The sequence below is a fragment of the Ochlerotatus camptorhynchus genome, unplaced genomic scaffold, assembly GCF_037179485.1.
Source record: "Ochlerotatus camptorhynchus isolate MF236.1 unplaced genomic scaffold, CSIRO-AGI_Acam_v1.1 ptg000723l, whole genome shotgun sequence".
NCBI lineage: Eukaryota > Metazoa > Arthropoda > Insecta > Diptera > Culicidae > Ochlerotatus > Ochlerotatus camptorhynchus.
In genome coordinates this window covers 1-107,500 of record NW_027041197.1, presented here as the reverse complement: position 1 = coordinate 107,500, position 107,500 = coordinate 1, and the positions used below count along the sequence as shown (strand labels likewise).

At 38.4% G+C, this 107,500-nt stretch overlaps 1 long non-coding RNA gene across 1 annotated transcript; it reads left to right on the top strand.

The window, feature by feature from the left end:
• The first annotated feature begins 4,845 nt into the window (after positions 1-4,845).
• Positions 4,846-100,105, top strand: LOC135714787 (uncharacterized). Its single transcript, XR_010518891.1, has 3 exons — positions 4,846-5,570; positions 77,788-78,489; positions 100,061-100,105. It is a non-coding gene; the product is annotated as an uncharacterized LOC135714787 (long non-coding RNA).
• The last annotated feature ends 7,395 nt before the right edge of the window (positions 100,106-107,500 follow it).

Sequence of the window (107,500 nt, the reverse complement as noted above, 5' to 3'; positions counted from 1 at the left end):
GAAGTCCAGCATGATCTGGATAATCTGGATCATCCTGTATACATAAAAATGGAGTGCAACTGATACGAAAAAAAAACTCTATGTATATGTTTCGTTACTAACAACATTGTCCCAGTCGTGGTTGATCTGAGGACCAATCAGATCATTCAATTTCATAGGGTGTCGAACAGCTTTTTTTTTGTCACTTTAACACATTTTAGGCCATTCGTGTCTTGTCCGGGAATGAGATTTTAAAATTCGTGACTTTTAGCGTGAGAGGTATGGATGCTAACCACTACGCCGGGCCTGTCTCCATTAGAACATCTTATAAACATTGAAATTGATCGTAAATTATGAGTTTAATTTATTTGAATCATCTTGGAAATGTTTCGCTAATAAAGGCATTAGGTCAGTCGTGATCAAGGAATCAAAAATATCTCCAAATGACAAAATGACGAGCCGAATGATAACGCGTCAGAATTGGAAAGCAATAATATAATCTTTTTCCATTTTTCATGACAAACTGCCTTCGAAATACAGCTCGCTCAGGCCGGTAGAAGGAAACGACCGAATTGTTGGCAAGCTGCTTTACGAAGTAAAACCAAAGATGTTACACGTGTGTTAATGGGAATTTTTTGACGTACGATTACGTCTTTCAGGAAGTGCAATTTCAAAAAACCAAAATTGACCTCGTTACGAAAAGTGATCTGGTTTTTACCACTCATAACTGTGTCAATAACGGATGGATTTTAATTCTACACAAGCCAATCGATTGGTCGTTTTTTACTAATCAATTTTATCAATATTCAATAGCTCACTTATGAAAGTTACACAAATGCCCAATATTATCACCAATTGCCTGAAAAAAGTGCATTCCTTAACAGAGATTTCAGCTGAGAGCAGGCGTAAAGTTGGGTTGTAATAGCCAAAGAAGAAGAACATTTTAATGAACCTAAAACAACAGGATGGATAGGTACATATCAATATTAACTACTTAAGTATGATGAAACTACGCTTGATAATGGAAATAAGTGCAACTTAACTTGTGTTGGTTTCTATATTTAAAGCAATCCCCTGTAAATTTTAAACGGGTCGTTCATTCGTTCAACTGTCTAAAGATAATTTGATGGTAAATTGCTGATGGAGAATCATGCTTATCTTATGAAAAGGGCATACAAATATTGATTATGTTGAAACTAAATTTAAAATAACTCGAAAACATTTTTCTCGGTAACATTTAGATAGTTCATTCATATGATCAATGTGGTTTCGAATGATTTATAATCCTTTTCTGTCATAAAAGTGTTCTTCTTTTTGTTAATAATCAATGTTTCAAAAAAGCTTCAAAAGTTGCTCTTAAACAAACTGTTTTATTAAAACTGGCTTCATCCTGAAATTTCTTTCAAATTTCTTTTAAATATTAGGTTTTTTTTTTGTTATTGGAATTCTTAAAATAGTTATTTTTGATTTTTTTGTTAAAACCAAAAAAAAAATCAGTTTATTTTTTTTATCTTTCAAAAAACGCTCAATTAGTTCCCTATAGCTCTCTTAATCAATTTTTCTCTATAGCCAACTGTTTTTTAACTATTTTTTTTCAAGCGGCGCCGGTGGTGTAGTGGTAAGCGTGATTATCTCTCACCCCAGCAGGCCTGGGATCAATCAAGTAAAGCTGTTGGCCCCCGGTTCATGATTTGATGGGTCAAATCAAGGAAAAACTGTATTTTTTAAATAATATGTGTGCAAAAACACATAGGCCGTTCTCAAAACTTACTCTTGAGACAAAATGGGCTTTTCTCTTACGGAAAATACTGGGTCTATGATACTGAAAACATGTGCCAAGTGCCATCCAAATCGAAGATGGTCGAGTACGATTTTAGGTATTTTGAGCTCATTCTGGATGGAATTCCTCGTATTGGATATTTGTGTTTGGTGATGCGTCAATCAGTGTGGACCGTTTTACAATAGTTGCCTTAAGTGCTATTTTCTATAATTTTGATTAAGTATTAAAAATAATACTTTGTCACAAATTGAAAAAAAAACTCCTACTAGACGAGGAATTAAAAAATTGCTTTAATTTGGTTTTGTAATTCTAAAGTCAATGTTATCGCAGTGCTTATTGTATGTGTCCATTATTTCATCAAGGGTCCAAATTTAGCATTATTCATACGATGGCGGTTTGTAGTAAATATATTTCTATTTTTTAAATGCCTAAATGGTGTATATATAAAGGATGACAATAGTTCTATTGAATCAATGCGATGTGATACGATATCGTTTACAAATGAAATCATAACCAATTCACGACGCCCTTTTAATGTTCGGATATTTATGAGCATACATCAATCTGTGTAAGATGGCAGAGGAAATACGGTCCAACCTAACTTGCGGAGTGCATACAGTAGAAACTGCTTTTGAAGCTCGTGTTACATCCGAACGAGCTGAAATTTTCACCTAATGGTACAAATCAGAGGGTTGAAAAAAATGTTAAAAAATTTCCCCCATATAAATGTGGGCCAGTCCAATATGTAGTGTACAGTAATTTTATAGTGTATGAAGCCCAGCATACTATTTGATTATGATTGTGTTATAATTTTCTGCAAATGTAAGTTTGGTGTCCAGCATTACGCCTAAGTCCCTTACAATTTTGCATTTCTCTGCTATTTCGCTTCCTTCATGTATGTTTATGCAAGGGGTTCCAATTTTTCTACTAAATGTTATTGCGTTACATTGTTTACGTTGAGTTGGAGTAGACTTTTGCTACACCAGGTGTAGAAAAGATTTATTTCATTCTGAAATATTTCTGCCTCGGAGGCATTTCTTATTTCTATGAAGAGCTTCATGTCGTTGCTTAATAGTAGTCACAAAAACATAACATTCACACTCTGTAGCACCAATGTTTCAAGAAACATAATGTTTTATGGAATTCTCATGCAACAAATACAACACAAGTTAGATTTTTTGCTTAAGTGTTTCATACAATATCACGTTGCATATAACTTCACACCAATTTGAGTGTAACATGCCTGCTCCTCCCATGTGATGCATGATTTGAGAGGTCATCCAAGCAGTACATTTAATCAGTTGAGTTTTATTATTGAGATCTAAAGTAGATCAAGTAACACACTTGAAACAGTTTCGTATGGCAGCACAATTAATCATCAATAGAAAAAAAGCGAAATGAGCAATAAAAAATCTCAAATTGGCCACTAAATACTACAGGAGTGCACCAATAAACAATAAAAAAGTTGCAATAGAAATTATGAAAAAGGCAATAAACAAATAAAAAGGTTCTTTTAAAAATTTTAATGTGAGCGGTGAAAATGGCAAAAAGGGCAATAGCAAATAGAATACGCTCAATTAAATAAGGATGAGTCTCCACTAAATTAGGAAATTTGAGCACTACATAACTCACCTACGTCACCTTCAGTTGAACATATTTTCCCATAAAAGTGGCAAAATGAGCAATGTCATATTGAATAACCGCGATAAATAAATTTTAAATGCAAACACAATGCGCACAGTTATCACTGTTTAAATCCAAATATGCTGTAAAATCGTGATTATTTCCCCAAAAAGAAAATGAAAATATCTTTTAAAAACTGAAAAAGTTCTAGAAACCAGGAGATAAATGTATGCTTGAACATGAGGATGAGCCATCGTAAAATATGAATCGTTCTTAAAGAAATGAAAATAATTCATGCAGGAAAGTAAAAATGAGCAATTAAAAACGAACACTGCGCAATATAAAATTAAAAAAAATTCAATGATATTCAGGAAAAATTCCTTTAAATTGAAAGTTTATGAGCCAATAACCCAGATCAATTTCCATATGGTATTTTCAAGACAGTGATAAGTAATGATACTGTGTCTTGGCTAACAAAGGCGATGTCGATAAAGAAGATTAACAAATGTGGGTCTCATTGAAAAAGGTACCATTAAACAAAATCAAAAGAGCACTAAAAACATCTGTTTGAGCAATATATACGTCACAAAAGAGCACTAGAAAATGCCGTTTGAGCAATATAAAGGTAAAAAAAGACACAAAAAGTACAATGAAAGTCCCAGGGAAAATTTCAAAAACGCTCAACAAAAAATAAGAAATGAACAAGAAACGTATGAAATTAGCACTTGGAAAAATAAATTGATCATTTAATAGGCCATGAAGGTCACTAAGAACGAAAACAATATCTTTTGAAAACCTGCAAATCTTCATCGAACCACAGACAAGCAGACATAATACTCGCATCTTGTACATCGAACACGCATTTAACGGTCAATTCAAATATGTGTTAGTTGATAGCACCTCTGCCGGTGGCGCCCATAGTTAATTTAATCAAAAAATAATATACTTTCAGAAAATAAATTGGTGCTACCAATTTATTTTCTGAAATGAAATTATTTTTTTTTATATCTACATTTCCTGGTATTATGCATACACAACAAATTGCTTTAAATTATGTTGGTAGTGACATCTGATGCTAACAATGAAGCATGCGTTCTATTAAAGCCAATAAAAAGAAATCCCATCTAACCCCATTCTCTCTATTTTTCCCACATGCCACCCAGTCGGGGCTGGCTAAACGAGACAGACGAACGCTTTCCCGCTACACCGACAGGTTTATTACTTGTTATAAAAGATTGCAGCAGCTGGCTCTCTCCAGTCAGTCGTTCGGTTACGTTGGTCCTGTAAAAATCGGAACGGAATCGCGGCAAACCAAGAGCTGAGCAACCGTGCGTGCACTCTCCAGTTCACTTTGTCTGGAACTGGTGCGTTGCTCTGTACGGAGCTTTCTGAGAGGGAGGAAAAACTCTCCCGGTGTGTAGGACTGGAGGAAACCATCATCGGATGGTTGGGAAAAGTGTTCTAAAAGCTCCCGTCCCGTCCTCCTCGGTCTGTTTCTAATCAAACGGTCGAGGATTATTCGGGTCGGTGTTTTTTGCAGATGCTGTGCCGTGTGTCTTCTGCTGCAAGCGTAGCTATATTCCGGCCAAAGGAATAATAGAAAGAAATTGAGTAGCTAAGAACTCTCGAGGAGGCAGACAACAAGTTGCCGAGGACGGTTTTATCCGCTGGCAAAGGTGCTCTTTTGGGTTTGACTTGGAAAATTGTTTTGCATGCGGATTTTCTTCGAGATGGTGCTTCATGTGCGCGGATTTTCATTTTGACCCGTCGCCAAAGGAAGTGAAGCCAACCATGATAAATAGTGTAGAACGTGTAGTAATATATATATGTACATAGGGTACTTGACGAGTGTGATGGAAAATTCTATAAGTCAGCATTTCTTCGATGGATGGCGTAGAAAGTGAAACTGAAGAAAAGCGTTTTATTCCGTTTGAACAAGAAAAATGGAAAATCACGTACGGTTCACCGTGGAAGCGTTGCTGGTTGGAATGTAAAGGAAGTCAGATTAAAAAAAAATAGAAAGTGACGGTTGGTATTATCGTGAAGTGTGTGTTGAATGAAATTTCGAAATTCGAAAGTTTCGTAAGTGCTGTACCAAAGTAGTAGTGTTTTATGGCGATACGTGTACCGGCTTGCAGGCCGCCGGGATATTATTAAAGTGCAACCAAAAGCTGTAGGCTGCCTAGAGGTAGGTTTCAGTTGAAAAAACAAATGTTTTGATATTTGACTTTGAGGTTTGTAAATTTCATGCAAATAGAATGATGCGAAATAAGGTTGTGTTGGATGTGTGCCTATTTTTGGAGTTAAATTTGCAAAAAATAAGGAAAGTAACATTAAGTTCGCTTCAATAATGACGATACAATCAAAAGAGCACTCCGTGGCAACGTTGAATAATGCTTTATTCCGGAAAATGTTAATATACTCCAATGAATTTCTCAAGAGGGTTTTTTCATTAAAGTTGTTTACGTTTGACTTGAACGAAAAGCTCCAATTGTCAGTTTGAAAGCCTTGAGTACTTTTTTTCGGTTTCACTCGGGGGGCGGTCGACCTTAGTTGAAATATCCAAATATTTACTTGAAAACAAAAGTACACCTAGAACAAATTTTCAGCACAAAAAAAACATGTAGGGTAGAGAACTACTTCGGCCTAATCGCCCATTTTGGGCCTATCGAGCAGAAAACTTCAAATAAATCCATGATTTCAGAGTTAACATGTCAATTATGCGTTTGGTACGATACTTTAGTTAATAAGCTACGGAACGAAGTCAATGAGAACGCGTGATATGAAGGTTTGCACCCATTATTCCCAAAACAAAAGAATCTTTACTCGATAGGCCAAAGTGAATTCATTGGCGTTTCAATGCGTTAGGCCGAGTTTAGAATCCTTAGGCCGAGTTTGGCGTCAAGAAGTAGTGTTAGACTTTTGACAGTATCTCAACGATTGGTTTCTCTTTACCAAATCTTACGGTACTTACGGAAAGGTAAATAACTTTGGAAGCCATCAGTAATGATAACATTTCGTTTGGTGCTGAACTGCGCTAGATTAAGAAAGACTAAGTGTGGGTTGTGATTAATAGGCCGGAAATGGGGTAGTAAACCCTTATAGTTTTTGAAAATACTGAAATATATTCGATGTTATTTAGAAATATTTGATGATATTTTCAAATATATCAAAGTTCTCTTGCTCCTTGTTTTTTTAGTTTCTTTATTTATTTTCATCAACCGATGTAGACTAGTACAAATACATATACAAATTTAGTATTCTTAAGAATATAAAAAAATATTGTCTGCTATTCAACTTTTACTTCTTACGAGTTATGATTCCGTAGGAGTTAAAATATTGGTTTGTAAATTATTAGTATGCATGTTATTTGAACTGTGAATTATTGTATTTTATTAGTCTATGAAAGTTAGTTTGGAGTCTAAGATAATCCCTAAATCCCTAACTCTTTCACATTTTTCTACATTCTGATTTCTTAATGGAATTGAAATATTTGATAGTGTTCTTTTCCTGCTAAATAATATTAAGTTGCATTTTTTATATTCAATTCTAATAGGCTTCTTTTCACCATGTGTAGAATATGTGTATGTATTTCACTCTGGAATATATTGATGTCTTCATCATTTTTTATTTCCAAAAAAGAGCTTCATGTCGTCGGCATATAGTAGCAATTTAATATTTTTTTTTTTGAGAATAGAGAAAATGTCGTTTACATCTATATATATAAAAATGAATTTCTGTCTGTCTGTCTGTCTGTCTGTCTGTCTGTCTAACCCTTATAGACTCGGAAACTACTGAACCGATTGGCGTGAAAATTTGTATACAGGGGTTTTTGGGGCCGTGGAAGGTTCTTATGATGGTTCGAGACCCCTCCCCCTTCTGTAAGGGGGGGCTCCCATACAAATGAAACAGAAATTTCTGCATAACTCGAGAACTAATCAAGCAAATGGAACCAAATTAGGCATGTGGGGGCGAGTGTGGGGGTATAAGGAGATAATAATAGGGGGTAGCCCCTTAGATAATAGGGGGGGGGCTACGTACAATATAGCATGCTTTTTTTTTAAATCGGCGCATAATTCAAGCTAATATTGAATCCCGAGCAAGACCGGGCACACTCAGCTAGTACAGAATAAAAATAAGAGGTCCCAAGTGAAAGCCTTGGGGGACTCCTGAGGTGACTTGAATTGGAGTCGATTTCTATCCATTGAATTTAATTATTTGTTGGCGGTTAGTTAAATATGATTCAAATCATTTCAAGAGTCCTGGCTCAATTCCATTTTTTTTTTCAATTTGAGGAGTAGCATTGGTATGTCAATTCGGTCAAATGCCTTGCTTAAGTCCGTAGAGAGGTCTTCTACGTGGTTTCCATTATCCATTGTCTATAAATTCAAGTAAATTTGTCGCGGTCGAACGTCCTTTAAAGAAGCCGTGTTGCATGTCAGCAATTCAATTTTTGGTTTGAAGAAATAATTTTTCATTTACAATTGCCTCGAAAAGCTTTGGAACGCAAGAGATAATGGCTATTCCACGATAATTACGTACGTCAGTTTTCCGGCCAGATCTAAAAATGAGCTTTTCCATATTTTAGGGAAGGCTCCGTATTCCATATCAAAAATCCAAAACAATGGAGCAGTGAGTTCCATTACTATGTAGATTTTATAAAAATACTGGAGGAACTCCGTCAGGTCCAGGACCATTCAAGGCGTCTAAATTCTTTAAAGCCTGCAAAATATCCTGCACTTGAAGTTGATTGACGCCAACGTCCCTTGAAAATTCTGGATATAATAGATATATATATATATATATATATATATATATATATATATATATATAGATTTCTTGAAAAAAAATTGCAAAAAGATCAAGACCAACAATTGAAATGGCCTTAACTCCATTTTGTAAACAAACTTTGTAAGGCCATTTTCTCGCGAACCGAAACCTTCATTCGCAAACCTAAACCACAATCGGGTAGAGGAGAATTTCCCCTACCTGTTCATAATGTTGGTTTGCCTTTGCGGCCTTCGGTTCGCAAGAAAATAGCCTTGCAAGGTTTGTTTACAAAATGGAGTTAAGGCCTTTTAAATTGTTGGTCTTGAGATTACATTTTTTCCGAGCTATCCTCGACACGTTCGTCAAATTGCATTATTGATGGAAAATTATTATATTTTATTTTGGTTTTTACGTAATTGAAGAAGTTTTTTTGACAGAACTTTATTACAAGTTCAGTTTTTGAATTGAATTTCACAAATGCATTACTAATGGCTAAATCCAGTTAATCGCATATGTCCAAATAGATAGCCAAATTTTCACTATTATTGTGTTTTTTGTAATGTTTATGTGCTTTCTGTTTTCAATTTTTTTTTAATTTTATTATTTGTCTGTTATACCGACTGGATTTTTAATGCTTCTGAAGCGTCTTTTTTTTTTCTTCAAATGTATTTCTTCTGAAATTATTCCTGATAAAATTTGGTGGAAGATGTTTTCAGCAGTTTCGACATTTCGCTGTGTGTTTGGTATTCGTGCACAAATAAATAATATTTAAACGCTTCGTTTTTCCACAATGGGTTTAATGATTCGGTCACACAGAAATCTTCATAAATATTAAAAAGTAAGAAGTCTAAATAGCAATTTTGTTGGTTCTTAATGTGATTGATTTGGTTGAATCCTAAATTAGCAATTTTGTCGAAAATGAACTGCAATGTTTCATTATCCCAACGACTGGGGGTAAGATACTTTCATTTTCAGAGTCCAGAACGAAGTTGGCATGGCATTGGTTGAAGCCTCCATTGATGTGAACCTTTACCTCAGGAGAAAGAAGAGATATAATTTGTTCAGTATTTTGGAAGAATGTTTCATAAGTGTTTTTATCAGCATTTTCGGATGGAAAATACACTGAAGCAAACACGTGTGTTTCACCTGCTATGTGAGATTTCACCCAAAAGGATGAGCTTAATAAATTTTTATATAGGGTAAATGTCGGCTTCGGCACCCATTGACTGTTTTCGGCAACCAAAATTTAAACGATAATTTCCCATCAACACACTTCCCTGAATGTATCCAAAGGATTCTTTAGTATTTCAGCTTCAATCTGATTATATTTGTACGACCGAGCAATCCTATTATGCCAGATTTTTCTTCAAATGAAGCATACGCACTACAAAATGGGGCTGATTTCGAGTTGCCGATAATAGAACAGCTGGTTAACACGCAGTTCTAATGGGAAGGTTGCCGAAGAAAAAGAGGCTGCCGACAATAGTCACACTCACCTGAGAAGTTTGGAGCGTTGTAAAAACGCTTTCAAACCGTTTTGAAAAATTCTGTCGATTGGAATGGATAGAGAAGCAAGCAGCAGATGAATGTTAACAAACAGACACGTCATATATGTGCGTGACGCTGAAAAAATGCTAATAGAAGTGCGGACGCTGCTTAGATTGACGAAAATACGTAAATTCCCCTATTTCCTTCATTTTGGCTGGGCTTTTTATGCGATTAAAATTTTGACAGTAAACCAAGATTTCAGTTGCATTCTGTGAAGAAATTGTTGTAAGTGCGTCGGTTGACAAATTATTTTATTTGTTATTATTTACCAGAATTGGCAATTCTGATGAGAAGGCAAAAAGATTTCTGGAAGACTAGTTGTACTTACATTATAGTTTTCTTCTGCGATGAGAGAGTCGTCTTTTATTCCTTCCGTAGAGTTCATCAATGTTAATGAAAATTCTGAGGACTGTAGAATTTCCGTGCGGCCTCCCTAGTTTGCTGCAGTCGTTGTGTGCGCTCTTGGGTTATTCATGACTTGTCCGGGGGTGAACTCGTGACTTTGGTGTTAGGGGTATGGATGCTAACCACTACGCCGGGGTCACCCCCTTGCCCCTTGGTTCCACTTTCCTATGCATACATAGTAAGCCTTTTATTTGATCGTAACAATTTGGTGTATACAGTAACGTGACAGTGCGGTGTTACTCTCAGCACTGATGAGACCCCCGTCTTCAAGCCTCCACGCTCGTGACCATTCCGCGAACCAAGAAAACATTTAATGTTCACTCAAGACATAACTCCCACTATATTTTTATAAGTATACACTTTTATTTACAAACACTTCTGCCGTCTTCGTCGTTCATCTCCTTCCTCTGGTTCCGCATCACCTTCTTGAGCCAGGGGTGGACGGCTCTACCTGTCCCGTACGCCCCTCGAGTATGGTGACGGACTCGAGGCTTCAACGAACCACAAGGGTAAGTTGGCTTGCCTGGATTGGTGGCGCACACTGTAGCTGTGGGATCAGGTTCACGAACTGTAATTCGGACACACTACAGGCGTTTGGCGTGGTCGACTCTGAAAAAATACGTTTATACCGTAAACGTTACGGTAAAACCGCGAGGTCCTGTGGGTGCGATGGAGAATTTGAAATGGCGGTTAGTTATGCACACGATCGGTTCTCAGTAGGCAACGGTCGGATCTGGTTCGGGGTTTTTTTGGTGACGGTAATTTCCTGTATGTTCAACGGTACGCGGCAACTTCTTCCTCTCTTCCTCTCTGTTTAACTCTACTTTTTTACAATCACCTCAATAGAAAACTCTGCTTTTCGCCTATTTCTACTTGCCTTTTCAGTATAATTTTCTTGTGACTATCGTCTGGGAAATACCGGTTGTTAAGACAAAATCCCTGATTTGATTGATTATATTGACAATAATCGTATTGTCAATTCATTCTATATTGATGTCAATACATCTAAATAGACAATATTTCTGTATTTAAATCTTCAATATTATTGTAAATAATTCCTCTTAGCGTCAGTATATTGATACGTGTGAGGTTCGCTTCACAGTTGTGTATGGAGAGCTTGCTAAGCTTTTTCAAATTTATGTGTACCAACACAACGATACTCTATGCCCAGGAAGTCTAAAAATTTCTACGATCGGATGAGAATAAAAAATAAATACCAACATTTTGTTTTGGCGCCAAGTACGATTTTTTGTTTGACCTATTTTGCCACCATGGTGTCAACAGCGCCTTGGAAATCTGTTTTTCTGTACCAGTGCCAAGAATGTGCTACGTAGGCAATACCATTTTCCCTAACAAGTTCACCAAAAGTAAGCAAGTCGTGTCGTTATTAGAGGTGATAAAAACGAGACAAAATTTGTTCAGTCACACTACCCACACCGTCCTTATTCGGTCCGGCTGTGTGAAAGCGGAAAATCTTCCGTTGTGTACACGACCACTGAGAATAACTCAGAGAGAGAGAGTCACTTCTACTCAGTTGTATGAGACATTTCTAAAAACTGCAGGTACTCAGCGCTGAATTCCTACAGTTTTTAGAAATTTCTCCATATCTCTGAGTAGAAGTGATTATCTATCTCTCTGAGTTATCCTCAGTGGCCGTGTTGTGCACGTTTGAGATAGGTAGATGGTTTTCTTTTTGCTGGATCGGTATAAAAACGAGGGAAAATCCTAGGAAAAAGTTCGATAATTAATTGGAGGTGCGCGAACACGAATGGATCTGATTTATAGCCAAACGAACAAGGGGCGATAATGGTGCGATGGATAATACAGGAACCCTCCAAAGATCACGGCAGCTAATTAGGTTTTTCCCCTGCCATTTATCCGCTCTTTTCTAACAAAGCTGGTAGTTGATATGTAGTTAATTTCGCCTTTAAAAGCTCAGTTCAGTTTGTTAATAAATAGCCGCACTCTTCAGGTGATTCCTGTACACTTTTTGCACGTTCAGGCGTTTTTTGGCATCAATTGCGGATGGTAGGTGACATCCATATTCTAAGCTTTAATTGGTGTTTGAAGTAGTAGTAGTAGAAGCATAACGACGTAAATACGTCATCTTCGTGGAAGGAAAAACTGATATAATTATGTAGGAGGGGAAAATCGGACCCAATGGAGAGCAATCCCTAATACCGACGACAAAGACGAGAGTTACAGCAGAGTGTTAATACTGAAAAGATGGAGTTTTTCCGCCTGATTCTTTACTCTCTCCAGATAGTCTATTTGTGTTTTATTTATTCAAGCCCTAATGTTGATTTAGGGATTGAACAAATAGGATTTTTCTTAGTGATAGGAATGCTTTCCGAGCACAAGTGGATTAGAGATATGTATCGATTTAAATATTTATCAGATAACAAACTCAACCGTACATTAGTACCTTATCATCTTGATGATGGAAATGAGCTATGATATCAATAACCTTTGGGCAAAGGTGAATGTCTTAGACCATGTTGACGATAACGATAATTTTTTTTAAATTGAAGTGCTGGAAGATATATTCGAAGCAAGCTGTTTCAAATCTTGTTGAGAGAAGCGTGAATTTTCCATTCGCGACCGGTGACTTAAATGAATCTACAGCTGTTATTACTAACGTTTTGAAAAGTGTACCAGTCAATTAGTTGAGCAAAAGTTTGTTTCTTTGAAAAACTCGAACAGCTGGTACAATTTGGAACTTTTGCATCTTAAACGGAAAAGGGACAAATGGTATAACAAATTTTGCAGATCAAATAGTGACAATCATTGGAATAGGTACACAATCCGCGTAATAAATATTCACAATCGATAAAAAAAAAACTCGTTGTGAATATGTCTAAAGGAAGATTGACCAGCATCAAAACAACAGCAAAGAGTTATGGAAAATTTTGAAATCTTTATTAAAACCTAGTAGTTGAAAACCGAGGTTCATAACTTTTAATGGCACATTAAAACAGTTAGAACAAGTAATTGCATCTAAATTTAATGATTATTTTGTTGAAAGTGTTTCATTGATTAATCAATTCATTGATTTGGTCGATGAACCTGAAGAAATAAAACAGCCAATTAAAAGTAGTTGTAAATTTGAAGGTTTTCACCCAATAACATGAGATGAACTTAGAGTTATTTGCTTTTCATTAGGAAAATCGGCTGGAGTAGATAATGTTAATGCTAAAGTTATTCAAGATTGCTTTCATGTCCACATCTTGCTGTACCTTATTAATGAATCTTTGCAGACTGGACATGTCCTACAAATTTGGAAGGAATCCCTAGTAAAGTCGAAGAGTTTCGTCCCATCAACATTTTAGAACTTGTTGTGGAAGGTCAGCTGTTGGAGTATTTAAATAGTAATAGTTTGTTGATACCAGAATAATCGGGATATCGGGAAGGTCATTCTTGTGAAACCGCGTTGAATTTGATATTTGCGAAGTGGGATAATAACTTGAAGTGTAAAGATACGATTTTTGCTGTTTCTTTGGATCTAAAACGCGCTTTTGAAACAATTTTTAGGCCCTTATTATTACGATCAATCAAGCGCTTTGGAGTTACAAGTACTGCATATAAATGGTTTGAAAGCTATTTGTGAGGCAGAGCTCAAAGGACTGTTTAAATGATTATATTTCCAGTCCTGTTGGGAATAACCTTGGAGTGCCCCAGGAAAATGTATTAGTGTCCCTGTTATTAATTTTGTATTAATTATTTATGACGTGTTTTACGATATTGCGACATTAATCTTTTGCAGATGATACTGTGTTATTCATTGCAGTTAAGGATTTAGATGATGCCGTTTCACACTTGAATGAAGATTTGATTGAAGTATAAGCAATTGAGATTGAATAGAAGTAAAACTAAATTCATTGTAATTTCGCGGAATCGAGCAAATGAGAACGTCTCTGTTGTAATAGACGATAATGCTATTGATCGTGTACGAGAGATTAAATATCTTGGCATGATTATTGATGACAAGCTTGAGTTCAACTCTCACATTGACAATGTCATAAAGAAAATTGTTAAGAAGTATGGAATTCTATGTCGATTACAAAACGATTTAACTATTGCCAGTAAAATACAGCTATCATATCTCCTCAGTTAGACTTTTACCCTTCCATTTTATTGTTGGCCAATGCAACACAAATATCGAGATTACAGCGCTTGCAGAATAAAATAATGCGTTTGATTTTGAGATGTAATAGATTTAGTTCTTCAACTTTGATGCTAGACGCTTTAACATAATTGTCGGTGAAGCAAAAAATTGTATATTTGACTATGGTGCTCATTTCTAAAGTACTTAACGGTTTGCTGCCTTGATATTTGTGTGATTGAATTGAAAGGGGAAGTGATTTTCATAGATATAATACTAAAAACGCGGATGAAATAAGAACACCACATTTCTTGACCTATGCTTCACAAAATTCATTATATTTTAAAGGAATAAATGTGTTCAATTCGATGCCCACACACATTAAACTACACTTACAGAATTTAAGAGACATTGCATTTCAAACACACTTAGTTTTTTTTTTCTACCGAGCTCGGCTGTGCAAATCTCGGCAAAAATAAGTTTCACTGAGATCTCAGCAAACAATTAATTTGTTTGCTGAGATTATATTTAGCATATTGCTGAAAATTATGATAGCATCAGATTGCGGGGTTGCTAGTGTAATAGGATGCTTTGATGATTGTTCATTAACTTTTGATCGCTTGAAATACTTATGAATATTTTAGGTGGACAAAATGGTGAACTAAGACGTGAACGCCTGAGTTTTTCCACATTTATAACGTTGTGAAGTAACTGTAAACTCTAGAGGGAATTTATATCTGTAACTGTAGCCAGTTCGATTTTGTTTGCTAACCTGGTTAAAATGTCATATTTAATTATCTTAAAGATAAATCGTCCCGCTCAAACCACTGTAAAGGTAAGAGGTGCCCCCCCAAGTAACATTGCTGGTTTCATCGCGGTTTTATAGCATTCTACAAGTCTAAATCATGGCCTACAGAACCCTCATAAACCCAAAATTGTTACTTGGGGCATCATCATCACAGGACGACTTAAGACCTATTGACGACTTGAGACGGCGAAACGCTTAATGTGATCATAACTTCACATCATAAACATCGATGGGTCCTTTTCTATATAGAAAAAAAAACAGCTTGTATTATACACGTGACATTATAATTAACACGAACAAATTCTCGATTGAATTTCAATATTTTTGTGGTTATGAAACCTGAATCCACCGAGCCGAGAACACCTCTGCACTGCGATTCTGGATGTATGAGGTAGGGTTTGCAGAAGGGTTCGGTTTTGGTATCAAATTCCGTTGTTACGGTATACTTCTTAGATTGGATAAAGTGTTTGTGCATTTTAAAGTTTATGGTTTATTGAGAGGTAATAGTTCCAATGCGATAATGATTTAAACATTTCAACTTTTGATTATTATGGCGCTTTATGCTGGTTTATTATGTTATAGGAGAGCTTGGGATTAAACCCACGATTTTCTGCTCAGAAAGCATAAATGATCCCTCCAGGGTCATCGAGTGTCTCAAATCCACAACATTCCACGACAAAATATGAATAAGTTTTCGCTAGGTATGTAATGAACAACAGAGATACGCGATAATTCATATAGTTTCTGCGGTTGATGGTTTATTTTAAATATACAAATGGTACTGCCAACGGCGACAACGACGACGACAATAGCGAATTCGGAACTTAACATTTGTCTAGGATATAAAATCTTAGCACCGGCACCTCCGATGGATCTTCATGTGCGAACAACTGTCGATTGCGTAATTGTCGGGAAGGTGCATACAAATTTAACCTTGACAATAGATCAGCTGAGTCAATGCGTTGCGAAATGATATTGTTTAATAAAGAAATCTTTGCGTAATCCCGACGTTCTTTCAATATTTGAATGCTGATCAGCAAGCAACGTGCTTCATATGACAGGAGAGGAAAAGCCGTCCAACCTAACTTACGTAGTGCATATAATAAAAATTGTTTTTGGATTGACTCTATTCGTTCTTCATGCTTTTTCATATAGGGTGACCAAACTTGTCACTGTCTGCAAAAATATCTAACAGCAATTACCTGTGTTGTGATCAAGAGAAAAAAAATAACCGAAAATTAACGCATAATTTCTACATGAATCACTTCACTCACAACCGCACAATAATCACAAAATTTAATGGCTTCTAATATTAAACTTTAATGAGTGCGCATTAATTCTGATTCGAATGAAACAGCAAAAAGAGGTTATCTTCCAAGTAATTCCACTTAATTATTTTGTTATCCATGACAGATACGTATTTTGACTACAATGTGCAGTCTTCATCAGTGTCATTCCCACCAAAAACTTATCAAAAACCTAACCTTCTTAAGTACTCATCCCCTAGGTAACAATGTCAAGATCACAGGTATAAAAATGAAACTACAACGTGTAGAATCGTAACCTACCTAACTAACTAATCTACCGCCCAGAGGACACAACTGTACACTATAGTTCAGGAACCATGCTCAATAACTGTGACTGAATGTGTTACTGACTGGCGATAATGTTTTTGACACGGATGGCATCTGCAAACGGTGTACGAAATAAGTAATAGTACCGACAAACAGACATTATTCTTTCTCCTCTATCGTCGTACATGCATTTAACGTTCAATTTAAATATTATTAGCTTCGTGAATCTCCCACCACAGCGCTTGGTTCGATGCAAGCGCTGTGGTGGGAGATTCATCAAGCCAATGACATTTCTATAAATTCTATCGAATTTGCATGCAACATTGCTTGAGACTTGGCAAGCAAGATTTTTTTTCCGCGAATAGCTCGTGAGATGTCGGTAGTGTATTAAATTTATTAAAAGAGTTACGTCTGTTTGTCTGTGGTAGGTCTGTCAAAACATAGGCAATTAGAAAGTTAGAATTAAAAGGAAATTACTCAACTTACTCTAAAAATTCATCGTCTGTTGTTCTTTTATGATAAAAATATCGTGAAAATATAAAATATACATCACTTAAATTGTAAGAATCTTATCTTTATCTTATCTTTCTTTATTAACGAGACTTTCAGCCATCGGCTGGTTCATCTCTCAAAAATTGTAAGAATGCACAGAAATGTAAATAAACATTTAATTAAACGGTAAAAGATAAGATTCAAACAAAAACAGATACCATCATTAACGGAAGATAGGAAGCTTTTGAAGAGCATAACTCTTGTAAACTTTTATACCATCAGCTCTCAACCTGAAACTTTTATTTCTGCTAAGCCTTTTGATCTAAGCTACAAGAAAAACATGGATGACGTTTTCATAGAAGAACCCGTGCCTGAGCTGCGAACCTCTTCCAATTTTAAAATTTACTTGATACTTTTGAAAATCTGTCCAACTCTGAAACTTCTACCGATCCTTTTGCGTTCCGTCAGTGCACAGTGGTCCAGAATGCAGATTTAGGTGGAATGATATGTTTTGAGCCTGAAATTGAAACTTTAGACTAAAAGTCTCTTCTACAAAGTTGTTCCTTATAGTTCGGCCCTCATTTTTATGACAATGAATTCTAGGGTGGTTCCTATTATCATTAAAATCAAAAATCTAACTTTTTTGTTTGAATAAATTAAGGTATACATTCTTCGGCAAAACTCTTTAAGACGAATGTTTTATAGCTGGATTTGTTGCCTGTATCTCTTCTAATAAAAAAGATATACTCAAATATAGTAAAAAATATGAATAAATTCAAATTGATTTTATACGAGTTAAAAAAATAACATACCTCCAATTTTTTCATATTATTGAGAATAACATACGCCCTTTCAAATGCAGCAAAAAAACTTTTTTTTTGTTTGCCCCAACCAGAGATATTAACATTTGAAAAGTGCATATTTTTAGTATACAAACGTCAATAACTTTTGATCGGCGAAAGATATTGACAAGCTTTGTGCAGCAAAAATTTCCGCCTTTTTAAGATCTAAAAGTTATCTGAAGACACCTTTGCTGAGGAATTCGAAACAAGAAAAATATAGCAAAAAAACTGTTTTTTTAAGAGCCACCCTAACTCAATTCAAGAAAATAGCTCTAAATCGGCCAATTTAAGAGATACAAAAAAGTTATTTTCAACAAAGTTGCTTAAAATTAGCTCAGCTATAACTTTGCCGAAGAATGTATACCTTAATTTATTCAAACAAAAAAGTTAGATTTTTGATTTTAATGATAATAGGAACCACCCTAGAATTCATTGTCATAAAAATGAGGGCCTAACTATAAGGAACAACTTTGTAGAAGAGACTTTTAGTCTAAAGTTTCAATTTCAGGCTCAAAACATATCATTCCACCTAAATCTGCATTCTGTACCACTGTGCAGTGCTACCCGATCAGAAGAAAATAACTAATGAATACCTAATTCTGACCTGATACCAAAATTTTGTAATGGTCAGCATGACATAAGATGTAAAATACCAAAAACTTGCAAGCAAAATACTTTGTAAATAACAAAAATTTATATTTGCATACCTGTATGGTATTGTTTTGGTATTGCAATTACATAATTTGGTTTTGGAATGGTATTGGTTGAACATTGTTTTGGTATTATTTTTTTGGGATGTTAACTCTTATGTCATGCTTATCCATACCAATTTAGGATATAGAGAAATTTGTTCCTGCTCGGGTCAAGCGATGTCACTAAGTTCCAGTTGAACATATTTCGGCAAATGGGGTCAAGTATACCTCCATTCTTCCAATTATGCTTAAATATTTTCATGTTTATGAACATCCTACTCAATTTCAGGACACTCCCAAGCTTGTTTTTCTTAATCAAACAAAAATTGTCGAATTTCATTGCCGAAATTATGTTCATTCAAGTTCTTTCCACGCAATTTATTTGCTACCGTAACAAACTCAAGGTTCAGCGAGTTGAAGTCAATGTGAGTGACTACCGAATAATGAAGAAAATAATGTAGCCACGTCAAAGACAAGCTACTTTGTGATATGAATAACCACTTCCCAGCAGACTTGTAATGACGAGAAGATGGAACGCCTAAAAACACCAAAGAAAATGATAATGTTAAATGGCTTGCCAGGTAATTAAAAGCGCAACCATCAACGGTGGAACTGGGAGACCTTTTTGTTTAGGAGTTTTAGCGATAGATCTTTTGAGAAATATTCATAGCTTGAGTTGGGTTTGCTTATCACGTGCCTCGAAATCTTGTGAGCATTAGATGACAAATTGAAATCGATCGAAATGAAAGCGTCTTTTAATAGAAGATCCACTTCTGCGTGGATTTGATATGCTGTTGTTTTTGTAAGAATATAAATTGAGAATATCAAATCACTCGCAAGCATCTATTTAGATTCTCAAACGTAAGCCATGCCCTGTCAAGCAAACAGAAAGTGTAAATAATAGTCACATCACCTGAACGCCCAGCAGCAATCAACAATGCTGATGCAAATATTTTCCATGGAAAATAATTTCCTGAATACTAACAGGCCGCCCACCATGCCACAGTCGGATAAGTATTTTCATGTTTTCATGTACAACCAAGCAGCATGCCGAAGGCGGCTCCCTTTTTCTTATTCTTAGAAAAGGGATACTTTCTTTGAAAACAAAAATTTGCGATTTAATTCCACTTGAAATATTTTTCCTGATTCGCTGCTTCCAAGTTTCAATGAAAAGCGTTTGAGAATTGGTAGCAGGTGCTTCGAAGCAGCAAAAGGAAACTCGACGGAAAATGTTGGTTTGGATCCTCCAAATCCGAAGGGCTTATCATTGCAACACTTCAGCGGTTTCCTGTGCCAACCCGATGTGCTCGAAAACTAAGAATAATGAACTTCAATTAGGTAGTAGCAGCAGCATTGCCACAAATATCGATTTTTGAACACGAAATAAGTTGTTAGAAAAGAGATTGCTTAGTAGGCCTAAAATTAAATCTTAACCCTATCGAAAAACTACCCTCTTAATATATTTGAATAAGCGGCACCAGTGGTGTAGTGGTAAGCGTGATTACTTCTCACCCCAGCAGGCCTGGGTTCAATCCCAGTCAGCGCTGCCGGGATGTTCTGAGGCATAACATCTCTGATCACGCCTTCCTTCGGATGGGAAGTAAAACCGTTGGTTTCCGGTTCATGAGTTGATGGGTCGATAGGTAGGGTCCAGGTGTGGGAGCTGCCTCCTTGGCGTCGGTAGCATTGGTGCTCAGCACGGAAAACAATATCGACGGAAAATAAATCAAGTAAAACCAATATTGAATATTTTTCATTAAAATGCTTATGAGAAATGCTAACTTTTGAAATATATATGCATGGTATGTAATTTGCGATTTCCGGTCAACCGAATTGTCGCGATAATGTTGTTCAAGCATTTTTGGAGATAGAGGGAACCCTTTAAACGCCCGCGTGCTGGACGTGGACTCTGGATCTCAGCAATTATATCATTCTTGTCTAATTTTATTCATAATAATGCATTTTAGCTGAAAATGAATGAGAAATAAATAAAATTGTATGTATGTATGTATGTATGTAAGAAGCCACCATCCTAGCATGCGGCTCCACTCAACAGCAAGATCAAATTCCGTCATCATTCTGAATTCAACATACTGCTGTATGAAGCCCCGTAAGCAGAGGCACTTACGCGAAACCCAAGGGAATAAGAGAATCTCCTTCCAACAATATGATCCAACAAAACGAATAACGATATTCGCAATACATGTTAAGCTTTTCACGGGATGGTTTGTTTAAGAAGAGCGCGTCAAGTTCATTGCAACTGTTGGAGTGAAATGTAACTATCTGAAATGTCGGTACACATTCCCTCCTAGACTCCGGTTGGCACTCCACTCCATTAACCAGTTACAACTTCAATGATGCCCTGATGCTCCCTCCCGTCCCAGTATTTATTGTAATTTACATTATGAATTTATATATAATCATGTAATATATAATGTATATAAAATATGTAGTTAAATGAAAAATATAATAAAAATTAAGATGTTTTACAAAATAAAAATAACCTAGATTATTGGGTCCTATACACACACCTTTTGTTTTATGTGTCATGAAATGACATAATGCATGTTTTGAAAATAAAATACTAAAGTATTGAATCAATAGACCGAAAATCGAGGTTATTTGGACATGAGACATTATATTTACAAGGATACTATCAAACCGACCATCAAACGCACTGCCCACAAAAGCAGCCACGTCCCCTCGAAATTGCAATCGAGAAATGTATAAGAACAATCTTCAACTGGAACGTACTCACCAAATCAATATATCCGAGAGCGCATTCCCGATGTCGTCGAACGGCAAAAAAAAGGAACTCGGTGAGCAAAGGAGATTGGGCAAATACGGTCCTGTGATGTACACAAATGACATATATCTCATTTGAAAGGTCTCATTAAGACAAGAAAAAGTTGGTATGGGGTTAGCATTTTTTATCGTGGGAGAAAAAAGTTATCGCGTTTATTCTAAACGAATTTGAGCAGTTTTTGCTTTTTTTTTCATGTATATTGAAAAAAAAAATGATGTCTCACATGTCAGTCTATCAACCTAAAAACGCTATTAAAACTAAAGTAATATGAATAATTCAATGTTTTTAAATAATATGACAAAAATAAAGACAACCTGTTTTATCAATCAATCAAATCATTTGTGGATATTGGTTGATTTAAAGCAATCATATGTAACATTTATTAGAATCAGCAGGACGTCACATATCGAGGAAGTTTAGTGTTCATTAAAAAACGTCAGTGGTAGTTTTTCAAAAGAAAAACCATAACGAAAAATGTTTTATTTTATGTTGATGTAAGTAAGTGAAACCTCGGGTGAAACATAATATTGTTATTCCCAGATATTTGAAAAATGATAATAAAGATTTTTGTTATATTGCTTATTCAGAAATTACATTATCCAAAAATTAAGCATGATGGTTAATGTTAGGATCGAATCTTACGTATCTTAAAAACTATACTACAGTCATAATATGTGCGCAACATCCTGTTCTTTTGCCAGAAATGCATGAGCAATAATAATTACCTATTCCCTCTCTACCCACCTAGTTTTTTTATGACGTATACAGACAATCGATTGGGCAGGTTGATTCTTTCATTAATGATATCAAGAAAGTCGGGAGCCCGTGCGTTGTTCGCAACAGGTGGGTGAAACGCATTTATGAGGGTTGCTGCCACTCTGAAATCTTCAAATATATGCCACATAGCCACATTGATTGAAATAACTTTTTTCCGTGTTGGGTATATTCATCACTGCGACCATTACTTTGATCTATTGTGATATTGAAATAACCTTGAGGAACAACTTGAAAACCTCGCTTGAATAATTCATTAACTACCTCAATCACCCATCGACAGATGGTAATCAACCGATTGGCCTGCTCCGTTGTCAGTTGGTCTTGATTCCGGCATCTTGGAATGTGGCATCACTGCTTCATAGCCGAATAAACTTAGATCTTTCATAGCGTCCCGAGATCCTCTGTCCAAAATAAAACATCACCTAGCCTAAGATACCAATTCAGAACATATACTTAATATACTTAAAATATATACTCAATATTTTTCAAAATTGTTGCATCCGACGTTGTAGCTACATAAGGACCATTTGCTTCAATTATGTTTCCATCACAGCAAACGATTAGAAAGGGTTTTAATAGATTATCGTATTAATGAAGGCTGTACGACTTTCGCTGGAAAGAAAAGTTACTGATTTTTTGAATATATACGTACGTGCCATCGCAGATGACGATTGCTTTTCACATTTCCAGTGAAACATCCATGTTTCCGTGTATTGCGTCTGGGATCATGAGATTTCTTCTCACCACGCTTTCTCGGTCAATATGATCAAATCCTAAATGCCTGGGTACAAATTCCAGTAATAAACATTCTCTGGCTTTGTTGCGTAGTCGTTCAAGTGTCCGTCGGCTCATTTTAAACAATGCACATAGATTTTAGTTTGATGCACCACTACGCAACTTTACAAGATATATTTCTAAAGCCGTACCAGGAGTGTCACATCTGTTTGTAAGAATTTGTTTGAACTGTTGTCTTTCAAATCCTACTAAATAATACAGTTCATATTTGTCCATTTCCAACAAGTTTTCGAAATCTAATGCATTTTGCTGCAAAGCAGCTCTAAAACTATCAAACAATTCTTTTGTATGGGTGCCGTTGAAATCGTGGATTAGGTTGGGAGAAGAGAATCCAATAATTCTTCCCATTCGTTTCCTCGTAAATGCTCCTGGCACACTCTTGAATTTTGTGGAACGTAGTAGTAATGGTGGATTAGCAAAAACTTCTTGATTCCAGACGGAATACGGCATATTGTTCCGTTGTGGCAGTTAGTAAAAATACAGCGATTAGATGTATTTGCTGCCATAATCTATGAATAAAAAGGTAATTCAACAGATATAGTAAATAAGTCTTGCATTATATTAACTGTCGTTAGACTTAGAAACCGAAATGACCCACTCGCGACAATCGATTTTACTCTCGTTATGTACGTTAAACATAACGTCGCATCTAGTGCGCTATATTCGTTAAACTATGCGCGATAGTTCGCAATAGATGCGACGTTATCTTTAACGTACACCACGAGAAAATCGATTGTCGCGAGTGGGTCTTTCGGTTTCTACCTCTAGCGACAATATAAATGCAAAAATCTGGTTTGTGTGAAATTAATGATATTAACAAGGGTTGTCAATAAAAAAAGCCGAAAATGTCTTTTTGTAAACGCCTGCTATGCGAATTTACCATTGCAGACGTATACAAAAAGACGTTATAGAGTTATTGATTAACAACCCTGTTATTGCATTCAATTCGTGGTCAAAACAAAAGCCCTTACCACGGTGAAAACGAAGTGAAATCATAACTTGTCACTCACGGTGATGTGATTTCTTATTCAATTTGCCCAGGAATCACTTAATCGTGGATGGGAATTCGTCACTTCCCTTCATTTTTCCCGTGAAATGACACCCGTAATAAGTGCCAAATACTTTTTCCATAACACTTAATCCATAAAACTAAAAAAAAATCTTATGCTTATTAAGACACTTATCCTAAAAATATGAACGGATGTTATTAGGTGCAACTGCATCAGCAATGAAAACGGCCCCAACAGGATGTAATTCGAAGAAATCTCTAGTTAACAGACGAAGACATCTTCGAAGTACCGAACAGTTGCACGGGAAATCAGTTGAATTTATTCTAAGCGAATGCTCAACGAAGCATCTGCAGAACAAATAAATATTTTAAAGATAGTTGACATTACTTTTATGAATTTTACTTATATGAAAAACTGAAAAAAATAACACAACATACCGAGATATTAATAAAGTTAACGAATTCCGGCAATCAAAATGTAGCTGGCAATAAATCCTTGTGAATTTGGTTTAGATAGGATACACTACTCGAGCTTCGTCGAAATGTTACCTGAACTGATAGCAAATCAGAAAAAAGAGCGAGATCAACAAATGATAGAATAATTATATAAAAGAGGCCATGGAGTGAATTTATTTTCACATAGGCCGTTGTTCCCTTATTCAAAGCAGCGGACAATAGTGTATGATAATGGTAAGCAAATACGAGAATCTGAGGTCACATGATCCCTGTTATTATTTTCCGGTGCTATTGGATCCTTGTTATTAAATTGTTTATAGCATTCTCTAACAATCATCAATTCGGATACTTTTATTCAATACTCATTATTTGGCTACTCATACTAAAGGGTGATACGGTCAAAATTTGGTCAATATCAACTTGACGTATTTCTTTCAATTTTGCATTTAAAAAACCTGAACACCCCTCATTTTGAAGGTGTGTGTGTGTAGAATGTTGCTCCTATTTTGATTTTGGAATTCACTCTTCAGTTGTCAAAATGCCGTCCAAGCAAGAAGAGCAGCGTATCAAAATTTTGCTCGCGTATCAAAAGTTGCCAAATCAACCGTTACAAATGTAATTAAAGTGTTTGGGGAACGTTTGTCGACAGCCAGGAAGTCTGGATCGGGGGGAAATCGAAAACCGGAAGCCGCTGAGACGACAAAGAGAGTTGCCGGTAGTTTCAAGCGAAACCCTAACCTCTCTCTTCGAGATGCCGCAAATAAGCTGGGTGTATCGTCTACAACCGTGCATCGAGCCAAAAAACGAGCCGGACTATCGACTTACAAGAAGGTAGTGACTCCAAATCGCGATGATAAACAAAATACGACGGCCAAAGCGCGATCCCGGAGGCTGTACACGACGATGCTGACGAAGTTTGACTGCGTGGTAATGGACGACGAAACCTACGTCAAAGCCGACTACAAGCAGCTTCCGGGACAGGAGTTTTATACGGCAAAAAGAAGGGGAAAGGTAGCAGATGTTTTCAAGCACATGAAACTGTCAAAGTTCGCAAAGAAATATCTGGTTTGGCAAGCCATCTGTACCTGTGGCTTGAAAAGCAGCATTTTCATAGCTTCCGGGACTGTCAACCAAGAAATTTACGTGAAAGAGTGTTTGAATAAACGTCTGCTGCCTTTCCTGAAGAAACACGGTTGTTCCGTACTGTTTTGGCCGGATTTGGCATCTTGCCATTACGGTAAAAAGGCCATGGAGTGGTACGCCGCCAACAACGTGCAGGTGGTTCCCAAGGACAAGAACCCTCCCAACACGCCAGAGGGCTATTGTCAAGCGGAACCTAAAGAAGACCAAAAAAACTGCTAAGGGCGAGCAGCAGTTCAAGGCAAACTGGCTTTGTGCGGCGAAGAAGGTGGACAAGGTGGCTGTACAAAATCTGATGGCAGGGGTCAAGCGTAAGGCCCGGAAATTCGGATTTGGAAAAGCGGAAGCCTAACTGAATATTTTTCCTGAATTTTATACTAATTGAACTTGAAAAAGAAATTTAATTTGATTTTTTAAATAAACGATTTCACCGATTTACACGCGTTTTCCCTTGACCAAATTTTGACCGTATCACCCTTTAATGTACTTGTTACATTCCGTTGATACGTAGCGTTAATCTGACTTAGTAGGCGCTAAAGCCAGATTTCTTTATTGAGTACCCCTAGAGACCCAATTAAAGAGATTAGTCGTGTTTACCTACAAGCGTATGTGAGATCAGCGAGCTTGTAACTCTAAAGCTGGGTTTAGATAAGGCAAGTCAAATGATCAACTCAGTTGAATTCAATTGGCTTGAAAAGTTGAGACTGGTTCAACTTTTTTCAATTCAAGTGAGTTGATCAAGTCAGTTGAATGGCATGGTTTACACGTTCAATTCGCGTTCAAGTCAGTTGAGTTCAACTGACTTGATCAATTGACTTGCCCTGTCTAAACCCAGCTTAAAGGAGTGCCGGGATGCTAAAGGATAGAAAAAAACACACACAAGCACGCACACACACATCACATGCAAAAAGAAAAAGATGATTAAATAGCAAAATGAGCGAAAATGGCCAATTACCAACATTACACCTTCAGTAACTTTTTTCTCCCACGGTAATTTTTTTTTACCTCATACCAACTTTTTCTTGTCTCAATGATACCTTTCGAATAAGATATCAGTCATTAATGTATATTCTTGGACCAGTCTCCATACATTTTTGCCCAATCTCCTTTGTGATACGGAATTTTCACTGAAAACAACCGCGCATTTCACCACACCCAACTGCGAAACACGTTCAGAACCACTTTTGGTACACTTTCAATATCAATTTCATTTGAAAAAACTTATTTTTTTTTCAAAAGTAGTTGCAAGTGAATCAACATCAACACCGATCGTGCCAAGCTCTTTCACGCACCTTGCAGCGCGTACATAAACTGAAATTAAACATTATCACTCGCAATGCCACAAATATCTGGTCCGGGAGAAAAAAAAATCAAAAAACGCAGAAAGCGCCAAATCTTCTGATGCTTGCAAACATGATGAATCACGTTGTCTTTCTCCTGAATGAGAAATAAATAAAATTCAGCTTGAAATGAACATCGACCATCGATACAACCATTTTAAAAAGCAAGTTTAGAAAGGTTGGGCAGGCCTGCTTTAAAGTGCAATCCACCCGTTCCTATTAATCTCGTTCCTACAGAATATTACGATGACAATATGAGAACCAAAGAAAGCCACCCAAGATCGACGGCACAACAAATGAAAGGAACAAAAACTTAGATTTATTATGCACCTTGTATTTCAGTCAACTCTCACTTTAGTGCGATTTTATTATTCTGAAAATTCAGTGCCAAAAGTCCTTCATCGTGAATCAATCCACATCTCGAATGCAAGATACGTATCTTGTATCGTAAGTAAGAAGACAGAGTGCTTCCCAGAAGAGTTATTTCTTCATCGTGAGCTGGTACGAATCAGTTGGAATAATTTACTCTCCTTGCTATTTATTGGGGACGAAGGGGGAAGACGGCCACTGGGGCTTAGACGGTCACTCTTTGGAAAAAAAATCAACTCTTAACAAATAAATTATGTAGAGTTCTTTTTTATAGCATAGATAATATTGTAAAACACATTTTAGCTTGATAACAGAAAGAAACTCAAAATGAACAATAAAAATTAACATTGTGTTTGGCAGCGGCAATCGCATAGCAACAACTTTCGGTTGATTAAGTATTTAAGAAGATATTGAAAATTAAAAAAAAAATATTACATGGGATCTGACTAGCATATTGATTGATTGATTGATTTTTTTTAAGAAAATTCATATATTTTTCAAAGAGATCCCTGACTCAAATACGTTCTGTATGGATATAAATTTAACAAACACATTGAATATCAATGCAATAAATGATGGTACCGTAAAATGGGGTATCTTTTATAATGCGGGTAACTTTGATAGTATAATATGAAGATTAAATTTACTCGCTGCGCTTTTTCCAAATTAGAAACATTGATTCCATATTGTAGCTTAGGGTATTTCCGTTGATATCGGATATAGTTTTTATATCGTATGTGTTACATATTTTACACACATATAAAAACACAATTTTCGTGTTTTTCTCCTCTTTGAAAAAGCACTCAAACCATCACTTATGAAATGTTTTTCTGATAAAGCCATCACAAATTTAATGTTTTCATCTTATTGCTTATGAAGTTTTCTGATAATATACTCATTCAAAATTTCATATTCAAAGAACTTTGAGTTTCACACATTTTTTTTTTCGACATTCATCGAGCATTATCAAAGTAACCCCAAATCAAAATACTGAAGTTCGGTCACAAAACTAAAAAAATAGTGCAAATGCTTTAATTTTCGTTCAACATATTACTAACGAATTAACTCTTGGATCCTCAGTACTTCCTTTAAAAATATAAAATGTGAAAAACATTCATTGCTGTAAAAAATATTTAGAATATGCTTTAAAAACTATCAATGTTACCCCGTTTTACGGTACGTATTTTAGAAAATAATGAGAATACATTTGACTAAAAATGTTCTTAAATTTAAATTTAATATTTGCTGATGCACATCCTTTTTAAAACCCCTTGTATTGTTCTTTGTCAAGAAATCAACCTTTCAGTCAGGCACTTGTTACCTTGAAGTTATAATTCAGTATTGCTTGTCTCAATTACATGTTTATAACACATTTATAACTGTATTATTTCATATGCCAGTTTTTAAAACATGATTAAACATTAAAACATCTTAAATATAACTTATTTATACTATGTTATTATTAAGTTATTGCTCGTTTCACACCAAATTGGACTAATAAGCGCGTTTTCATTTATTAAAAAGTGTGATAAAACTGCACGTTTACGTCTAATCGTCTTGGTGTCTTCGTGTCACTTTTTGCATTTTAGGGACAGTCCAGTTTCAAATGCAATCAGCAATATATTGAGTTACTTTTACACGAGACGTAATCCATATTGAACGAAAATCATGAAACGTAAACAAACATTTCATGTAAAATTAAGTGTTCTCAAACCGAAACATAAGCAACTCGAAGAAGACAACGTTTGTTTGAATTTATTTTCTCGTTTCTTTCAACTGATTCTTATGTCAAAAGGGCCGCTTACATGTGTTGGTCTCTGGCAACCGAAAATTAACTTGACTTTTTCGTAGTGTGCATGCTTCCAAAAATGACATATGAAAACATGTTGTATGTAAGACTAGCAAGTTTTTATCAAATACAATACAATAACATACAATACAATAACTTCAATATATGATACATGTAATTTTCTTGATTTTTGTGTTATAAACATATTTTGATAATAATTATTTCATTTCTCAATATTGTCTACAAATTGCACCTCAATATGGCTGACATTGATTGTATTTGTTTTTTTTTTAATGGTTTTCATGGCTTGTACAGGGGGCGCAATATGTTTTTATATTTTTCCTTGAAGATTTAGGCTTTTTTACGTAGCATATAAAAAATCAGCGATATGTTTTGCATTTGAGTTATATTTTTGTGAAGTTATCAAGTTGTGGCTTTTCGCTCAAAACTCCTATGCGACTAGACTACCATGCTTCGTGACCATGTTACAGTCACTATAAATCAATGGAGATGCATGGTAGTCTAGGCGTGCTGTACTAATGGCCCTTCGCTCAATTGCAACTTCCATTTAATTTTCACACTGCCGTACTCTAAAGGGCTACAAAATGGTGAGTTGACAACCTGGAAGGAGCGGAATACCTAGCCCTGGTCCTCACAAGTTCCTACTTCACGCCTCCTCGAGTCATATGATAACAAAAGACTACCAGCGGAAACATGGACACAGCTGGGTGGCGTAGCCTGGGCAATGCTGCCAGTCCGGCAATAGCAAAGTGAAGAGGTGCGACGCGAACACTGGCGCGGTCACCATAGTACGGTGATAGAGGAAATGCTTCACCAAACCCGAGCGTCTGTTCACCATGGAGGTGCGGCTCAAAACGGTGTCTGTTCTCCATGTTAGGAGCGGCTGATCACCGTCCTAGTGCCAGCGTGGGACTCTAAATAGAGCTGTGCACGATGGTCCCCCGGCGAGACAGGGGGTTGGGGCAGGCCCAACAAGCCACCCTGGAAAAAAACAAAGTTGCAAATACCGAAGAAAGAAATACGGATCGGAACAATCGGCACAGACCTACGCGACGAAATAAGGACTACGATTGGAAACTCGGAACATGGAACTGCAAATCGCTCAGCTTCCCGGGTTGCGATAGGTTAATCTATGACGAACTTCAACCACGCAACTTCGAAGTCGTAGCACTGCAAGAACTTTGCTGGACGGGACAATAGGTATGGAAAAGCGGGCATCGAGCGGCTACTTTCTACCAGAGCTGTGGCACCACCAACGAGCTGGGAACCGGCTTTGTAGTGCTGGGTAAGATGCGCCAACGCGTGATTGGTTGGCAGCCGATCAACGCGAGGATGTGCAAGTTGAGGATTAAGGGCCGTTTCTTCAACTACAGCATCATCAACGTGCACTGCCCACACGAAGGGAGACCCGACGACGAGAAAGAAGCGTTCTATGCGCAGCTGGAGCAGGTGTACGACGGCTGTTCGCAACGGGACGTCAAAATCGTCATTGGCGACATGAACGCTCAGGTAGGACGGGAGGCAATGTATAGACCGGCAATCGGGCCAAACAGCCTGCATGCCATATCGAACGACAACGGCCAACGATGCGTGAACTTTGCAGCCTCTCGGGGTATGGTAGTTCGAAGTACCTTTTCCCCCCGCAAGGATATCCACAAAGCCACCTGGAGATCACCTGACCAACACACAGAAAACCAAATCGATCACGTTCTAATCGACGGGAAATTCTTCTCCGACATTATCAACGTCCGCACGTACCGCAGTGCGAACATAGATTCGGACCACTACCTAGTTGCAGTATGCATGCGCTCAAAACTCTCAACGGTGCATAACACACTTCGAAGTCGAACGCCGCGACCCAACATTGAGCAACTACGGGACTGCCCAGGACTACGCGCAGCAGCTGGAAGTTGCACTACCCACGGAAGAGCAGCTTGGCGCAGCTTCTCTTGAAGATGGCTGGAGGGACATCCGTTCAGCCATAGGAAGTACTGCTGCAGCGGCACTAGGTGCTGCAATCCCGGACCGAAGAAATGACTGGTTTGACGGCGAATGCAAACTGTTAGTAGAGGAGAAGAATGCAGCACGGGCGAGAATGCTGCAACACCACACGAGATTGAATGTGGAGCGATGCAGACAAGCGCGGAACAGACAAAACTCGGTTTTCCGAAGGAAGAAGCGTCAGCAGGAAGACCGAGATCGCGAGGCGATGGAAAATCTGTACCGCGTAAACGACACACGGAAGTTCTACGAGAAGCTAAATAGTTCACGCAAAGGCTACGTGCCGCAAGCCGATATGTGCAAGGACTTGGACGGTAACCTTCTCACGAACGAGTGTGAGGTGATTGAGAGGTGGAAGCAGTACTATGACGAGCACCTCAACGGTGAAGCAGCAGAAAACGAAGGTGGCACGGCAACAGACCTTGGAGCACGCGCAGAAGACGACAGGCTACCGGCCCCTGATCTTCAAGAAGTTGAGGAGGAGATCGGTCGGCTGAAGAACAACAAAGCAACTGGTGTAGATCAACTACCAAGTGAGCTATTAAAATACGGTGGTGAAGCACTGGCTAGAGCACTGCACTGGGTAATTGCCAAGATTTGGGAGGAGGAGATATAACCGGAGGAGTGGATGGAAGGTGTCGTATGCCCAATCTACAAAAAGGGCGACAAGTTGGATTGCTGCAACTATCGCGCGATCACACTGCTGAGCGCCGCATACAAGGTACTCTCCCAAATTATATGCCGCCGTCTGTCACCATATGCAAGAGAGTTCGTGGGGCAATACCAGGCGGAATTCATGGGTGTCCGCGCTACCACGGACCAAATTTTCGCGATTCGGCAGGTTCTGCAGAAATGCTGCGAATACAACGTGCCCACACATCATTTGTTCATCGATTTCAAATCCGCATACGACACAATCAATCGAGATCAGCTATGGCAGATTATGCACGAGTACGGACTTCCGGATAAACTGACGCGATTGGTCAAGGCGACGATGGATCGAGTGATGTGCGTTGTTCGAGTATCGGGGACACTCTCGAGTCCCTTTGATTCTCGAAGGGGGTTACGGCAGGGTGATGGACTTTCGTGTCTGCTGTTCAACATCGCGTTAGAAGGTGTGATCAGAAGAGCTGGGATAGACACGAGTGGCACGATATTCAGGAAGTCCAACCAGCTCCTTGGCTTCGCCGATGACATGGACATTATGGCACGGAACTTTGAGATGATGGCGGAAACGTACATCAGACTGAAGGCTGAAGCTAGACGGATTGGACTTTTTTTTATATCTTTATTAAGGAGACTTTCAGCCCTGGGCTGGTTCGTCTCCAAAGGATTGGACTTGCCATCATCGCATCAAAGACAAAATACATGAAAGGAAGAGGTTCTAGGGAAGACAATGTTAGCCTCCCACCCGAGTTCAGATTGACGGTGACGAAATCGAGGTGGTCGATGAGTTCGTGTATTTGGGCTCACTGGTGACCGCCCAAAATGATACCAGCAGAGAAATTCAAAGACGCATGATGGCAGGGAATCGTGCCTACTTTGGACTCCGGAGGACGCTCCGGTCGAATAAAATTCGCCACCGCACGAAGTTGACTGTCTACAAGACGCTGATTAGACCGGTGGTCCTTTACGGCCACGAGACCTGGACTATGCTCGTGGAGGACCAACGCGCCCTTGGTGTTTTCGAACGGAAGGTGTTGCGTACCATCTACGGTGGAGTGCAGATGGATGACGGAACGTGGAGGAGGCGAATGAACCACGAATTGCACCAGCTGCTGGGAGAACCATCCATCGTCCACATCGCAAAAATTGGGCGACTACGGTGGGCTGGGCACGTCGTAAGAATGCCGCACGACGACCCAGTGAAAATGGTTCTAGAAAGCGACCCAACAGGAACAAGAATAAGAGGCGCGCAGCGGGCAAGGTGGATCGACCAAGTAGAAGGTGACCTGCGGACCCTTCGCAGACTACGAGGCTGGCGAACTGTGGCCATGGATCGAGTAGAGTGGAGACGACTTCTTCGGACAGCAGAGGACAACAAGGCCTTAGCCTGATTGGTAAGGTAAGGTAAGTACTCTAAAGGGTGTATTCGATAAAAATGGCACACACATACTTACTCACAAAAATTAAACCGATTATCGGGTTTTCTTGAAATTTTCATGGACTGAAAAACTACAAATGAGTAATGATTTACAAAATTTGTTTTATTCAATTTCGTCTCCCATCCCAAATGCCCACTCCTTCCTCTTCACTCCACCCATCATATTTTGTGCAACCGATTTTCTAAGTGTTTCTGTTGTTTTTACCCATATTTTCTTCAACTCCAGCTCTGTTTTAATAGTTGTGGGATGTTTGCGAAGTTCCGTCTTCATAATTGCCCAGAATTTTTCAATTGGACGAAGCTCCAGTGTATTTGGTGGGTTCATTTCTTTTGGCACAAAATTGACTCCATTGGCTCGGTACCACTCCAACACATTTCGAGAGTAGTGGTAGGATGCTAGATCAGTCCAAAACAGAGTTGATCCTTTGTGCTTCCTTATGAATGGCAAGAGACGCTTCTTAAGGCACTCTTCCGTGTAAATCGCACCATTGATTGTTCCGAAAGTGATGAAGGGAGCGCTCATTTCGCCACAGCCGCAAATCGTCTGCCGGATCAGAAACTTCTTTGCAAATTTCGATAATTTCTTCTTTCGAACATCCTTCGGAACATCGAACTTAGACTTGGCAACGAAATATTCTTGCCCAGGACGTGAGCAGCTTCGTGTAAATTTTCCGGGCGTGGGTTTTCGCAGTGATGCTTTGCTTTTCATTCCGGTTTGGGGCTTTTTGACTGACACCTTGGACTTTATAGCGACATCTTTAATTGACATATTTGGACGGTTCTTGAACTGTTGCACCACTTTCCTGGCCATGTTACTGTCCACTTTTACAACCACTCCCTTCCTTCTTTCGGGCACTCCTTGAAGGTTCTTATCACACGAGACACAGTTGTGTTTGCAATTCCAAGCTTTTTAGCGAGCCATCGGTGGGAGATCTCTGGATTTTGATTGTAAGTGCACACATTTTTTTTATCACGGAAAATTTCTTATTTCGACGACATGACTGGAACTACTGTATGAATAACTATGAAATTTGACAGATGTAAACAATACATTATGAATAAGATTTACTCAAATTTTCAGATTTTTACTCATACGGTTCAAAAGTTACAGAAGATTTTCGGTGTGCCATTTTTATCGAATACACCCTTTATCAACCTATCCTTTTCAGAACTTTATCTAGTTAATAAATTATCATGAATAAATGAAAATCGTAAACTTCACGTATGAAGTAACAAAAAACATTATGAATGTAAGGATTCTCGTTTATGAAATACTTCAGGCTTTTTCGAAAACATTGAACCTTTTCGGAATACGGGAGCCCCTGGGATCAACCAAAAGATCCGAAATATCCGAATTGAAATTCATGAAACTAGGTTCTGCCTTTATACGTTTCTAGTTTCTTTTGGCCTTCGAAATGGTGATGGTGAATAGGTGATCACCGCTTTTTGAATGATAGACACATTATTTCTCAATTTTCTCACTACGTGGCACAGATATGAAAGTGATCTATCAGTATGTTATATATCTCGTATAGTGAGAAAATTCTGAACTAATGTTCTCTAACCAATCAACCTTGCCCCACTGTATATCTTTGCATAAGGCAGTAACCTTCTATATGGGCAGGATTATGTCACACGAGTGGAACTTCGGATCAGAAAGTGGCTCTACTTGTCATTTGCGAACACTAGCGCACCTAGCGGTATAAGGCATCTTCTGCCTGCAGTTAAGATAGGCAGCATGCTATGATAGTGTGAGTGTACATAGAAAGCCCGTGTAGAACGCTACCACAACACATTGCTTGTTGAGCAGCAAAATGAACCACTTTTTGATTCATAGATTTATTTGCACTTTCCCTTCTGTTCTGTGATCATGTGATATTCCATGTAGCCGTATTACCCCTAGAGGTGATCAACCTTACCCGGCATTATTTTTTCGGGATTTTTTTAAATTTGTTTTGGATTGTCATAAAACATCATCAAATGAAAAGGTAAATTCCTGAAAACCAACGAAATAATGGAAAGCACTCTAAAGAACAATATCCACTTAATTTATCGCAAATTTTACTGTAAGCTTAGGGTGACCGTTATACCCCGTCGTTCCCTACTACTTCAATTCGCCGAACGCACAATGTTGTCAATCCTGTTTTGGGCGAACGACCTTCGCAGCGAAGCCAATTTTGATTGCCCTTGAGAGGACGCCTGTTCATTGGCGGCGGTTGACATAATAGCTCAAATATATGTAAGTCTTCGCAAAAGCTCCGAAATTTAATTTGTTTTTCCACTTTTCACTCATTCATACAAGCGCGCGTGCTTTATGTATACATATTATATGTATAAATAACCGACTATCAGAAACGTTATTTGGAAAATATTTTTTGTTTTGTTGATAAAAGGAGCCACTCGCCGTAGCCATTTTGTAGAGGTTGGGCAATTAATTTCCTAAATTTTCATCCGATTATAACCACAGATAATAAAGCGATTAAGATGATCAGCGAACTTTTCGAACGGCGCATCAATTTCGCAAATATCTTATTTAGCCCTCCTTGAGGATCAATCAACCGTGTGAAGTGCGGCTGAGGATTATGTTGTTTATACTGCTGGGCTAATTATCCGCAAGTTTCCGGATTGTGGATGTATTCAGATTATTGACGGATGAAGACAGCTCATAAATTATAATCAAGTCAAGCGGAATGCTGTCTGCGTTTTCCATCTTGGAGTGACCGCCTGGCTGTTAGCTTTGAATACGATGGAAAATTGTTAGGTGCGGGCAAAAACAACACGTGTCAATTTAGGGGGAAAGCGGCACCGATGGTGTAGTGGTAAGCGCGATTGCCTATCACCTCAAAGGGCCTGGGTTCATTCTCAGTCGGCGCTGCCGAGTCTTTGAGCGTTAATCTTTTGCATAAAGGTGCATCATTTCTAGAGCATCGTTATGCAAAAAATAACACTCTAAGGCTTCGATAATTGGTAAAGAAATGCCGAAACCATCATTTTCCATACGTGACATATTTTCTCGCAGCATAAATCAGTCCATCGACAACTCTTAGTGCATCAACAGAAGCAAGTATCATGAACGAATTTATTATTCAATCATTTTTTGCGAGCTAAATTCCACATAGGGGAAAAGTTGGCTTCGGCAATACCTTAACCTATTATCGTCAGGGGGGTAAACAACGTCCTTGAGAGCTCAATTTTGGCATGTGGATACATTGTGTTTCAGAGCAACTATTGGCCAAATTTGAGTGCTCTAGAACTTTTTTTACCCCCTGACGATAATAGGTTAAGGTATTGCCGAAGCCAACATTTCCCCTATATTTGTTGAACGATTATGTACCGATGTTTATCTTTGAACCAGTTTTAGTTACGTAACTTTCATCGAACCCCATATCTTATGTAGCGGCCTCAAATGTATAGATACACTACTGTCACCAACGTAATATGGTTTACTACCACTTATCAAAAACCCTCATCACTTGCCATGGCACTGAATCCATCCCATCCCAAGAAGCTTATATCGTCAGCATCTCACATCGAAGTTGCACAAATGCCAAAGGATTATAACGGCTCTAATGGAAGTGAAGGATTTTACCCCTGTTCCCTCTTAAACATGGAAGATTCAGATCCGCAGTCAACAGATTGTTATCTCAAACTCAAGTTAGAAATACATACACTCTGACAGCTAGGAAACTGATTATCGTTTGCGGCATGTTTGGAATCTACTAGATGATGAACCAAATGATAAAGCAGCGGGTCTCTGCTGAAAGGGAGTGCAAAAAATCATTCCCAGTTATGCGACTGCGGCACTCTGCTAATCCTTTGATTCCAGTAAATAGCACTGAAATGGAAGACGAAAAACGGATTTTTGCCTTTCCGATCGATAAGTTATGATTGATTTGTTTCTTGTTTTTACTTCAGATCATGAGGGGCAGAAGGGTGGTTTATGCTGGTGTTGGTTTTGTTTTCTTGTCTTGTGTCCATTTTAATCTTCGATGGATTCATTTCATCGTCAACGAGGCGAAAAGAAATAATCGAAAAAGTTAACTCTTTTCCGATGACGAAATTTTAAATTGACTGAAAGACAACTTTTCTGTCAAGACTTTGATGGAAGCTCAACAAGTTTTGAACACTAACACAAAAAGTCTGACATGGACGAAGATTGATTATGTTAAAGATTGTCTTCGCAAAACCCTCTCTGAACAACTATTACACGTTACAGTTGATAACAAGAAGACTGTATAGTTTTTAGCTCATTACAACATTTCTTCGTGCTGAGGGAAGCCTCTAGAAAATGTAACATACAAAACATTCCGACAATCTTGGCTGAAACTGCACTGCTTTGTTCACGCATGATACTATTTATACAGGACATGCGATAATAATCGATGTTGACTGAATCCATTTAATATTATCAATTCATCATAATTTAATTGTGTGTCATTCCAAAAATAAACATACATACCTGCACATGGCTTCCATTAGCCACAATGCGTAGCATCTACCTAAATCACTTCTTTCAATATTGAGCTCCATCACGTGCGGACGTTTTTCGGTCCATTTCGAAGCCCGCCTATCCTAAAACAATGTTTGCCGGTCAAAATTAAATTTTCACTTTGTACCAACACCCGAACAAAGCGACACATCAGGTAACGCCAGAGGGAAAAGTTCATCTGTACATTACATACAAGTGAAATACTGGGTGGTCTAGCCGGAATGCCGGACCTTCCAATGACGTCAATACAACGTGGGACAATGTCACCAACAGCCAGACCTTCCTACAATAATGTAAGGTGTGCGCACAGAAGAGCATTTACGGCAGAGCTACACGGCGAATGAGAACGACCCAAATTTGAGTTTACTCATAATCACCAAAAGTGCAGGAACTCAGCGATGAGTAAATTTGCCTCATGGCTTCCTGTGAAAAACCTATAAACCTGCCGGAAAATGAGGAGATTGACGAAAACTTTATTCAGTCTAGGAGTAGTACCAATAGACTGAGTGAATCCAATCCAATCTTTACTTTTCTCATATTCGGGTTTTTTTACTCATCGCTGAGTTCCTGCACTTTATGTGATTTATGAGTTAACGGAACTAAAATTTCGGTCGTTCTCATTCGCCGTGTATATATTTCTTCTTTTCCGAATCTATGCACACATTCATAGCAAACGACATTGGCGTTGCGCTTGGAATGGAAGGACGAAAAAGTTTTCCCTGCCCACTAGTTTGGCCGCACTACGGACGATGTGATGCGATGAAAATGGTCAGACGAAACAAATGGGATTCTCGTCCGTTTCTGTGTTTGATTGCACCGACTGATAAGTGAATTTGTGATGATTGTTTCCATCTAGGGCCTATATATTCTGCAGACATAGATTTTTATTACGAGTTCGGTCATTTATTTCACCGAAACGGTTCTGTATTCTGGATAGTAACAGATTATTTTGTGTGATAGATTTACTGATAAATTCAAAAAGAAAATGTAAACTTGTGTGAGCTTGATAAAGTATGTATTAGAGGAAACAAGTTTCATAGACAATTGATTGCGTTTTCAATTGATTGGAATAACTATGGGCTGTCGTTCCCTACTATTAGGCAGCATCCGAGTCTAAGCAGCAGCAGCATTACTGAGCCACTTTTCTTCATTTCTCATGAAAAATGCACACGAAGATCCCCAATGACGGTAGGATCCATGTTAACCAGCTTCGATCCCATTAAACAAAAAAACCTAAATTTCCTATGAAGTCTTATACAATATAAAAGCATCAAACAAGATGCATAAATTCCTTATATGCGTACAAAAGTGGAGGCCATATACGTACAAATAGTAGTTAGTGTAAACATCGTATAAGAGATGTCTTATGATATCACTAGAATTAAATCTGTTATTTTTCGTCCTGTATTACAAAACGTGCATAATTCAATTATATATCAAAGCTTTTATAACTTTTCAAGTTTACTGTATTGTACACATATAGGATGTGCTTAAATCATATTCGAAGTTTTTCCAGGTTTTCAAGGAAAAAAAAATGCCGAATCTGAGAAAAGTAAAGATTGCATTATATCATACTATTGGTATTACTCCTAGACTGAGTAAAATTATCGTAAATTTTCCTTATTTTCCGGAAGGTTTTTGAGGTTATCTACAGTAAAATATGAGGTAAATTTACTCATCACTGAGTTCCCGCACTTTTGGCGATTGTGAGTAAACTAAACTTTTTTTTGGGTTGATCTCATTGGTGGTGTAAACACCATATTAGTTCCAAATATTTGATTCGATAAAGGTTCTAATTCTATGAAAAACAAAATTTTACGGATTTCTGCACACAAATCGACGAAATGCCCTGTTTTTTTTTTATTTTTGTACTTAAAAAATAATGAAATTACAAAATTTGGCTTTGTCATGCATATCGCGAGATACATCTTGTGAGTCTTCACCCCAATTTTCAGCCAATTTAGTCAATCCGGTCCTGAAATATTGTGGGACCCGTAAATCAACTGTGTGTTTCGAGAAAAACGCTTTGCAAGTTTTATAGTTCGGTTACGAATACGTGTTACTAATACTAATACTAACACGTGCTTACTAATACGAATCGAATTCGACCATTTTTGGAAAATCGATTTTTTGGTCGATTCTATATATATATGTAACCCTTTAAACGTCACTGCAGCCCAAAACAAAAATTGCGCCCAATACATCGATTCTCTTGGGCGTTTATGAGTGCTTATCTCAAGCGTGAGATTTGTTTAGAAGATTCGCATATAGTTTTGTCACTGTTTTTCAAATTTAAATCTGTATTTTTATCGCAAAAAATCTTTTAAATCTGTATCTGGCTAACAAAAATCTGTATAATTTCATTATTATTGTCATAGCGCTGATCTACGAAAATCTTTATTTAGTTCATACATAGTTCAGGAAGAGTTTGTTCAAAGGTTAGAATCTTGAAAAAAGATGCTTTGTAAAAAAATTATCTACAGTGAATTCTCATCGACTCGATATTGAAGGGACCATTGAGATATGCGCGACTAGAGCTGATAGTTGAGTGGTCAAAGCATTGGTCTCATATTGTCATTGAGATATGGAATCATTGAGTTATATAATACCAATCTCATACAAAATCGCTACCACAGCAGCTCAATTCATGTTAACTATGGTTCTATAATTTGATATCGAGTTAGTGGACATCGAGTTGTGTAGAGTTGACTGTATTTATTTTTAACTGATTTGTATCATTTCATCAGAAAATTAAGTTCCAGTTTAGTGAAGGCCAAATCTGCACCCGGTAGAACATTTTCCTAATCACATATCCCTAGAATTAGATTTTGTTATATCTGAGATTACGTTAATCTTTATCTGGTATCTTAATATTTTTTTTCAACTCCGTAATTCTTTATAAAAATTTAACTTAAAACTTTTAGTGTAGGTCTATTCGATTTGCATACATTATTAACTTTTTCTAATATGACGCTATTCAAACATTAGAATATCCAGTTGACTCTTCGAGTCACAAACTGTAATCAATCGGTTTGTGGGTTTGCTTGTTCACCGAATAATAAAAATAAATAATTAGCCATCGTATATGTCACCAAGTGACATGGTTAATTATATAATAATAAAGGAAAACTAATATCCTTTCCAACAAGAAATCAAAAATCTGAACATCTGAATATCAGAAGTCCATTAAAAATTAATGAAGTTAAAAATTCGATTTGGGATTGATACTCAAAGAGTGAATTCAAGCTGGTCAAAAGGGAGAAACGAAATATTTAAAAGAAATCTGTAAGAATATGTTCTAAAATCTGTAATCTGTATATACAAATATCTGTATAAAAATATTGAAAAAAAAAACATCTGTATGATTACAGATAAATCTGTACATGTGGCATCACTGTTCTCACACAAGTTTATTTTCTCATGAGGGCTCAATGAATAAGATTTTAGAATGATTTTCTGTACACTGTATACTAGTATTATCGGTACAATAATGTCGGAAGTAGTGCGCTGTATATCGCATCATTGTGCGTTTACAGCGCATTACTTCCGAAACTATGTTCAACGAAAAGAACGAAAGTAAAATCGATTGTCACTCTCGTTCTGTGCGTTGAACATAATGTCGCAACCGACTTTACTCACGTTCTGTACGTTGAACATAGTGTCGGAAGTAGTACGCTTTATAGCGCATCATTGTGCGTTTACAGCACATTACTTCCAACACTATGTTCAACGAACAGAACAAAAGTAAACTCGATTGTTGCTTGGGTTATGCTGGTTTTCAACTGTACCGATAATATACCTCAATTCCTGCTTGTAACGGAGATATTTTGGTTTTAATGTTTGTGACCACCCTACCTTCTAACCAACTTAGTGAAAATACCAAACCACTTCACGGTCTAGAACAAAATCCGAACTGATTCGTGATTAGGACGTACATGCTTTTGTAAACAAACACGTCAATCACAGATTTTTTGCGAATAAAAGCTCTATATAAAAACTAACAACACAATCAAGTAGATGAATGATTCCTCTACCATTTGGTATAGTTTATTTGCTAGATTGAAATTTTATCCGCGAGAAATCGGCAATTGATCTGTTTGCTTAAAAAAGCATGCATGCCCTAATCACAAATCAGTCTGGAAATGTAAAATTCACCTAGAAGTATGCGCTATCCGCTGAGCAGCTCAAAACTATGTACTAAATTGGTAAAAAAAATGCTTAAATCGAGAGTGCCCTAAAACCCATATTTTTTCGACATTTTAAAGAATAACTTTGGCTTCAGATTGAATAACTTAAACATTTATGCACAATCATGAACTCCTGGTATTAAGCTACAACAAATGTCAAGTGCCAGTTTTTTTCTATATGCTAACCCAGCAGTTTTTCTCGACTCCCATGAAAAATGAGTATATTGCTTTCAGAGACGAAATGCTAATGTATATTTCATAAATATTGGAAATCATTCATCAAAACTACGGTTTCATTAACGTGAAGATTTCATCAGTTATTTACAAATCATGTGCCCAAGGCTGTAGCAAATAGCATCTCAGTTCTGTTAGTTTTTCTCGAGAAAATATAGTCGATACATATTGTACGCGTGATCGGTCTATCAGAGATGACGTTAAAGTACAGCAAGTTGGAATCATCTCATCCATAGTCAATCACTCATACTCACAGGCGGTCTTCTATACGTGCGTCAGCTCTATGTATTTGCCAATGCTTTCCAGGACCCATCGACATATATAGAGATCCAGATCAAGTTATAGAAATCATGGTTCATTAAAATCAGGAAAAACTGTCGAAATAATCGATACAGAGATAAATATCAAGAAATATAACATCAAGAGCTCACTTGTTGTTGTTGTTGTTTATATTTAAGAGACTTTCAGCCAGGAAAACCTAGAAAGGGGTAGAGCTCCTATCAACTTCAGTTATTCATATTCATAGAACAATGTTTGCACCCTCTGCGTGGTGCCGTTTATATCAGTTACTTCATACCCTGCTAACTGTACCGTAAGTTCGTTTATGCATAGTAAACAGTACTTTTTCTCCATAAATCATCGTACCGACGATGTGCTCCAACATACAGCACCACTTGAGCACACATGCTACAAGGTCCTGTGAGTTGAGATTCCCATATTTTGCTTTGACCGACAAATTGGAGTCCTGCGATATCGACATAACTCATAGAAAGTCGTCATAAAATACTCAAGGCGATACTGATGCTGTAACAACATGACGGCATACATACACTGTTTGAAGATTTTAAAACATTCTCCAAGTGAACGTTCTAAAAGGTATTAATTACTGGTGCAAACTTTTCTCATCATTATTCTTTTAGAACATCATTATGCTTCAAATAAAGTGATGCTTACGCGGATGACAAACAAATCTTCAATCGCATAAATGATGCGTATGCTTGAATATATGACACACGACAAATTCATGCCTATCATTCAACTTAGAATCCGGCTGCCATAGACGTTGCTCGAGAAAACAAAGGGTGGCAGACTTAAATTCAAAAGAGACTCCTTCATCATCGTACCCCTTGCTAAGTAGTAGGACACAGCCAACAAGACAATCACGAATTTCTTCATCTAGCATTACATACATACCTGCCATACGGTACGACGAAGAACTTTTGACAACCAACAAATAATTTCCCGCAAACGAAAGACGAGAAAAGCCCCAACATGAAATGAAATTTTCAGATTTCATGCCTACCCTTCTCTGTACGCTCATCGCTATCAATGTACAGATTAACTTTTCATGAAGATTGCCGACGTACCCGCGAGTGGGTTTCACTGTTCTCTGGTTTTCCACGCAGTATGCCTCACGAATAGCTTTTTTTTCTCCGAATGGTTCTAAGGCATTCTTTTGCCTGACAAGTCGAAACCGGACAAAAACGGTTTGCCAAAAAAGATGTATGATTCGGGTAGAGGTTTTCGCTTTATTCCAGGGCTTTGACAGAGTAGATTATTCAGCAGCTTCACCGACGAGGATATGGACAATTTATTCAAGTTAAGTGTTGTCAACTGGTGAGTAGCTTGCTACACTTCCAGTTCCAGTGGCCGTCACAACCAATTCTAAAAGTTATTTCATTTGAGATAACGGTTTCTTCTGCCAAACAATTCCAAACCCTGTTTCTCAATTTTCTCTATTCATTCGCAAAAGCAACAAAACTTCCTAAACTGCTTTGGGCGATTGCGAACCGCTCAAAACTCGTTACATTCTGGAAGGTTGACATTTTATCTGGAGACCCTATGGCACAGTTCACCTCTTATCTGCGTCATTAGAATTGTTGCCAATATAAAATCAATACGTCGAAAAGTTTTGGTCACTACACTACCAATAGAAGCTTCCTGACAACTTACAGATACAGTTGATAGAAATTATAGAAGGTGTAAATAAATAATGATTACGAACGCCGAGTTTTTCAAATTGTTTATCCGATCGATTAATAATAAACAAGGTTCTCTTAGAATCTGGACGCATACCCGGGCAAGAACCGATAACTAATCGATAACATATGAATATCTTAATGTGGTATGATACCTTATTTTGGTATGCTTGTGGTATAAAACCTTGTTTTGATATTATTCAGTTATCGAAATATTTTGTTAAATATAAAATAAATATCAAAATAACAAAACGTGATATTTCAGTTTTTAGATAATAACACCTCAAATAGCAAGTTATGGTATTCTGGCATTAAAAAGCGTCTGTTATCCGTCAGTTATTATAATTACTAAATTAGTTATTAGTTCGTTTTTCGTAGAACATTTTTGAGCTATATTTGTCAGGCTCTTCAATATCTTAAATAAGCCTCGTCAATACCATATTTAGGTTGCCAGCTATGCTATTTTTATACCTGAATTTGGTATCCATAAGGTATTTTCTCCCATGTAGTAAGTAGTAGTAAGAGTAACCCATGTATCAAATTTTTCTATCCGAGAAAATTCTCACTTTAAAATCTTCCAGAATTACCAATTTAAGTACAAAGTCGATAGAATTCACAAATGTCCACGTTGTCATGGCTGATTTATCTTATAAAATCACCTAATAGCGGCCCATTTGTTGATTCTATCAATCTTGTCCTCAAAAAAATCAATCCTCTCTACGAAGCTTCTTCTTTTATTATGCTATATGCTATTTTATGCATCGAATATATTTTGGTTGATGTTACTTTCAGACAAAAACAACCTCCCACCGCCTCAAAAATGGAAAGGACATCAAGTGAGACCGATTCTTTCCATTTTACGCCCCCATCTGAATCATAGCTCTTTGTTGTCTATTTTAGACATCCCAGTTGAGCTTGACTCAATAGACTGGCACACAAAAAATAAATAAAAAAAAGTTCTATAAAACAGCAATAAAGGTTATCTTCCATTTAATTCCACTTAAATAATTTTGGTATCCATGACAGATACGTATTTCGACTACAATGTGCAGTCTTCATCAGTGTCATTCCCACTAAAGAACTTATCAAAATTTAACCCCCTTAAGTACTCATCCCCTAGGTAAAATTAATTCAGTGGAATTAAATGAAAGATAATCTTTTTTGCTGTTTTATTTAAGCATTCAGCTAACAACCCAATTTCATTACTTCATTATGATAGCTACCAAGCCTTTAAGATTTTCCTTATTAGAGAGTTGTATAGATTTTGCTCCTTTATAATCGGAATCGAAACCTACCTAACTAATAAAAACCAAAGATTAAGGTAAACTTTGGTTTTTATTAGTTAGGTAGGTTCCGATTCAACACATTGTAGTTTCATTTTTATAACTGTGATCTTGACTTTTTTACCTAGGGGTACTTAAGGGGGCTAAATTTTGATAAGTTCTTTAGTGGGAATGACACTGATGAAGACTGCACATTTTAGTCGAAACACGTAGCTGTCATGGATACCAAAATTAATTTAGTGGAATTAAATGGAAGATAACCTTTTTTGCTGTTTTATTTAAACATTCCGCTAACAACCCAATTTCATTACTTCAAAAAGTTCTAATTTTCCATTTGCCAACCTCTAGATGTATGCCTTTAAGTGAGAAAACCATGCTCTGAAAGTTTCAGCTCATTTGGTTGAGGATGAGCTGGCACTTTTAGTTTGAATTTTGTATGGGGAATTTGGTTAAAATACATGAAAAAATGACACTACTACACTCTATACATTATTAAAAAGTTTCCTTATTCTCGATTTGATTCAGATTTCCAAAACTGGTAGTTCAGTTAATAAGTAACTACTTTTCTGAAGATTGTATCATGCATCCAGTTAGTTTTATTGAGATATACGCTTTTGAATGTATATGAGCATTTTGAATATGAAAAATTCAACCAGATCTCCTATATGAACATTAAACCAAAAGCGCCAGCTCGTGTGACGACAAAAAAGCTGGAACATTCAGAGAGTGATTATCAAACCAAAAGATACGAGCCTGGATGTTGGCCTGTTGAAAATATGAACATTTATTTTAGTGGTAAACTAGTTGATTCGTTGCATAAGTTGCCTGTATTTTGTTGCAATATACGAGCAAAATGCACATAAATAATTATTATCTCCATAATACTAACTTGAACCGTGATGCTGAAAATCTGAGCTTGATCGAGTTTGTTGAAGCAGTTCTATGCACGAAAGAGTGAAGGAATGTTATTTCTCCATACATTTCAACCAATATCCCCATTTACACAACCTTTAAATCAAAAGCGCCAGCTCGTGTTACATCCGAATGAGCTGAAATTTTCAGAGAGTGGTTTTCACACCTAAAGCCACAAATCTAGGGGTTGACCCGGTGGAAAAATGATAAAAAAAATTCCCCCGTATAAATGTGAGCCAGTCTATTGTCTCAATGTGAATGTTCGAAGGCGAATGATTTCTTCTCAGCATTATATTATTATGTCAACAATACACACTCATAAAAACCAGCCCAACCAGACGTCAGCAATCCAGATGTGTTTGTGCTAAACGCATTATATATTGTAAGATTTCTTTTTCTCGTCTCGCTATTTCCATCCGATGTGGAAAACCAAATGGATGATGGGGTCAAAAGGATTTTTCCATATTCTGAAGAGGAACCAAGTTGAAAAGGCTGTTCAGGCCACACTGTTTCCATACACGAACTATTTCGGATGAGCTGATGGGGGGACCAAAGCTTTATATACTTTGTTACACTGTGGTGATCGTGGCACTACACTTGAGGAAGAAGGAATATAACTAGATTTACATCCAAGAATTACAACAACAAAAACTTGGATAATGATTTATTCGGATAATCTCGCTGGATTGTCTGTGGCTTCGTTGGACTATAACGTCTGAAAGGATTGGAGGAGGTGGGTGGGGATACGTTTGGAAAACTGCTTTGCTTTCTTCTTCGTCGGCCTCTTACATTCGTATTTTTGTCAGTTAAGGGTTCTACGGTTTTATTCTTGCTTTTATAGTGGTTTTAGCAAGAGCAACAACCCGCTTCCATCTAGTGAAGAGAAGATACGCTTTATGAGAGTGTGGATATTCGTAATACTATTCAGTTCATAATGATGTAGATAATGGCCGAAGCTATTCTTGAAGCTATGGTCTATCCGTTAGCTACGGACATCGTAGATAGAAGCACAATAGGGATTAACGACATCTTCTCATCTCTATGCAATGTAGCGCTGCTTAAACAAGAACAATGGTGCCTCGTTATTTTAAGCCGTTTATAATCGGCAAATGAGGCAATCAAGAAGAACAATGAATGAATGACAGAAAATTATCGATTTTTAAACGATAGACGGTCGAAAGTTAAGGCTTTAAATTCAGGTAGTCCCTTGAATCAAAAATATTCTTCTTAGGATTTTTGTCACAATATTATCACCGATCAAAAGTACGAATTATTCAGAGACTTGACACTTGACCTTTATATCTAGCAGACGATATAATTAAAATAAGATGTTTAATCAATAACAAATAGGACTGACTTGAGGGTAATTTACTATTTGATAGGATTAACACAAACAACAATTTCGAACAACCACTCATAAACCCCTAGTCACGAACCGAGTAAACCTTACCAATCAAGCAAAATCAAACCACATCCAATTTCGTCCATAGTTTGGCTCACAGACAATGGCAAAATCTCTTTCATCACCGCTTCCTAGAAATCACATCAAATCTGGATGAGCCCAATTGGATGGAATCACGTCATATGACGCTCGAGATCTGTCGATTCATACATAATATCCTTAATATCGTTATTCAAACACCAAACTCCTTTTCTTAAACACAGAAAGCTATGAAGAGAAACAATACAATGACGCAGGGCAGCAGCCTTCGACTATAAGGACAGTTTGTGAGCAAGTCATCCCACGCGTGATGATTTCTGCTCTCTTGATATTCGTTGATGGGATTTCAACAATGATGAAGCACAATCTTGAAGCCTTTAATCAGCTAAATGGATTCATTCGTGTACCATCGTACAAACGATCTCATCAACGCATAACATGAGCACTCAATTGAAAGTGTGAGTCAAAATTAGTGTCTTTGAAAATAAATCAACATTTTGGAACATGGAAAAACTTCGACTAAAATTATGTTTCATGATTCTATTGGAGTTACTGGAGACCACATGAACGGAGAATGCGATTTACTGAGCTGCGGTTCAATGTAAGAAAATGAAGAAAGGAATATGTGGAGTGTATTAGTGAGAGAAATGAATCATGTCGGAAAAAAAGGTTGCCCACTGGGACTCCACAACCAAGAACGTTGCGATTATCTAACCTGTGCTTTCGCCACTGCTCTCTTCATGCTTTGGAATCTAGATAGGCTAAAAGAAAACAAGAAGCGCTCATAGTACGATAATTTGATTTCGCATGCTTTTTTACTGCTGAACGAGAATTGGAGAGAATCGAAGGGAGTGTGTGCGTCGTTCTATAATGTTATAATGTGTAGACGGAACACAAAATAAAAAAGGCAAAAAAAAACCATTACATTATCTGCGAGGTCAACTTATTATCGTTCGCTGCAGGATTGGCTGCGGAGGATAATAGGAAATGCAACTAACATTCAATGTAACAGATTTTTGGATTGCGTGTTGGAATTAACACTTCAAATCCTTTTAAAGTTGCCCTGCATTTCCATAGGTATTCTCGAAAGAATTGTATAGGAAATCTATGAATTGCTAGACCACTGAATGTCCCAGATTGATTTTTTTTTTCAAAATCTTGGATAACGGAGGATTTTCTAAAGCACAAATCTCAAAAATATGTCGTAGTTAAAGACTTAAAACATGTGTCGAGCCAAACCTTAGAAATTTTCTTAAATCCCAAATTTATATATTTTATTTATTTAGACCGTTTTGATACAATTATAAACAAAAAATATGTCTTACTTCTAAACAATATTATATCCAAACTATACTAAACAGTATATTGTTTACATTGTATTACTTTTGCGTGTTCAATAATTAAGGAATAGAATTGAAGTATTGCTTCTATTTAGCTTTTGTCATTGTAAAGTCAATAGCTTCGCTATGCACAGTTCGAAAAAGTAGTGTAAATTTCTGTTGAATATGATGCATATAAATGGAGCGTCACATATCATATACGTTTACATTATATATCATGTAAAGTTCTGACATATTTCATGCAACGTAGCAAATATTGTATACACAAGCCCATCTTTGTAAACAACATTGTTTCCAAGTTGCTAGGTTGCGTGAAATGAATGTTTACATCTCAATTAAAATTCAGAATTTTTATCTGTGTGCTTATTGTTAGCTGCCATCATATTATTCAAAGGTCCAAATTTGGCATAAACAGAGGTAAGCATGATTGCTTTCTCACCCTCATGGGTCTAAGTTCAATCCCAGCCGAGGTCGGTGAGATTTTTCTGAGGCATAAAAATCTCTGGTCACGTCTTCCTTTGGAAGGAAAGTATAGCCGTTGGTCCCGCCCCATGTGTATTGAATGGGTGCGATATCTTACGCAGGTGTAGAAGCTGCCTTCCTGCACATTCGGTTGCCGTCAATGGATGGCAATCGATGTCCGTCGGTGATTGGCACTATATTGCGGAACAGAGACCGACGTTAAATAAAGGAAAGAAGAAGAAGAAGAATGCATACACAGAAAAAAAATCTGCATTTTATTACGCATTTCCCACCAAACTGGACAAAAAAGCGCGTTTTCACTTATTAAAAAGTGTGATAAAAGTGCACGTTTACGTCAAATCGTTTGGTTATCTTGGGTGCACTTATTCCTTATGGAGCATTTTCCGAACAGTCCAGTTTTAGTTGCAACTAACAATACTGATGATGTAAACATCCAAACAAAATGGCGCGCGTTTGAAAAAAAGTGGTCTGATTTTCAGGCAAAAATATCAAATATAATCGTCAATTTCAAAACAGCTAAAAAAAGATAAAGATAAAACACAGGTACTTCACTAGAAAAAAAAAGTACACTCAGGTCTTTTTTTTACACGGGGGATACGAACCGTGTAAAAAAAAACCGTGTAAAAAAAACCTACGAGATTTTGATTTTTCACATGTTTAAATGTTTTTAAAAAATCGGATTTTGATGCCATTTGTAATTATAGCATGCTATGGTCCATATAGACATATTTTTAAAATTTCTGTATTTACACCAAAAATTGTGATTTTTTTTTCTAAGTATGCCATTTGATTACCTATAGCTTGAAACGGATAATGTGATTGGAATCAAGTCGATAGGTTGTATCGTTGTCGAGAAATCGTTAAAAACGTAGCGTGTAAATCGTGAAAAACCGTGTAAAAAAAACCGCGTAAAAAAATACGTGTAAAAAAGACTTCAGTGTATGTAGAACAAGCTATAAAAAATTAAGGCTGTGAACCATTTGCCGAGTTAAATTTAACTCGTAATTAAAAGTGACATTTCGAAAGTTATTTCTTATGTTCGAAAATCCCCGTGCTGTCGATCGACCGGTTTTCGATCCATGGTCGTCAAAATTTAACTTATTGTCTGTCAGAAATAACCATGCTCGGATAGCAGGGTTAATCGATAACTTTCCATTTGTCAAATTTTAACCAAAAGTTAAAAAAAAAATTCGCCAAATGGTTCAGAGCCTAAGTCGATTAATCAATTGTAAATATTATTTTCGTTTCCACCCGACTTGAAAAACATGGTTTCAAGAAAAACGTGATTAAAGATAAATTGCATGCCGGGAGCGCGCAGGTAGTCTCCTAGTCCCGTATTCTTTAGACTCTAAACTATCATTAAGACCAAAAAAATTTTATTTTTAACCCGCTACAGTGGCCAAACTCCTTAAGGAAATACCAATACATGAGTTCAGGAGTGCTAAAAAGACAAATAATTATAAACCGCGTTAGAATTATTTAATAGAATTCCCTTTCTCATGTTACAGCTAGTATAAATTTGACAGATCGATGTCCTTCTATACCACTTGAAATCACTGAAATGGGGTCAATTTTTGATGAACGAGTTCGACATATGTTATGAAAATTCGTACAAAATCAGGGCTTAAACACATCGTCAGGACTCCAGAAGTGCTGGAGCTGAAACTTCCGTGTCAACTGTGATTAATTTTCGTGACGAATGTGGCTGGTAATTAAGGCAAAGGGACTAAGAGGCGTATTTTTCTGGATAAGGCAGAACCCTTTGATATTTGGAATTCAGTTCCCATCCAAGTAGTGCAATTCATTCGAAATGTAATACCTGACTGGGAAAATGCTTTCGGTCAGTCTATGTCGGTCGCTTCATAAAATGGTGTTACGACATGCTGATAAAGCAATATTACAACGAGGAATATATCATAATAGATCTAAGTACTGGTCACAGTGATCAAAATACCCAACACGGAAAAAAAGGCAAAGGGAGAGATATTTTTGCATTTAACTATGCTAAGTTGAAGGTTATATATGTAGTATATTTGATGTATACTCATGACAAAAATTAATGCAAGCGTTCAATCTTTATGATGATTTTCTTAAGTGACAACCCTTTTAAATGTGGTCCGTTACCTACAGATTAAAAACCCTTGACAAACACCAAAATTTCATCGATAATAAACCGAGGATCAAATCCGCCACCATCAAATAGAAGAAGCTAATGGCACCTCTACAATTCACGCATTTAGTAATTTGACCGATAATGATTCAACTAAATCTATTTATATTCACAAAAGCAGCTAACTCGGAATGTTCCGTTAAGAAAATGTTAAGTACACATTTTAACTCTGTTTCCAAGAAAATGAAGGCATCATCAGCATGTCTCCCATTTCAAGGTTTAGTACTCTGTTGCGGAGACGTAGAAGGTGTTGGGTCTCACTTACTCGGAGAAGAGATTTTATGTGCCAGCTATAGACACGATAACTCTGGGAAAAATATCGTGGGTGTCAAAAAGCAGCTCGTTTTCCATGAATCATCATACATGGTTGGCTTACCGCATATGACCGCATTCATATGGAAGGAATGATAAATGAAAGCCCGTGAAAATTGTCACTTTCTAATGAGGGTGGCAGCTGGGAATTCACTTCCTCTCGTCTTTTGTGTTGCTATCTAGCGCTGTATATGGCTTTTGTTTTAATGCGCGTCATGGCATATCATCACGTAATTATGAAACGTCATACTGTTTTCATGTGTCTAAAACGTGTCAAAGCCATTAGTAAAGCCATTTTTGTATGTCTACTGTTTTCTAAATTAATTCAATCACCTGTCAACAGTGGAATAATTCTTCCAAAACTGAAATGTGATAGTGGATGGTATTGATCCATTAATCAATTAGCTGCGCCCAATAAGCTTGCGGACGTGTTATGAATACTGTAATATAGTATAGCGAATCGTGCATTGCACTTGGTTCTGTTTAGCTGCTCAAAAGTTGGTATTTGTAGCGCTGTATATTTCAATGTACACTAATGCCTTACTCGCTTCCTGTTGACCGTAATATGTCGGTAAATAAGTTTCACGATGTAAGCAAATAGTAACAAATGGCAGAAAAACTGTTTGTCTTCCTCTCTTGTGGGTAACAACATGCATCGAATGAACGAAAGAAATCCGAGTAAAGCAAAGCCACCACGTTTACGCTGCTTCAAATGAATATTAATCGCGTGACCGACACTTTTTCCAGATATTTTCCGGTGTCGACCGTTGTTCGTGGTCAATTGGGAAACTCTACCCAACACGATGTAAGTGATATCTAGCTCTTGATGTCTAACAAACCAACGACGTGCACATGACAGCTAGGATCAGGATTCACATTTTGAAAAACCAGCTATGTATTATGCAGCAACCTTTCTGAAATCCTCCGTGCAACGCATTTCGGAATGGAACGTTGAAATGATGCATCATTTATATGGGAGAGTGAAAACTCGGAATGGTCAAAGTTAGGCTACGTGGTGTAATTTGATCAGCTGGTTTATTGATTTCATCGACTGGCACGTCAGTACCAGCCATTCCGGGGGCAATGAAAGCTATAAATGATTGAGTGTGATTGGCTGATGAATGCATACGTAGCTACGTTTGGAATATGATGTTGGAGTGCTCTGATTTATCCATAGGTACTATATATTGTTAGTCTGGCACGTTATGGTTTATGAAACTAATCAAGCAGACATAAATCATTTCACCATCGTGCCAAATTCAAGCAATGCGTTGTTAGGTATATTAAATAAGGAAATAAGCCAAATATGGCAGGACTTAATATTGCAAATGTTCAAAACTACCAGCCAAACCTCAAATCACTTAGTCAATTAACTGAAACCTCACTTCAAGTGAGAAAGAAGCCCGTTTCGAGTCAGTTCTTGTATTCTGCATAAATCACTCTAATACCAATGATGCTTTCAGCGAAATGAAATCCCCATCCCCAGGTTCAGGGTGATAAGATACAGGTCGTTATATGATTAAGCGAGCTCTAGCTACTAGCCTCAGAAATAACGATTCAGTATCCACTTTCTCACGGTATGGTTGAGTTGAGCCATGGCAGCTGTAACACACGGCCAATGAGAGTAACTCAAAATTAAGTCGAATTTGACTCAACTTTGCAAAAACTGGAGAGTACTCAGCGAGTGAGTAAAATTTTCTTCACTTTTCCGGGAAAAACTGCTTGAATTTAAGGAAACTCGACCAAAATTTTACTCAGTCTTGGAGTATACTAATATACTGCATTTCACGGTTTTCCTCATATTTAAGGCTATTTTCCTTGAAAATTGTGGAAAATTTTACTCAACTGAGTTGTCTCAGTTTCATGTTTCTCTCATTGGTCGTGCAACAATCTTCCTTTCAACGAGATTTTCCACTGTTGATACCACCAGACCAACCTAGTCGACCGCCTCGCCATCATAGTATTTCATCCTTCCGCAAACCAATTTGTGGTCGAAGAAAAGATAGCGGATGCGCAAGGCGAGGATATGGAAATTACGTCCAACGTTTGTATCGCCTATCCGGCAGGTTCTCACCGCCGACAATTCATAATGCGATATCTTCTTTCCGGTCTGGTCCCGGCCAGTGGCGCTCTTTCTCGCTCCGGTTGGTGCACCTGGGAGAACTTCTCCAATTATTCGCTTCATGTGCTGCCACCATAGTTTTGTTAATTAGTTGGTTGCTAACTGGTTCGGATGGTTTGAGTGCTTATTCTATGTGACTTTTTGAACGGATAATTTTCCGGTTAACCAAATGATTCCGCTATCAATTTCACGAATTGTAAATTTTAAGTAGTATCGCGAATGGTTGAGCAATTTTGTTATTATTTGGTGGTTAGCGCTTCGATTCGAGCACCGAATTAATCCAAAATTTTTATTACTTATTAAATATGACTTTTACTTTGCAACATAATAACAGATAATAACTATGTGTGATAATTCTGAACGATACTTAAATAGCATGAACAAATTTCCGTGCTATTTTGAACATATTAGGCAATGATGTTGTACCAGGAGAAAATGTTGTACCAGCTCAAACGTAACAATCTAAAGTGTGGTGAAGGTAGAATCCGGAGGCGATCTTTCTTCACGATGCACAGTAGAGTAAGACATAGAAAATTTGGCCAAAATTATGTTCGTATTATTATGAGTATGAAATCACCTGAAAATATCTAAAAACAATTATGGAAGATAAGTGTGCACCCTACAGCTATTAAACTAGATCAATTTGAATTACCTGCACAGAAAAAAATCTGAATTTTAACTGTCGCGTAAATCTGTCGTTTAATTTTGAGCTATATTTCGCAAAAACAATCCGCGTAAAAAAACCGCGTAAATTCCGAAATCCGCGTGAAAAAACCGTGTAAATTACGAAATCCGCATAAAAAACCGTGTAAAAAACCGCGTAAAAAGCGACTCCAGTGTACTTAAATTTGAGTTTATCTATTATTACTCAACCGATTAGAAAATTTGAACCAACGACTGATTCACTCAATGTTGGACATCAAATGATAGAACCCAACATTGCGTATTTTTAAACTTAATTCTTACCGTGTAGGAAATGCGGACTGAATCAAAATGCTTGTCAAAAGCTGTCAAAGTGCAGCCAGCAACAAAAGATTCATAGTGTGAAATGTTGATAGACTGTGTGGGAAACTGTCAGGCAATTGTCACCACAGAAATAAAATTAAAGGGTTGTGTCCTAGACACGACCGCAGTATGACGTAGAACCACACAAAATTGATGTTTTTCATGCATTTTTGACTATTATACTTTATCTTAAAATTTTCAAGTATTTCAATGTTTCGGTTATGGTTGACTCAAAACAATTTACACATTTGATGGTGGGGGGGTAGGAGAGGTTGATGGTGGGGGGGAGAGGTTGTTGAGGGGAGGGGGGGGGTGAGCGATTGTTGAGGGAGAGGCGAGAGGTTGTTGAGGGGGGGCGAGGGATTGTTATGAAGGGAGGAGGGGGTACATGTATTGCTTTTCCTCATTGTGGTCACGTCGTGATCCACCTTAAGCCGCTGATTAAGACCTGCTTACTGCTGCTAGGACCAAGTGCCACGCCGCCGTCCGAAGCGACAATTAGCAAAAGCATTTCATTTAATTTAAATGATCTTTATTTCTTGTGATTGTGTGGTTTACATGTATGAATTTTTCAAGTGACACAGATGCGTCTTTTCAACTTTAGTACAGTGAGATTTTAATTATTATTTACAGTTCCTAGTCCTATCAGGTCTATTTTAAAGTATGACCACCTTGGTGGGATTGGTTTGATTTGAATTGGAAAAAGGAGACTACTTATAACTACTATTTACAACTACAACTAACCTTCAACTACTATGTACACCTAACCTACTATATACAAATTGCTTATCAAAGCATGTTCTGATAAATTACATTTTTGTGCAAATTTAGTCTTAATTTCGTTAATTTTGGAATCTATTTTGGCAATGCCTGCCTCTTCATGTAAATTTGTTATTCTAGTGTCGAAAGGACGATCAAGAACCATCCTCAGCACTCTATTCTGAGCTACATGAATTTTGTTCCTGTGAGTCTTTGCACATGATTCCCACACCGGAGCTGCGTAGAGGATCGAGGGTGCTATGATTTGTTTGTAGACGGCCAGTTTGTTCACCCTTGAGAGGCGGGATCTGCGGCAAATCAGCGGATACAGACTCCTAACCAAGGCGGAACACTTGACTACGGTTTTCTCCACATGCGAGCGGAATAGGAGCTTTTCGTCAAACAACATCCCGAGATAGGTTACTTCGGCGGACCACTCAACCCTTGTGCCATCCATGATTACAGTACAAGAGGGAGCCGGTTTTAGTTTGGGTGATTGTCGATGGAGGAACATGATTGTTTGTGTTTTGGAAGCATTGATTTTGATTTTCCACGTGGTGGCATAATCAGCAAAGGCGTTAAGGCATCGTTGAAGTTTGTTCGTTATTTCGCGAGGCATCCTTCCTTTGACGGCTATTGCGGTATCATCTGCGAACAGGAAAAACACGCAACCGTCTCCAAGGGGAGGAATGTCGGAAGTGTAAATGCTGTAAAGCAAGGGGCCCAGCAGACTGCCTTGCGGGACTCCTGCTGGGATGGAAAACGTGTCTGAAAGACAACCATTCAACGATACCTTAAACGACCTTTGCTGGAGGTAGCTACGGGTGATTTTAACAAGATGCAAAGGAAAGTTGAAGTTACAAAGTTTGTATACAAGCCCATTGTGCCAGACATTATCAAACGCTTTCTCAACGTCTAATAATGCCATGGCTGTAGACTTGTTACTTCGGATGTTATTCATCACCCGTACTAGCTGATGATTTGTGGAGTGCCCCTTCCTGAACCCGAACTGTTCCGGTAGGAGAATGTTGTGTTCCTCGACAAACTTGAGCAAACGATTGAGAATAAGTTTCTCGAACAATTTGCTCAGCGCTGAAAGGAGGCTGATTGGTCTGTAGCTTGAAGCTAGCGTTGGGTCCTTCCCGGGTTTGCGGATAGGTATGATTTTCGCTGTTTTCCAGATACTTGGAAAGTAGTGCAGTTCCAAGCATCTGTTGAAGACAGCAGCCAGCAGAGAGTGAACCTTCATGCTGAGATTTTTCAATACTAGGTTGAATATTCCGTCAAACCCGGGGGCCTTCATGTTTTTGGTGCATTTCAGCGTTGAGCAAATCTGTTCCATTGTGATTCTATCCTCCGGAGGGATGGCACAAGGGGAGGAATCAAGGTTGAGTACGCATTGCTCTACCTGAACTTCGAGCGGACTTTGGATGTTGAAGCCAAGCAAGTGCGATTTGGCAATATGCTCACCAATTGCATTTGCTTTCTCCTGAGGGGTGATTATGAGCCGATCGTCATCATTTTCATCTTTGAGTGGAGGAATGGGTTTGGGGTGCGTCTTTAGGACCTTAGCTACCTTCCAGAATGGTCTGGAGCGGTCGTCCAGATTCTGGACAAGCCGCCCGAAACTTTCGTTCTGGAGTGAGACCATTCTGGAAGCAATCTCCTTGTTCAGATCGGCTATTTCACGTCTGCTCGCTAGATCTCCGGTTCTCTGGAACTGGCGTCTACGCACATTTCTCAAGCGAATCAGTAATTGGGTGTGGGAATCAATGGCAATAAACTTACCCCTCACAGGAACTCGTCGGACGCACGCCTCGTCAGCCACGGTTATGGCTTGGTGGAGTCCCTCCAACGCTCGGTCGATGTCCTCCACGGTGTCAAGCGACGGGTTGTCGATGATGTGCCTGTCTACCACGCGTCCAAACTGGGCCCAGTTTACGCGATGGTAGTCCTTGCGCAGGCTTGAAGCAGGAGCCACGTTGCAGCCCAGTTCAGCCACCACCGGTTGGTGGTCGGAGCTGAGTTCGTTCAATGCTACCGGCTTGGACAAGCCGATATTTGTCAGGAACAGGTCTAGCGTCGATGGGTTGCCCGCCGGTGAGATAAATGTTGGCTCATCCGAAAACCAAACGGAGTACAGCCCATGCTGTGAGTGGTCGAACAGCAGACGACCGTTCTGGTTCTGCTGGTAGTTCCGCCAGGCCTCATGGCGAGCATTCAGATCTCCTCCAACTACGAAGCGGGAACCGGTACGGGTGATGGTGGACAGGTCTTTTTTGAATTTAGCCGCTAGTCCACTGCTGGCGGCACACTGTCGAGGGCAGTAGACGGCGATGAACTGGACGTATCCAGTCGACGACTCCACCTCCACACCAAGGGCCTCGATGATAGAGGTGCGGATATGAGACAGAGTGTGGTATTTTATTCCTTTCTTGACGACGACCGCAACACCACCCCCCCTGGAGCTGGTGCGATCAAGCCGAATAATGTTGTGGTCAGGCAACCAGAAGCTGTCGCCGGACTTTAGATGGGTCTCTGATAGGAGGCCCACGTCGATACTATGCTTGCGGAGGAAGTCAGCAAGCTCGAACTTTTTGGCTCGTACAGAGCAAGCGTTCCACGTGACTATAGTTAACGGTTTAGACGCCATACCGAATGATAAACTTACCGAGCACTTGGATCTGTTCGGGTTTGTTGCGGCACTGACGAAGAGCGCTGGTCATGTCGACGAAAATCTTCATCAGCTCATCCGCAGAGAAGAGATCGGGATTGGCGTTTTGTGCTTCTGGTTGTCTCCAGAATCCAGGGGGTGATGGAGAGCTTTGTCCAGCTGAGGCACCAGACGTTTCTTGACGGGGGCCGGATTGCACCCGTGGATTTGCTTGACCATGTTGCGTACCACGAAGAGGTGGGAAGTCCTCCACCCTGAATGCCGGAGTGTTTTCCTTCTTCCGTCCTGGTTGGCTTCTTGTGGACGCTTGCTTTCGGATCCGCTTGAAATCCTCGCGTTTGGGACACTGTTTGTCGGACCCTTGACTCGTCGACAACGCACTCGGAGGAAACATGATTTTGGGCGCATTTGCCACAGCGCGGATTGATGTAGCAGTTTCGGGTGCCATGCCCGAAATTCAGGCAACGCTGACACTGGGTGACGTCGTGACGGCCGCCACGGTATGGCTCCCATTGAACAATGATGAAGTTGATGGAGCGGATGGCCTTCAACGCATTGAGCGTCACCGTTCCCTTCTGGAAATGAACCAGGAAAAGGCAATCCGGGTACGTTTTCACGTTTTCGTCTCTCCTCGTCATCCGGAAGACTGCGATTGGGGCTAGCTTGTAACGGTCCTTAAGTTCTTCTTCGATCGACTTGGGGTTGAAGTTCGGTAAGCCCCTGATGACTACCTTGAAGGGCTTCTCACCGGGGATGTCATGTGTGAAGTATTCCGCCCTGGAATCCTTCAGGTACTTCACGGTTGCTTCGTACTCCGCTTTGGTACGCAGCATCACCTTGGTGCCGATCCTGCTCAGCTTGAATTCAGCTGCAACGCCCAGCGATGTGAGATCGCTAATGAGCGTGTTGAGTGGCACTTTCATCACCACCAGTGGAGGAAGCTTGACTTTTGCCGTACTCGGGACGGCAGAATTTTCATGCTCGACGGTAACGCCGAATTCACCGATGTCGCTGACGTTCGTCATGGTGTCACGGCCACTCGCACCATCGGACTGGCCCTGATTCTTCTTCCTTTTCTTCGTCCGCTTCACTTCCGCTGGTAGGGCATTCCCAACATCGGTGGGAAGAGTAGCGTACCTATTTGTGATAGGTACGCACGAGCTACCTTCACCACTATTCTCCGCTTTCTCACGGAGCTTGCTCCGGGAGCGCTGCCTTCCCATCACACGATGAAACCGGCACTACGACACGAACAAACGCGCAACTCGAACAACTCGACTGAGCGAGCCAAAACCGGACTAAACTGCTTGACTACTACACTATTCGAGCCTCAGTTGGAACCATAAATGTACATCAACTGGACTGAATGAGTGAAGTGCAAACGATCGACTCAGTGAGATGAGCATTAGCAAAAGCATGTCAGCAGCGCTGTTTTATATCTTTTCAGGTTCAGAACCTGATAGGATTTCCCGCAGTTTTTTATGAATGGGGCGGAGCAAAAAGTTTCTTTTGTGCAGAATATGTAATAAAGGATGGACTTTGTATGTTAATATAATTGCATATATAGAGGTACCAGATATGTTTTACAGTCAGTTGTTGGTAATTCATCGAGTGTATGTCTCCTATTAAGCAATTTTTTTTTTTTTTTTGAAAATGTTGGCTCTGCATGTAAAAAATTAATTGTTCATACATTATTGGGGTTTTGCTTAAAATTTATTTCTCGAAAAAAATGATCGTCATACATAGTCCATGTCTTTTTCGGGTTATTGTTAAGGGGGAGGGGAGGGGGTTGTTAAGCGGGAGGGAGTTTTTCATGCACGTTTTTACAAGTATCATTCATCATTGTGGTGGACACGCCGTGATCCACCTTTAGCCGCTAACCTAGTCCTGCTTGATGCAGGACCTAGCGCCACGCCGTCCGAAGCGGTAATGAGCAGTGGCATGAGAGCAGCGCTGATTTATATCTTTTCAGGTTCAAGCAGAATGATGTGCAACCAAGTGGTATTCGTTTATGATGACTGGGTTTGGGAAAAAGGCTTATTTCATGAAATCAGTGATAAAATTATCATTTGTACATTTTCAAACGTTTAATTACAGAAAAATTGAAAAATATTTATTTCAACAGGTTCGTAATGTAATATCCTATCGATTGGCGTATTTGGATTTTAATTTCATCTATAAATGACAAAGTTACAAGCGTTCAAAACCTAACACTCCTTCACCACACATATTTTTTGACTTGCACCCCAGTATAGTCGACAAAGACGTAGTTCTACGTCAAAAAAAAAACCACCCACAATTTAGGTTAAAAGAACCCAAAAATAAGTAGGGGAATTTACGTATTCTCGTCAATCTAAGCAGCGTCCGAATTTCTATTAGCGATTTCTCAGCGTCACACACATACATGAAAGGTTTGTTTGTTGACATTTATCTGCTGCTTGCTGTTCTACCAATTCCAATCGACAGAATTGATCAAAACGGGTTGAACATGTTTTTACAACGCTCCAAACTTCTCAGGTGAGAGTGACTATTGTCGGCAGTCTCTTTTTCTTCGGCACCCTTTCCATTTGAACTGCGTGTTAACCAGCTGTTCTATTATCGGCAACTCGAAATCAGCCGTATTTTGTAGTATGTATATTTCATTTAAAGAAAAATATGGTATAACAGGAATTCACAATCGTAAAAATGTAATCAGATTGAAGCTGAAAAGGTAAGGAATCGGCTTAATACATTCAGCGAAGAGTTTTGATGGGAAAATACAGTGAAATAAACGTTTCAATTTCGGTTGCCGAAAACAGTCAATGGGTGCCGAAGCCATAATTTACCCTATATCCGTTAAAGTCTCAACTTGGTTAAAATCAAATGACGCGTTGATTTATTTTTACCAAACGGATAAGTAATCTGTATATTACCTAATGTTAGGTAGAAAAAAATATGTAAAACGGTTGTTAGGACGCGGGACTAATAAATTTTATAAATTCAAGCTTAAAATTGCATAAGGTCCTAAGTAACATTGATTGATTCTCTTCGTCGACTTTCTCTTTCGTTAATAACTTGAGCACATAACCGTTTCCTGTTGTGTTTGTCGTATTTGGTGCTAGATAAAAACTTCTTTTATCTTAAAATTCCCAGGTATTTTTGACAATCTGTGTGTTGAAAATACCTAGTAATGTCTTTACATGGCCGTGGGAATTTAAAGAGAAAGACGACGAAGAGAATCTTCAATGTTACATAGGATCAAATGCAATGTTCAGCTTGAATTGTATCATGATTTCAATTAAATGTTTGATTATCACGATATATTTTTATAATTTGACTTATTATGACCAGCAACATCATGTTGCAGGCAAATTCACCATTCAATTCAGTTTATAAATCATAACCGCAAAATTGACTTCAACTTACCCAACGCTGAGTAACTTTGAAGTTGTCGTTGAGTAAAAATAGCCCAAAGATTCCGACTTTTCCGTACTTGGATGTAATGCTCGGAAGGAATTTCTGGTAGTTAAAGCATGAGCTTTTATTTCTCATAACATGTTATAGCGCTATAGTCTGAACGTGAATTGTTGGATTAATACTATGCGTCCTGGTTTTTATTCTGTTATGTTGAGATATTCGATCAGGAAAAGTTCAAAATCTTCACGAAACTCCTGTTTTTGGTTTTTTTTTTACGTAGGACTACTTCTGTTACGTTTACAGAGATCTCTTACGTTTACAGAGATATGTAATTTTTTGGTAAGAGCCTTCAGAAAATAAAGGAATTGCAAATAACTTTTCAGGAAGCAATTTTTTATGTTAATATTTTCTACAAAAATGTTTGTTTTTATAACGTTATTTTGTCTTGGGAAGCAAGTCCCTAATTTCAATATTTCTTAAGATATTCAAGGTTTTGACCCAAAATTAGCACCATTTCCAACGCCAACAGTTCGAAGTTTTACAAAATGGGGTAAACCAGGCTAATTACATTTGAAAGTATACTTAAAATGCTGCCCAATGCATACCAAATCATTAGGCTTCTTAAGTATTCTTAATCCAATGAGCATTGAGGGTCTTGGAGATTAATCCGTCTCACATCTGTCAACACTTGGGAAATCGAATAGACTAAAGGCGATAAGAATTGTTATGGTAGGATAAGTGTGCCAGTTTTTGGCCCTAGTGGTCCTCTAAATGGCCCGATTTTAAATTTAACATATTTCATTCTTTTTAAAATTTATTTCGAAACATCGCATTTTATCGTATATTTTTCCACTTATCTAAGTAAAAATAATCATGAAAATTTGATTTAGGCCCTAGGTCTCAAAACTGGAGCACTCGTGCCATAACTGGCTTTACCCTATGATCATTACGAAGTCTGATTTTTTAAAGGCCGTGCACGCAGTTGCTACTCTGTTTTTGATCAGAACATGAGGAATTGCACAGAGAACCACATAGATGGCACTTGGTATTAGCTTAACCATCTTCAATGTGCAAGTTCACTAATTGAAACTATGAATATATCAGCACCGGTGCCGACCAGCGTCGGTGGTGTATAGGTAAGCGTGATTACCTCTCACCCCAGCAGGCCTGGGTTCAATACCAGTCTGACTCCGCCGGGATGTTGTGAGGCATAACATCTCTGATCACGCCGGAAGTATAGCCGTTGGTCCCCGATTCATGAGTTGATGAGTTGATAGGTAGGGTCCAGGTTTCGGAGCTGCCTCCCTGGTGTCGGTAGCATTGGTGCTCAGCACGGAAAACAAGATCGACGGAAAACAAATCAAGGAAAAAAATAAAAACAATGGGAAAATAGGTTGTACAAAATTTAATGGATGGAGTGAAAAGAAAGCTGCGGGCATTCGGGATGGGAGATTAGTAGTTTTTCATTCCCTGAAAATTTCAAATGTGCCATTTTTATCTATTACACCCTTAATTATATCCAGTCATTCCAACTAGAAACCATATAACATGTAATGCAAAAATTCCATGCATTGTGTTCCTTGAGTACAATTTTGAAAATGCATGATAAGATTACTGAATTTCGTTTTTTGGTTTCCCCAACTAAACAAAATTCTGCGGTATTCCATAACAGCCCATCCTGTTCTAAAGAGTGAGAAAAAATTATATTCTTTTTCTGGACAGTATTTTTTTTTTTTTTTCTGTGTTCAGTTTTCTAATCACTTAAACGGTTTTCGAAAAGCTATAGACTCCCACTGAATAAAAAACAAAATCTCTGTATGACATCCACCATGGACCATGAATAATCTCTCACTGCAGCTACACTCGCACCGGGCGAGTTTGTCACATACGTCACAAGATTAATGCTACTCCATTGGATATTTGTTCTACTTTCCGGTTCCCTTGCAGATGTAGTGGGCCAAGGACGCATTCAATGGTGGGAGAGCCCCACAGGAGATGAATAAGGCACAACCATAGTAGGTCCTGGGGATTTACACCTATCTATGTGCCCAATAGGGTGGGTTAACTTTACAAACCCAAACGTGAAACTTAAATTGGTAAAACTATGTTGAATAACTTTGTGGAAGATTGCAAATTAGCGTTCTATAAAAAAAATATAAATATGAGATCTATTTTTTCTTTAACTTAAAAAAAAAGTAAATTTTTGCCCTGATGTGGAATAAATGTGTGGTCTTTGGCGTTGTTCTGCATAGTTTTTCCAAGTATCAAATCGGACTCACAAACACCTATAACTTTACAACCCCAATAATTTTCAATGCTCTTTAACTTGGTGTCAGACTTAATGGACAATATTATTAATTTATTTTATTTATTTATTCATTAATTTTTTTTTTAACTTTTTTTTCTTATTAGTTTTTTTATTTATTTATTTATTTATTTATTTCTAGACGATGGTGTGTTATGATGCAAGACTTCTTTACCCAACTATTGTTTTGCTTCTCTCGTCATAACGACAGAACTTTCGCTAGCTAATAAAGCACTAAAGATTAATGTTGAGATTAGTATAGCATTTCCTCTCTAATTCTGAAAACGTAACGAAACACTTTGATTAAATGTATATTTTACTGCATAAATTTGAATTTTAATTAGCTGACGTTCAATACCATACAATATCAGCATTCAAACAAACGATCATCGGACTGTAACGATTGATGTAATTAGCTTTGCAGTTTATACTAAACTTATTGGCACTATATCTAAATTATAAAAAAAAACTACGGGAGAATATTGCCAATATCAAGACAAGGGTTTTTCACGAAAGTCCCAGAGACTTTCAAATAAATTGCCTTGTCTTGATATTGGCAATATTCTCCCGTAGTTTTTTTTTATAATAACAGGTGCGTTCATCTCAAGAACTTGTGTATGCATTGTTGCTGTAAATACGCTTCGTACAAGGATTTGTTCATCTGATTCGGTTTCAGGGAAAACACATGTATTGAGAACTTTTCCTAGAAATGCACTCAGAAGCTCAATTTCACCGCATATCAATATTTTCAAATTTGAATTTTTTAAAATGTTCTAAAATAATTAAAACATGCAATATCAGAAGCAAACGTGCACAACGAAAGAGTTCTCATTGAGTCCTCAGTTTTTTGAAGAAATTTAATTTTATATTTACGTTAATAAATGATCACTTTGCCCCCTGATACTATTGATATCTCTTTTGCAACAAAGTTTTTTTTATTTTATGAACGAATTTCTCATTAAATTTGAAGCAGGAATGGCGAAAATGTTACTTTAGTGACTTTTTGTCGAAAAAGGGGACTTTCCAGACAACCAGAATGCACGTATATTGAAACTTATGCCTGTGATAAACAAACATATATACATACAAACAAATCGTATAGAATGCAAAAAAATAAATGTTTTATACGTACAAAAGTGGTGGCCATATAGGGGAAATGTCTCTGAAATGGCCTATGGATCTAAGATTGGGCCCATCGCTAAAAATCTGCTATTTATCAATTTTATCTAGATGAACGCGTTATTGGGACTTAACTTATGGATATTTTTAGTTGCTATTGAAAATTTAGTCGATTGCTGAATTTATGTATGGGCCCAAATTAGGGACACTTAGGCCGACATTACCTGCACTTCCCCTACGTACAAATTTTAATTTCTTTTTAAACGAGTTGTTTTACCAGATTCACCATCACCTACAAAAAAGTGACCGGCTGTCTGTTCTGCAAACTGGATAGTTTTGTTCCGTTCTCCATGCAAATTCGTTCCAATTTGTCACAGTTGTTTGGGACCTTAAAACAGATCGAAAGAGCAGTGAGGAGCAAGCGGCTGTGATTCGCCTTACAAACTTGACCCACCCTAGTGCCTAACCTTTGCTTCTGCCACAAACCCGAAGCACATAAACAGTAGGAAGCAATCAATCTTGCTATGTCGTCGCCGTTCTCGTCGTCGTAGTCTGCGAAAAAGGAAATAGACGACACGCAGCAAACAAAAGGCAACCTGTCCTATGACTCACGTCTATAATTTTGTAAGCCAAGGATAAGCCTGCAGCGATACTTTTCGCAGAGGAAAGGTAGCAAATACCCACCTCGGCAGACGATACCTACAATGTTCATCATGGATGTTTGATCAGGACACCTCAGTTAGTGTTACCGTGTGACATTGATATGTTTACGGTGCGCGTCTCGGTAGACCACCGACGGGAGGTAACGGAACGTTGCAAGTTGTCAACGTCTTGGGACAAATCCAACAGATTTCCAAACAAATACCACTGATCTGCTTCTGACACTCAATTCGAAATAAATGCGACTCATCTATCATCATTCCATTCAGCTGTAAGCAGTAGAATTTTCACGATGGAGTAGCCTCTATCTTGAAAAATAATTTATATCAACTTTGCGTGCTTGTGATAATCTCTCAATTCTCATCTCACTCCCGCGCACATCAAACAAACGAGTAAAGAGGCACTTCGTTTTCGTTGTTTATGTGTAAGTCATGATCACATCCTTGACTTCCACTCATCTTCCACACCAGGCAATGGCACATTCATTGTTACAACCGGTGACTAACGGTAATGCAATGTAACGTAGGTGTGTAGCTACACATGTGTGGAATTCAATCATGTGAAGTGGCGATCAATCATACAAACTGGCACCGTCTGGCTTCAGCACCAGATAGACGCATTGCATTAGTTAACGTTGTCGGTCGATAAGTGAAAAAAATGTTTCAATATCGTTTCGATTTAGGTGCTTATACATAATCCACGTTGTTTTTTAAGCGAGTATATACAGATGCTTTTCCACCACTGGTGCTGAGCTGACATACAAAAAGTCTTATCGATATATTTACTACACTCAAGACTAAATACTTATTATTTCCGATATTATCCATACATGAGAGAGAACTAAGATCATTCATATGCTGATATAACTCAATTGAATCTTCTTTGAAGCATATGGCAAAAAAAAAGTGTTAAAGAACTATTGAAATACAGATTTTACACACTGTGCTATCTTGGTCACGGAGTAGTACAGCTCAAGATACTTCCCATTTCTGCACCATACCATTACATGTAACACATTGCTAGATCTATCAGGGAAAACAACATGCTAAACAAAGTACATCATAATGATGCTATTAGTAGCCCAGGTGTGCAAATATATATATATATATTAGCGTAAGTGCACCGTTTTTGGCCATAGTTTGTCATACATTAAAGCATGGACAAACAAACGTAAAAGCCAGCGCACAGTGGATAAGTTTTCAGGTTTTTTGACAGTTAGCCCATGCATTATCTGTCAAAAAAAAAACCGGAAACTTGCATTGTGCGCCAGCCTTAACTCTTCCTCCTCAATCGTTGTACACGCATCTAAAGTTCAATTTAATATTGGTTGGTATTAATCACCGTGGACACGTACAAGTTTGATTAGTTTGTTTTTTTTTCGGCGACGTTGAAAATTAAACAGTTCTTGTTTTCGTAACGCATGTCGGCTTACTTTTTTTTTTCAACAACGCTGACGCTAATGCTAACGCACGTCGGCTTACTTTTTTTGAACCATCATCATACGCCTATAACAGACATTTATTTAGACTTACAATTTTCACATAAAAATACATCTAACACTTACACTTTCTACCTTCGACCTTTTAACTTGGTCTGTCACAACTATATTAAGGATTTTCCTAAACCACCTTTTAAGTGCAACCTACTCAACACCCCGTTTTGTCCGTTTCGTTATCGGCATCGTTCGTTCTCTTTAGCTCTCGTGTCTGTGGCTCTCCACGTTGCCGAGCCAATAGAGATTAGTGAGTTTAACGCACGCACACTAGCAGGCACATCGCCATGTAAAGTTGTTTATTATTTTCCTCTGGCTAACCTAAAAAATGTATGAACTTAGATCTGTCAAAATGAGCTTGACATCGATTTGTTATGTATTTTCCACGGATTTTCACTAACACGCTCTCACATATCGCACCAATACAACAGGACGTGAAAATCTCTACAGTCCGTTGTGTGCCGATGCCGAAACCATTTTTTTCTTCATTTCTATATAGGGGAAACAGCCGGCGCCGGTGGTGTAGTGGTAAGCGTGACTGCTTTCTAACACCCCGATGGGTCTGGGTTCAATCCTAGCCGAGGTCGGTGGGATTTTTCTGAGGCATAAAAATCTCTGGTCACGTCTTCCTTCGGAAGGTAAGTAAAGCCGTTGGTCCCGGCCCATGTGTGTTGAATGGGTGCGATATCCTATGCAGGTGTGGAAGCTGCCTTTCTGCACATTCGATTGCCGTCAATGGATGGCAATCGATGTCCGTCGGTGATTGGCACTAGATTGCGGAACAGAGACCGACGTTAAATAAAGGAAAGAAGATATAGGGGAAACGCTCCTTGTGCATGAAGACTCAACGCTGTACCGCAACTACATGAACGTTTACCCAAGTTTCCGAGATTTTTATGCGGAAAGTGTATAAACTTTTTTGAAAAATGCTTCCTTATCCCTAGTAAAATGCTGAACTAATGCGTAGCTACTCAGGTTCATGTTCCTACCCATGATTTTTTACTCTGAATAACGTAGTGCTGGACAAGCGAGAAAAATATCTTTTTAAGAAGCTTCTTCATTGCAACCCCGTCGTAACGCTCCTCTGAGTTAAAAATATAAACACGGGAAGAACTGTAAACCTGAGTAACTACGAGGTATAATCTTGCATAATGATCCATCCAGGATAGACGGATTATATGGTGACACTTTTTCGAAAACTGGTCAAACGTCGTTCCCGTGTCGAGAATTCCCATATTGTAGAAAATATTTGATCATTTTTTTAACCGGAAACCGTTATTTTGAATTTAAAAATTATGTCAGTTCTCAATTTCCTGTCTTAGCACACGTTGTTCGCATTCCCAAAATACTCCTATTATAGGGTATTAGATAGCTTTTCAAAAACCGAAATCTGCCACCTTGGCTTCTAAAATTGTGTTAATCAGCGATCGTCTAAACTAGGGAGGAGGGGATGCAAAACAAACTACCTTGGCAACCTATGCCTAGGTGATTTCTATCAACACTGCCAATGCAATCAAGATATGCGCTGAACAATTGGCTCTGGCTTTGACAGTTCGTTTGGCTCAAAGCCAGGCAGTCCGCTTCTCTCTTATAGCGAATTTGTTTATTATTCAGTTCCTACCTGTATCGGGTATCAAGATTGGGTCTGCTTGTTTTCTGACAAACGTCAGTTTGCTCGTTTGTTTTTAAAACCTAGCTCAGGTTCGGTTTCGCACTGGATTGGAACTGGTTCGAATTCGCTATTATACTAGACCCTCTCTAGTCTAAACGTCTTTCCCGTTCTGAAAATAATCATATTGTGGGGTATGACACTTTCTTCTAAAATGTAATTTCAAAATGGCGTCAATCATCGATTTCCGACCTCTACACACCGTTCCAGTTCCGAGAACATCCATATTGTGGGGTATTTGACAGTATTTCAAAAACACGAATCCACCATCTGGGATTTCAAACTGGTGTTGTTCATTGATTTCCAGCTTCTGCCCATAAATGCATAACCGTCCCATATCTGCTTTATTTCCCATTCGTATGGTACAGTTTTGCTTTTATGGGCAATACACGTCGTACCCATCAAGTGGGTTATTGGCGGGATCAAATAAGCTCACCAAAATGTTTATACTCCAACTTGCATTTATTGATTCCACACAATTAAATATGTTTGCTCATTAAGCGACCATCTCTGATTCCCGGTACCAAATGCGAAGCTAATAAAATGACCATAACTTTGCGGCACGTATTGGGTTGAGTATAATAATTATGCTATGATTAATATGACATTAAAATGAAGCCTCAAGCCATGGACGGATGCATGAGACAAGAAGCGAATATTATTTTTTGATGACAGGAAATTAATCCTTTCATCATTCAACAATAATTAAACATCAAGAAGGCCAGGCTGGGAGTGGCAGGATTGATAATTGTGTTTACCAAACAGTCACAGAGTTGATAGTAGGTGTTATGTGCATCTTCTTCTTGGGTTTATTACGGTGCAACTGGGATTTAGCACCGGCCCTCACCTTAGTGTTCTTTGAGCACTACCACAGTTGTTTATTGAGAGCTTTCTAATGCATTGTTCAGACTACAGTTATAACATAATTATCGACAAGAAAAATGTCATCAAGATAGGCTTATAACATGTTATAGCTGCTCAGTCTGGCCAGTGTTTAAGCCTGTACCAATTTTGAATTAGTATAATTGTGTGTCAAGTACAATCATACTCTATTCCCAGAGAAATCGAGATTTTTTTTCAACCAGAAAAATGTCTAAATCAGAAATTGAATCCTCCAGTATGGTCTTGTTTCATAGCAGTGCCTTTACCGACTGAGCTAAGGTAATGTCCAACCGAAACGTAATAAACCATCGAACAGAAGATGAAAAGAGTTCTAATACTTAATTCATTTTTCCCAGGATTGATTGATTGTAGGCAATGTATAAAAATTTAAGGCAGTGCATTCTAAGAAGGCTCTTCATCGCCATGGATATGAAATGCCTTCGGGGAATTAAAGCAGAAATTTAGTAAGCGAAAGGTGAAGTTTTTTTTTTGTTGATGGTTTTTTTTTCACTCCTCCCGTTAAGTATACTAGATTGAAATGTAAGTAGAACATAATCATGTTTCGTATCACACAATTTCTGAAATTGATGGGTATTAAATATCTGCTTAGAAATTTCAACCTTCTCAATAATATGTTTCTACTGAGATCTCTATCAATATGCCACCAAATTTCACCCAAAAAAATATAAACTTCCCAATCAAAACAAAATGTCATTAGTTCTAAAAAGTCGATAGGGAAACCCTTAAAACAAACTTTACCCACGACCTTTGCCTTATTCCCATTTGAAAACCGACCAACTTAAGCCTTTCATGCCAGAAATAACGCAACGCGTTTGAAAATCTGAACCGTAAACATACCGCACAAATACAGATAATACAGCGCAAAGCTTTCTCATTATCAACGCAAGTGCTAAAGTTAGCTAAAAACTTTGACCGAGATGGAAAACGCTTCAGCCGGATAAGTGGAATGAATTTGCAACAAGACGACAAACGAAAATCGGAAAACTTTCCATCCTTGACCGTCTATCTTTTTCACCCCAGCTGCGCAACCTGTTGTGTGATATCTACCAAGCAACCAAAGAAAGGTGTAGAATTCAACCAATTCAAGGGTTCCCATTTTTATTCCATCAATTTCTAAATGTGTTTCCCGTTCAAGTCGTTAGTTAGTAGGGTCAAAATAAACTTTATAGGCAAGGTTGCAAAGACTCATTGCAGCTAAAATAATGTTTTTCGGAATAATAAAACCAAAAGATGGTATGATGGCATGTTTTACTTGTAACTTACAAGAAGAGGTTACAAAGTATGCGTTGGAAACATAAAACCTGTAAATTTTGCTTTCCATGAGTCACAATCAGCGATTTGCTGATCGCTGAGTGAGTGAGTGAGTGAGTGAGTGAGTTTGTGAAAAATCGCTGACTGTGACTCTCATGAAGTGAAATAAACAGGTTTAATATGTCAAACACATTCTTTGCAACCTCTTCTTGTATCCTACCAATTCAAAATTTGATCATGGCATCTAATTATTTCATAATTTAGAAAAACATTGTTTTAGCTGAAATGAGTCTTTGCAACCTTGTTTATAGGAAACTTTTCATCGTGCTGATCCAATCTGCGGAATCTTCCGGTCTATTGCCTTCCTGGTGTACTTCAGCCGATCGTAGGACCGATTTCGTCGAAGTTGTTACAGGGTGGAGAACCGCTCCGCAAATTAATCACTGTGACCGGGCGTGGTTGATATTTGCTTTCAATGCACTATGGGCCAGCCAGGAAATCAAGCAGGACAAAATTAGTAAGTCCTAAACGAAGCATTTTCGAAGCTTGGTGTCATGAACAAAGGTTCTCATAATAATTAGGACCATATATTAACAATTAACATTAACAAATAGTAAAAAGACGTAAAGACAAAGTTAAATTCAGAGGTGTATACTTTGGCAGTTGGTAGAACAACTGGCTGTCACTGAAAAATCGGATGGACGCTAAGTATTAACGTTTTATTCTTATGTGAACGTTCCCTACATATCCCAGATTATATGGGTTGCAGCCTTAGGTGGGAGTTTTTCAAGATAAGGTCCAAACAAAACTAAACCTGAAGGACGACGGAATCAGAACAATTATATCCGAGGGACTGAATATTCTATCTAGGCCATTTGCCACTGGTCAGATAAATGAATAATGCTAATGAGAAATAGTGATTTTATTTATGTTGACACGCGTCTTCATTTCCAAATTTTTATGAAAAAACCTAAATGCTAAGCAACACATCTGCTGATCAAAACGTTTGGAACCTGGTATCGTGAAATAATCATCATTCTTGTCAGACTGTAATTGATTTTTTCTCGGATTACTGATAAAAATCAATTAAAGGCCGACAAGATCAAATAAATGGTGAATATCATATCATTATTCAGTTTAAAATCAGACACTGCCTGTTTGTTAAAAATGCGTCTAAAAAGTAATCTTTCAGTACTAGTGACACAATTTGACAAAATTCATCGTACTTTTCCAAAGCCAGAGGTTTGTGCATTTTTGTTGCACTAGGTTTCACCTTATCACAATAAGTATTTAAATATTTAAAACCGGCAAACACAAAACGAATCCAAATACTTCTCGATGTCCGACGGCTCCAAATACTCCCAATAACGCTTCTTGTGCTGGTGCTGGGAGGCCACTTTCCCATCTCGTCGTGGAACATAATCCACTAGTTTGATTTCCTGTTGAGTCCCTTTTCAGCTGCTATGCGGACTTCCTCGGTGCGTTTAGCTTCACGTTCCCTGTGCAACTCTTTTCAGTTGACGCATTGCCTTCGCGGTCTATCAGCCGATCGCCAAGGTTCGGGAGAATGCCATAATGTTTTTTGGTCGCACAGTTGGAGAATTTGGGTCGTCTTCAGGACGCGTATTCGGACGGACTTTCGAAATTGGAGATAAATAGCTTTGTTTCAATTGAGTTCGTGGTTCTTTGATAGAAAGCGAACAATTTCTTTAAGAAATATTTAAGAACGTAGAAAAGTGTGATAGCGTCACGGACCTAGGCGTTGGCCCTTATTACCGATGTCACTTCACGGTGAAGTGACAACTTGTCACTCACGGTGAAGTGATTCCCATTTGATTTAAACGGCAATCACTTCACCGTGCAGTGACACTCGTTATGAGGGCCGTTATTTTAAACTCAAAGCTTACTTTCACCGAATAAATACCGTTCCGATTCAAATTTCGGACGATTCAAATTTCGGACACTTTCATTTTTAATTAAATATTACATCCAGTTAGAAACAAAGTAATAATGTTAGATGATCGTGGAGGGCACTAGTCAAAAAAATTTAAAATTTACAAGACATGTGGATCATATTCGACCGAGATAATCAACTTTTAAAAGTGTCCGAAATTCGAGTTTAAGTGTCCGAAATTTGAATCGGCACGGTACAGTAGCATAGCTTGGTCTCCTTTGTCAATCACACGCGATGAAAGAATAGAGCAGTTTCTATTGTATGTAGTCCGCAAGTTAGGTTGGACTGTATTTCTTTTGCCATCATACACAGCTCGATGTATGCTCATAAATATTCAAACATTAAAAGAGCATCGTGAATTTGATAGGGTATCATTTGTAAACGATATCTTATCGCATCGCATTGATTCAATTGAACTATTGTCAAAATTAAATTTATGTACACCAACTAGGCATTTGCGAAACAGATATATATTTGCTACAAATCACCATCGTCCGAATGATGCTAAATTTGGACCCGTGAACCAAATGATGGATACATACAACATTGACTTTAAAATATTACAAGCGGCGCCGGTGGTGTAGTGGTTGGTTGGTTGGTTGTCTTTATTAAGGAGATTTTCAGCCAGACGCTGGTTCATCTCCGGCGTGGTGTAGTGGTAAGCGTGATTACCTCTCACCCCAGCAAGCCTGGGTTCAATCCCAGTCGGCGCCGCCGGGGTGTTCTGAGGCATAACATCTTTGATCACGCCTTCCTTCGGATGGGAAGTAAAGCCGTTGGTTCCCGTGTGAGTTGGTGAGTTGATGAGTCAATAGGTAGGTTTAAAGTATGGGAGCTGCCTCCCTGGCGTCGGTAGCATTGGTGCTCAGCACGGAAAACAAGATCGACGGGTAACAAATCAAGGAAAAAAAATGTTTAAGTGGACCAAATTTTCATCGTATCACCCTTTATTTACAATATTTTAATATATTCACGCTAAGGACATATTATCATAGTAAGCCAGATATTCATACGTTGATAACTGATTGAGCTAAGTCAAGTGCAATCAAAAGAAAATAGAAGCGAGATCTAATATATATCCGTTTGGTATTTGGTCTCGTATTTGATTGGAATAATGTTTTAACAATAATGTGGTTCTTGCAAAGGGTATTTAACTCTGCACACCCGATTCTGTGCCATGAGATTTCACAGTGCCGATAGTTGTGCCAAGCGCTGCGCCAAACGTGTCAAAGTAGGCTGAAGTGTACCAATCAAGGTGTTAATGACCTATACGTTTGGTAACCCTGAAGTTATACTGACTTTTGTGATTGTGTTTACATTTTGAATTTCTTTGATGATTTATGGCAAACATTATGTTTCATTTTCATTTGAACGTGAACGGAGCGGGCAGTGGGAGAGAAACTGGAAGCCATCCAAACTATACGGTGTTCAAGCAAATTCGACTCCTCCAAAAGATACGTGTGCAGAAACGAATGTGTAACCTGATTAATGGTGGCAAAATTTCCTCCAGCTACCTGTTAAAAGCTCCCCGACAAAATCAAAACCAGAACTCGAACGGGTGAATGTTCAATCCCACAAACAACATCCTCGAACCAGTTCATCTGATCGACTCAGAAGTACGTGACCTCGAAGACATCACCCAAGCTTATCGTGTCGCTGATTATGATGTATCTTGCCACCACCCAATTACACACGTTCAAGGCTACCAAGTTCAAAATCTTATGTAGTTGTGGTGCCTTCCGCAATGTACTACCATTGAAAACCAATGGCCAATAGACCACCGATGAAAACCATCAAATATCCCCCACTTCAGATCAGTCATACTTCGGAAATGGTTTGTGATCCAAACAAGCTTCGCATTTGTAGTTCTGCTGCAGGCTGGATCCTGTGGTTGCTGTTGTTCATCAACATGCCCATGGGCTCTAGCCGAACAAGTTGCTTAGTGTCGTCATGCGAGAACCGTTGACCCCATCGAAACCCCCTCTACCACGAATCAAATTTTAGAGATTGAGCAAAGCCTTACTGGTCTTACAAGAACTGATCGGTAGGCCACCCATCACATCGGGGATTCGTGATGCAAACTAGTTCAACACAAGGATGTTTATAGAGATTCATCTGCAAAATGACCAGATCGTTGATGATGGATATGTTATTTATGTCGGACTCACAGAATGTAATTGCATTGATCTGTTCCTATAATTCCTATACTATTACGTTAAGGCAACCGTACATAAGTTCAAATCTGATGGAATATTTGAGGATGCGTATCGACAGTCCCCAGCTGTGCAGGCAGTACAGAGACTATGGACATCGTTATAAAATCCTGTGATTTCCCATCAAAGTCCATATCCAAGAATAAATGAGGAACAACGCAGGGGAAATCGAGAAAATTTCCATCGCGGAAGACCCTTGGCAAGACCGGGATTTGAACTTGCACGACACCTCCCCCAACCCCTATGCTCAGCTTTTTTTTCTTTATTGTTTATTCTGCATAACAAATTTGTAAAACAAATCGCAACAATTTTGTCATCGTTCAAAGGATTTTCGTTAATACAGTTCGCATTCCGTACGGCGTATTGGATGACCACATCTTCCAGTCATTTGTCCAACCTTCGGTGGAGGTTACCTATTTCAGCCGTGACGTCTAATGTGGAAAAACTCTGTAGGTGTGAGGCCTGAATAGAAGCTAGCCGCTGCGAGTTTCGCTACGAATCGGATGAGATTAGTTAGTTTTGACCAGATTCATGGTGTAGAAAATACTTACAGATTTTTCCTTGGAATTTTTCGATCCCATTGTGAAGCCCAATGGAGTAAACAAACTAGTCAACCTTAGCAACGATTGGAAAAACGTCAATACTCGACAGTGACGCCGTTTTACATAATATTGTTTGTGTCCTACTTGTCAACGAGTGCCCTAGTGTGCCGAATAGTGTGCCATGCTGTATTTCAGCACAGTATGAAGTGTTGAGTACCCCTTGGGTTCTTGACTTTTTTGGTTTCAAGTAATGGATTTATCATTAATCCCTAGTTTTACAGGGATAGTCAACATTTAACCGCACGCGCTTGTGAACGTCATCTTCCTGAAAACAATAGCCGATCTATGAGAAGGTAACAATGCTGACATCACTGAGAAGGACGCAGGCACATTGCGTTGGCAACACTAAGGACAACAAGACTAAGATAGAGAGCCTTTACGGCCATTACTACTACGTATTCTGTATGAAGGTGAAAAAACATTTCCAATCTAAAAATTCAAGTTTCGAGAGGGTTTATAGTGAAGCACATGCATTTGAGCGTTTACGAAACGAACACCCTCCTCCTCTCCCTAGGAGATTGAAGCGGGTGAGTTGCTCTGCCTCAGATGGATGATGTTCAACAGCACATCAAAAAGACCCAAAACTCGATGGATACTGTGGCGAGGCTCAGTTAATCGATTCTCCGGTATTTAAAAGTTGATAGGCTTCTGCAAGGTAAAGTTTGTTCTAGCTGTCCTCGCACTTTCTGGTCGAAACAATGGAAACAAGGTCCTAATCCTGGTTTTATCTTCGATCAATCCGTTTCACACAAGTAGAAAATAGAATTTTATTTGTGAACTAACATAAGCAAGGAACTACGAAATAAGATAAAAATTAACAAAAACCATAGTCCATATGACAAAAGAGCTTGCTGTGATGGTAGAATATATTTAAATATATCGTGATTTGAATATTTTAAAATAAGCAAATGATAAGCTCACGCAAATGTCTAGCCTCTAAGCACTATCCCCGTTCGACGTTACCCTGACTCACGGGAATCAGACAACAACATGTGCAGCCATTTCCCAAGAAAATTTCACGTAAACTATTTTCGTAGAGCAGGTGTGCGATACAACCAACATTCGCTGAGGTACAACTTTCCACCGTAGAGCCAAAAGTGTAGAAATTTTCTTATACGATTATATAACTTTAAGTCAGAGCTAGCGGCCAATTACAACAAACTTTGTTTACCAAACCAAGTCCCTTAGTCTGAATACACTGCAGGGTTCCTCTGATACTTTTCAGACGCGTGATAGCAAAGCTTCTGTTTGCTCTGTGTGTAATGTGCAATGTTGATCTTATCGAAGTACTATTATGGCTCTGACTAGGTTTTCACGGCGCACACCGTACTGCAAGTTACATGAAAAAGCAATCGAAGCAATGTTATTATGCAGTTATCTAATGTGTGTATAGTTACCTTATCGATAACGAGAGACTCACGTTAAACTCACAACTCCAGCATAGGTCGATAAATAGAATAGTTTTAAAGTGCAACGCAAAACTATGTCTCAAGAGACAGACTGTATATACGCATTAATCTCGTAGTGGCGTATTGCTCTAATCAAGTATACTTGTTTGTAAATTGAAAGCATAGCACTTATCCAGTTTTTCAATTCTCGTTTCCATTTTAGGTGAACCCAGTCTGAAAGAGCTGAATATCGGATAACAACCCATGCATAATCGAGAGAAATCGCTTTAATCTGCCCGAATAGATTGTGCTGCATACGTGCCGTTGATTGAATTATTCATGAATGGCAATCGGTGGTGAGCTAAATCTCATTGAAATCACAGCTAAATGCTACCAAGTGTTCCAAAAATATGTTAACGGAAAAAGCTTTCAGCATCTAGAACGCGTGTTACCTCCCGATGAGCAAACTGCGATGGGTTCAGTCACACGCTGGTTTTTATCGTACATCATCGCCAACAGCATCGAGTGACACGAGAAGCAAGTGAGATTACCCTGTGTCGAAGTGTGTCATCAATCTTCGTAGTTGACTACGACGACGAAAGGTTAAAGTGAAAGTTTGCTCCTTGAAAAGTGTTTCATCCGCAATTTAAAGCATGCCTTTGCATCGTTGCCAGTGTCGTCGTCGACGTCGGCGGTGAGGAATGCTCGAAATTCGATAGGACCTCACCATCCATCGGTAGATCGTGTTGCACATTCTGAACGGTATACAGGGTTGTGTAGTGAACTCCGTTTGAAGGCGAAGAAAATTGTACTGCTCCAATATCCATCTAACCACACGCCCGTAGCATTTGGGGTGAAGCATGCTTAACGAAAAGGAAGATGATCAGGAAATATGCAAAGCGCCATCACCGACACCGGAGGAAAGGTATGTACGGCTTGGGGGTACAATTTCTATACCCCACTCTGTTGCTTCTATGTATACGTGTATCTGTACTGACAAACGATATTATCACTGCTAGACTACAGCATTGAGTTTACACACGTAGGATATATGTACTCCCAATCAGGCTTTAATCCACATCCTTTTACGTCGTCTTATAAAGAGGAAGAAGCTATTTTTGTTACCAGCTGAAACCATAAGCCCTTGAGGAAGCGTACAATCAATGTGACACAGCTGCTGTTTCTCTTTGTGCTAAATAAAATGTATGCTTTTAACCTTATTGGCACATAACTTATTCAGTAGATCATATGTGCGAGTGAACGCGATAATCGTTTGATACGTGTGCTTATTCCTTAGCACAATAATGGGTATTATTGGATCAAGCAGCTCCCATGATATATATTAGGGTGGTTAAAATTATCGATTTGCTCAATTGATTCTAAATCAGGTCGTGATAACTATCCCAAAATTTAAGCTCACTTGGTTGTGATCTCATTCTGCTCTAACTCTTTAAAGTTTATACACGGCCGATGTACTTCACTCAGTCTAATTCACCTCAAAATTGCAAAATGTGGGGCTACAGACGTGGAAAATGATGATGATGATGATGATGATTTTTTTGCGTACGTTTCGTTCTCGCTGTAGTAATTTCGCGCGATAGCTGTTGGTTTCGTTCATTTCAATATGAATTGTGAAATTTGTTCATTTGACTCTTCCGTTGATTCGCTGATGTGGAAATGCACTGGCTGCATACGCACATTTCATGCAGCCTGCGTAGGAGTGACCGTGCAGAGGAATTCACTACGCAGGAAGGACAATAAAAAAGTAGGGGATTTTAATTCTTATCTTCTACCATGCTGCGACTCGTGTCAAGAGCATCTGCAAGCAAAGTTAGAATTTAATCAATTAGCGGCTCAACAAAAACTTCTAACGGAGCAACTGCATGCCAACACAGAAGTGACACATCGTTTCGCGCTGCAGCAAGAAAATCCTCGAATTGTTCACGAAGCTGTCGAAGGCCTGGAGGTACTGCTGGTAGGCATAAAAAATGAACTGTCTGCAATTAACAGAAACAGCACCTTAGCTGGCAGTGTCGTTGCCCTCAAAAATCACACTACATCGCTTTTCGATACAGCTATGATGGCAACAAAAGACAGTGTGTCTACGTCATTGAGAACTGTGACGTCAGATATATCCACCGAGCTCCGAAATATCAGTAATGAAATAAATCAACTGAACCAGCTGTCGCTCGACATTGCGGCAAGTTGTACCATGAGCTCTAACTCTGTGCTGGAACTCGATATTCTTGACGAGCTGAAGTCACTGTCAGCAAATATAGCCTCAACACGGAGCGCTGCACCTTTGCAATCGCCATCTGACTCGTGCCCCAGCTTGGAGGTGGAATTAAATAACAACAACGATGACTCAGGGTGGCGTCTACTTGGTACCAGGAAGGTATGGAAGGCAGACTGGACCGAGTACGATGACCGAAAATCACGCCGTTTGATACAGTAAAAAATAGCTGGAAAGGCTAGAAGGCGAAGGAAACAAAACTTGCTCAACAACAACAACAAAAACAACAATAACAACAACCACAACAACAACCACAACAACAACAACAACCACAACAACAACAACAACAGCAAAAATAACAACAACCACAACAACAACAACAACAATTTTGGCAACAACAACAACAACAACCATCTCACTGCGTCCTAGCAAGAAGTACGGTCGACTTGTTTCGCGCTCCGTTAATTTGGAAGTTTTCTCGCTATTATCTGACGTAAATAATCAGTTTTTTCTCGCTTAGTGATTCCTGGCATAATTCCCGATAAATTTATCAAAAAGTGAGTTTTTTTTTCTGAGAAGAAAGTGTGTTTTCGGCATCATCGGAAGGAAAATTGTTTTTGCGATTGCCAATTCGCCAACCATTTTGCGCACCATCGGTGCGTGGTCACGCATACCTGTGCACACGGATCATCGTCATCGAGTGTTAGCATCTGCCTCCACATTCAAACCGCTCATCCATCTCGTGTGTTCAGCTGAGTGCCGAGCTTCATACAAGCACACACCAACGAAGACCGCCCGCACACGCGGATCGAAGATCATCAAAGCTGCGCATCGCTCCGCTGCTGCTGTGTAAACGCTCGGTGGTAGTAGTATAGGATTATCAGATAAGTTTTTGTTCTTGTTTCTTCCTTTCTCCCATCAGTTAAATTTTAAGTTTGTGTTTCTGTGTTTGTATTTTTTTTTCTCGTGTATTGTGTCCGAGTAATTTTGATTATCGTTGCAGTGGTAGAGCGTTTTTCGCTCCCACTAGTACGGCAAAATGGACATTTTGTCAGAAGACGAAATGGACGTTTTGTCGGAAGATGACACCACTTTGCCACGCGATAGCAAGAAGGGTCGAAAACGTCTGTCATCCCAGAAATCAGATGATGCCATCCCTGCTTCGTCATCTCAGTCTGGTAATGGACAGGGACAGATAAGCCCCCGATCGCGAGCCTACCCAGAAGACTCGACTGGCCCATGGGTTGTTTACTTTCAGCCCAAAAAGAAACCTTTGAATGTAATGCAAATTACTAATGATCTGACGAAGCGGTTCTCGGCCGTGACCGAAATCTCGAAGGTGAGGTACAATAAACTTCGCGTTGTCGTCTCTAACCTGAAACAAGCTAACGAGATTGCTGCCTCCCAGCTCTTTACACTAGAGTATAGAGTGTACATCCCAGCTCGTAATGTGGAGATCGAAGGTGTGGTCACCGAAGCGAGTCTGACCCCCGAGATCTTGGCGAAGCAAGCGGTTGGCCGTTTCAAGAACCCCTTGCTTCCCACGGTTGAGATACTGGAAGTCCAGAAGCTGAACTCAGTATCTTTCAGCGAGGGTAAAAAGAGCTTTACCCCCACAGACTCGTTTCGGGTGACCTTTTCTGGTTCAGCCCTTCCTCACTACATCGAGTTGGGAAAACTTCGGCTACCTGTGCGTTTGTTTGTTCCTCGGGTCATGAACTGCCAAAATTGCAAACAGTTGGGACATACGGCCTCTCACTGTGGCAGCAAGGCACGCTGTTCCAAATGCGGGGAGAAGCACGAGGATGGCGCCTGCACAGTCACTGCACCAAAATGCGTGTACTGTAAGGGAACTCCTCATGGTCTTCCCAGGTAACAACTTGATGCTTAACAAGTGTTGATTAATCGATTTTAATTCAACCTTAGATTGAATAATTGCTGTACATAGACCACGCTAACCTTTGTTCAGCTCTTAAACAGCTAAATCTGGTGATTTTAATCAGCCAAAAGCTTAACAGTAATATACATTATAAGCTTTTTAAGCCATTAAATAACAGTCTTTTCGAACCCTTGTTCAGCCTTCTAATTTTATTTCAAAAATTATGAGGGAAGACCGCATTATGCATTTATGTGGAAATGCTTTTATTTTGTTGCTGACTAATAGGATTTAGATATTTATATTGTTAGTATCACTCTAAAAATTACCTTTGCATTTTGGGATTCGAACCAGCAGTCGCTAATTCACAGGCATCAATCACACCTACTGGACCACTTTAGCATATGTGTGGCAAAAGGTATGATCATTGACTTGAAGCACGTCAAATTTAAGTTGAATAATAGCAACCGGCAGAGTATTATACAGCAATGCAGAATTGTAAACAACAACTGGTGCCAGTAAAACATTCCTCTTATTTTCAAGTGCGGTTAATACAATGTGGACACAAGCGCGTGATTTATTTCGATGGTAATTTGGATGCTATTTTAGTACCATAATTGAGTATTAATATTGGATGTGGTCTGAAACTTCAGTGCAATATTCCAACGTCGTCGCAGCCCACATCTACCTGGAGCTATTCCTTAAAATCTCCTCTTCCTAGTCTCTACTGCTGCCACTGCTTGTAATTAGAAAGGTAGGCAGTGAATTTAGAAGAACTAAAATGCCGAAAATGCAACGAGTGACACAGATACTGACGACATTAAACAAATCAAGGTATCAAAATTTGTGTAACGTATTGCTGATTTGTGGAGTTGTGTTAAGCTTAAAGAAGGCTTGTTCAATCTTTAGATCAGCTAACTTATTGAGGTTGGATTATGGGGATACAATTCGCTTCATGCACTACTAATCAACTATGTATTCAGCCTAATGTTAATCAGCTTTGTACACCTTAAATCAACCAATAATCAGCTTCTGTTCTTACTGATCAGCTTGAATTGTTACTTGGGTCTCATCGTGCCCGGCGTACAAACAACGCGGGGAGAAACTAGAACGCTCTCTTAAGGAGCGTTCCAGGCAGTCTTTTGCAGCAATGCTAAAAACAGCCACACCATCAACCAACGACAAAAATCCCTTTGCTGTTTTGTCTGATGACGAGTCTGACTCTGACTTGGCTGAGGAGGGAGTTTCTTTCAGTTTTCCGGAAGGTTCTGCACGGAAACGAAAACGCATCCGTTCGCGGAAAGTTGCAGATAAGGAACCCAAAATCAGCTTGCCCAAATCAAGGAGTGATGGAAAAAAGGAAGTTTCAACTCCTCCTGGTTTCCGCAGAACTGACTATAACCAGAACTTTCCATCTCTCCCGGGGACATCAAAAACCCCTGATGGCCCATTTTTAAGAACAGAAGCCCCTTCTTCATCCGAGTTGTTCTCATTTGATAAAATTGTGGACGATATTCTCAAGTACCTCAATATTTCTGATCCTCTCAAAAGCATTGTTCTGGCAATGCTTCCTTCTGTGAAGACCCTCTTGAAGCAATTGACATTGAAGTGGCCCCTCATTGCAGCAATCATTTCCTTCGATGGATAATTTTCCAAACGAGGTCGGGGATTTGATCACTATTCTACAGTGGAATTGTTGAAGTCTCATTCCTAAATTAGATTCTTTTAAGTTTTTAGTTCACAATAATGATTGTGATGCATTTGCTGTTTGTGAAACTTGGCTCTCTTCAGATATCGATCTTCCTTTTTATGATTTTAACATTATTCGACTGGATCGTGAGGATTCGCGTGGAGGAGGGGTACTTTTGGGGATCAAAAAGTGCCATTCCTTCTATAGAGTGAATCTTCCACAATTTCCAGGTATTGAAGTTGTTGCATGTCAGGCTATTATTAAAGGTAAGAGCCTTTGTATTGCTTCTGTTTATATTCCTCCTAGAGCCGTTGTTAATCGCAAACAACTTTCAGATATCTGTTCGGTACTTCCTGCTCCACGGTTGATTATGGGAGATTTGAATTCCCACGGTACAGGCTGGGGGGAACCGTATGATGACAACCGTTCTACTTTGATATATGACCTCTGCGACAGCTTTAATATGACAATTCTTAACAATGGAGAAGTAACACGTTTGGCTGGCCCATCCTCGAATGGAAGTAGATTAGACCTCACACTTTGCTCTAACTCATTATCGTTGGATTGCACGTGGAATGTGATCCAAGATCCCCACGGTAGTGAACACTTGCCGATCAAAGTTTCAGTTGCCAGTGGGTTCAATCCGTCGGAACCCGTTAACGTCGCGTACGATCTTACCCGTAATATCGATTGGACAAAGTTCAAGAATGTGATAGGAGATGCCCTTACGTCGGTAGAAGGGCTTCCACCGTTGGAGGAATATAACTTCCTCTCCAATCTGATCTTGGACAGCGCGCTTCAAGCTCAAACTCGGCCGGTTCCTGGAACGTCTTTGCGTAGGAAACCTCCTTCCCCTTGGTGGGACCAGCAATGCACTGAGGTTTATCGTAAAAAGTCCGACGCGTTTAAGCTTTTCCGGAAACGTGGAACACCCGTACATTTCGAAGCGTACTCGGCTCTTGACCGCGAACTCAAGAGCCTCATCAAAGCCAAGAAACGCGGATACTGGCGGCAATTCGTGGACGGATTATCGCGCGAAACGTCGATGAATATGCTTTGGAATGCAGCGCGAAGGATGCGTAACCGATCTTCAAACAACGAGAGCGAGGAGTACTCCGATAGTTGGATCCTCAAGTTCGCGCGAAAAGTATGTCCTGATTCTGTGCCGGCACAGATGATTCCTCGCGAAACGACGAATTCGGTAGACGAGATCAGCCAGCCTTTTTCAATGCTGGAGCTCTCACTCGCGCTCCTTTCGTGTGGCAATTCGGCTCCGGGGGCTGATAGAATCAAGTTCAACTTGTTGAAGAACCTCCCAGACGTCGCTAAGAGGCGCATGTTGAACTTGTTTGGTCAGTTCCTGGAGCTTAATATTGTTCCGGATGATTGGAGGCGGGTGAGAGTTATAGCCATTAAAAAGCCTGGAAAACCCGCGTCAGATCACAATTCGTATCGTCCCATTGCGATGTTATCGTGTATTCGAAAATTGTTGGAGAAAATGATCCTTTTTCGTCTGGACAAATGGGTTGAGTTGAACCACCTACTCTCAGATACTCAATTTGGTTTCCGTAGGGGCAAGGGAACGAACGACTGTCTCGCGTTGCTTTCCACTGAAATTCAGTTGGCTTTTGCTAATAAAGAGCAAATGGCTTCTGTCTTCTTGGATATTAAGGGGGCTTTTGATTCAGTATCGGTTGAAGTCCTTTCAGACAAACTCCACGCTTGTGGCCTTTCTCCATTAATTAATAACTTTTTGTACAATTTGCTGTCAGAGAAACATATGAGCTTTTCTCATGGAAACTCTACAGCTTCACGATTTAGCTACATGGGTCTCCCCCAGGGCTCATGTTTAAGCCCCCTTCTGTATAATTTCTACGTCAGAGAAATTGACAATTGTCTAAGGGACAACTGCACGTTGAGACAACTTGCAGATGACGGAGTAGTGTCTATGACAGGACCCAGAGAGGCCAACCTGCAAGGACCCTTACAGGATACCTTAGACAATTTGTCTACTTGGGCTATCCAGCTAGGTATCGAATTCTCCACGGAGAAAACTGAGTTGGTCGTTTTTTCTAGGAAGCATAGCCCAGCACAACCAAAGCTTCAACTTTTGGGTAAACCGATCACTCATTCTATGTCCTTCAAATATCTTGGGGTCTGGTTCGATTCAAAATGCACCTGGAGATCCCACATTGAGTATCTGAAGCGGAAATGCCAACAAAGGATCAATTTTCTCCGAACAATTACCGGAACGTGGTGGGGAGCCCATCCGCAAGATCTTCTAACGTTGTACCGGACAACGATTTTATCGGTTTTAGAGTACGGTAGTTTTTGCTTCCAGTCGGCGGCTAAAACGCACATCATCAAACTGGAACGGATCCAGTATCGCTGTCTTCGTATCGCGTTAGGATGCATGCACTCGACTCATACGATGAGTCTCGAAGTGTTAGCGGGCATGTTGCCACTCTCTGATCGGTTTTCGGAATTATCCCTCAGGCTCCTCACCCGTTGTGAAATTATGAACCCACTGGTGATTGCAAACTTTGAGAAGCTTCTTGAGCTAAACCCTCAAACTCGTTTTATGTCATTGTACTACGTGTACATAACACAGGATGTCAGCCCTTCGCAGCATAATCCCTATCGTGTTTGCTTCTCCGACTTCGACAGTTCTGTTCATTTTGATTTATCAATGACGCAAGAGATTCGCGGAATCCCAGAGCATCATCGTTCCATGATTGCTCCGTCAATTTTCGCTGCAAAGTTTGGCCAAGTTGATTCCGCAAGATCGTTCTTCACAGATGGATCACTAATAGAGGCGTCCGCTGGTTTTGGTATTTATAACGAATTTCATAGCGCCTCTCGAATGCTTCAAGCTCCTTGTTCCGTATATGTTGCTGAGCTGGCGGCAATACATTGTACGCTAGAAACGATCGCCTCACTTGCACCAGATCATTATTTTATTTTTACGGATAGTCTCAGTTCTGTCGAGGCTATTCGCTCCATGAGGCCGGTAAAGCACTCCTCGTATTTTCTCATGAAAATACGAGAGCTTCTAAGTGCTTTATCTTTAAGATCTTTTGTCATCACCTTTGCATGGGTCCCATCTCATTGCTCGATTCCGGGCAATGAGAAGGCGGACTCGCTTGCAAAGGTGGGCGCTATGGAAGGCGGTATTTACGATCGACAAATCGCCTACGACGAATTTTCCTTCATTTATCGTCAACAGTCCCTCGCCAGCTGGCAAAATAAATGGAGTGAAGGGAGTTTGGGACGATGGTTATATTCAATCATCCCTAAGGTGTCGAAGTGTCCTTGGTTCAAGGGGTTGGATGTGGGTCGAGACTTCATTCGTATGATGTCTCGCCTCATGTCCAATCACTACTCGTTAAACGCTCACTTGTTCCGTGTTGAGCTGGGGGACAGTAATCTCTGTGAATGTGGACAAGGTTACCAGGACGCAGATCACATTATTTGGTCATGTGCTGAGCACCGTGGAGTCAGATCCGAGTTGTATGATTCCCTTCGGGCTCGAGGTAGACAACCTAATGTTCCAGTTCGGGATATTTTGGCTAGACGCGATCTGGAGTTTATGCAACTCATATATGTTTTCTTGAAGAATATTAACCATAGATTGTAAGTTTGATTAACCTTGTGTTTAGTTTGTGTTTTGTATGTGTGTGTGTATTTTTTTTGTAGATTTGTTTCTGTAATAATTGTATAATTACAGAGTTGATATAACGTCGATAGGATTAAGTATTTGTTTTAGAAATAGTGAAATTTTTTAATCATAAATCATATTCCAAATCTCCTTTTCCCTCTCCCGATCCAAACAATTGTCATCCACTAACCTCGAGAAGACCGCGAGTAATCGGTTCCAATCCTTTAATTTTAGATTTAAGATATTTATAATGTATAAAGAAAATGATAACTTGGCTCTGTAAAGTTTATTCGAATGAGCCTGTACAAATAAAGTAATTAACAAAAAAAAAAAAAAAAAAAAAAAAAAAAAACAACAACAACAACAATAACATATCTAACAATCATCGAAACAACAACACTAACCGTAACAGTTTCCGCAGCAGTGTTAGTCAGAATAGAAACAACCTACTGCCACCTGATCGAGAGCTTCTTGCGGCAGCGAAATATCGGTTTTCCAGACCGCCGCAGGCTAACTATCGACCCACGATGCAATTCCAACGAGGGGAAATCTTAAACCCCTACCCGGCGTGCGATGTATACCCACGTACCGTTCCAGCGCACTTGCATAACGGGATGGCTGCAACTGCATCATGCGAGGCGTGTGTATGCAGGAATTCGTGTTTTGTACGAAATTGACGCACCCCTTGGAGGAAGACAATGATCCGGCAGACCCCGACATTATCCAGGACTTGACGACTTCTCTACATCAAGGAGAGGCACTCGTTTTTCTACAAAACTGACACACTCCATAGAGGAAGAAAATAACGAAGATCACGACACTTTGCAGAACGAAACAAATTCGGAACATGGATCAGGGGTAAATAATTTTGATAATAGTTTTATGAATGACAGGTTACCATCAACTTCTTCACCTAATCTTCAGACCAGTACAGAAATTTTGGTATATTGCCAAAATGTTAACCGCATGAGAAGCGCCGGTAAAATTAATGAAATTAACAAAAATATATTAAGTTCTACTTACTCTGTCATAATGGCTAATGAAACAAGTTGGGATGATAGTGTGAGAAGTGAAGAAGTTTTTGGTAACAATTATAACGTTTATAGAGACGACCGCAATTTTCAATGGTCTGGAAAAAAATCGGGAGGTGGAGTATTAATAGCGATTTCGACCCAATTGAATTCAGAAATTATTATGGCTACTAAATTTAAAGAATTCGAACATGTATAGGTAAAAGCGCAGGTAGCAGACGAAACACATGTCTTTGCTTCGGTATACTTTCCTCCAAACAATGCTCATAAGGACACGTATGATAAGTTTTTTGGAAAAGCGGAAGAAATTTTGTCTAGTTTACCCCCTGAAGTAAAAGTTCATATATATGGGGACTTTAACCAACGCAATGTTGACTTTATTTCTGATATGGACAATGAAAGCATCTTACTTCCAGTCGTTGGGGAAAATGAAACACTCCATTTCATTTTTGACAAAATTGCAAATTTAGGACTCTATCAAATTAACCATGTGAAAAATCAACAAAATTGTTATTTAGACCTTTTATTAACAAATACTTATGAAGATTTCTGTGTGACTGAATCGTCAAGTCCCATATGGAGAAATGAAATGTTTCACACAGCAATAGAGTATTCTCTATTCGTTCACATAAATGAAAGAACCAACGACTGCGAATTTGATGAAATCTTTGATTACAATTCAGCAAATTATGATAACATTAGAAATAGATTGAACATTGTCGATTGGCAAGCAATATTAAGAACTGCAGGAAATGTTGAATGTGCAGTTGACGTATTCTACAATGTGTTGCTTGAAATAATTCTTGAAGAAGTGCCAACTAAAAGAAGAAGACGTCAGAGTCATGCAAAACATCCAGTTTGGTACAACAGGGAACTGAAAAATTTAAAAAATCGAAAGCAAAAAGCGCACAAATTTTATAAAAAATATAATAGTGATGAAACTTTGGCATACTATTTAGACATTTGCGATCAGTTAAATTTGGCCGTGAATATGGCATTTGAGGAGTATAATTTAAAAACTGAACTTGAAATAAAATCTTGTCCTAGAAACTTCTTCAATTATGTGAAAACCAAATTAAAATCTGATAATTTTCCCTCAAAGATGCATTTGGACGATAGGATAGGTGAGAACTCGGATGATATATGCAATTTGTTTGCAAATTTCTTCCAAGAAATATATACTACGTTTTCAGAAGAGGACCGTGACCGTGAATATTTTGAATCATATCCAGAATTTTCAAGTGACATCAGCGTAAGTCAAATCAAGGTTCATGATATCTTAAAGGGTTTAAACAATTTAGATGCATCTAAAGGTCCTGGCCCTGACGGTGTTCCGCCAGTTTTTATGAAAACTTTAGCAATTGAACTTACTGCTCCATTATTTTGGATTTTCAATATGTCACTGGAATCCGGAAACTTCCCTAAAATATGGAAAAACTCGTTTTTAGTGCCTATCTTTAAATCGGGTAAAAAATCCGACATACGTAATTATCGTGGTATAGCTATTATCTCTTGCATTCCGAAACTTTTCGAGGCGATTGTAAATGAAAAACTCTTTCTTCAAATTAAAAACAGAATAACTACTATGCAACATGGCTTCTTTAAAGGCCGTTCAACAACTACGAATTTGCTCGAATTAATTAATTATTCCTTGAATGCAATGGATAACGGAAACCATGTAGAAGTGTTGTATACAGATTTCAGCAAAGCGTTTGATCGAATTGACATACCCATGCTTCTTTTTAAACTTCAAAAAATGGGAATTCATTACGCACTCCTCAAGTGGCTTGAATCATATTTAACTGACCGTCATCAAATAGTAAAATACAAAGGAAAGATATCAAATCCCGTTGATGTCACTTCAGGAGTTCCTCAAGGCTCCCATTTAGGACCACTTTTATTTATTCTCTTCGTCAATGACATATCTTTCATTATTAAGAAATTGAAAGTTTTAATATATGCTGACGACATTAAACTTTTTTTGGAAATAAAAGATGCCAAAGACATCATCACATTCAAAGAGGAAATTCAAATATTCCATACTTGGTGTCAAAAAAGCCTGCTACAATTAAATATAAAAAAATGTAACTCCATTACCATTAGTAGAAAACAAAAGCTACCCGATATAACAGTCACTTTAGGAAACCAGATCGTAGAAAAATGTGATAGAGTCAGGGATCTAGGTGTTATTTTGGACTCAAAACTTACTTTCACCGATCATTATAACACAATTATTAACAGAGCTAACAACATGCTTGGTTTCATAAAACGTTTCTGCTATAACTTTCACGATCCGTATACGATAAAAACATTGTACATTGCTTATGTAAGATCGATATTAGAATATTGCAGCATAGTTTGGTCACCTTTTTCAATCACACACGAAGAAAGAATAGAGTCCGTTCAAAAGCAGTTTCTATTGTATGCACTCCGCAAGTTAGGTTGGACTGCATTTCCTCTGCCATCTTACACAGCTCGGTGTATGCTCATAAATATCCAAACATTAAAAGAACGTCGTGAATTTGCTATGATTTCTTTCGTAAACGATATCGTATCACATCGAATTGATTCAATAGAACTATTGTCATCCTTAAATTTATATACACCATCTAGGCATTTACGAAACAGAAATATATTTGCTACAAATCGTCATCGTACGAATTATGCCAAATTTGGACCCTTGAACCAAATGATGGATACATATAATAAGCACTGCGATAACATTGACTTTACAATGACAAAAACTAAATTAAAGCAATATTTTAATTCGTCGCATAACGTCAACTAGAAGTAATGTTTTAACTTTTTCTTAAGACATATTATAAAAAATATAAACAAAGACAAAATTGTAAAAATAGCACTTAAGACAACAATTGTAAAACGGTCTACACTGATTGACGACAAATAAATAAATAAATAAATAAATAGATGATGATGATGATGATGATGATGATGATGATGATGATGATGATGATGATGATGATGATGATGATGATGATGATGATGATGATGATGATGATGATGATGATGATGATGATGATGATGATGATGATGATGATGATGATGATGATGATGATGATCAGTGATGGAAAAGTTCGCGAAAACTCACTATGACTCGCGAACTTTTCCCTTGGTGAACTTCGTGAAATATCGCGAACTTTTCCAACACTGATGATGATGATGATGATGATGATGATATGGAACTACCACTCAGCAAGACAACTGTCGGTAGACTGTGGACTATCCTCGCTGTTCGACTTGATCAAGTTTAATAACCTGTAATTGCACTCAACCTGCCATTGTATCAAGGGCCAAACATGGTTTGGGTGAATCCATGGGCAACACCGCCCACGTGCATCCACGGGATAAATGAGAATATCCTTCCATCAACAGGATCATATAACTGGTCAAAAAACATGCCATCCAACAGTGGGGAGAAGGGCCCGCCCTCTTTTCACGAACAACTTTTAAAAACAGGTAGTTGGCATTTCCACTCTCCCCATCCATTTCGCTTCAATTGAGTGCCCTGGTGGAGCCTCCCGTACCAAGCATATAATTTTTCATTTAATAATGGAATGAAAGTTAAGAGAAAAATAAAGGAAAGATCTCACCCGATATGTTCAAAAGAAATCCATGACATCACGACACGATGATTTCGAAGAGCTCCCATAGATATGTTGCCACTACTTCTTCAGCCGGTGTTAAAAACAGCACTCTCGCCTTTTTTCCTCACACAGCATTCCGGGAAAAACTGCTTGAATATGAGGAGAATCGATCAAAACTTTACTCAGTCTAGGAATATACATGAGGTAAATAGTAAAATCATATCAAAATAATATCAAATTTTGCTATTATATCTAATTAAGTTATAGGTATGCTCTTCAGTAAAACATCTTTTTTTTATATCTTTATTAAGGAGACTTTCAGCCCTGGGCTGGTTCGTCTCCACGTAAAGCATTTTAATAACATGGTAATATGAAGCATATTTTGCTATTAGATCATAATTTGCTATTATTATAATATATTGATAACGCGAAATTGTATTAAAAAATCCAAATATGTATTTGGAAAGCAAAGAATTTTTAAAAATCATAGAGTTTTCATGTAATTTGTGATAATATTTTCTTGAAAACTTAATTTTTCTCAATTCTATTTTTTTTTCAAACTGACTAAAATTGATATTTTACAAGCTGCTATTTTTTATTTAATTCAGTCAACATGGGTATTAGGAGGAAAATAATTAATATTATCACAAAATAAGATTATATAAAAAACATTTATAAAAAAATATATAAAAAACATCGGAGTAAACAGCTTGGCGTGCTCGATAATAACAAGGGAATCCAAATTAAGAATTGTAATCCTTTCTATAGTAACGATTTTAACAAAGTCAGTCATAAATATACATACGCCTAACTGAATAACAGTTTTTAATACTTAATTAAGGTGTTATGACTACTGTCCACCAAGTTTTTCTTTCTTTTTTTTAACTTTCATTGATATGGCACAAAGGTTACTCATTTATTACATATCGTGCAGTTTCTGTTTTGCGTATAGTTTTAGATTCACCACGCGAATAAACTCGTAGCGTCTTATCCAAGAATAGTGTTAATAACAGCTATATTACAAATAGCAAACTTTCAAAAAATCGATTTTTTTTATTGTCCTAATCGAAAGTATATAAAGTCAAGAATATTTCCTCAAAAGATCAAGTTGATCAGATGAAAATTGTGAAAGTTATGCGACGTACGAAAATATTCACTTATAGTGGACTAAACCCAACTTGAAACTTTAAACGCGATTATGTCGGAATCATATTTTCAAACCCGGTGCCAAAAATTTCTCGAAATGTATACATTCGATTCATCCGATTCATTTTGATTTCTGTTCAGTACTATTTTGTGTAGTCCACGATCGTTCGGATTTCGTCTATCATTTAATTTCGATTTTTTACAGCCGATCAAAGACAAATTTTAAGGATCAAAAATCGGCACTTCAACTTTGCAAGGCCGCCATTTTGTCTAAAAAATTTAAAAAAAAATCGAACGATCAAGGACTAGTTTAACACATGCTTAACGATTTGGCATGTTTTTTTGTTTTATTTCAGATGATTACATCACAAACCGCAGTTGGCACCGCAAAAAGCGTTTTTAGAACATCGTCCACGGGGAGCAGCCGTGCGGGGCACCAGGACCTCGTTTTTACAGCATCGACTGATAAATGTACCATTTAATGTGTGTTCAATAAACGGCAGAAAACCGGTTTTCAATATGTTGCGTCGTTTTCGAGAAAAAAATCCAAACTTTCGCTTTTTTTCGGTCTTGCAGGTGGCGTAACCCCTTAAAGAATGGAACCTTCAAGCTAATATGCTTTTTTAATTATCAAATCAGGGATTTGGATTGGTAAAAATAACAAGGCTTAAAGCCATGTTAATACGTTAAACCGCATTATGGTAAACTTGTTATGCTCATCTATTTTTATTATAACCTTAATAACTACTGACTGTGGAAGATATGAACTAGCAATATGGTTAAAAATCTCTATAATAAATATAAAAAAAAAAAACTAATGAATGTGTGATATTCAGTCAACATAAAATTGATTGATTGATTAATAAGACAAAGAAAGTGACGTGTATAAAATTAAATATTAAAAATATGGTTCATTCATGCCTTTTCCATACATTGCAATGAATACCTAAAAATATCGCTTCACGTTGAAAAAGGTCAGTAACAATCGTCCAAGTACAATCGAGGGGCGCGAATATACATAGTACCAAATATACTATATTAACAATATAGTTCACTCCTCGATTTTCCATACATCAAGCAGGAGACAGAAACTTCCTGTTTGACACACCACCTAACGTCAGAAAAAGTAACCACCATGCATTTGATTACAGTCGAGGGGTAAGTGAACTGAAATTGATTACAATCAGTTAAAGAAGTTGTGCACATTGCTTAGGGCTGCAGATACGTATGGGAAGACGAAAATAATTGCTTAAACAAGTTTTGATTTAAATCTTTGTTGTAGCTTTGAAGCATCTCTCTTTATGTTTATAGAATACATTAGTTGCGCAAAGGCGCGCTTCTTGGCCGAAAATCGTGTCACTGGAAAACAAAACAAAAGAGTGAACTATATTGTCAATACAGCATATGTGCTTTTCTCAAACGCAGGCCTTACCAACATTTCTAAACTTGCTTTTTTCAATGACGATGAACATTTTTCAAGCTGTATTTTGTTTATTTCTCATTCATTTTGGACTAAACTTTATAACGATGAATAAAATTTGGCTAAAATGATAATATCATTGCTGATATTTAGAGACGACGTCTGGCCTCCGGGAAGCACATTGGACAGCGCTGGTCTAATGAGTATGCTTGCTCTCCATTATTGATTTTCTTGTGTTCTCAGCATATAAAGTTAGTACAAAAGTTTTAGGTTGCCAGCTTTCGCATAAACTTTTCGTTGTAACTTTTGGAAAATAAAAAATTTTTGTGATTGTTTTAGTGAAAGTCTGTTTCTAAGAGACCTTCCAAATAACTGTGGATATAGACCTAATACGTCTAATGTCGGCCTAAGTGTTCCTAACGGGTAAGTTATAAGTAACGGGACTAAATTCATATAACGTTTTCCGCCACACGCACTAGAGAGAGACAGACAGCTGTGTGTGGTTTTGTTCTCCTCTTTGTGAGTGGTTCGTGCTCACTGCTCAGTGAGTTTTCGTTTGTTTACGATGAAGGTCGCGGAACAGTTTTCTTCGAGAGCGCGTCGTTCAGATGTTTGGACAGCATCCGAAATCGGAGGTGGCGAGGCACTTTTTGACGCATAGCCACAAGAAATCCACGATTTATAACATGATCGCTCGTTTCTATGCTGAAGGGTCAATGGCCAACAACAACAAAACCGGGCCGACGGAGTGGAATAAGCGCTGTCAAGCGGGCGAAATTGAAAGCTGCCGCTAAGAACAAGATTGGCGCCAGCACCAGGAAGTTTGTCAAGAAGTTCGACACGTTTAATTGTGATTCACCTCAAACGCACATTGAATGGACTTGTAAAAATGCAATAAAGAATTGAATTTGAAAAAAAAAAACAAACCTTTTTTACCAAACGTGCTTTTATTTTGTCCCGCTACTTATGACTCCCCCGTGAATATTGGCTCATATCTCGAAGGAAATCACTTTTTGACAATGAATCACTAGCAACCAAAAATATCCATTTGTATTGTCCCGATAACGCATTGTTCTACGGAAAACTGAAGAACAGCAGATGTTTATCAATGGGCCCAATAGAGTAATTTCGCCTATTGAGTTATATTCTGCACAGGATTAAAAAACCTCACAATGAACTTTTGGTCCAGTTGGGGGATGCTAACCGCGAGTTAGATCGACCAGGGTGAAATTCGCAGACAGCGTAGTTGGCCATCAAGTGCTTCATTTAGAAAAATAGGATTTGCAATCTGATATTCCACCATTTAGATTCATAACCTTTAAATATAAGCCTGTCCAAAAAATGGAGAGGGTTGTTGAAAGTTTAGAGGTCGCGCAAATTGTTTGAAGTTTGTATCGAGATATTGGCAAATTAGTAGGGATCGATCTTTGGTTCAAGTTGTCAGAATGCAATCAAAATGAATATTTGATTGCAATGACAACGATAAACCAGCCTGTTGTTTCTGTAATAAAATTGGTGTTGTTGTCAGGCACATATTCAACATTCAATTGGGTTCTTTAATTTGGAAAAAATAAATATCCATTTTTGCACATCGTCTGAAAGAGCTTCGTTTTCTGAGCACAACTAAATTTTCTTCGAAACCATAGACTTTCATCTCGATTTCTAAATCAAGATTTAAATCAAAATAATGATTTCACTGTTTGACACTAACCGAAAAATCAGACAGCATGCTTCTAAACAAAGTTCCACCGAGGGGCGCTAAGATGGTTGTTTTCGCTAATGTAATCGCACTTATTTGAAACAGTTCCAGCAAAAAAATATGCTATTTTGGATTTCGGTTCATGCAGATTACGAATATGCATTTACCTTTTCTTTCCTTGATTTGTTTTCCGTCGATCTTGTTTTCCGTACTGATTACCAATGCTATCGACGCCATGGAGGCAGTTCCCACACCAGGACCCTACCTATCAACTCATCAACTCATGAACCGGGGTGCAACGGCTTTACTTCCCTTCCGAAGAGAGGCGTGATCAGAGATGCTATGCCTCAGAAAATTTCGGCGGCGCTGACTGGGATTGAACCCAGGCCTTTTGGGATGAGAGGCAATCACGCTTATCACTACACCAACGGCGCCGCTTGTAATATTGTAAAGTCAATGTTATCGCAATGCATATTGTATGTATCCATCATTTGGTTCACGGGTCCAAATTTAGCATTATTCGGACGATGGCCGTTATGCATTTTCTTAAATACCCATAAAGAACCCAATTTACCTTAATGTAACATTTGCTAACAAACTGACAGTAATACCATTTATTTACACCTTATTTTCAAAGGCCGTATATTTCTCTAACTGTGGATTGACAAAACCAGGGTTATTAATCAATAACCGTCGATAAACTGATGAATTTGCATTGCAGACGTGAACGCAGACGTTATGAATCGTTACCGATTAATAACCCTAGACAAAACATTGCAATTCTGGTGAAAAATCTAAATTGCGTGGAACCGAAGATATATTTTAATAAAACCGACGATATATTTGTCTAACCAATATGTGTCGAGGGCAATGGGTGGACACCAGATTTAGCGGTAAGCGAAGCAGATGATTTTGATGATGCTAGTTTATTTGGAAGATACTTTCGAAACAAAGCACTTTAAAATTCAGCTTTACATACCACGTTTAAGAGCATTTCTGTTTTGCTTTGATCATTTTGTGTTACCTAAACTGAAAACAAAAACTCGGTAGAATAAAAAAGAAATCTCTTTTTTGACACAATCTTAAAAATGCATTCAGTTTTTTTTTTAATTCTTTAATTTTGAAAGCCTAAACTGTCTTAAAACATGGTCCACTTAGTAATAGAATAACATCGTTTGGGTTTATTTCGAATTTAAATTAACGGATTTGAAAACGGTTTCAAGGGCATACTATTCCTTATATTTTAAGAAAAAAACGAAACGAATTATTCGTCGCGGTTTCGAAGGAATTCTCGAACTTTTCCCTTAATAAGACCCATCAAGCGGCGTACAACGGCCTCATTCACTGTTTTTGCGATTTTATCCCACCAATTGTTCATCTAAGCCGCCGTTTTGATAACTGTACCTTTAACCTTCAGTTTTCTCTTCATAAATACCTAGTAGCTTTCAATGGTCACCTTTACATAGTTAGGTTTCATCATCCATAAGTATGCACCCATGGGACTTGGTCAGCATGGGTTGCTTCTGATGGACCTCACGCTGACGGTTGGCAGTTCCACGTAGGCGTTAACTTTGAGGCTTCCGATTCTCGTCAAGGTTTCCCTGTACGTTTTGAGCACGCGCCACATGGTGTTCCTAGGAAAATTTATCATTTTAGCCAGCTTGGACAAGGACTTACACTCTTCACAAAATTTAGGACATTACTTCAGCTTGTTTTACAAAAAAATATAAAAATCAATAGAAGAGTGTTTTGAGAATATCAAAATTTTATGTCTAATTACCTTTTCTCAAATGTCATTTTGATCAGATCAATCATTTTCATGTTATGATTTTATGAAAAAAATATAATCCCTATTTGAATTCGGTGTATTCGAAGGCTATTTTTAAAGTTACTCTGGAGAAAAAAAAATCATTTCTAAATGAAAAATTCAACCATTGGTATCAGTTAACATATGAGTAATGTTTTATTCAAATCGGAAACATTATTATTATTTAGCTTTATTTAGGAGGCTTTCAGCCTTAGGCTGGTTCGCCTCCAAGAAAAATCGGAAACACTCATGTCCAACTGGTTTGCATTTTGTCCTGGAAATACTCCCTTTGAATCTGTTTTAAAAATTATGCATTTCTCGCGTCACTTTTCCATAGGTCCTATCTACATTGATCGATTCTCTTCATCGAGTTTCTCTTTGGATGACCACGGACTTAATAAAAACAGTATCGCACCAAACGTAAACTTAGGGTCACTCATTTCATATGAGACTAGTCGGGGGGTCTAGAACAGTTTTTATTTTTTCGTATTTTTCAGTGTAAATTACGTCCAAAAATTTAGTATTTCGACCATTGAGGTCCAAAAACCGTATGTAAAAATAACCACCGATAGAACATTTTGAAACTGGCCTCAAACGAAAGAGGGGCACCTAAGATTTCGTTTGGTGGGTTTTTCAGCGATACTGATTTTTTTATAATAATGATACTACAAGAGAAACCGTGGCCATGCAAACACATATCATGCTATTTTCGCCATATATTTTGATAAAAGATCGCATTAAAGGGTGATACGGTCAAAATTTGGTCAATATCAACTTGACGTATTTCTTTCAATTTTGCGCTTAAAAAACCTGAACACCCCTCATTTTGAAGGTGTGTGTGTGTAGAATGTTGCTCCTATTTTGATTTTGGAATTCACTCTTCAGTTGTCAAAATGCCGTCCAAGCAAGAAGCGCAGCGTATCAAAATTTTGCTCGCGCATCGCGAAAATCCGAGCTACTCGCACGCAAAGTTGGCAAAATCGCTAAAAGTTGCCAAATCAACCGTTACAAATGTAATTAAAGTGTTTGGGGAACGTTTGTCGACAGCCAGGAAGTCTGGATCGGGGGGAAATCGAAAACCGGAAGCCGCTGAGATGACAAAGAGAGTTGCCGGTAGTTTCAAGCGAAACCCTAACCTCTCTCTCCGAGATGCCGCAAATAAGCTGGGTGTATCGTCTACAACCGTGCATCGAGTCAAAAAACGAGCCGGACTATCGACTTACAAGAAGGTAGTGACTCCAAATCGCGATGATAAACAAAATACGACGGCCAAAGCGCGATCCCGGAGGCTGTACACGACGATGCTGACGAAGTTTGACTGCGTGGTAATGGACGACGAAACCTACGTCAAAGCCGACTACAAGCAGCTTCCGGGACAGGAGTTTTATACGGCAAAAGGAAGGGGAAAGGTAGTAGATGTTTTCAAGCACATGAAACTGTCAAAGTTCGCAAAGAAATATCTGGTTTGGCAAGCCTTCTGTACCTGTGGCTTGAAAAGCAGCATTTTCATAGCTTCCGGGACTGTCAACCAAGAAATTTACGTGAAAGAGTGTTTGAATAAACGTCTGCTGTCTTTCCTGAAGAAACACGGTTGTTTCGTACTGTTTTGGCCGGATTTGGCATCTTGCCATTACGGTAAAAAGGCCATGGAGTGGTACGCCGCCAACAACGTGCAGGTGGTTCCCAAGGACAAGAACCCTCTTAACACGCCAGAGCTCCGCCCAATTGAGAAATACTGGGCTATTGTCAAGCGGAACCTAAAGAAGACCAAAAAAACTGCTAAGGGCGAGCAGCAGTTCAAGGCAAACTGGCTTTCTGCGGCGAAGAAGGTGGACAAGGTGGCTGTACAAAATCTGATGGCAGGGGTCAAGCGTAAGGCCCGGCAATTCGGATTTGGAAAAGCGGAAGCCTAACTGAATATTTTTCCTGAATTTTATACTAATTGAACTTGAAAAAGAAATTTAATTTGATTTTTTAAATAAACGATTTCACCGATTTACACGCGTTTTCCCTTGACCAAATTTTGACCGTATCACCCTTTACCTTGCACCCAACACGTCAAACATATCAGATCATGTGTTTGCTGCTAAGATATAAACAAAAGAAACAGTCGATGAAGAGAATCAATCCATGTGGATAGGATCAGTTGAAAAGTGACGCGAGAGTTTTTCGTCATTTTACTGTCATTTGCTTCAAGTTATCCAATTTCCTACGCCCTCACGCCAGTCACGACAAACATCAAAAAGGCACTTCGATAATGCTCCGGGCTGATATTTTGAATCAACGTTCGTTTCTTTTTACTCTCTTTGCACGCTACTCTTGCGCTTCCAGGAAACTCTCCAAGGATGCCGACATAGATCCGGTTGGGTCGCAAAGGTAAGAAAATTTGCTTGATATTTCTCTTTTCTTTCTTGTTTCATTTTATACTAGCACATTCTAGCCAACCGCTTTGTAATCTTGTTGCTTTGCTTAACGCTAACGCTATTAATGCAATCGTATCCAGCCCAAATTAGAAAAAATGATTAAAAGTTGTTATTTTTACATGAGATAGATAAATCGCACTCGAGTTGCTCTTTGAGTCTTATTCTTGGTAAAAGGCTACAATGTTGAGGTGTTTCTCTAAATATTCACGTGGCCTTTGCCTCTCTCGCTTTTCAAAAGAAAAAACTTTTCGAATATAAGGAAAATCGATGGAGGTTTCACTCAGTTTGCATGCTCTTAGACTGAGTTAAATTTTCATGGATTTTATTAAATTCGAGATTTTTCCCCGGAAAATCCAACTCAACCTAATAAGTCTGATCAACCGTGTGCAATGTGGGGAATAGCATATCGGCCTTGCAAATGCCACGTAAACTTTGTGCCAAGGCTCTTTTGGGAAAAAACTGATTTTTGCAATATAATCTCTCTTTTTGTTAGTAGAGACGACAAGACTTTGTTGAAAAATCTGGTTTTGATAAGAATACCTTATAAAGCATAAGTTTACCTTTGTTACGTTTAACCAGGAAAATGTGAAAAGGCGCCAGCGAATAACGTTTTCCATTCAAGGCTATTGCATTAGCTAGCAGTAGCTTTCCAGCCCAGCGATTGTTCTGTGTAATGCAATTTCCTATCTGTGTAAAACTGAATTATGCACCACAAACAACGACGAGCACTCCACTTCCTATCCGAGTTGATGGCTTTCAATGCTTCATTTGCCAGTCCTAAGAGGAGGCAGATCGCCCAGGACCAGGATACATTATGCATGAGCGTTTCATTTCACTTATATGACGACGATGCGCATTGACGTATCTAGAAAATTTATCTGGAGGGGGCCTAGGTGGAGTTCTTTTTATTTTGCTAAACTACATTTAAATAAAAACTCCCGAAGATGCTATTCAATCAAATTGCGTCAAGCCAACTTGTTTTTGGTTAGTTTTTTCTGTGACCAATAATATGACATTGAGGCTTACTATTATTTTAATGGTGAAACAATAAATTTGAATTTATTTATTTCATAACAACGATTGGGACCTCGATTGTGGGAGCTTTAAAAGCGTACTAATTTTGAACAAGCAATGATCGTTTGTTCATGCTTTTTGTAATGAATTTATAGGAAAGTTTGAACATACTGAGAGGTAAGCACATATCATCGGTAAGAGACGTGTGTGTGAGAAAATTTGCGAAAAAATCTAAGGGCACCGGTGGGATTCGAACCCACAATTCCCATTCAGTACACGGGTGCATTGCCAATTATACAACGGTGGACCTATGGTCTACGGATGTATTTGGCTAATGACATTTGAGTTTCGAATCCGTTCCCCACCCTAGCCTTTTTGCGCAAGCGTTCTCTGATACACAACAATCGTCTATTATCGACGATATGTGCTTGTACCGCAACCACTCAGTATCAGTCGATGTGCCCACCGGTGCCCTTAGATTTTTTCGCAAATTTTCTCACACACACGTCTCTTACCGATGATATGTGCTTACCTCTCAGTATGTTCAAACTTTCCTATAAACAATTAAATTGACTGCAAAGTCGCTAAACCGAAAATCAAAAAAGTAAAAGTAATTGATATTCATCAACTACGGCCCGGTGGTCGGAGGTGAGGCCGGCAGCTCAAAATGTTAGAGTCATACTGTACTGGACATATTTCAGCATGTAAGATGAACAACAATATCATATCATCAGATAAATCTCAGGCATAGGAACCAAAATTAAATTCTAGGATTTTGAAGATAATAATTTTATAACATTCTGGCTTTGAAATGGTAAAGTGCACACAGAATAAATTTCATACGTTAAGAACATTAAGAATCCCAAAAGGCCAGGGTTCAAACCCAGTCGGTGCCACCAGGATTTTCTGGGGCATAAAATCTCTGAACACGCCTTCCTTTGGAAGGGAAGTAAAGCCGTTGGTCCCCGGTTCATGAATTGATGGGTCCAGGTGTGGGAGCGGCCTCCCTGGCGTTGGTAGCATTGGTACTCAGAACGGAAAACAAGATCGACGGAAAACAAATCAAGGGAAACAATGAAATTAGGAAAATGTTCAAGGTTTAATAAAAAAAAGGATAAAAAGGTTTTAATAACAGCGGTGCCGGTGGTGCAGTGGTAAGCGTGATTGCCTCTCAACCCAGCAGGCCTGGATTCAATCCCAGTCTGCGCCGTCGGGATGTTCTGAGGCATAACATCTCTGATCACGCCTTCCTTCGGAAGGGAAGTAAAGCCGTTGGTCCCCGGTTCATGAGTTGATGAGTCGATAGGTAGGGTCCAGGTGTGGGAGCTGCCTTCCTGGCGTCGGTAGCATTGGTGCTCAGCACGGAAAACAAGATCGACGGAAAACAAAACAAACGAAAAAAAAATAAAAAAAAAGGTTTTAATAACATACACACTTAGAAAAAATCATGTAAATTTAGGTACTCTGAGAGTGACATATACGAGCGTCAATATTGACATAAATTTGAGTCATAACAGACGCGAAGTATAGCTCAACGAACTTTTTCAGTCTCGGAACACTTAATATTACATGACATGTTTGTTTACGTCTCATCTTTTATGTCAAACATGGATTCCGTCACGTGTGAAATTAGTTATTTCTAAGCGTGTAGGCTTAGACAAGCTCTTAATCTCCTGGACTTCAAAATTCGTAATTCAATATCTTGGAAAACTTACCTAGATTCTGAGGCTTACAGTATTTTTCGAAAGAAAAATTGACTTTTGAAAAAAAAATATGAAAAATCAGGATATAATTTAATTTCATCAGGTTTTTTAAGATACCAGATGAATGTCATGATTATGATATTTGAAGAGAAAAGAAAGTACTAAAGCATTTATCCAGAACATTTTTTTATTCGATGTATCAGACTAAATAATATTCGGAGTTATATATAAAATCAAGAACTCTCTGCAGCTGAATTCCAGGCATAAATTTCATCGAAAAGAATGAAATTAATACATATTAGGTATACAGTCATTCCATAACAAAACGATTTATAACGATTTGTGGTTTTCAGAGTTTCGTCAAAATTGGTAGTTTTGTTCCTTATCGCATAATATTAGACCGTTTTTATGTTGTCATTAGGGTGACCATTTCCATGTTAGGGTGGTCAAAAAAATCGATGTGTTTTTTTTTTCGTTTTTAAGTTATATTTTTTTGAAGTTATAAAGTTGTAGGTTTCGCTATAGAGGATCTACAAACATGTCCAAAAAATCTAGATTCATTCTAAAAAAACTCCCTTAGGTTTTACGAAATTTCCCAGACTTCTACAAAATTCCTTACATCCCTCGTAATTCTACACTTCTGGAAAGACACCTATCATCTACAAATATTCTTGAATATCTGGAAACTTCCTTGAAATTAGACGAAGTTCCCAAAACTTCCAAGAAGTTCATGGAGCTTTTTGAAGTTCCCTAAACTGAAGCGAGGATCTCTGAAGTTGTATGAAGTTTATTGAACTATTTTTAGATCTTTAGATCTAGAAATTCCCTGAACTTTTTCAAAATTCCTTACTTCTGGGAACTTCCAGAAAAAGTCTAGAAATTCCCTGAACTTTTTCAAAATTCCTTACACTTATATTTAATTTTCATATTCTCAAAATGCTACGAAATTCGCAAAACTTCTACAAAGTTTGCTGCACTTCTACGTTTCTCGGTGATTTTTCGCGTAGTTCCACGAACGAAATTTTCTTGAATTTGATTCCCGATCAATAATGAGCTTCTCTAAAATAAAATAATGTTCCCTTAACTTCTACGAAGCTCCTCAAACCTACTTCTACGCAATTTTCAGAGCTTTTCCAAGTTTTTACGATTTTCGCTAAAGTTCTATGAAGTTCCTAGAATTTCTACTAAGTTTCCTCACTTTCTACGATGTTCCTTGAACTATTTAGAAGCCCTTGAAGTTTTACGAAGCTCCCAGAAGTTGACAAAAAATCCCTGGGCTCATGACCAATTTGTAGAGCACGAAAACGTCTTATGACATACATCGATTAAATATTGATATAATATGATTTCTCAAAATTGTTTCTTCTAGTCCCCAACATAAGAAAAGTAGTCAACTTAAAGAACTTTTAAAAAATCATTATTTGTGGTACAATTTTATTAATCACTGTTAAATAATAACATCGAACTTGACAAGCTTGACAAAATACCGGCGAGTCAAAAATAAAACACTGAAAACTCTGAGGGGGTCCTGACCCCCTTGGCACCCCCATTAGCTACCCCAACGACGATGCGGCGATTCACGGTACATAAATCCGGTATCGAAGGAAGCGTATGCTGTGCACTTCTTGAACGCTGCTGGTGTTTATGTCTGTTCTACATAGTGTCACAGAATACATATACATACCTAAAGCAGAACCAAGCTGCTCACTCTTTTGATGAGGTGGAAACGTATTGCAGTCTTGCATTCTCGTTATTGTTATTCTTGGTCGCTGCATGGAATTGGTCCTATCAACAGAATGCCTCAGGCGGAAGCGACACAAAAGAGCAGACTTGGTTCTTTTGTTGCAGACCGGAAGTGAACATCAAGTAGGGAAGCTGATGTGTTGCAGTTGTGAGGAGTGGGTATTTTAATGTATACGTACAAGATTATTGCAAACAGTAAATCTTGAACTAATTTGTATGTATGTTGTGTATCCGGATATTTGGCTTGGGTAGAAGTTTTCACCACTTGTATTCATGCATAGGGATGTCCGATTATATAAATATCTAGTTAACTTTTTATATTACAATGATCATAAAACGAATTGAAAATACAAAAACATGAGGAACAATGGACACTAAGATGATGTGACGCAGTTAAAATATCCAGTCAAGGATGCAAGTAATTATTTCATATTTCAGGGTAATGCAAATTTTCAGCTCGTAAGAAGTCAAAATTTACACTCTCCCAGAAAACGCTATCGAGTGTCCAAAATAATCTCTATTAAGTTCCTACAAGCGAATCTGCATCATGCAAATGGTGCTTCGGCAGTTCTTTGCAGAAGGTTAAAAAAGAGTAACATAAGGTCACCCGTTCTCCATTTTTGATCCAAATCTAAACTTTATTGGAGCTCGAAAATGTTTCTAGAACATAGCTTTATTCTAGGTGAATGCACGCAAGATCGACATTTAACAACTGCCCTGTGTATATGAAACAAAACACAAGGGTCAGTGTGGTGAATATAAACGCACGAATTATACCGATCACGGTAGATTGGGCCTAATAGTACCTAACATCTATGTGTTGATAAGGAATGCGAAATGATAATAAACAAAACGATAAGAGTGAGGGAGAGTGATACTGTTTCGGTAGTGTGGAACATGTTCGGGTTGCCAGTTTAACTGATTTGGGCTAATCCTAAACACACTTTTTTTAAGTTACAAGCAGGGTTGCTTCCACTCACTTGCTATATAAAAAAATGTTTTTCGGAACTATGATATCATAAGATGTTATAATGACAATTAGTACTTGTAAGATAAAATAAAAGGTTGTAAAGTATGTGTTTGAAACATAAAACCTGTAAATATTGCTTTCAGAGCGCCACACTCAGAATAATTTTCACGTAAATGCTACGTGAAAACATACGTAGATTTTTCCGATCGTACTTTTCACATAAGAGCTACGTGATTCTCATGTAGGGGCACTCATTTCATGAAGCTTAACAGTCACAGGATTATCACATAGAAGTTACGTGATTTGGTCAGTGACATTCATTGGAGGATTCTAGTATCAATATTTTGACACTGTTCATATTTAGGCAGACATGCCAAATTTCAGAGCGATACTGTCTTTAGTTTTGTTTTGACATCTGATTGTTGTTGACGTGTTTGGCATGTTGAGTATGGATAAAAATGATTTTCGTTCTCTCATAAAACATTATATTTTGAGAGACAAAACGGCGAAGGAAACAAAAGAAAAGTTGGATAAATATTATGGGGCTAATGCTCCGTCAAATATTGGTTTCGAGAGTTTCGTGGTGGCTGCAACACCAAGTGCTACCGATCAAGTCCGCAACGGCAGGCCCTCCGATGCGGTTACAGAGGACAATGTCAAAAAAATACATGAAATGGTGTTGGCTGACCGGAAAGTGAAGTTGCACGAGCTAGCAGATACCGCCAAGATTAGTACTTACTGAGCGCACACGCCATATTTTTGGCGAGATTCTGCATATGAAAAAGTTATCCTACCGCTGGGTTCCGCGCAAGCTCACTCCTGACCAAAAACACGAACGCGAGAGCACTTCGAAAGAGTGTTTGGACTTGCTGATGCGGAATCGGGCGGACTTTTGGCGTCGATTGGCAACTGTTCATGAAACCTGGATCCGCTATTACACCCCAGAGAACAGAATGAGTGCCCGGCAATGGACTGAAGCTGGCACTGCTCCGAAGCGGCCGAGGGAGGCTCGATGAGTCGCAAAGGTTATGGCGTCGGTTTTCTGGGATTGTCATGGCATACTCTTCGTGGACTATCTCGAAAAAGGAAAAACCATCAACAGCGAGTATAACTGTGCATTATTTGAGCGATTGAAGGCCGAAATCGCTGCAAAACGGCCTCATATGTTTTAAGATCTGGAAATCACATAAGCTTTACGTGAAACGCACATAGACTCAGTGTTATGGGAAAATCACGTACATTTAATTGATTATGTAGGTGTGTTAAAAAGGAACTCTATGTGAAATTCAAGCGACATCACATACATTCTAAGTGAGTCACGTAAAACTGAGCGGAGAGGAAAAATTGAGAGCTTACGTGATTTTTCACGTAGTTTCAACGTATAGATTAATTTTGAGTACACATTCAGTGGTTTTACGATTTGTGAGCGCTCACTCTAAGTGAACGCACACGAATCATAATATTGTGACGCACGAAACTATTTAGTGTAGAATAAAACTGTTCCTTAATTTTAAGAGTACTTTATTTGAGTAGTTAATTTTTTGCTTAAGGGGTGTATACACTCAGATAAAAACATAACTTTTTTATGTCTAATTAATATTGATGCACATCTATGAAAACATTGCAGATAAAATCATTTTTTGAAACTTTGCTGAAGACGAAAGTTTTCTATCTATGAACAAAGTTATATGGTGAAAATGGGGAACCAATGTTTTTTTTTTTGCTTTATTTAGGAGATTTTTAGCCATTGGCTAGTGCATCTCCGGGGGTAAAAATGGTAGCATCCTTTAAAAAGCGTTTTTTACCATTACGTTTTTATTTGAATTATTTGATTTTTTGATATGTTGTGTAGAAAAGCCTAAATTTTCAAAAAAAAAATATAAAAACGTGTTACGCCCAGTGTCTACAAACCATGAAA